Source organism: Gopherus flavomarginatus, chromosome 1 (genome assembly GCF_025201925.1).
Source record: "Gopherus flavomarginatus isolate rGopFla2 chromosome 1, rGopFla2.mat.asm, whole genome shotgun sequence".
In the NCBI taxonomy this organism is placed as follows: Eukaryota; Metazoa; Chordata; order Testudines; family Testudinidae; genus Gopherus; species Gopherus flavomarginatus.
The window spans coordinates 344,764,917-344,884,818 of NC_066617.1; the positions used below are offsets into that span (position 1 = coordinate 344,764,917).

The 119,902-nt window shown below is 42.4% G+C and overlaps 1 protein-coding gene across 5 annotated transcripts; it reads left to right on the forward strand.

Moving 5' to 3' along the window:
* The first annotated feature begins 7,731 nt into the window (after window positions 1-7,731).
* Window positions 7,732-75,554, forward strand: SESN3 (sestrin 3). Of its 5 annotated transcripts, none has more exons than XM_050941438.1 (11): window positions 7,732-7,987; window positions 47,801-47,866; window positions 52,528-52,746; window positions 55,527-55,709; window positions 56,134-56,367; window positions 58,517-58,723; window positions 62,749-62,896; window positions 67,865-67,983; window positions 70,215-70,405; window positions 72,500-72,644; window positions 74,220-75,554. In XM_050941438.1, the coding sequence occupies exons 1-11, from the start codon at window positions 7,898-7,900 to the stop codon at window positions 74,304-74,306; spliced, it is 1,689 nt and encodes a 562-aa protein (XP_050797395.1). In that variant the 5' UTR covers window positions 7,732-7,897; the 3' UTR covers window positions 74,307-75,554. The 5 variants fall into 5 exon arrangements, with proteins under 5 accessions (XP_050797395.1, XP_050797400.1, XP_050797425.1 ...); XM_050941443.1 differs by having other exon boundaries at window positions 7,733-7,987; window positions 52,549-52,746; XM_050941468.1 differs by lacking the exon at window positions 58,517-58,723 and having other exon boundaries at window positions 7,734-7,987; window positions 56,134-56,217.
* Window positions 75,555-119,902: the final 44,348 nt, after the last annotated feature.

The following is a 119,902-nucleotide window of genomic DNA, read 5'->3' on the forward strand; positions in this document are numbered from 1 at the left end:
CTTATTCCAGGGAGCTGGTATGGGTTTAAGACATCCACATTAGTGCCTCTGCTACCCAAAATCCTCACAACTATCAATTCAAATGCTAATAAGTAACAATTTAATTGGGCTCATTTTGGACTTGATTCCACCTCTAAATTTCAATGAGGCAACTGATAGAACATATAACTTAACAGGACTAAGAGTGGCAGAATCAGACTCTTAGCCAATGCAATACACGAATTGCTTCCAGAACTATCCCAGAACCAACTGCAAAATACCATGGACCAAATTCTCCTTTCAGTTATATCAGTGCAATTCTACTGACTTCTGTCTTAGGTATTTCGGTGGCCCCTATTACTATAGTTTCTGAGCATCTCAGTCTTTAGTATATTTATCTTCACAACACCCCTACGAGGCAGAATTTTAGCGCGGTACCATTACTCCATTTTAAAGATGGGAAACTAAGGCACAAAGAAGCTAAGTGACTTGTCCGAGGTAGGCTGTGGTACAGTAGGAAATTTAACCTAGGTGTCAAGTTCCAGACAACTGGACCATACCATCCTGCCTCTTTATGGAGCTGCTCTGGTGGAATTGAGAAGAATTTGTATCCACTGTTCTCTTTGCAGACTGAATTCCTCCTCCCTTGCCTAACACCTATAGAGTCATATCCCTCTGCAGAGGCAGCACTACTCTATGAAGTGAAATTGTTCAGAGAGCTTTCAGAGGGGATTTGTGAAGGTCCTATAGCTAAACGAATACACAAATTAAAAGGAGATGGGAGGGGGGGGAAATATATTTTGCTGACGTTAGTTGTGGGAAGGAAGAGTTGCTGCTCCTTTTCTCCTATATAATCGTGCCAATGGCCCTGCCCCAGTCTGTATTTTTGTGTATCATAAAAGGTACTGGCTGGCTTCACAAAAGAGTGGGGGAAAACAGAAATGTAAGACTAGTCAGCTAGACACATTTGATTTCTGGTTAGATCAGTCTTTTTTTCTGCTGCCTTGGAAGCTGTTTTTTTTTTTAGTGTTTGAGTTTCAGATTTTGGGCCCTCTCACATCCAACAACATTACCCCAATAGCGTTCAATACAAAGACAAAGGCTCCCTGCAAAGAAGTTCTAGCCCTCAACCCCCAAGGGGGGAGAGGTAGCTCAAGGGTTTGAGCACTGGCCTGCTCAACAGACTTGTAAGTTCAATCCTTGAGGGAACCATTTAGGGAACTGAGACAAGTGCCTGGGGATTGGTCCTGCTTTGAGCAGGGGGTTGGACTAGATGATCTCCTGAGGTCCCTTTCAACCCTGACATTCTAAGCCTCCCCAGCTCTGATACATTTGCATTCACTCCCTTCACTTACTCTCCTGCTCTTGTCCCTTTAAATGGTGGCACCTTTTGAGAATATTGACACTTCTGTCTTTCTGTGATATAAAGATCAGGGAAATAATGAAATAGAAAAATCTGTAAGCCAAAATACAGGCCAGGGCACAACAGATGCAAACCTTTCTGCATTGCAATTTTTCTTCACTTGAGACAAAGACTAAAACTGCCCCATAATTCAGCATAATCTTCCAGTGTAGTTTTGTTAAAATCTTGGAATAAAATGTCATTCCCTTCAATGGGAACTAGACCTTAATTATGGGCCAAATCCTGAAAGCTGCTGAGTATTCTATTGGTTGTGAAAATAATACACATCATAACTTCTACAGTGAACACAACAGGCTTACTGCACTTATCAGATCCATCCTGAATGTGGTGGTATGCTACAGAATGTGTTTTATCTGCAAGAAGGGAACAGACAGGTTCCCTTTTGCCTGATTAGCTATAGTAATAGAGTAAAACCTTTGTTTTGAAGAAGCTGTTCTGAGTCACTGCATTTACCTACTAGTCACAGCTCCTGAAGAGACATCTGTTGCAGGTGCCAATCCCAGTCAGATCTGTTGAGTAATCACAGTTGGTAAAGATGGGTGCTGCAGCCCAGTGACCTGTCTGAATAGGAAAACCATGGGGCTCTGCGACAGGAGTAGGCAGAAGCCTGAGATCTGAGAAGGTGCACTCTCGGGAAAGGAAGATGCAGCTTACCCCAGCTGTAACCATGACACATGCATTAATTTTGGAATGTTGTTGGTGGGAATCTGTGCTGTATTTGTGCAATCTCCCTCTCTACCCATTGTCTGGGTGGTTTTGACTTTTTACATGACCACAAAACGAAATCAAATTGTAGGTTTGCTAATATCCTTACATTGGGCCACATCCTACAATGAGCTGATCATTGTGCACTTCAGTGGCAGTTCAGGGTGGTCAGCACAGAATTCAGCCCTCAGCGTGAATGCTTCTGAATGCACATGTAGGCTCATAGATACCAGTGAGGAGCTGGGCCTATGCACCTAACTCCCATTGGGAATGCTATGGAGGCAAGAAGTCATTTGTTTACTTTCATTTAGAGTACATGCAGCACTGGGGAAAGAGGGGTGCTGGGGCTGTTCAAAATCTTTGTGAATCTGGCATCTTAAAGCCATCTGTGATAAGACATGAGAACCTTCCTAGAAGCTGATGACTATTATTGTATGGCACTTCCCCCTTTCCATCTCCCAACTATTACTTTCATCCTAGTCTTTCAAGATGACACTGGTCCAGTTTCCCTCTGTGTCCTCCTTCAGTAGCTTCTGTTACCCCAGCCCCTGAACGTTCTGTCTCCAGCCTTCTTGTAACCCCTTCTTTCAGAACATTGGGCCAAATTCTGCACTCATTCACAGTGCAAATCCAAAGACTCCATAGGAATCAATGCAGTCACTCCATATTTACCCATGTAAACAGAATTTTGGCTCCCCCATCTCCAGCCCGAACTGCCACTGTCTCTAACCAGAAGAGAGAGTGGCCTCAGCAGTGATGCAAATATATTACAAATAATTATTTGTCATTCATGTAGGAGTGAGGGGCAGCTACATGCTAACAGTCCTAACCTTTTAGGCCAATATATTGCCCTCTCACACCCCCACTGTCACTCCTTAAACATCTTAGGCTAAAACATTTCCAAAGATAACTAGCATGACCCTATTTGCTCTCCAAATGTCCCTATTTGTTGTTTTACAGGGTTGGTTGATATGGTCTTAAAGCTGTAGACCAAGGTAAATAAGTTAGAATACTTAGCAAGTTATAATGCAAATCACAGACAATAGAGAGAGGGATAGAGGAAAAATACATTTCATGGCTAGAAAGTGATTTAATATTTTATAGAATTACACCGTCATGAGAAATTAGAGATGGAAGAGACTTATTAGGTCATCTAATCCATCTCATGGGCCAGTGCATAATTGTTTCCTATGACATACATACTTTAGTGCCTTATCTAGTCCTGATTTAAATGCCTCAGATAAAGAAGCTTGCACCTTTCCCTGGAGAGACTATTCCACAATGTAATTATCTCTACCATCATTTTGTAAATTAGAATATGTAATTATAAAAAGTCAGAAAGTTTCATTTTGTAATTTAAAACATTATTCAGAACACAAATATTAACTGCCATCTTTTCTCCCATGATGAATTTAAAATAAAGCAATGCACCAACAAATGTACAAATCACAAAGGCAGCACTATAGGTCCTTCATCATGTAACAGGAACTTACCTCAGGTACCTCTAGCAGCTGGGTGTGGTAGTGCAGTCCTTTTCTCACCCCAGCACCCTCTGCAGGCCAACCTTCTGTGGCCATCAGTCCTGGCTCAGGCCCCTTTAAATACAGTTCTTTGGGTTCCCAATTCAGTCCTGTCCCCCTCATGGATTTTACAGTGCTTTACTTGTAGCCAGTACAGGAAACACATGCACCCACTACTCCAGGTTCCAACCCAGAGACACTAAACAGCCAGCAGCCACATACTGCTTAACTTAATCTTTTGTGCACTTTCCCTAAACCTCTTCTAACCAGTCCCTTTTATCTATATCCCTATCTCAGGTTCTTCTCTCTCTATAATCCCCACTAGGTAAATTCAGTCAGCAATAACACCTAACTATTTATCAAGCTCCTTTAGCTAGAGAAGAGCACCCTTCCTCACTCCCCCAGTCCTAACCTTCAGCTAAGCTGCTAGTCCCTACCCCTTCTTTTATGGGAACCTGCTGGGCTCTGACTGGCTCTTCTGTGAGGCCTCTCTAGGCAGGCTTGGAGGAGCCAACTTTGCTGGTGTGGGGATGTAGTAGGACTGTGAGACCTCCTGCAGGGAGCTGTAAAGGCCAGGTAGACCCTGTCACACAGCACCTATGGTCACAAGGTGCCATGCTGGATTTCTTGGTGTGATCTGGAGAGACAATGTATATGTCTCCTCTTAACTATATTTGCTTGCTTTTGCTATTTGTTCCAACTTTAGCCATGTGGGAGGAGGGATAGCTCAGTGGTTTGAGCATTGGCCTGCTAAACACAGGGTTGTGAGTAGAATCTTTGAGGGGGCCACTTACGGATATGGGGCAAAAATCAGTACTCGGTCTTGCTAGTGAAAGCAGAGGGCTGGACTCAGTGACCTTTCAAGGTCCCTTCCAGTTCTAGGAGATTGGCATAATGTAGCATTAATCTCTGATTCATAGTCTTTTGAGGCAAGAAGGGACCGTTAGATCATCTAGTCTGACCTCCTATATAACAGGCCATATAATTTCATCCAGCCCTGAGAATGGAGGAGTTCTGTGCCCCTGATGATTACTGGGAGGGGGACCATGCCCCAGCTTGTCCCCCCTTGTGCATACGTCTGCTGATTTCCATTACTGTAATTCATAAAATTGTCAAAGAAAAAGAATATGTAGGAATTTCTGTTTGTGAGCAGAAGCAGTTATCTTCAGAAGAGATAACCAAGAGAACCTCTCATGATTCAGTAGAAAATTTTCATTATAATCTAACAATCCATTCACTGTTTGTTGTATCATTTCAGAAATCACTGTGATGCTTCTGCAGTTTTACACTGTTCTACAGCATATGTAATAAGATAGTGTTTTCTGTATTACATAGCCCACAATTGTTTATCTCTGGCATAGGTTTTTGGTTCAAGGTTTGTTTGTTTGGCATTTTTTGCTTTTTGGAGTCCAATAAAGATAATAATCATAAAATAATACTTTACTATAACATTTTCATTTATGGTTAGATTTTGTGTTAGTGCAAAAAAGAATTCTTCGAGTGTTGTGGAAAACCCCAGATATGTTTTCATACGTCAATAATTGCATAATAAGCACACATTTAGGCCCTGATTATGCAAATAGATCCATGGAGGTGAACCCATGCACTTGCACTGAATCCCATTGAAGCCAAAGGGGCTCTGACTGGCTGGCAGGGTCTGCCTGTGTGGAAATGGTTACAGGATTGAGGCCTTTTTTACATCAGGTGTGTTTAGCATAAAATATTCTGTGCTTTTTCAGAAGGGTATAAATGTTTTGTCAAATGGTGACTTTTTCAGTATTTTTTAAAGATAGTAAGACCTTGTATTTATTTAATCTCCTCTGGAGACATAAACTGTTTGACAGTGTCCCTTTATGCAAATCAGTTAGCTAAATGTTGCTTAACTTTGCAAAAGCAAATGATACTATCAAAGATAAAAATATAGAAACCAAATTATAACTCTTTTACAGCCAATTTGCAATTACTTTAACAAGATAAAACTTTAAAACAATGTACATAACAAGATAGTAAAACCTATCTTAGGAATTTCAGAGGGCTATAATATTAGAGTGCTAGGTTTCTGCCACAGATAGATCAAATGACTTTATAGTATTATTTTTCAGAGTAAAGATCATAGATTATCCTATCATTAATTTCCAGAACTGTATTGGAGCCACTAGGATTACCCACATGTTTAATGCACATGCATAAGTGCTTAGAACCTAAAATCTAAAGTTATGATAGCCCATAAATGGGGGAAATTATAGTGACCTGTGGTATAAAAAATTTGCACCACTATTATCAGAAAAAGGGGAGCTACATCCCACCCACCCTGCCCCATAAATGATATTTGTCTTTGTCCCATTTATAGGCCCTGTCTCTCTGTGCATTAGCATGGAGGATAGAAAACCTGACTCATCATTTTTTAACAATCCTCCCAACCTGAGGCAACATACACACTCTCCAAACATTCCCAAGTTCCAGCTTCCCCTAAAGCAAATGTCTAATCTCACCCTGCCTGGCAGCACAGCAGTCTTGTTTCTACGTGTGCAAGCAACTGCCTCAAAGCAGGATTTTTTTCCAGAGAGCAATTTTTTCTCCAAATAAGCAATCTGATCTGTACACCTTTGAGATGAAGGAGGTAATAATGTTGCATCTCTGTCTTGATAAATAATTGATTAATGCTCATTGGGGAGGAAATGGACAATAATCCAAATAAGATGGAGTTGATGCTAATGAACTGGGGAAGAATCTGGTGTTTGTAGCCTCCTCAAAGAAGGGGTTTGTGTCACTCTACCCAAAAGATTTACAGTGGGGGGTGAGGAGGGAGAGGGCTTTTGTACCCTTGTTTGCTTCTGCAAACCAGGAAATTTGGAGGGCAAAAGCAATTTGTCTGGTTGCAGCTATGACCAGGCTTCTGGGATTTGAAGCTTGCCATGGTACTTTATGACTTTTTTAAATTCTAGACTGGATTACTGCAATGTGCTCTGCGTCAGAGGGCCACTCTGAAGCTCCAGCCAGGAAAGAACTACTATATGTCTGCTTGGTGGTAGAGCATATCACACTGCCTCTGCTGCACAATTGTGTTTACTTCCTATTAAGTTTGGGGTACAGTTCAAAGTATTGACTCTCATCTGTTGACCTGCACTGTATAAGATTTGGGTCGTGGCTATGAGGCACAGCTCCTCTTTCCCTTCCCAATGACAGCAGTTGAGATCAGTTGACCTGCTTGAGTTAAAAGACCCTGATTGGCGTAAACAGCCCTGCATGACGCTAGGATTGGCTTCCTCTATGGGTCTGACAGCCTCTGAAGTTGCTAGCTTTTCAGGCATGGTGCAAGGCTCAAATTCCCCCTCCCCCTTTCTGCATGAGGAAATGGTGGTTTGCTATCTGGGGTGTCAAGTATCAGAGGGGTAGCCGTGTTAGTCTGGATCTGTAAAAGCAGCAAAGAATCCTGTGGCACCTTATAGACTAACAGACGTTTTGGAGCATGAGCTTTTGTGGGTGAATACCCACTTCCTCAGATGCATGTGAAGAAGTGGGTATTCACCCACGAACGCTCATGCTCCAAAACGTCTGTTAGTCTATAAGGTGCCACAGGATTCTTTGCTGCTTTTATCTGGGGTGTTTATGAGCACTATATTTTTCCTTTTTTTTTTCTCTTGGCCTTTCTCCTCCTCTCTTCTCCCTTTCCCCTCCTCCTTTCAGCTCCCCCTCTCTCCGTTCCTTCTTCCCTCTCTGTCATATTTCAGGCTCTGCCTTGAGTCAGCCACATCCCACCAGCAGCCGGAGTTAAAAGGGGTGTGTGTGACTGACACCTAGTAAGCATGGGCTCCTTTGCCTTATCTGCATATCCTCGACCGTCGCCCTCTATTGGCTGGAAGAAGCCACGCCCTCGTGCTTTGGCGCTGGTCTCCGGCCCAAAGACCGCCCGGAGATAGGAGAGTGCCCCGCCCCCTTGAGCTTCGGCCCCGCCCTTTCGCCCGCCCCCGGCTTGAGGCTGCCCGGAGACGGGAGCCGGCGAGCGTTCTGGCAATTGGTCAGCGTCGAGCGAGCTTGTCTATTGGTTGCTAGTAGCGAGAGTGGGCGAGTCCGGAGCGCGGTGATTGGCGGAGGGCTGAGGGATGTGCGCGGGGGAAGGGGCTGCCCGGGAGCGGCGTACGGGGAAGCTGCTGGAGATGGGGGCGGCCGGAGGAGCGGGTCAGTGAGCGGAGCGCAACCAGCCCCGCCAGCTCCTCCGACCCGGGCACACCCGGCCCCAGTCCTATGCGGAGCGGAGCGTCGGGGCAGCATGAACCGGGGCAGCGCCGGTTCCATCGGCAGCGCCGCCTCCGCCAGCGAGTACCGGGTCTGCAGCAACTGCCGGAAAGTGCTGAGACAGGTACCCGGGGCGCCGCTGGCGGGGACGGCGGTGGAGCCGGGATGCGGACCCGCTGGGAATGCGAGGGGGGCGGGACGTGGTGTGGAGGAGGCTGGGGGCTCGAGGGGGCGGGACCCGAAGAAGTGTGGGTGCGAGGCGGGATACTGGGACTCGGGGGCCCCTGTGGGGTGCGAGGGGGACGGCGGGGGAGACGGGACCCGGGCGCGGGGAGCGAAGGACCTGGCCCCTCAGCGCACGGGAGGCGGAGAGGAGGGTAACTAGATCCGAGGGGAAAGAGCGAGGTAGCCAGGCACTTTAGCAAGGCGAGGGGGCCCGGGAGGGGTTGGGGGTGGCAGGTGGGTGAGTATGAGGAGAACGGGCCATAGTCCCAGGATGGGAGCGGGATGCCAACCCCAGCGTGGCAGAGAAGAGGGGATGGACAGATCGTCCTTCCCACCCGACCCTGGCCCTTCTGCTTTTATTGATCTCTGCATTTGCATCTGCCTCTCCCCCACGTGAGAGATGTTCCCCGGCCCATTGATGTCCCTGTTACCCGGTGAACGCACATCTCACATTAGTGAGGTTCTTAGTTTCTCGTGGTTCGCACTCCCCCACCCCTTTTAGTGCCTTTCTCCTATTAGCGATTCTGCCTGAGAAATAAAATATACGTGGGGATTTGTATTGGGTGTGTGTATGTATGTTTTCCAGCATGGATCATCAGAAACGCTGGCTCTGGTTTATTCTCGTAGAGGGAGGGTTACAAAGTTTATCTACATATCACTTAGTAAAAATAAATGTATCACTACAATTTATTAAAAAAAAAACAACCTTATTTTCAGACTGATTCTCTGAAATGTAAAGCTTTTGGAAAAAAATCAGCTGTTTATTAACAGGTCCCCTGATCAGAATGTCCTTTGCGAATATTCTAATCCTTTACTACCTCCTCTCAACATCTGATTAATTGGGAACATTAGTTAAGGTGCTTTTTGTTTGTCCAGTGCAAATGAATTAAAATTGCTGAGCTGTGCAAATGCATCAGGACTGGAAGACTGAGAAAAATGCAATATTTTTTTTTCTTGTCGAGCTCTCTAAATACATTTTGCACCAGGGTTGTTCTTGTAAATATTAAGAAAGCATGTAAGTCAGTGAGCTCAAATATTTGCACTCTTTGTCCAAAAACTGTTTTTCTTCCTCTGTGGGTCAGGCCAAGTGCCAATCAAAGTTGTTTTTCAAGCCTCTTTTTGCTGCAGTGGGCTGCTTGTTTTTTTTTTTTTTGTAAAGGGGTTGGTTTTTGGAAAAGAGGTGTGTAGAGGGCGGGGGAGAAGCATATTTAAAATGCATGAGAGAGAGGGGTGTGTCGTAATCATGTTTATAGAATATTTTAAGGAAAACAAACTCTCATTTAATGTGTACAATTGATATGTGCAGTTATTTTCCCCATAAACTCTTATATCATATTACAGCTGATACTTAGTACTCAGCTCATCCTAGTGCAGCTTGTGAGAAATGTAATGGATCAGAGAAGTGCATATCATTGCAGTCTAATGTTAACTATTTCACTGCAGGGCCAAACTTTAACTTGCTAATTAATTGTTTTGAGGAAAACAAACACTTAAAGAAAAACTTTTGAGAAGTTAAAAGCCTGAAGCGCTCTCTGTGAGACTTGACATGTTTAAAGGATTGGCTTAACAAATTAATCGGTGTCAAATTGGTCTATGTAAAGAGTGGGGAGGAGAACATGCTTTCTTCTTGTCAAATAAACACATTGTTTGTTGACTAATAAACTGGTGTTTGGCAATCCTAGTATTTCTAAAATTAAATTGATCTGAAATTTCTTAAAGCCATAGTCTCAAACTGGTGAGTAGGTCCTTTTGTTTTATGCCTTTTAATACTAGCAACTGTGGCTATAATATACTTTCTGCTAGCCTGTAACATGCATTATTTTCCTGTAATGATTATGAATGATTATTTATTTACCAGCATATCCTCTGATGAAATGTTGCTATGCAAGTAAATTATGGAGAATAATGGTGGCATTCTTGGGTATCAGGGTGCTGGGCACTGCATAGGAACCTAGTTGGTTAAGTGGACGTGAGCAGCTCTCTTTACTGGCCTGCCTTATGAATACCCTGCTGGTGGACTGTGCTACTCTTGCTGGAAGGTTCATAATTCCAGTGGCAGTTATTGAAATTAAATTAAGAGCAAGTGACTTGAGAGGGATATTTTGTGATTGAATTGGTTGTGACGTTATGGCCTCTGGCCTTCAGGCTAGCCAACAAACATAGGAGTCCGGTGGCACCTTAAAGACTAATAGGTTTATTTGGGCATAAGCTTTCGTAGGTGGGTTTTTTACCCACAAAAGCTTATGCCCAAATAAATCTGTTAGTCTTTAAGGTGCCACCGGACTCCTTATAGTCTGTACCCACAAAAACAAACACGGCTACTCCTCTGATACTTGATAGCAATATAAAGCTTGTCTCATTTGCACTATAAGCATTTAATATGTTTGGTGTAATAAAATCAGTGTAAACTTTAACCTTTTGCACTACATTAGGTAATTTACAAATAGAAAATAGAGAATTTTTCTCAGCTGGAAATGAAATGCAAACTTTGATCATGGCATTTTAGAATATACATTGAGATCAAGAAGATGATTATTGCTTCACCTTGTCTTATGACAATAATCTTTTAAAGCTAACATGACAATATGTTGGAAAAATTACTTCCTATTCTCATCTATTTGAGTCTGTATTTTAAATTGGTGGATGAGGTGATATGGCAGTGAGGGAAAACAAGCCTTTCAGCTTACAATAAAATTCAGAACAGACAAACTGAATTTAAACTCCTTTGGGTGAATTGGAGTATCTTGTATTAAAAGATATAAATGGAGAAAAACTAGATTTAGAGTGCATAGTCTGTTTATTTTGGATTAATCAAAGTTATGCCTTTTTTAAAGAGGTTTTCAATCTCTGGAGAAAACGAATGCTTATTTCATTATGGGAGAGCCCACTGTAGAAAGGTTAGCATAAATAAATAAAAAAATACAGTCTTGCTATAGGGATCTAGCAAGCTAGTTTTGTTGTTGCAGACTAAAGGTGAGGTAATACATGCCACTTGAGTAGCAGAGGTAGGTGGAAATGCTGATATTTGCTTTGAAGAATTTAAGTGGATTTTCAGGAATGTCATCCAGCTAAGTTAAGGAAATGCCACAGTAGTACAGCCAGTTGGATTTGACTGTCTTTCAGAGTAGGCTGAACCAGGCTGGGAAGTGGGAAGCACCTGCCAGACCACACACTGCCTTGTTTATTGTCAAGGAATTATACAGTGTGATTTTTCTTTAGAGACCTAGTAGTCAAAGTACTAGTATCATGAATGGATCTCTTCATTTTACAATGTTACACTTAATTTTTAAAGACTTCAGATGTTCTTGTATACTTCCTATGTGCGCACCACTCTTCCTAGTGGTCATGATGTCTCATTTCTCTGTTTTGAGCTATATCACAGCTCTTCCATTTTATGGTCTCTTAAAATTAGTCACCTGCTGAAATCTCTGATGTGACTTTTTTTTTTAAGGCGCTCTCAGAATGAATTAGCATACCTTGACCTGAAAATATGAGTAGTGTTGCTAACTCATGGTTTTATCACCAAACTTGTGATATTTAGTGTTTGTCTTAGAAGCCCAGCCCCCGAAGTCTTTTTAGTATGTGAGAATTTTAGCTTTCATTAAAAAAAAAAAAAAAAAGAATCTAGCACATATGATTGCAAAGAAAAGATTGGAAATTTGAACCTTGAAGGCTCAAAAACTAGAAAGCAAATTTAATAGAATGCCAATTTATAACTTCTTTTAAAAATCTCATGGTTTTTGAGGGTCTGAGGCATGATGTTTGAACACTTGGAGTTGGCAATATTTCCACCTGCCATAGTTTCTTATCCTGTGGTATACACCTGGCTTGCTGGCACAATATTCCTGGTTTTAGGCAAAAATCATTTTATTACATCAAAATTCTTAGTGTTTTTTGGAAACGTTTACAAAATTGTACACAGCAAGCAGCGACTCCTTTCTTCTAATAACTGAAGTGAAAAGACAAGAATGGTCTTTGATACTTTTCTGACTACGCGGCTCTGTTTCTTTCCATACTGCAATCCATTTGGATAATTGTACTCTTTTTCCTTGTTTAATTATTGGCTTTGCTCTGTGGTATCAGAGTGCTATTGTTCTCAGCGTGAGATTCTCATGTACACCGATATTGAGCATTCCTGTGTTCTTCCACTTCTTCCAAAAAAGTGGAGTAAAAACATGGGTGTCAGGTGAACTGGCCACTGGGGGAGACTAGCCCCTGCCCCTCATCCTCCCCTTCCATCCCTCCCCACCAGAGACCAGAGCACCTCCACTGTGGCTGCCAGACCCCCAGCCCCGGGCCGCCTGAGCGCCACCAGCCCCAGAGCACTGGGTGGGTGGGGCCATGCCAGGCTGTTTGGGGAGACTCAGCCTCCTCCAGCCTATGATATCCATGAGTAAACGTATTTTTGTTTTTGTTTTTCTAATCTCAATTGTTGGAAGTTAGAAAATGGAACAATTAAATTTTCATTGATGGTCTGAGCAGAAAATATCCTCTACTGACATGTCGTAGTCTTGCAATGAAGAGAAGAACATTTTATCCTCTGGGGCAAAATTCAGCTACAACAGACGATACAGAGGGAGTGAGAGTGCTACAGAGAGTTTGGCTGCAGTGAGAGTTCAGTGGCTTGGGGGAGGCTAAGTAGTATAACCTAACTACAAGAAGGGCTAGAAAATAAATGTATTGGATTCCCCGCACCTAACAAACGTACTCTAAATTTAGGTCAATAACACCCTCTCCCCACAAAAACAAACAAGCTCAAACCAAAAAATAAAAAAAAAACCTGCAAGAGTAAAAATAATGCAGGCAGAAGTCCAGCAGCAAAGTGGGGGTATCCAGTTTATTGCACTGAATGCAGCATGAACAATGACTTGCCTTGCAGACAGGTATTGTATGTGTGCAGTTGATACAAGCAGCTCATAGCCCTCAGATGCAGTATGGGCTCTTGAGGCTAGAGTGGATGAACTGGAGGAGGTAAGGGGGACAAAAAGCTACATTGAGGAGACTTTCAGGGTTTCAGTAGTAGTCCCACTCCAGTCTGACATTCTGTGCTGTTGGGAGAATGAAAGTCTTGGGGATGGAGAACATCAACAGTCCCATAGTTGGGAACCTCCTTCCAGGTGATGTCATGGTATTCTCGCTCTGCTGATACCCCTCCTAGGGAGGGAGCCCCAGTTACTACCAGGAGCAAGTAGCTCAAGGGATTTGATTATTAGAAATATGAATAGTTGGGTTTGTGAAGGCCAGCGGAGCCACATAGTTAATTCCCTGCTGGATGTGAAGGTTGCAGATCTCATGAGATGTCTAGATAGACTTGTATGCAGTGCTGGGGAGGAGCCGGTGGCTATGGTACATGTAGGTACCAATAATACAAGGAAAGGTAGGGGAAAGGACCTGAAGGCCAAATGTAGGCTGCCAGGAAAGAATAGAGAGTAAAATCCAGGACCTCCATGTTAGCAGTCTCTGAAATGTTTCCAGTTCCATGCACAGGGCCAGAAAGACAGGCAGAACTGAAGGGTTTTAATTCACGGATGAGACAGTGGTGTAGAGAAGAGAGTTTTTGGTTTATTAGAAACTGGGGAAGACTTTTGGGAGGAGAGGAGCCTAAACAGGAAGGATGGGCTCCAGCTAAAACCAAAATGGAACTAGACTGCTGGCATGTAAAACTAAAAGGTTATAGAGAATTTTTTAAACTAAGGGCATGGAGATAGCTGTGAGGTGTGGAGGGGCACACAGTTGAGGTGGAGACATCTCTTAGGGATACATTTATTAAAGTGGGTCGGAAAGAAGTTGGCAAAGTACAGATAGGAGCTAGTGAGGAATAGTCAAACATAAGAATCCCATTTAGATCCAACACATGAAGACAAGCAACTGAATATTGACAGAGTGTAAGTTCTAATAACTGTAGAAGTCTAAACACTGTGGTAAGATGGGTGAACTAGAGTGCCTGGCATTAAATGAGGATATTAATATAATAGGCATCACTGAAACTTGGTGGAATGAGAATAATCAATGGGACAGGGTAATGCCAGGGTGCAGGAATGACAGAGTAGTTCATGCTGGTGGGGAAGTGGCACTATTTGTGAAAGAGAGAATAGTCAAATAAAGTAAAAATCTTAAATGAATCAAACTATACCATAAAGTCTCTGAGTAGAAATTACATGCTTGAATAATAAGAGTATAGCAGTAGAAATATACTGTCACCATCCTGATCAGGTGGTTGGCAGTGATAATGAAATGCTTAGGGATATTAGAGAGGCTTCAAAAACAGAAAACCAAATAATAATGAAGGATTCCAGCTATCTGCATATTGAGTGGATATATGTCACCTCAGGAAGGGATGCAGAGATAAAATTTCTAGACACCACAAATAACTCCTACTTGGAGCTGCTAGTCCTGGAGCCTACAAGAGGAGAGGCAGTTCTTAACTTAGTCTTAAATGGACCATAGGCTCTGGTCCAAGAGTTGAATATAGCTGGACTGCTTGGTAATAATGACAATAATGTAAATTTAACATCCTTGTAGGTGGCGGAAAATATCAAAGAAACCCACCTCAGTAGCATTTAACTTCAAAAATGGAAGGTACCCAAAAATGAGGAAGCTAGTTAAACAGAAATTAAAAATAAGTCACAAGGTGAAATACCTGCAAACTTCATGAAGTCTATTTAAAAACACCATGATAGAGGCTCAGATTAAATGTATATCCTAAAAACAGTAAGAGGACCAAAACAATGCGTCATGTCTAAACAGCAGAATAAAAGAGGTGGTTAGAGGCACCTTTAGAACTTGAAATCAAATCCTAGTGAGGGAAATAGAAACAATAGAGCATGAACTCTGGCAAGTCACGTGAAAAGTAAAATAAGCCAAGAGAGTTAGAAGAACTAGCACACAAACTAACAGCAAAAAATATAAATACATCAGAAGCTAGAAGCATGCCTGATGGTCAGTGGGGCCACTGGATGTTTGAGGTGCTGTAAATGATCACTCAAAGAAGGCAAGGCTGTTGCACAGAAGCTAAATGAATTCAGCCTCTGTACCAAATGGCTGAAAGGTATTTACTATAACATCAATTTTAAAAAGGCTTCAGAGATGATCCTGGCAAATATAGACCAATAAGCCTAATTTCAGTACGAGGCATATTGTTTGAAATTGTAGTAAAGAACAGAATTATAAGACACATAGATGAACATGATGTATTGGAAAAGTCAACATGGCTTTTATAAAGGGAAATCATGCCTCACCAATCTATATTAGAATTCTTTGAGGGTGTCAGCAAGCATGTCGATAAGAGTGATCCAGTGGATATAGTGTACTTGGACTTTCAGAAAGCCTTTGACAGGGTCCCTCACGAAGGCTGTTAAGCAAGGTCAGCAGTCCCAGGAGAAGAGGAAAGGTCCTCTGATGGATCAGTAACTGGTCAGTATCAGGAAAAGATAGAAAACACGAGGTAGGAATAAATGGTAGATTTTCATAATGGAAAGAGGTAAATAATGTCCTCCAAGGATCTGCGCTGGGACCTATGCTGTTCAGTGTATTCATAAATGATTTGGAACAATGAGGTGGTAAAATTTGCAGACAGTACAAAATTACTCAAGATAGTTAAGTCCTAAGCCAGTGTTTCTCAAACTGGGGTCGCCACTTGTGTAGGGAAATCCCCTGGTGGGCTGGGCCGGTTTGTTTACCTGCCCCATCCGCAGGTCCGGCCGATCGTGGCTCCCACTGGCCACGGTTCACTGCTCCGGGCCAATGGGAGCTGCCGGAAGCAGCGGCCAGTATGTCCCTTGGCCCACAGGCTACTGAACTAGATGGGTCAGTGTTCTGACACAGTGTGGCTGTTCTTATGTTCTCATCAGTCTCACTGCCTGAATTATAGGGAAGCAAGAAAATACAGGTGGCCAGGAGGGTTTCTTTCATAGGCGGCCTCTAGATTGTTCACTGGGCCATATTAACTGTTTCATGTATTTTGCCTACTGTTTTAACTATTACTCCTGTTAGTAGTAAATGATATGTTCTAGTACTCAGCAGATTATTGGTATGTTCTCCTAACTCACCAGACTGAGGGCTTGTCTACATCAGAAAGTTGCAGCGCTGGTGAGGGAGTTACAGCGCTGCAACTTAGGAGGTGTACACATCTGCAGGGCATCACCAGCGCTGCAACTCCCTGTTTGCAGCGCTGGCCGTACTCCCGTTTTGTCTCGGGTGTAGAGGATCCAGCGCTGGTGATCCAGCGCTGGTAATCAAGTATAGACACTTACCAGCGCTTTTCTTGACCTCCGTGGAATAAGCAGGTATCCCAGCATACCGGAGGAAGCCTCTGGTAATCAAGCTGGTCTCCTTCCCCGGTTTGCTCTCGCGTTCCCCGAACCCCCGAGCAAGCAGGTCTCCTTCCCTGCGGTTTGCAGGGTGGTTCAGGGAACGCGAGAGCAAACCGCGGCGAAGCTGGTCTCCTTTCCCGGTTTGCTCTCTCGTTCCCCGAACCCCCGAACAAGCAGGTCTCCTTCCCTGCGGTTTGCAGGGGGGTTCGGGGAACGCGAGAGCAAACCGCGGCGAAGCTGGTCTCCTTTCCCGGTTTGCTCTCGCGTTCCCCGAACCCCCCTTGAAGCCGCCCAACAGCGCTGCAGTGTGGCCACATCTAACACCACTTGCAGCGCTGGTTGCTGTAAGTGTGGCCACTCTGCAGCGCTGGCCCTATACAGCTGTACTAATACAGCTGTAACAACCAGCGCTGCAAAATTTTAGATGTAGACATGGCCTGAGTTAGGAGACCTGGGTTTTGTTCTCTGCAGTGCTAATTAGTTTTACTATGACCAGGGAATTTGCGAGAGAAATTCAGTGATTAGTTTATCTGTAGAACAGAGCTAATGTTTGTTTACTGTGACAATGTGCTTTGAGAGCTGCAAAAGAAAAGTCCCTTGAAAGTTAAGCATTAAGTTTCTCCTTTCCATTTTGAAGAGAGGTCACAAATACTGCTCTTTATTTGGCTATTCATTTCCACTGGCTTGGGAAGTTGGAGGAAGAGAGAATAGTCACTGAATTCACCATTCTACCCTGATCTTGCTCAGTGAGGTGGTTGGGTTGTGCATTTATTGTCTGTGTCTCATCTCCACTTTGGATAATAGGGCAATTAACATTTGTAACACGCCATAGGTCGCTCTCTGGGGCTGAATATCTGGTTTTCTGTGAGTGGGTAAGTCTGTCCTTACTACAGTCCTGCCCATCAGAAAAAGAAGCTCAAATTGTAAGGGGAAGAAAGTTTAGTGCTATGACTTCTTAACCATCACAGTAGGGACTTAAATGGTGATTTTTATTTTATTCTCGTAGTCTGCACCTGTAATCCCATCCATTCCAAAATCTCTTTATTAGTATTTCCTCCGCAGAGAATCTGGTGGCATATGCCACCTTAGGTAGAGTTTGCAGAAAAGCTATGCAGATATAACTGCAGTATTGTGTGGAACTGTTATAAGAACAGGGGCGTTATCCACAAATGGGTTTTTGTTGTTGGATAGTTAACGGGAAACCAATATTTTAAACATGCTAGAAAAGTAACTGATGTTCCTTCTTAACAAAAATTAGCCTTCCCTATTAAAATTCATCACCAGATAAAGAACTTTTTGGCACTTTACCCTGGACACTTGCACTAGTATTGGTGGTAACATAGGATGCCATGTTCAAAAATGTTGATTTTAAAGATCCATTTTTAAACTAAATCTATCCAAAGTGGGCATGTGTTTGGTTTGAAGACCATATTCCATATGAATGCAGGATTTTCTTTCCCCCACCTCCACCCCCCAGTGCTTCAAGATCATTACGTGGGAACTTCTAAATAGACCAGAATAGGGGTTGTGAATTGGCTGGCTTGCTGCTGCATCAGATCTTAAGTAGAGCATTTAACAGAAATTACATAAGAGTGAAACCCATTTCCATTATGGAGCATCCTTCTCTATGTAGATAGCAACCAAAGTTGAGTTATGTCCAAAAATCAACAGTGGAATTCTGGCTGCTTATCGTTCAGCTGCTTGATGGATGGCTAAAGAAAGTTTCATTTGGAAAATAAACTGTTGTACAAAAGTCACATGCTTGTATCATTACTGACATATCCTCAAGAGATTTGGTAACTGGAGGACTACTTTAATTTAATTTAAAGAAACTGTTCAAGGAATATTTACTTTAAATGTCTGTTTTAACCCACCACTCCACTTAGTTGTTTGAGATAGGCTTCTTAATGGAAATGAAGGGTTGTAAACTTGGGTTAGATCCCACACAGTATTTCACCTCTCCAGGATCATGCTGTCCAAATAGTCAAGGCTTAATAGAAGCAATTATTGATACTGAGTTGCAATATTTCGATATGCTTAATTTGAAATTAAACACTATTATGTACAGTATCACTTAAATTATTTAGAACTTTGTCCCACCAATCAAGTTTCACTGATCATGACTGGTGCAGACTGAAGGCTTTCTAAGAAGAAAACCTATGCTGTAGGCCTTGTTTACATCAGAAATTTACCCTCGTTCTAGCAGTCAATGTCAAGACACCAATGTAACTGCCCTGGTGCAGACCTCAAGTGCAGATGAGGAAGCTGTGATCTTCTCATCTGCTAGTAGTCTGACTAGCATCAGTGGAACTTCCATGCTGATTTTATCTTGTGAACAAGTGTAGCTGTGTTGGTGACCGGCTATTCGGTTGCTAGATTTGGGGCAGATTATCAATGTAGGCAAGGTCTTTAGCCTGTAATGCTGCATAGTTAAGCTACTGCAGAACTATCAGGTTAACAGCTTCCTTTATTTTAGCTCAAACTCAGGAGATTTTTATTTATTCACATTTTCTCTAATTCATAGTTTACTGAAATTGGAGGACCTATTTTGGGGAGATTTGTTTGATTGAAACACTGATGTCTCCTCTTTATCCCACTAGAAAATGAGTTACTGGTATCACATGCTTCTTCACTTGATGCACACGCAAAGCAAATAAGAAACTATTGTCTAATAATTTGCCACTCTCTGGCCTGAAAGAGGACTCCATGTCTTTAAAATCTTTCTTATAAAATTTTTTTTGTCACTTAGTTTATTTTGTGAAATATTCCAGTTCCATAATTGTTTCAATTCTTCAGATACTTAGTTTCTCAATATATAAAACAGGTCTGTTCTGCATGCAAATTTTGTAGTGGTATAATTCACTTAAGAGTGTAACTTTATTTAAAAAAAAACCTGGTAGTTGTACTTGTACAACCTCTAGTCTGGATTCAATTCACACCCCTGAGAGATGTAGTTATACCAACCTAAGTGCCAGTGTAGACGGCACTATGTCAGCGGGTGAGCTGCTTCCTCCAACATAGCTGCCGCCTCTTGTGGATATGGAGTTAAGCTGATAGAGTGTGCTAACCTGTCGGCTTAGAGCATCTTCACCAGAAGCGCAATAGCGGCATAGCTGCACCATTGTAAATTTTGTAATGTAGACCTGCCCTGTATCTTATGGCCTTCAAGCTCCCTGTGTACCATAACAAAGTGCTCTGCAGGTTATCATTTGTCCATGGACCACTGATAGGTTTAGACCAACAATTCTTGTAAAGGTAAAAACAAAAAAAACCTATGCTGTCTTTAAGTACAAAGGCCAGGAGAAATCCAGACTTGTGACTAAAAGTTATGAGGGATAGAATAGCTCTTTAGATTATCTTTTGAGATGCAGAAATTTCCATAGGGAACTGACTTATAATTCTTTTTAAAATTCAGGATTTTCATAATTGATTGAGGTTAAACATTTATAAGCACAATGTATATTTTCATTAGTGCACTTCAAATCAAAATTATTAAATATAACTGTGCCATTCTTAGAATGTTTAAAAAGAACTCGGTTCACCTTTATATTACACACCATAAAAGTCAATTAGTATAAACCCAGAAGTTTAATGCTCACTAAGGAGCAGTGGACGTGAAGATTACTCAACTACCTAATGTTTTCACACACACAGTCACATTATAGTTTTTAATTTCTAAATTATTTAATCTATAGAGTTGTCCACCAGCCAAAAAAAATTAGTGTTCATGATTGAGGAAGAAAATACGAGTTGTATTGACCTAAAACTTTTTTTTTTTAAAGGACTATGGACTTGTGTCTGTGCTGTGACTACATTGCAGTTACTTTAACTGAAGATCAACAAATAGAACTGAAAATCATATGTATTCTCTCTTGTTTGTATGAATTTGGCAGTTGAAAATGATTAAATATGAAATCACCCATACAGAATACTGAACCAGACCCAATTTAACAGTGTATACTTGTAAATATGTTTAAGATTTCATACTCTTAATATATTCCCTCTTTTACTAATTAATATATTTGAAGAGTTTCTTAAACATATGGTTCTAAATCTGTTTTAATATAGTTATTCCTTTTACATGAAAAAGCGTTTAATAAAATCATTCCCTCAGATTTGTTTGAAATACTTTTCAGTTTGTAAATCCCCTCCTTTGTTGATCAGAGAAATAGTAATTTGCTCTTGAATTTAGAAATTTTATGTAGCTCTCTAATGAAACCAGGATCCCACACAGTCAAAATAGTTGGCTCTCATCCAGTTTGAAAGCAACCCTTGACATGATGCTTTACTATAATACATTCATGTCTTGCAATCAACTGTGCATCAAGCATGCAAATGCCTGCTAGCTGGCCAGAGTAAAAACCCTGATCTCTGAAAGACAGCATCTGGATTTTCTTATTCTACTAAACATTTGCTAGACTATTCTGATACCTATTTTAGAGGCTGAAAACTGGGGCAAACCTTTTTTTAATATAAACCAATAGTGTTTAACTCTTAAGTCAAGTTGACTTTAAAATTGTTACATACACAACAGCTGTGTAAAATTAAATCTGATTGGAAAGATTTGCATAGGCCACTTTTCTTTATTTGCGGTGTATTCTGATCATGGTTACAGAGCTACTGCACCTCTGTCCCCTTTCTGGTCTCTGAATGTACCACCTCCAGTGTTAGGCCTTGTGCTTGCGTTGGGGGCACCTAAGGGCTAGTCTACACTGCCAATGCTTGAATGTGGCTTGTATAGTCAGGGCAGAGTTCTGGGAGAGAGGTCTCCCAGCGCTCTAAAAAAACCACCTCCACGAGAGGCATCACTACCAGTGCTGTGAGCATGGGTCCCAGCACTGGTGCACTGTTTACACTGGCTCTTTACAGCACTGAAACTTGCTGCGCTCAGGGATGTGTGTTTTCACACCCATGAGCTGGAAAGTTGCAGCACCGTAAATTGCCAGCATAGACCAGCCCTAAGAGTCATCTTGTCAGGAATCTGTGACTAGAGGTGCATAGTGACCAAAAAGGTCTGAAAACCAAACCATTGTTTGTTTAGCAGTATGAACAAAGCTTTTCGGGGGGAGAGGGGAGGAAAGGATTTTAAAACCGTCTACATGTGCCATGAATCCTAACTTCTTTGAGCACTCCCTGCTTCCCTCCATGCCTCCCTCTCAGTGGGTCCCTGTGTCTGTCTGGTTCTCCAGAACAGATGGCTCTCAGGTGTCCCTTTAAATCCTGCCAGAGTGTTTTTGTTTTCCTGGTTTTGGAATATCATTGGTCATTCCAAGTGAGAACCACTTTTGTAGGTAGGATGGAGACAGAGTAAGAATTATCAAAGCTAACAGTTCTGGTATTGTCCCTTAAAGACTCTCAAGTCTCTCAGTTGATGGGTGGCTATCTGGAGCTATCTCTTTGTTTCTGACTGTATTCCAGAGCAACCCCCAGTAAGTTAATCCAATATAGTCATCCAGAAAATCTCTCAACATAACAGGCCAACACATTGTCAATAAATTATTACAGGATAATCTCCAAATCATCACAGCTTCCAATTCTGGCTGTAGACAAGGTAACTGAGATTTGCTGTTCAGACTTAAGCGTTACTAGTAGAAGTTAGAACCACAGTTATCTGCAGTACTGACTACATTCATCAGTGAGGGGAGCCAAGTTATTGAACTTAATTTACTCCCCCATTCTATTTTTTTTCCTCCTAAACTCCCTTTCTAGTAGTAATACAAGGAATAAGACACCTTGTGGTAGCTGGGTATCTGTCCAGCCACCAGTTTTAAGTGAATTTAATGTAGGTTAATCTACAACCATATGCTTTTTTTTTATCAATTCTTGTACGTGATGTGATGCCTGAGTGGAAATGTTATCTCTTTGTGAAAAGAGATGCATTGAAACAGCAAATTGGGTGTACATCTCCTTTAAAATAAGTTAGATTTAAATTAGTAATCTCCCACCCCATAATAGCAAAGACTTAATCTGCCAAAACACTTGAAACAAACTAGGTTATAGACATATTTGTCTCCAGTTTTATTTTTTTCCTCAAAACTTCTTTAACCATGCTGTTTTGACTGCCATTTTGGATTCTTATGTAATTCTACTACTCACTTTATTTTATTAGCAAATGTTGATTACAAACTTTATTTTAAAGTTAACTGATGGGGGAAGGGCTGAAAAAATTGATGAGATGAGGAGTGACTTGCATTCGAACTGTTTAAAACTGGTTTTCCATCTTTAACACCTATTTAACTTTAATACCTGAGAGGCAATTGGAAGAAATATGCCTTTGTTAAAAATTCAACACCTTTAATTCTTCAGTCCATCCAGTTTATCCAGCAAGACTAGGGAAGAGAGCATTTGACATACTTGAACAGTGGGAGAGAATGGGTTAATTTGTATTAAGTACCAACTATAAAAGACTAATTTTGAACCAAATCATGATCACTACTGTGGCTAGTACAAAAGAAGATAAAGTACACTGCACATGGAGTAAGATCCAGCCAGTAGGCAATTTAACGAAATATCTGACATGCTTGGAACACCAAGCTTAGTAATTCAGAGATGTTTTCCAAAAGGAACAGGTTGTTTATAAGCAGAAAGCTGGCTGTGGAAGGTACTGTAAAATTGAACTGATTTGTATAACATCCCATTTTTAATGACAGAGATTAGGTTCTCTTCTTTTCTTGTATTTTGAGGAGTTCATCTTCATTTATTTTTTTTAAAGGATTCCTACACAGTCTTATGACAATTACGTTGATTAATTTAAAAAGCTTTCTAAAAGACAGTTAGAAAACACATCAGCTCCTACCATGTTTTCCTGTCTCCAAATAGAATTCGGCTTTATGCAGCACCCAGCAAATGAAAGATACATTGAAGCATTTTCCAGTGACAGCCACAAGTTAGATGATGGGAATTGTGATTTATAATGTGACAGTATGTATTCACTCAGCAGTAGTTTTTACAGAGCTGTGGACTTTAGAAGATGACTTATTGAGACAGTATGTTGGCCAGGACATACATTATCAGTTTCCTCTATTCAAATAGTGCCATGGTTTCTCAGTCTTCCACCCGAACATCTGTGGAGAAGTGGCAAAAAAAAGCATCTCTCAAACATGCTACTCAAACAGCAATTTGAATTGTTTACAGTAGCTGGCTGAACATTGCTTGCACATCTTTACCCAATGCTAGATGAACAAGCAAACATCAATAAAAAGAACCTCTGGGGGCTTTACAGTAAAACACCAGTACAGTGATCAGATTTTAAAGCAAAATAAAGCAAGAGCAGACAAATTTCTTAAATTTAGTTTTCAATGCCAAGAGATGCTTGATGCTTTGAGAACTATGATAGGAAGCAAGAGCCATAACAGTGCTGCGTCTACACTAGCAAACTTCATAGCTGCAAACATCATAGCTACAATTAACCAATCACTTCATTGTATGATCTTGGATTATACAGTCTCACTTTCCATTCTTTTACAGCTGCCTTTCAATATGCTCATTTTACAAATAGGGGGTCTAACTTCCAGCCCTTTAAACTTAAGCCCTTGGCGATCAAGCTATGTTCTTTACTTCTGATCATCAACCAGTAAAACACTTTCTGGGGCAGATTAGGCCCTCTAGGACACCTATGCAACCTTCTCATCTTCAGTGGGTTTCATGGACATAATTGGGACTTGGCAGGAGTGCTGGAACTATGGGTGCTGAGGGTGTGGCAACACCCCTGGCCTCTATCATATACAGGGTTTATATTTTTGTTCAGTGGCTTTTAGCACCCCCACAATAAAAATTGTTCCATCACCACTGGAACTTGGTAAACAATTGTAACGATTCAGGAAAAGGACTAGAACCCAGATCCCTTTTCTTGGCTGTTTTGGGCTTTGAGATGCTAACTATAGTAAAATATAGTAAAACTGTCAGTAAATGAAGGGATAGGACCTTGAACCCTTGTAGTGAACAGATATCTTCAGAAAAATGGCACTTTTGTAACTTTAATCATTTTTCAGATTAGAACTGCAGTTTTGTCATTGAAATGTTACTGCCCAAAAAAGTTGAACACACATGAATGTACATAAAAGCAGAAAAACAATCTGGACATAATCATAAATACTTGTTTTTTTGCTTCTGGAGCAAACAAACTATACCTTGCCTGAGCATCGTAGATGTGCATTGAACACAATATCAGACTTAATAAAGGGATCATTTAGAGTGTTGTTTAGTATGTGCCTTTGGTTCTGTTTGCTACTTGATGTTGTGAAATTCAGTTACTTCTGCTTTGTTATAAAGTACCTTGAAACAAATGATTAGATGCACATAGAGACATTAAAAAACCTGAACTTTTTGATTCTGATCCTTCCCACCCTGTCAAATGTCACTTAAGGCATAAACAAGCCTCTGTCATCCTGGTCTATCCTGGGTCTCACTTTAGATGCCATCTGTGCTAAATCTGTAAGTTTTTATCCTCTGGTACTGTTCAGAGGGATTCTTTCAGTTGTCCTCCTTTACATGTTCCTCTAGCTGCCAATGGCAAGTGCTCTGGCTTCATTCTTAATACATGTCCCAGATATTTCCATCTTCTTTTCTGGATAATTTTAGAGATAAAGCAAAGGTGAACTCTGACCAGTCCAAGCATGTGTTATATATTTAATAGAATAGCTTCCCAAGGCATTTGCTTTTGAAGGTGTTTAGACATCTGTCTATACCACCTCTAGACTTCCATATTTTACATGACTGTGTTCTCCTAACTGAGTGGTAGTGTACATGTATATTTCACTGTAGGTGTATGTAGGCACATGAGTCAGAGACTTTTGCCAGCTGTACCAGCAGGTGGCGCATGGAAGCATGTCCATCACCTCCCTCTCAGTTCCTTCTGTGTGTGATAGGCACAAAAGTTAACTCATTTGTTTGGGCAAGGGATATGTGGAGGATAAATGTCCCATTTGTACCTCTCTTCTGACAAGAATGAGAAAGCAAAGGGACTTAGGGTACATTAATTTAAAAACTCTTCAGAACGTGACCTTGTTCATGAAAGGATGGAGACCTCTTCCGTGAGGAATGCCCCTCTGGCTGCTCCAGCCCCAAAACAAAAACTAGGGGAGAAGAATGTTCATCTTGCACTCCAGTTTCCTTTGATGCTGCCTTCATTCTCTGAGATTCTCAGACATCAGTCTCTTTTTTTTTTTTTTTTGTCCTCAAAAGGCAGAGCCTCTTAAGTCCTCCAGGGCCAAAGTCATAAACACAGACGCTTGCCAGCAGTGACTCTCTAGCAGGGCTGCTGAAATTTAGTTCTTTTACTTCCTCTACCACAGAGATCTTCAACCCTGATGCCATTATGTATGCTACCACTGATATTATCGGAAGAATACTTGCCTCTGATATTTATACAGCTGACACAATGGATTTTCTTTTGTCTCGCTCTCCTTGACTCGCTTTCTTCATTTGTTGGTACCAGTTACAACAGCTTCTACCATGTCAGCACTACTTATTTCCATGGCACCATCAGTTCTGCCTGCATTGTTGGTGCTGCCAGCAGTATTGGTGACATTGTCTCATCCTTCTGCTGTCCATCTGCTTCAACTGCCTCCAATGGATACATCTTTGTCATTGGTACCACCTGTGCCCAAGACTTCCACCAACACCTACAGGAACTGCACCTCCATTCTTAGAAGAAAGCTTGTGTGCTGTGCCCTACCGTGGACGGTACAGAGACCAGACTACCCACGTTGGCAAGATAGGACCTCTTGAACTTCTACCAGAGCATCAACCTCTCCGTCAGCCACACGATCCAGGAGAAAGTCAACTTCTCCAGCAACTGTATCTGTTAGAGAAGATCTTCCTGCAGTTTGACAGCATCCTCCAGTTTTGGAACCAATGGAGAAAGAGGCATCTTGGGAAGAACCTACAAATATCTTTTCCCCAGATGGGGCCATAACTCCAGAGTCATATGTCATATCCTTCTGAAGACTTTAAAGTCTTTCAGGGTCTTGTGAAGAGGGTGACCACGTTGCTAGGATTGAAAGCAGAAGGCATGCAGGACAATCCACACACATTTGTGGGTATTCTGCAAAGTCCAACTCCAGGAAGCTTTTCCCTTACCATTAATAAGGTCCTTTTTAGACCCTGCTGAGACCTTTTAGCCAACCCTGGCCTATCTTCCAGATGCTAAACATGTGAAGAGACAGTATCAAGTTACTCCCACAGAAATTTGATTTTATTCACCCATGGTGTCCCAGACTCTGATGGTCCCCCAAAGCTCCCATTGGCCGCGGTTCCCCGTTCCCGGTCAATGGGAGCTGCGGGGGGCAATGCCTGGAGCAACACACGGAGCCCTCTGCTCCCCCGCACCCCCAGGGATGTGGTGCCATGCCAGCCACTTCTGAGAGCGCCGTGGGGCCTGGGGCATCATGGGGGGGAAATCCCGTGGGCCGGATCCCAAGCCCTGAGGCACACCCGACACACCCCGTGCACACACCTATGCTCATAACATTGCTTGTATTGTAGACTTGACAAAGCACTTATCATGAGCAAGCTTATCATAAACTGAGAGATGGATTAGATGATTCCCCCCCGCCCCCTGGTTTTTTGTATCTAACAGCTATACTTTTGTGGCTAGCAGTATGTCTGATGGTTCTTTAGCTTTCTTAATTAATATCCGTATTTTAAAATGGACTCACTTTATTGTACTGGGACTGCTGTCAGACTTCTGTTCAGACGTTAATTCAGGCTTGTTAATTCACAAATAAAGCGGAATCTGGATTGTATCAAATGTTTGTTCTTCCTAGTATCAAGAATTTGCAACATTGATTTGATGGAGTTATGTCAAATGAATCCAGCTCATTAAGTTCCGTGCTTAAATACTGTAGTTCTGGGCACTGTAGAAAGTCAAAAGTTTAATTTAGTTGACCACACTTAAAGTTAAAACAGAATTTGTAGGCAGAACAGGCCATGGTGGTGACGGGCCCTTGGGATACAACCTGGAACTGTAGGACTGCTGTACCCCCTTAACTCTCAAGCCTGGGCTGTCTGTCTCTCACAATGCTGTGTTGGTGGCAAGCAGCAAACTCCTTTGGGTGCTGTGCTCACTCAGCCAACAATATGCAGGAAGACACCCAGCTAAGTTGCATGAATGCTAAGACAGTGGCTCTCAACCTTTTCCAGACTATTGTACCCCTTTCAGGAATCTGATTTTGTCTTATGTACCCTCAAGTTTCACCTCACTAAAACTACTTGCTTACAAAATCAGACATAAAAATACACAAGTGTCACAGCACACTATTCCTGAAAAATTGCTGTTTTTCTAATTTTTTACATATAATTATAAAATCAATCAACTGGAATATGAATATTGTACTTACATTTCAGTGTATACTATATAGAGCCGTATAAACAAGTCAATGTCTATATGAAAGTTTAGTTTGTACTGACTTTGCTAGTACTTTTTATGTAGCATGTTGTAAAGGTGGGCAAATATCTAGATGAGTTGATGTACCCCCTGTAAAATCTCTGCATACACCCCGGTGTATGCAAACCCCTGGCTGAGAACCACTGCTCTAGGACACTCATGAACTGTACGTAGAGAGACACTGGCAAACACCTCTAACCCTCATGCCCTTCACCCAAGAAATATACCATTTTACACTGCTCAAGACCTTCTATTAAACAAAGCAAGCCCATTAATTAGTTCACCCCTTGGTCAAAGGATAGTGGACATGCACCAGCCTTTGTAATCTGAGCAGATTCCTCAAGCACTTTAGACAAACTCACTGGTAAGGATAAAGCATTAAAATAAGTTTATTAACTACAGAAAAATTTTAAGCGATTATAAAATGTTAGGCAGAGAGGTCAGAGTTGGTGACATAAGAAATAAAATCACATTCTGAACTTTCAGACTAAGCAAGATTTGAATAAAGCCGTTTTGCTCACCCTACTACTAGAATTGTAAGCAGTTCACAGGTCTTAATACACAGGCTGAATTTTTTGCTCAGCCTAGGACTAGTCTCCCAAGTTCAAAATATTTTCTTCCAAACATTCTTGTTGTCATTAGAGTACGTAAGGGAGGCTCCAGGCTGATGTCAAACACTCTAATTTATACCCCCCAATCGATGGGCATGGAAAGATGGAGTTGGAAATCACATGTTCTATGTCCCCAGCTGAGTCGCTGGGTTAAGGAATCTCCATTGTCTATGTACTTCGGGAGGGGCCTACTGAGAGAGTAAGTTCTCCTTAATGGGCCATCAACACGTGATCGGTTAGCCCTAATGTAAATCTGGCTTGGGGGTGTTAGTTGCTCCATTGTTGCCACGAAAAAGCCGGCTATGGATGTCTCCCAGACTCAAAACATATTTCGGTAACACATGCGCATGCACAGTAAAACTTCATAACTTCACATACCGTGGTAACACACATCATTCAACAGGATAGCAATGTTCATCATGACTTCTCAAATGATACCTCACAAGGCATACTTTGTACAAAACTTATCCTAATCCTATCATAGTGGTGAATGTGGGCATTCCAGGATGCTATTTGAGGTTCAATGTGTCACAATGGCCTCAATTTGTGAAATCAAATATTCCGTGTAGAAATAGTTGGTGATGGATAAAAGGGATTTTCAGGGGTGGGAAGAGATAAGTATGTTACTACTTGAGGTCTTTAATGTAAAGTACATGTTTTCGGGATACACTCATTTATTTCTTTTTGAACAGTTTCGCTATGGTGGCTCAGGGAAGTCATACAGGAAATACTGTCAAGAAAGAATCTATTTCAAGGCTCTGCAAATGTAGACTCTGAACAACTCTGACCGAGAGCAACAGCATTAAGTTACGATGATAACTTATTCCTTATTCCATCATAGCTGAAAGGATTGTATTTTGGTAGAAGCTATGTACACACATAAGAGAACCAAGAATAATATAGAAAGTGGAGTCAGTTGAAAAATTCTTTACAATTTCTACAGATAATTGCTTTCACAAACCTATTTTTAGCATAATTGCAACATTAATTTCTCTTCTCCTCCTCCCCCCCCCCCCAGAAAAAAAACAAATGCCCATATAGGCAAAAATCTTGTGTAAGTTGGAGACCCAAACCAAGACATTTAGTCACTATTCCATTGATTTTTGTAGATTTTTCTTGGGGAGTCAGGGTATCAGACAAAGATCTTGGTCTCTGATCTATATTGAATCCAAGGTTGGTGAATAATAAATCATCAGTCATCCATGAATGCACACATGCAGGTGCCTCTTTCTTTATCATTGAGACCTAGATGATGCTTCTGTGGTACGAATTTCAGCCTGGTTGTCTCCCATGGAATACTCAGTGTAGCATGGACTGAAGAAAGATTATTGAGGAGTGATCGGACATAGATTTTAAGATCAGAAAGGACCATCATGATCATCTAGTCTGACTTCTTGCACATTGCAGGCCACAGAACCTCGCTCACCCACCCCTATAATAGACCCCTAACCTCTGGCTGAGTTACTGAAGACCTCAAATCATGGTTAAAGACTTCAAGTTGCATAGAGTTCACCATTTACACTAGTTTAAACCTGCAAGTGACTGTGCCCTATGCTGCAGAGGAAGGCAAAAAGGGCAAAAGGGCCAACAGATTTCATTGCCAAAGTGCCTAAAGTTCCATGAGTAAATGATAAAATCTTCAGGGTTACAATATATAAACTAGAGAATCTGGACATTTGTTTTCTTTAATAGTCAGCTCTGACCACTCATACTTGCTAACTTTGTGTTGTAATCTAAAATCTAATAACTACAAGAAGGACCTTACCAAATTCAGGGTCCATTTTGGTCAATTTCATTGTCATAGGATTTTAAAAATTGTAAATTTCATGATTTCAGCTATTTAAATCTGAAATTTCATGGTGTTGTAATTGTAGGGGTCCTGGCCCAAAAAGGAGCTAGGAGGAGAGGGGGTTGCAAGGTTATTGTAGGGAGGGTTGCAGTATTGCTACCCTTACTTCTGTGTTGCTGCTGGTGGCAGTGCTGCCTTCAGAGCTGGGGAGTGGCGGTTGCCGGCCAGGAGCCCAGCTCTGAAGTCAGAGCCACCACCAGAGCAGCAAAGTAAAGATGGCATGGTGTGGTATTGCCACCTTTCTGTGCAGTCACCTGCAGAACTGGGCCCTCAGTTAAGTGCCACCACTCTCCGGCCGCCCAGCTCTGAAGGCAGCAGCGAAGACATAAGGATGGCATGGTATGGTATTGCCACCCTTACATCTGCACTACTGCTGGTGGGGTGCTGCCTTCAGAGCTGGCACCTGGCAAACAGATGCCGTTCTCCCGCCACCCAGCTCTGAAGGAAGCACAGAAGTAAGGATGGCAATACTGCAACCCCCCTAAAGTAGCCTTGCGATCCCCACCCTTCAAATCCTTTTTGGGTCAGGCCCCCCAATTTGAGAAATGCTGCTCTCCCCCATGAAATCTGTATAGTATAGGGTAAAAGCACACAAAAGACTACATTTTATGAGGATAGACCAGATTTCAGAGTCCATGATGGGTTTTTCATGGCTGTGAATTTGATAGGGCACCAACTATAAGAATTTACTATAGGAATCAGACCACTTTAAAAAGGTACTCCATGCAAAATTGATAAGTTTGAAAAACATTCTTCTGCATTCAGAAAACATTCTGCTTTACATTAGCATGTACAATTTCTTTTTATTCTATTAAAGACACTTTCTGTGAAAATAGGACCTCTTAAAGGGTTTGTGCATTTGGTGTATGTTTTGCACTTTTTACTTTTATGCATGTACTGTCACATTATGTTGCTGTGTGAACTTATTGCAAATAGATTATAATTTGAGGTGTGCGTGTGTGAAGGGGAATAAAAAGCTCCAGGACTTGAGTTGCTTAAAAATTTAATATAAAAATGTTCTTAATGTTATAGAGAAATACAAAATGATGCCCAAGTAGAAAAGTCGTCATAAGCAAACTAGGGAAAAGTTGTCTGTATGGAACATTACTATAAATTGGGTGCATAATTGGTTGAAAGACTATCTTCAGCGTAGTTATCAGTAGATTGCTGTCAAACTAGGAGGACATATTTAGTGAGGTCCTGTGAGGGTCTGCCCTGGGTCTGGTACTACAGTGAATGCTGCTTAATAGCACAACACTGATATTGACTTGTGGTTCAGAACAATACTTTGCCGGGAACCAATGCCATTAACTTTAATATTAAGGGGATTCAGATATTGGCAATGGCATGCTGCTTATGGAACTTGTATTTAAGAAAGTCCCCGGACATCGGGTTACCACCTGGCTAGTATTTTTATGGAGTTGCCAGAAAAATAATCTGCTGGGTTTTTCTACCTGGGTCTAAAGATTTGGATTATTATCACAATACACTGGGATATTTTATGTTAAGTTTCTGTGTCCAGCTAAAGATGCTGCAGTGTTCTCACTTCGCAGTTTAAGTGATAACAGATCAAAACTGTTGAAAATACAGTTGCTGTCTGCCTACCAGCATGCAAGCACACTGTGCATGTGTGTGCGAGACGGTTTGAGTCGTGCAAGAGTGAGGAGGCATGTGATGTTATCAATATTATATCTGTGTTATCGCTCTAGATACTATTAGTGGCTGTTGGCGGGGTGGGGGGGAGGTGTTTGCAGCGTTACCTTGTGGTGTGGGAGTTGGGCTTGCCTTGTAGGGAGGAGATTGCCAGGGCTTTTGCATTTCAGAAGTGGTAACCCTACCCAGCTACAAGCAGGTTTGTGGGGCTGCAGCCAGGGAATGAAGTGGTTGGATATGTCTTCCATTGCTGAAGCCTCACACACTGGCCTTTTGCTTATTGGCAACTGCTAAATAAGAGAAACTTTTTGTTGGCAATGCTGAGGTTGCTAGTAAGTGGACTCTGTTGTATTCAGTATTTTTGTTATTGACTTTAATAATGGAGTGAAGAGTATGTTTGTTTATAAAATTTGCAGGTGATGCTACACAGGGAAGAGTTGCAAGCACTTTGTGGGACAGGATTAGAATTTAAAACTGGGATTCTCAGACTTTTTTGTGCTGGTGACCCCTTTCACACAACAAGCCTCTGAGTGCGACTCTCCCTTATACACTAAAAACACTTTTTAAAATATATTTAACACCATTATAAATGCTGGAGGCAAAGCGAGGTTTGGGGTAGAGGGTGACAGCCTATGACCTCCCATGTAATAACCTTGCAACCCCTTGAGGGCTCCCAACCCCTAGTTTGAGAACCCCTGATTTAAAATGACCTTAACAAATTGGAGAAATGGTCCAAAATCAACCAGATGAAATTCAGTCAAGACAAGTGCAAAGTACTACACTTAAGAAGGAAAAATCAAATGCACAATTACAAAATGAGGAATAACTGGCTAGGCAGTAATACTGCTAAAAAGGATCTGGAAGTTATCAGTGAATCACAAATTGAATATGAGTTAACTGTATGGTGCAGTTGCAAAAAAAAAAAAGCTAATATTCTGGGATGTATTAAAAAGAGTGTCATGTAAGACATGAGAGGTAATTATCTTGCTCTAATCAGCACAGGTGAGACCTCAGCTGGAATAATGTCAAGTTCTAGGCCCCTCACTTTAGGAGAAACATGGACAAATATGGACAAATTAGAGAGAGCCCAGAGGGGAGCAACAAAAATTATAAAGGTTTAGGAAACCTGGCCTGTGTGCGTGTAGGGGGGGAGCGGGCATAAGTGCTGACTTACCTTCTTTTCCGTGGGTGTTCGACACCTTCCCATCCCACTCCACGCCCTCTGAGGCCCCCCACTGCCCTTCTCAGCACCCATCCCAACGCCTTTCCCAGAGTCTCTGCCCCCAACTTCATCCCCTCCCTGCCAATATTCCAGCCCCTTTCCCAAATCCCTGCCTCGGTCCTGCCTCTTCCCCGCTTCCTCCCCAAGCATGCCACGTTTCCACTCCTCCCTCCCCACTCAGAGCATGCTAACGCTGCCAAACAGCTGTTTGACAGTGGCCTGGCGGGAAACGCTGGGAGGTAGGCAGAGGAGTGGGGACATGGCATGCTCAGGGCGGGAGGTGGCGGGGGGGAAAGGGGAGCTTGAGCGCAGAGCACCCACTAATTTTTCCCTGGGGTTGCTCCAACCCCATGGAGTCAACACCTATGTATGGAGTGGAATGGGGGGGACGAATGATGATCAGATATGTTAAGGGCTCTTATAAACAGAACAGTGTTCAATTGTTCTCCATGTCATTGAAGGTAGGACAAGAATTCATCTGAAGCAAGGGAGATTTGTTATATGTTAGGAAAATCTTTCAGACTGTAGGGATAGTTCAGCTCTGGAATAGGCTTCCAATGAAGGTTGTGGGATCCCCATCCTTTGGAGGTTTTGAAGAGCAGGTTAGATAAACATCTGTCAGGAATAGTCTAGATCAGTAATACTCAGATTGAAGCTGGGGAGCTGCAAGTGGCTTTTTAATGTCTCATGCTCCATCTGTCCGGGTTTTACCTGGACAGTCTGGTTTTTGGCTTCTGTGTCTGGGTGCTATTTAGGCAGGTTCCTTGACATGATCTGGCGAGCAATGTGGGGGAGGAGGGTAGAGGAGCAAGTGACATTGGCTGGGTACTGGCGGGGGAAGAGGCCTTGGGGAGGTGAGGGGGAAGAGGCAGAGCAGGAGCAGGGCCTGGGGGAGGAGAGGTGGAGAAGGGAACTTGGGAGGTTGGTTACCAGCAATTAGATAAAAGGTGGCAGTCCTGCCTGCAGTTCTTTGCAGCACGTGATAGTAAAACACTGTTTTAATTATTAACCGATCAGCATGCTTTAACTATGTTAACCAATTGTAATTGGTAAAATTAATAATGCTTGGTCAGAATAACCAAACGTATGTGTATATATTAAAATAATGAATGAAACAATGAATTCACACTTCTGTGGCCCTCTTGAGTAATGTTGATCGCTATTTTGGCTCCTGAACCGCTGAGGCCTGAGTGTCACTGGTATAGATATACTTGGCCCTGCCCCAGTGCAAGGGTATGGAGTACATGACCTCTCAAGGTCCCTTCCAGCCGTACATTTCTATGAGTCTGCATTTCTTAAATTAGGAGACTTCAGAACTTCATAACATTATCTTCCTTTTTTGTTGTAAGCATATTATTTTGGGTACTCTGTTTCTGCCGTTTTTTTTTCCCATGGCTCCTCTTTTTTTTTTTTTTCCTCGTCTTGATTCATAGTTTTAGAGCCAGCTATTAAACTAGGGTTACTTGTAATAAAAATGAAACACTTAGTTGAGAGAGAGATTTTTCTTATAGCCAAAAGAAGAGTTTCACTGTAAAAGCAAAAGTATCAAACTGTCATGCAAAAGCAAGAAAGGTTTTCCTTCTAATGAACGACGACTATTTCATTGCTTCAAATAACATAATAATTACTGACCTTTCTAAAAATGTTACAGTTTTGTCTCAATAAATTGGATGCTTCCAGAGCTGCTGCCATGGTCCAAAAGTGCTGATCACATCAGAAATTTAATCCACACATGAAGTTATGGTTTGAGTTAGTTGGGTTTTCCGGTTCTGCAGTTAAACGAATAAGTGATCCTTCCACTGTGTTTCCACACCCTCCCCGCAAATAGAATACTGTCACATACACCCAAGAAAACCTCTGCCAGATTCAGAATTATGCTCTCAAATCAAGCTTTAATATACTCTTGCACATGTTCTGTACATTCAGCTTTTGGGCAACTTTTTTTTATTTCCCCATAGATATAGTCTTTTTATTAGACACAAACTGTTACTATATGACTGCTCATATAACTTCTTTCTTTCCTTCTTTAGCATCTTGTTTAAAAACAATCATACTAGCCTCCTTCGGGGCAGAGGCAGGCATGGTTCTGGCCTTTTCATGGGGAGGTAGGAGCATGGATTGTGGGGAAAAAAATGGTAAAACTGAAGGATGCTGAATTGCTTTGATTTTAAGACCACTTTGATATCAAGTCTAGTCTATTCTTACTGAAAACCAGGAGGTATGATCAAAGTCAGGATAAGTAGGTATCAGTGCTGTCAGGATCCAAGAGCAAAGAACTGGGAAATATTTGGAGTGGTCAACATTTTAAAATGTAGCTACGCCATTCAGGGATGTGAATTTTTTACCCCAGAGTGTCATAGTTAGGCCAACCTAACCCCTGGCACAGATGTGGCTAGGTCAATGGAAGAATTCTTCTGTCAATCTAGCTGCCCCCACTCAGGGAGGAGAATTACCTACATCAACAGAAAGTCATTCATTGATGTAGGAAGAACCTATACTTTAGCACTACAGTGGCATGGCTGCAGCTTTGTCGCTGTAGCACTTGTGGTATAGACATAGCCCTAGCATATGATAGCAAGGATAATAGAAGTGTAGAAGTTAATTCGTACTATTGGGGTTTTAACTGGGGCCAATAATACTAGCTATTCTATTAGCACTAAAGTAGAATTCCCCCCCGCCCCCCAAAATGGCAGAGCTGTAGTGTTTGACTTCTTGAGAGTCCAACTGGGTTAAATTTGAGATCCCTTGGCCAGGATAAAGCTTCAGAATGATGCTGTACCTCCTACCATCCTGTCCCCCTTTACTTTATCAGTCAATACAACAGTTGGAAACAGTTGCCATACTTCACTATGTACTCAACACTTGGCATCTGACAGCAGAAACCCTCCCTGTTGTAGTTACTGAAAATAAATTTTGAAACTACGTGCCGGACTGTCTTTGGATCTAGTTTTTGGCAACCCATGGGATGTGACAATATCATGGTGATAGTAACTTTTTTTTATACCTTCAAATGCTACAGTGTTGAGTACATTATAAAATAACTTTAGCTAGAGCCCTGACTATAAACTATAAGGAAGGTTAAAATGTCAGTGAGGTAAAGGGTTGTGTTGATAGGAGACAGTATGAAAAGATCTGCCCATCAAAAGAAAATATGAAGTGTATCTAGTCACAAACCTCAAGTAATAAATACTAATTGTAGTTGCATACTGCAAATCTCTCAGACAGAATTGGAATATGGGAAGCTGTTAAATCTGATGATGGAATATGAGGAGTTTTAACTACCGCATTATGAGCTTGGCTGAATTTCATCACTTGAGCAAGGCTTGGAGGAGCATTTTATTGATACCATTCAAGAATTGTTTTTATAGCTGCTTGTCTTACTGCTTAGAAGGGATGTGTTTAAAAGGGGCATGGTCAATTTGATATTAAAAACAAAACTTTTTTCATAAATAATGTGTGCAAAAATTAATGTAAAAATAAGTGCTTTAATACTTCCCTGTTGGTGTTTAAAGGTCTCTTCACATGTCAATGTGAAGAGATGTTGACTGTTCAAACTGATATTGCTTTTGTTATGCACCCCGCAAATGGAAGGAAAACGCTTCATATAACTGGTGATTTGTAAAATTGAAATTCTATTATATTGTCTTAAAGTGCCAAGGGACATCCTAGGAATTAGATGGGTAAGCATTACTTAAGTAGTAGGCAAATTATGCATCTTAGAAAGAGGAGTATAACTTGATGTGGTCAGACCAATGCAACTTTTGAGGGACAAGGAGGGGGGAATTTACTAGGTCACCTGTTTGGTTTTTTTCTTTGAAAAACTTGCTAAAATTTTAGGTAGACACATGTTTATGAATCTTTCATAAAGTTCCTCACAAGCAAAAATCATAGTGGAAAGCTGCTCCTCAGAGTAGGGACATATTAATTGTGGGGTGCTTTGTGTGGGGAAGGGATCTGTGTTCAGACCAGTGCTATTTAATATATCGATGATTACATTGTGGTTGGTAATGTGTAGGAAGGGCAGAGGAGTTTGTGGTGGAGATGAGTTGGTGGGCCAGATTTTCCCTGCCATTCTAGCCTCTTTACACCAGTTCATGGGGCTACAGAGCTGGAAGAACTGGCCACTAGGGAATACTTTTGACGTAAGGGGGTGATCGCTTGGGCAGTATAAAGCTTCAGAATGATGCTGTGCCTTCTGCCACCCCGTCCCCCTTTACTTTGTCAGTCTGGTCAATACAATAGTTGGAAAGAGTTGCCATACTTCACTGTCTGCTCAACACTTGGCATCTGACAGCAGACACCCTCCCTGTTGTAGTTCCTAAAAATAAATTTTAAAACTACATACCGGGCAGTCTTTGGATCTAGTTTTGGCAGTGTGCACGCTAGATTATTTAGCAAGCATGAAGGAACCTCTGATCATGTGGTGTAACCTGCAGAATGAAGATATTTTATACCTTAATACATAATGATTAAGTGCTCTATAACTCTTGAGTACTCTTCCTAAAAAAAATCCTGCTAGCGATTTACCTTTGTTTTATAGAAGGTAAATAACATAAGTACTTGCTGAAGCCTCCCATAGGTAATGTCAGAACTAGGATTAGAACCCTGGAATTCCTCTTTCCAGTTCAATCTCCTCTTAAGAAGTCAACATAAATGTAGTTTTAAAAGTCATATATTAATGTTACTGATGCAGCAGTTGGTTCCTTCAAATCTTACATCATGGAAGCCTTCCTTTGAGTACAGTCTGTAGCGTGAATCTTCCCTCCCTGATCAAAACAATGTGGGGAGAGGGATATTAAGTTACACAAGCTCCCCTTTTAAGGCTGGAGGAGCCTCTTGAACATACTCAGAATGCTCACCATTGCATGCCTCTCTGAAGGAGGCAGTGCTAATCTTTGACTCCATGGAGCCTAGTTCCCAAGGAAAGATGCAGTAGCAAATATTTGTATGGTCCAGTGTGTAATTTCACTGTTATGTGCCAGTATTACGTACATTATCAGATCAGCATATATTGGAAGGCCTTGATCATAGTTTTCTATAAGCAGCTATGTTTTTCTGAGGATAATAAGCCTAGGAAAAGGAAGCAGTCCTGAGCTATTGATATCTTAATGAACACTAACTTTGAACAAGCTGGGTTTTTGATTGCTGTATCCTTTACTCAAAAGTCCAATGTGTGAAAGGTCTGACAAGATAAATGTCAGCTGTGCCTTACTTCTGTCTCCATGACACCTGTTTTTCTATCCTTCTCCCTTTTAATAACTGATAATCGACAACAAGCTGGATATTTCTGCCTGTGAAGGAAGTGTGTGAATAATGCCTGGTTCATAGGTAAGCTAGGAACCCCAAATGGCTAAGCAACCTAAAGAAACACTTTAAAGAGCCATCTTACCTGAGGTGGGGGGAGAGAGATGCAGGTCTCCATATAATGAGACCCTGAGGTGGTTGTGGAGTGGAAAATCCAAATCAAAAAATCATCATCGATTTCTAACCATATCATGCTATTTGGTTTTGTTTTTACCCTGCTATATAGTATGGTGCTTATGTATCCAATTGCCAGTGACTGAACAGTTTTCTGTGGTTACTTGTGTTCAGGATGTTAATGACTACCTCAACCACCTTGTTTTTCAAGTCCTGGGACTGACACAGCTACAACTACACTGCTTACAAAGAACCAAACAGCCTATCTTTCATTTGTTTATGAGAGAGACAATTACTGTTCACCAAAGATTTTGTCTTCATGAAGATGAGCTAGGCTGTAAACTATTTTCTAGGATGAAAAATTTATGAGATTAAGAATTTTGAAATCTGCGCTACTGATGTATAGTGCATAACTGTCTGAAATTATATTGGGAAGGCTACAAGATTTTTCCATTCGTCATAATACTGGTGTAAGAGCAACCTAGTGATATCCTTGGTTTCTGATTAGAGGGATTATTGATGAACTGGTTAGCAGAGACAGCTATCTGCTATTAATATCTAGGGAAAATTCTTATGGTCTAAACTTCTGTTATTTCATCAATTTGAGATTGAAATAGAGTTCATTGTTTGTATTTAGAGCTGGTCAGGAACTGGAATTTTACTTCATGGGAAGTTCTGACACTTCTAAATTTTTTCATTCCTATTCCAAATTAAATGCCGAAATTTCCTGTAAAACAAAAATTCCCAGATTTTGTTTTTGGCTTGGGACCATTTAAAATGTTTCATTTTGTCTTTGATACTTATTATGCTAAATGTACACATAATCATTGTATAAATATAAACATATTTAATGTGTAGACATTGAATCAAAATACTGTCAAAACAAAATGTTTTGACTTTTTTCCATAGAAAACTTTTGTCAAAATCAACATATCCCCTCAAGTTTAGATTGAGAACTGTACTTTTTTTTTTTTAAACAGAAAACATCTCAGGCTAAAATTATTTGACTAGTTCTCCTTGTAATTTGTCTCCATATACTTTTGCACAGCCTAATACATATTGCGACATCCCTGATATTGGCAAACTGAGAATTCAGATTTTTCTGTAGCTTTTGCCATGTTATGTGGGAGGAAGACTCCAGAGAAACAGAGGAAATACTTAGTTTAATGTGAAGCCATTTTGAGGTCTTACAAACTAGAATTTTAGTATTTTTATTTCTCAATTTGTCTGTAGTTGAAAATCTTTTGAAGCAGGATGGATGTTAGTTAGGCAACTAAGCACTTAATGGCAACTAAAATACAGCTGTTAATCCTATATTTCAAAAGGTTTTTGGAGGGTGGAGAGCTTTTCAGATTTTTTTTTTTTTTCTATTTGAAACTCATTCTTAATAGGATTGCTAGCTTCCATGTAGTTTCTGGGTCTCTTTGCTGGGACTTGGTAACTCACTTTAGATTGGTAAATTGATCAGCCTGCCAGGATTCTGCTCCAATAGTTTTATTTCTGTCGGGTAAGCTGCTTTCACTAGGTGTGCTTCAATGGAAGATGCAACATTCATGAACACGTTTATATGTACAGTTAATCCAAGGTTTGTATATACATACGTGTGCTGTGTCTGGAGTCACCATGGTTTAGCATTTAGTTTTAATGTACTTTTATGCAACTTAACCAGTGTGACATGTGGTCAGAATTTTTTAAGGGGAGCATGCAGAGCCTGCTATCTGAAAAATGATGGATCCTCAAAGCTAGTTTATAGTAAAGATGCTGCCCTTCCTTTCATAGGGTATTACACCAGCCAGTTGGTTCTCAGGAGTGTATTGCAATTTTCGCTTGTCTCTCCAGGGCTCCATAAAGTATTGACGCTATCCCAGACTCTAAAAACTTACCACCCATCTTGAGAGAGTTCAAACTGGAATTTTCCTTCTCCTGTCATGGCAAAAGGGCCACTGAGGAGCCTGGTTTTAAGGCACCAGGTACTCAGCTTTCACATTCTCAGTCCCTGTTTGGAACACCTCTGCCATGAGAGAGCAAGTGTCAGGATTGTGGTTGTCACCTGGGTGGTATTACTCTGACCATTTGGAGCACTTTTTATAGGGACTCTGCTCATCCTCTGACCCATGGCAATCCTTTAGGAGGCATTAGCCTACTTGCCAATAGAAGCTTGAATTATCACTAATCCTCTCACCCTGGAGAGCTACCCCATTCCAGTTATCCCTTCTGAAATGAAGATTATCCCAAAATTAGGATTTTAAAATAACTTCAAAACAGAACAAATCAAATACAATTCTAACAGTGGAATTAGTAGTTATTTTAGGAAACATGTTTGTTTTCATTATCAAACATTTCCATACTTAGACAACTGAGCACCAAAATACCCTTAAGTTAAATATGTAAGAAAATACAATAAAAACAACTTGCATGTGCCCATATCCCATTAAACAAATAAAGTATTTACCCCTTCTGTTTTCCACAGGATTAACAAATTTTGGTTGATAACTATAGTAAATTATCTTGAAACTTTAACAATTTACACCCAGTAAATTGCAGTAAACTGTTTTCCTGCAACTGGCTTTCACGTGAATAGCTCAGATTATTTCAGAAGGGGTGACAACATTTCCTCAGCTATTGACACTTCTCTACCAAAGTAATGAACATAACTCCCATGTAATCCCTAAATCATCAAGCTCTTGTTTTAACTTTTCCTGAATAATTTGCCCTGACATTATTTCCGATCCTCTGAAAAATCAATGTAGGTGGGATTTTTTTTTCTAGAAATGTAACAATAATATGAACCTTTATTGTTTTTACTTCCCTATGCTGCAGTCTGTTGCAAAGACTAATGTTTAAACTAATCTCAAAATGGTGCAATATTCATTTACAAAATTAGTGTATTTCTCAAACACCTCTTTGATGGTATTGTTGAGTGCACCTGAAACTTGATTGTGACGTGAACAAAATATTTTGAGCACAAATCTGGTACTGGTGCAGATGGTCAGTTTCTTAAAAGCAACCACTAATAATGGGTAATTGCTAATTTCAAAAGATATGTAATCATGTACCTGCGAGGATAAGAACTAATGCTTTTGGAATGAAAATAGTTGAATGGATATGAGCCATTTGATAAACAATAACTTTCAAGGGGTGCACAAGTCTTAGGAGAAGGTATTTATGCTGCTGTTAGAAAGTACCTTTTCTCATTTTACTTGAGGTGGAAGGAATAATGCGGATCTGTAGACCAGACTGACTGACTGACTTATTTTTCTCCCAGCATTCAGACTTTGTTGGCATCTGGCAATGAAACTTGTCTACACATTTTGATGTAGAGCATGTGTTTTATTTCAGAACTTCATGGTGGTATGCAAGGCATACAATAGTTCCTAGTTAAGCAGTCACATGCAAATCTTCATCGCCTTGCATATATGAACTGATTTAACAGGCTAAAATTGTTTTCTCAAAGTTAGTGATTTAGGGGGGCTGTTAGTTGACTGTTATTGAACCAATAAATCAAAACTCATTGATGCGTATGAAGATGAAGCTGCTGGTGAATTTCAGTCAATGGGATGTGCTATTGTAACGTGCATACAGAATCCCAGGCACTTTATTGACATTGATAGTAATAGGAGTGCAGAAAGTTACAGGAGTGGATAATGACCATGTTGTTGACTCATCTTACTGTGTGAGCATTTGGTTGTACCCATCTTGGACTTGATCCAGCTCCTATTTAAAATCAGTGGAAAGACTACCATGTAATTCAGTGGAAGCTGGAGTGGAGGCATAGTTTTTCTAGTACAAGTTCTTAAATCACTCTAGTTGCTGTATGTGTGGGTAGTTGCTTTTTCCCTAAGAATACTTGCCACTTCCAGAGCATTTCTGATCTTCAAAGCCCTTAGCAAACATTATGTATTTAAATTCAATGTTGAGGGAAAGGGAGTTGAGAACAATCTCCCATGTGGAGGCTGCTAGGGGCAGTGTGCTGGGCGAGAAGCTGAGCCCCGTTTAGGGGGCGGGGCTTACCTGCTTAGGGGTCCTATAAAAGTAGCCACCCAGCCAGTCAGGCAGTAGCATAGGCAGCTGCAGCGTCACAGCAGCCAGCAAACAGAGCTGTAAACGGGAGTTTCAGAGGGAGTTTACAGGGGGAGGTTGTGAGGGAGACTAAGACCTAGGTAGAGGAACTGACAGGCTAGTTAAGGGAGTGGGTGGTGGTCTGCCAGTGTTCTGGTGCCTTTTGGGGGTTTGTTTTGTGTTGTGTTTCTTGGACTACCAGGTTTTAGGTGGGAAGGCTATGACTGATACAGAGGCAGCAGTGAAAGACACAATGAGGATGACTGGATGTGGAAGCTGCAGCATGTACATGATCCTGGAGGGGGGACCTGAAAAGAGTTTTGTCTGCACGAAGTGCCGCCTGATAGTGCTGATGGAAGAAAAGATCCGAGGACTGGAGATGCAGGTGGAAACTCTGGTCGAGTTTAGAAGGGGGTTCGAGCAGATGATGGAGCAAAGACATGAGGAAGCTGAAGGGATAAGCTCAGACATGCAGATAGAAGCAGGACCAAAGAATTCAGAGGAGAGACTGCTGGGTGAGGAAAGTGGACGGTGGAAGCATGTGACTAAGAGAACCAGGCAGAGGAAAAGACGGGCCAGTGAAGGAGAAATAGAACTCAGGAACAGGTTTGCAGAGTTGAAAAATGAAGAAGGGGCACAGCAGGTGGTCACTGAAGGAGAGAGGGCGAGGAAAAAGAGAAGAGCTGCTAGTCCTACAGGAATAGGGGAGGAGTCAATGGAGGCAACACCAAATATGAGCCCCAGGAGGATTGCAAGAGGTGAATAGGAATCGAGAGGACTTGCAGCCAGTGGGTGCAGGGGATAGACTGGAGAATCACACTGTCACCAGGAAAAGGCAGGTCTATGTTATTGGAGACTCCTTACTGAGAAGAATAGACAGGCCTATAACCAGAGCTGATCCAGAGAACAGAAGGGTGTGCTGTCTGCCGGGTGCTAAGATACGGGATGTGGACCTGAGGCTGAAAAGGATCCTAACGGGAACGGGAAAGAATCCATTGATTGTCCTTCATGTGGGAACGAATGATACAGCTAGATTCTCGCTGGAACGTATCAAGGGAGACTATGCCAGACTGGGGAAGACGCTTAAGGAAATAGAGGCTCAGGTGATCTTCAGTGGGATTCTGCCGGTTCCTAGAGAAGGGTGACAAAGGTGTGACAAGATTATGGTGATCAACAGATGGCTCAGGCAGTGGTGCTATAAGGAGGGCTTTGGGATGTATGGCCACTGGGAAGCATTTATGGACAGAAGACTGTTCTCTTGGGATGGACTTCACCTGAGTAAGGAGGGAAGTAGACTTCTAGGATAGAGGCTTGCCCAACTGATTAAGAGAGCTGTAAACTAGGAATTTGGGGGAGATGGTTGGGAGATGTCCAGGTGATCTCCACGCCAGAATTTAACCTTGAGAGGGAAGAAAACAAAGTAAGAGGGGATACAGCCGTGGACAGAAGAATTGACATAAGGAGGAAGGGTAGTGTAGATACCAGTCTAACAGGTGATGCTGGTGGTAGAATGTCTGTGCCTAACCGGGTGAAGAATGTCAATGAAGCCAAACGGCAAAAATTAAGATGTCTGTACACTAATGCGAGGAGCCTAGGTAACAAAATGGAGGAACTAGAGCTACTGGTGCAGGAAGTGAAACCGGATATTAAAGGGATAACAGAAACATGGTGGAATAGTGGTCATGACTGGAGTACAGGTATTGAAGGCTATGTGCTGTTTAGGAAAGACAGAAATAAAGGCAAAGGTGGTGGAGTAGCATTGTATATCAATGATGAGGTTAACTGTAAAGAAAGAAGAAGTGATGGAATGGATAAGACAGAGTCTGTCTGGGCAAAAATCACACTGGGAAAGAAAGCTACTAGAGCCTCCCCTGAGATAGTGCTTGGGGTGTGCTACAGACTACCGGGATCTGATTCGGATATGGATAAAGACCTCTTTAATGTTTTTAATGAAGTAAACACTAATGGGAATTGTGTGATCATGGGAGACTTTAACTTCCCAGATATAGACTGGAGGACAAGTGCTAGTAAGAATAATAGGGCTCAGATTTTTCTGGATGTGATAGCTGATGGATTTCTTCACCAAGTAGTTGAAGAACCAACAAGAGGGGATGCCATTTTAGATTTGGTTTTGGTGAGTAGTGAGGACGTCATAGAAGAAATGGTTGTAGGGGACAACCTTGGTTCGAGTGATCATGAGCTAATTCAGTTCAAACTAGATGGAAGGATAAACAAAAATAGATCTGGGACTAGGGTTTTTGACTTCAAAAGGGCTAACTTTAAAGAATTAAGGAAATTAGTTAGGGAAGTGGATTGGACTGAAGAACTTGTGGATCTAAATGCAGAGGTGGCCTGGAATTACTTTAAGTCGAAGCTGCAGAAACTATCAGAATCCTGCATCCCAAGAAAGGGGGAAAAAGCCATAGGCAGGAGTTGTAGACCAAGGTGGATGAGCAAGCATCTCAGAGAGGTGATTAAGAAAAAGCAGAAAGCCTACAAGGAGTGGAAGATGGGGGGGATTAGCAAGGAAAGATACCTTAGTAAAGTCAGAACATGTAGGGATAAAATGAGAGAGGCTAAAAGCCATATAGAGTTGGACCTTGCAAAGGGAATTAAAACCAATAGTAAAAGGTTCTATAGCCATATAAATAAGAAGAAAACAAAGACAGAAGAAGTGGGGCCGCTAAACACTGAGGATGGAATGGAGGTTAAGGATAATCTAGGCGTGGCCCAATATCTAAATAAATACTTTGCCTCAGTCTTTAATAAGGCTAATGAGGAGCTTAGGGATAATGGAAGGATGACAAATGGAAATGAGGCTATGGAGGTAGATATTACCACATCTGAGGTAGAAGCCAAACTTGAACAGATTAATGGGACAAAATCAGAGGGCCTAGATAATCTTCATCCAAGAATATTAAAGGAACTGGCACATGAAATTGCAAGCCCATTAGCAAGAATTTTTAATGAATCGGTAAACTCAGGGGTTGTACCGTATGACTGGAGAATTGCTAACATAGTTCCTATCTTTCAGAAGGGGAAAAAAAGTGATCCGAGTAACTTTAGGCCTGTTAGTTTGACATCTGTAGTATGTAAGGTCTTGGAAAAAATTTTGAAGGAGAAAGTAGTTAAGAACATTGAGGTCAATGGTAATTGGGACAAAATACAACATGGTTTTACAAAAAGTAGATCGTGCCAAACCATCCTGATCTCCTTCTTTGAGAAGGTGACAGATTATTTAGACTAAGGAGATGCAATGGATCTAATTTACCTCGATTTCAGTAAGGCATTTGACACGGTTCCACATGGGGAATTATTAGTTAAATTGGAAAAGATGGGGATCAATATGAAAATTGAAAGGTGGATAAGGAACTGGTTAAAGGGGAGACTACAACGGGTTGTACTGAAAGGTGAACTGTCAGGCTGGAAGGAGGTTACTAGTGGAGTTCCTCAGAGATCAGTTTTGGGACCAATCTTATTTAGCCTTTTTTATTACTGACCTTGGCACAAAAAGCGGGAATGTGCTAATAAAGTTTGCAGATGACACAAAGCTGGGAGGTATTGCTAACACAGAGAAGGACCGGGATATCATACAGGAAGATCTGGATGACCTTGTAAACTGGAGTAATAGTAATAGGATGAAATTTAATAGTGAAAAGTGCGAGGTCATGCATTTAGGGATTAATAATAAGAATTTTAGTTATAAATTGGGGACACATCAGTTGGAAGCAACAGAGGAGGAGAAGGACCTCGGAGTATTGGTTGATTACAGGATGACTATGAGCCACCAATGTGATATGGCCATTAAAAAGGCTAGTGCGGTTTTAGGATGCATCAGGCGAGGTATTTCCAGCAAAGATAAGGAGGTGTTAGTACCGTTATACAAGGCACTGGTGAGACCTCATCTGGAATACTGTGTGCAGTTCTGGTTTCCCATGTTTAAGAAGGATGAATTCAAACTGGAACAGGTACAGAGACGGGCTACTAGGATGATCCGAGGAATGGAAAACCTGTCTTATGAAAGGCGACTCAAAGAGCTTGGCTTGTTTAGCCTAACCAAAAGAAGGTTGAGGGGGGATATGCTTACTCTTTATAAATATATCAGAGGGATTAATATTAGGGAGGGAGAGGAATTATTTAAGCTACCAATTTAGACACAAGAACAAATGGGTATAAACTGGACACTAGGAAGTTTATACTTAAAATTAGACGAAGGTTTCTAACCATTAGAGGAGTGAAATTCTGGGACAGCCTTCCAAGGGGAGTAGTGGGGGCAAAAGACATATCTGGCTTTAAGACTAAGCTTGATGAGTTTATGGAAGGGATGGTATGATGGGATAGCTTAATTTTGGCAATTGATCTTTGATTATCAGCAGGTAAGTATGCTCAGTGGTCTGTGATGGGATGTTAGATGGGATGGGATCTGAGTTACTGCAGAGAATTCTTTCCTGAGTGCTGGCTGGTGAGTCTTGCCCACATGCTCAGGGTTTAGCTGATTGCCATATTTGGGGTTGGGAAGGAATTTTCCTCTTGGGCAGATTAGCAGAGGCCCTGGAGGTTTTTCGCCTTCCTCTGTAGCATGGGGCATGGGTCACTTGCTGGTGGATTCTCTGCAGCTTGAGGTCTTCAAACCACAATTAGAAGACTTCAATAACTCAGTTAGGGGTTTGTTATAGAAGTGGATGGGTAGGATTCTGTGGCCTGCTTTGTGCAGGAGGTCAGACTAGATGATCATATTTGGTCCCTTCTGACCCTAAAGTCTATGAGTCTGTGTGCAGCCGTGTCAATCTTATGTCTAGTATCCTGCAAGAATTTCCGTTGAGTTCAGTATTTCTCTCTATTCTGGCAGTTTGGTTGCTCTGAAGTATTGTGTCAAAAGTTTGAGCACTATTGCCCCATGTTTTTGTATAGATATGTAAAGTAGTCAAGGTTAGAGTTCTGAGTTTGGGTTTTTCTTTTTCTTTTAAATGTCCTGTCATTGGCCAAACTTTGTGCAGTCTATTAGCGAGCAATGTAAAGGACTGTTAAATCAATCCAACTGATATGGCATGTTAGCCTCATCTGTTAACGAGTTGTAAAACATGCAGACAGTCTTTTAAAGATAACTAAGTCAAGGCCTTCAGCATCTAATCTTGTAAGATAAAGTAAGTTAATATGTTATCCTTGCTAATACTAATAAAAGCATGTGACGTTCCTTTGCAGGAAAAAAGAATCCGAGTCTCTCAACCATTAACAAGAGGACCAAGTGCCTTTATACCAGAGAAAGAAGTAAGTTTGCAAACTAAAACTACTCCTGCATAAGTAGTAACTGCGTAACAAAAATATTCAGGGCTAGACTCAGGCATTCTACATCGATTGGGCAGTACCTTAGTCCATGGGGAGTCCCACTGAGAGTCCAGTGCAGTTATTTGTGGACTAAAGGACCATTTAGTTTGAGCATCAGAATCTGGCCTTCAGTGAGTAAAAGTCAAAGTTTTTGCTTCTTATCTTCAGGTAGCATCCATTGAGTTGTAGACTCACTTCTGTCTTCAGATGCAGACACGCAACGCCCATTAAATCTGCGGGACCTGCAAACACATTGTAAGCTTTTTAGGAGAAGGACTCGTTTATTATTTATACAATGCCTAGCACAGTGGGTCCATGCCTTGCTGTAGTCATTAGGCAGTACTGCAGTATAAATGTTGAGCAATCTGAGCAGGATCTGACTTTCAGTTTTCACAAAAGTGAAAGTGTGATTAATTTTGTAGAACACAGCTATATCCGTAATTAAATTTATAGTTGCAAAGGTGCTGAGTAATTTAAATGTTTAAGCCTTGATTGCATATTGCTGCAGTATACATAAAGCTTACTACAGTATCTGTAAAACTTGCATGCATAATTCTCTGTCTGGGAGTCAAATCTTTACAGGAAAGCAAACTGAAAGCAAGTCCTGCTTCTTTTTTCTTAAAAGAGCTAGTAGCTGTTAAAGCCAGGCAAAGGATGTAAAAGTTAAAACAAAATAAAGAAAGGCAGGGCTGTAGTGTTTCTTGGAATAGCTCTCCAGTCCTAGGCAGAAGGAAAAGAAATTACAGGATCCTCATCCATTACTCAGGATGATACAAGTATTGATTATTCACAAAACCCTGTCTGTGGGGATTAGAGAAGAATATTGGAATGAGCCCCGGATTGATTTTTATCAGGGAAAGATGTATGTGTATTAACTATGTTTAGAGCCTTTTAATGGTATTGTGTACATTTTAAATCTGTAAACCCTACATGATTTGATGATATGGTTCCTGAGATAATGCTCTTCCTAAGCAGTATTGCCACAGTTAAAATCAGCAAAGGCACTTCAAAAGGGAGAGTGCTTCTGACTTGTGAGGGGTCTTCGGCTCTGGAACTTGCTCCCCATCCTGTAGTCTGCCAGAACTCAGATTTGTTAATTTCTAGGCACACTGCAACATCCATCTTTTTAGTGGACATTTGGTTTATAGGAGTCTGAGCTGAATGTCCATCAAGTTAGGGTCTTTGGTGGTCCACAGTGGGATATAGTTGGTTAGTTTTGCTGTTGTGGGACAGTCCAATAATCAAATGAACTATACTGCAATTTTAAAATTTTGTACTGAATGTTCCCAGTAACATGAGCCACCTAGGCTTGGGGTAGGCAATGGACAATAAATCACAGAATTCTATTGTTTTACTTATTAGTGTAGCCTGCTGGATTAAGTAAGTGGGAATATGCCTTCCATTTTAGGGGTCATTTCTAGTAGCTATGTTTAGGAATCATGTCTAATAGTGTGTGCCAAAATATGAATTTCCAGGGCTATAATATATTAGACCTATGAGCAATAAGGAGCATTATAAAGACTAAATCTCATGAAATCCTGCTCAAATATTTGAATCTCAAAAAACAAAAAAGAAATCTTAAAACATGTACTGGAAATGGAGAGGTGGGGGAAGAAGCAAACAAAGATACAGGTTAAATTGCAGCTTGCATAGAAAAGATTAAGGCAACCAGACTGAGTTACTGCTAGCCAAAGTTGCAAAGGGGAGTGAAAAGGCTTCCACTAATATCACACAGGGATCTGAGAAACTGATCTTAAAAGCAAGCCTGTAATGACAACAATGAAGTTTGGACAGCTGGAAAACATGGAAAACGCCATAAAGATAGATGAAAAGCAGAGAGTGAATATTTTGAATCTGAATTATCTAGGTTTTAAGAGAATTCTCTGAGCTTACTGTGTCAGTTAAAGTCTGGTGTGATGGGAAGGGTCCTGGAAGACCATATAAAAGAAGTTAGGGTATGTCTAAAATGTACAGTGGCACTGGTGTAACTCTTCAGTGTAGACACTACTAACCTCTCCTGTCAGCTAGGTAATCCACTTCCCTGAGAGGCAGTAGCTAGGTTAATGGAAGAATTCTTCTGTTGACCTACCAGTGTCTACATCAGGGTTAGGTCAATATAGCTATGCGGCTATACCATTGTAAATTCCTAGTGTAGAACAGGTCTTAGCCTTCAGAAAGGAGTATAATTCTGCAATTACTACCCCATAAGCTTGGCTTCTATCGCTAAGGAAATAGTGGAACAAATATTCAAACAAATCACTAAATTTCTGGATGAAATCAGAACGATAAATAATAAGCAGTGTTATAGAGACTAAAATTGCTAGGCTGGCTTGACTTTGTATTTGTGATAGCTATCAATATATTGGATGAATGGATACACTTGATATAATTGTACCAACATGTTTCATTAAATTACATCTCAAAGCTTGAGAAATTAAATAAAACGGACTTTGGTAGGACCGGTGTGGAATAGATTGAAAACAGAAGGAGTGAAGAAAAAGGTAATGACAAGCATGCATCAGAAGGTGTAAAGGTATTATAAAAATCTGAAAGGGCATTTTATTGAATCCACAGATGTTACTAATTTGCAAAGTAGTACAGATAACCTGTTACTTGTTGAACTAGATACAGTCAAAAAATACAAAGTCAGCCTGGAAAATGCAAGTTGATACATCTAGGGGGAAATTACCCCAAACCACTTATTGTGGAGATAATCCAGGGAAGCAGTAATGCTCAAACAGAGTGTAGTTCTGTAGCTGTCTACACAAGGCACAACAATAAAAGACAAGCCCTCTCTCTCTCTACAGAAAAATGTAACTGCACCTGAAATCAGTTTTCTGATCGGAGTACTTCCTTACGAGAAAGATGCTGACAAGCTGTAGGAAGTGTAGAGAAAACTGGCAAAGATGATCAGAACCGGAGAAAGAAACATACAAGGAAAGATTGAGACCAATATGGATAGTTTTCCTAAGAGAGTACTAACTGGGATGTACTTCTATAAATAGTTGAAGGGTGTAATCACCAAGGAGTGAGAGGAATTATTAGAATGGAATATAGGAATATAACAAGAACTAACAGGGTGAAATTAAGAACAGATTTAGTCCTGATCCCTGACTTAAAACTTAGGTCAACCTACTAACATTGCTCAGGGGTGTGAAAAATTCACATGCATAATTAAGCTCATCTAAGCCTCAGCGTAGACAGCACTGCATTGAGAGAAGCATTCTTCTGCTATCTATCTGCCTATCTGCTGCTGCCTCTGGGAGAGGTGGAATTTCCTACAGCTTTGGAAGAACTTTTTTTCCATCGCTTCTGGCTAAGAGAGGTGAAAACATTACCTAGTGTCTACCCTACAGCATTGCAGCTCTGCCACTGTAGCGTTTCTATGTAGACAGTCTGAAAAGCAATGGAAAGTTTCTGATAGTCAGAACAGCCTCCCAGGAAGAATGGTGGAAGGCCCCGTTGCTTGGTATGAAGCACAAAAAGGTGTTGCAGGGAACAGTTCTTCATGGAAAGGTGCTGGGACTAGTTAACTAGATGACTGAAAAGACACTCTTCCACCTCTGCCTTCTGATTCTACAAGCTAAAACAAGGAAATCTTGAGGTAAAAAGAGAAGGTGCAGTAACTTGCTCATATTAGGATGTGTGTATATTTTATTCCTTAAGAATAAAACTTGATTTGTCAAGAAACATTTTTCTCTTTGCCAGTTCAAGATTCTTGTTTTAGTTTCTGAGATAGTCACGGAATCAAAAATTCAACAACAACTGAGCTATGTTCGATAGTTGCAGGGATTTTCTTTTAATTCCTAGTAAACCAGTTGGAGTGGAAAAGGTCATGGTATTTTGTAATGATAAACTAGCTACCTAATGTTCTGTTATAGGGAGTTAAAGAATAACTCCTGGTATTCTAGTCCCTTTCTTGCAACTTATTTTTTTCCACAGATGAACATGTTTAGAATGGTTGTTCTTTGGTGATAAAACATTGGCTAATAGCTGCTAATGTTCTTTGTTAAGGCTTGCATTTCAAGAGCTACCGTTCTACCACATAATTTCATCTTGTAGCCCAAGGTCAGGGTTGGCTAGAAAGGTTAGTAAAGAACGGTTTAAAAAAAGCATTACATTCCTGTATTTAAATGTTATGAGCTTTTTAAAAAACTTGCATTTGATCTCTTTAATTATAGAGACATAAAACTGGTAAGCGACAGACAGACCACTTCTCTGGTTTAGTTACATAACCCAACTTTTCCCCATATTAACTTTGAAGCAACATTTTGGGGCTGGATTCTCAGCTGGTGTGTCAGCATAGATATGTTAACTTCAGTGAAGCTATGTTGACTTTCACCAGCTGAGAATATGACCTTTTTAGAAGGATTTGTGGGAAAACTGCCTTCCATTTTTATGGAAACATGTCAAAGTAACACATTGAATGTACCACTTCTTTAGATTTCTTATTCTTTAATTTTGTTAAGCATTTTCTGTATGTATATATGCACAAACATCCCAAAAGTCCTCAGAAGTTGGGATTTGCATGCACAATTTAATTACGTAGGTGTCTGGGGTTACTTGAGGTGGGGGGAAGGTCTATCTTAATTTATCTGTTTTAGATTGTCTACTTTGCTCCTAAGGTTATGCAAGCAAGTGGTTTGAATGAACGTACTAACCTTCTTGTGGAAGAATACTCAACATCTGGTCGCCTGGACAACATCACACAGGTCATGAGTTTACATACTCAGTACTTGGAGTCTTTCCTCCGCAGCCAGTTCTATATGTTACGTATGGATGGACCCCTTCCTTTGCCTTATAGGCACTACATTGCTATAATGGTATGTACCAAGAATCCTTATATTAACACACATTTTCCTCCCTGTCTCTTTAATACCCCTCCAAAGAACAACAGCACCCCAAACCTTGTTTATAAATAGACCTGCTTTAACAACTTGTCTTCCTTTCTTCCTATGGTGCAAGCTCTGCAAGCCTGAGTCAGTTCACTTAGGCCAGGTCTACACTACAAACATACATTGGTATAACTAAGTCGCTCAGGGGGTTGAAAAATCCACACCCCTGAGCAATGTAGTTATACCAACCCAATCCCCAAAGTAGACAGTGCTATGTAGAAGCTCTCCTGTCAATATAGCTACCGCCTCTTGTGAAGGTGCATTAACTATACCAACAAGAGAAACTCTCCTGTCGACATAGTAGTGTCTTCACTAAAGTGCTACAGTGGCATAGCTGCAGAACTGTACCGGTAGACAGGCCCCTAGATGCTGAGACTTTCTACTGTGTGGTGTTTTTGCAGTGTAGATGTAACCCACGCTCCTGAGTGTGGTGTTCTGTCCCATCTAGTGGCACTGAGACCACTTAGGGTGAGTCTACACTACGGGATTATTCCGATTTTACATAAACCAGTTTTGTAAAACAGATTGTATAAATTCGAGTGCACGCGGCCACACTAAGCACATTAATTCGGTGGTGTGCGTCCATGTACTGAGGCTAGCGTCAATTTCCAGAGTGTTGCACTGTGGGTAGCTATCCTGTAGCTATCCCATAGTTCCTGCAGTCTCCCTCGCCCTCTGGGTTGAGATCCCAATGCAAAAACAGTGTCGCGGGTGATTCTGGGTAAATGTTGTCACTCAATCCTTCCTCGGTGAAAGCAATGACAGACAATCATTTTGCGCCCTTTTTCCCTGGATTGCCCTGGCAGATGCCATAACATGGCAACCATGGAGCCCGTTTTGCCTTTTGTCACTGTCACTGTATGTGTACTGGATGCTGCTGACAGAGGTGGTACTGCAGTGCTACACAGCAGCATTCATTTGCCTTTGCAAGGTAGCAGAGACGGTTACCATCTCTATTGCACCGTTTCCCATGCCATTGTAAATTGGCGATGAGATGACAGTTATCAGTCGTTCTATACCATCTGTTGCTGTCATGGGTGCTCCTGGCTGGCCTCACTGAGGTCAGCTGGGGTCGCATGGACAAAAATGGAAATGACTCCCCAGGTCATTCCCTTCTTTATGTTTTGTCTAAAAATAATCAGTCCTGCCTAGAATATGGGGCAAGTGTACTAGAGAACCAGAGTGCACAGCCGCTCCGTGTCAGAGCCCCAGAGATCCTGCAGAAATGATGAGCTACCTGCCATTCTAGGGGGTGCCGCTGCAACAACCTCACCCGTTGCTTCCCTCCTCCCCCAACCCTCTTGGGCTACCGTGGCAGTGTCCCCCCATTTGTGTGATGAAGTAATAAAGAATGCAGGAATAAGAAACACTGACTTTTTAGTGAGATAAAATGAGGGGGAGGAAGCCTCCAGCTGCTATGATAGTCCAGGCAGTACAGAATCTTTCCTTTAGACATGAAACGGGGGGAGGCTGATAGAGCTCAGCCTCCAGTTGCTATGATGAAGACGGTTACCAGCCGTTCTGTACCATCTGCCAGGGATGACCGGGAGTCATTCCCATTTTTACCCAGGCGCCGCCGGCTGACCTCACCAAGGCCAGCCAGGAGCACTCATGGGCTGATGATGAAGACGGATATCAGTCATATTGTACCGTCTGCCATCGGGAAGGGGATGCTGGTGTTCAGCGCTGCAACACCCCGTTTACCAGCAGCATGCAGTAGACATAGAGTGACATTGAAAAAAGGCGAGAAACGTTTTTTTCCCTTTTGGGCAGGGAGAAGGGTGTAAATTGACCACATATACCCTGAAACACCCGGGAAAATGTTTTTGACCCTTCAGGCATTGGGAGCTCAGCCAAGAATGCAAATACTTTTTGGAGACTGCGGGGACTGTGGGATAGCTGGAGTCCTCAGTACCCCCTCCCTCCATGAGCGTCCATTTGATTCTTTGGCTTTCCGTTACGCTTGTCACACAGCACTGTGCTGTGGACTCTGTATCATAGCCTGGAGATTTTTTTCAAATGCTTTGTCATTTTATCTTCTGTAACGGAGCTCTGATAGAACAGATTTGTCTCCCCATACAGCGATCAGATCCAGTATCTCCCGTACGGTCCATGCTGGAGCTCTTTTTGGATTTGAGACTGCATCACCACCCGTGCTGATCAGAGCTCCACACTAGGCAAACAGGAAATGAAATTCAAAAGTTCGCGGGGCTTTTCCTGTCTACCTGGCCAGTGCATCCGAGTTCAGATTGCTTTTCAGAGTGGTCACAATGGTGCACTGTGGGATACCGCCCGGAGGCCAATACTGTCGATATGTGGCCACACTAACCCTAATCCGACATGGCAATACCGATTTCAGCGCTACTCCTCTTGTCGGGGAGGAGTACAGAAACCGGTTTAAAGAGCCCTTTATATCAATATAAAGGGCCTCGTTGTGTGGACGGGTGCAGGGTTAAATTGGTTTGACGCTGCTAAATTCAGTTTAAACGCGTAGTGTAGACCAGGCCTGAGAGACAGATTAATGAGTCTGCCCTACAGCTTTAGCTAACAGCCATGTGGCTTTCAGCTCTTTCAGTAGAGGCTCATGCATTTAGCTCCAGAGGTTCCAGGTTCGATCCTGCCTGCTGCCGGGTCTGTTGTTGTTACGTAGACATATCTAAATCTGTTGCCCTTGTAATACCTTTTCCTGACTGTTTTAACTACTTTAGGCTGCTGCCAGACATCAGTGTTCCTACCTAGTAAATATGCATGTCGATGAGTTTCTGAAGACTGGAGGGATTGCAGAATGGTTGAATGGTTTGGAATATATCCCACAAAGACTGAAAAATTTGAATGAAATAAACAAACTTCTTGCACACCAACCCTGGCTGATCACGAAAGAACATATTCAGGTACCCATCAAAATGTATCTCGATTAGCAGTATAATTTTATTAATGAAAAGTGCTAAATAATGTGCAAATATCTACTTAGGCTTTATATTTTTGTTTTATAATTTCATTATTAAATGAGATCTACATATTTAGTAGAAATTCTGAAGATATTAGAATATTAAATAATTGTATGACTATTCCTATCAGAAAAAATGTTGGTTTCCCCCTCCCCTCCCCAAAGATTGGAATTAACATGAATAATTCTAAGTAGAAAATAGGACAGCATGTGCGCCTTTATTAGGTTGGGGGTGGTTTGGGATGAAAGAAAAATGATTTTTGGAGGCTGGAAGTCAGAGCCATCTCATCCATATACATTCTCATACACTTTCTGTGTTGGTCTCTAGAGCTCATATATTTACCCTCTCTATTTTGTTCTCATTTCAGAAACTTGTCAAGACTGGAGAAAATAATTGGTCTCTTCCTGAATTGGTACATGCTGTGGTCCTATTGGCACATTATCATGCCTTGGCAAGTTTTGTATTTGGTAGTGGCATTAATCCAGAACGAGATCCAGATACCTCTAATGGGTTCAGACTTATAGCAGTCAACAAATTCTGTGTCTGTGATCTTGCCAACGACAACATTGAAAATGCATCCCTCACAAGTAGCAACTTTGGGGTTAGTGTTGCAAGAGTATTCTTTTGCTTGCTTCTGTTTTGTATTAGGGTTTTTTCCACTCTTTCCTATTTAAGCATGATTTTTTTGTTTCTTTTGCATACACTGTTGGAATACTAGGGTTCTGGTGGCATATAAGATTTTAGCTCTGACAGTTTGCAGTATATCAGATTCAAAATCACATAATTCTAATTACAAACTTCAGTTGCAAAGTGATTTTTAATAGCTGATCTTCTGAATTGCTGGGTAGATTAAGGCTTCTTTTTCTTAGAAAGCTGGAAGCCCTAAGTTTTAAATAGTATAAATCGCTGTTTGAGCTCCGGAGGCTCATGAAATAGAGGGTGCTGCGATCAAAATGGGAAAAATTTCAACATGGTAATCAGAATTGTGATCTATTTAAAGTCAATGATCTCAAAAGAGGCTAATGTTTGAAATGCATCTGCAGACGAGACCAAGTACTTACTTCCAGGATCAATAAACTTTTTTTTTCAAACAACTTTTTTTTTTCCTAAACCAACCAGTAGAACGAATTTTGATTTCTAATTAATTATATCCTGTAAATCTTGGTATTTTGTTACAAATCTAATTTTGAAATGCTTTGAAAATTGTACTACAGGTTGATGTGCTAGGCTATTTTACGGGGTCGGGGGTCCCGTGGTCCTTTTTAATTAGTAGTTCTTAAGTTCACTGCTAACAAAATAAAATAACTTTTTCACAAGTAAGAGATTGAAAGGACAGAGAATAACAGATTTATGTTATCTGAATGATAAATACAGTAGATTGCAACTGGCCTTTTTTGTCTCTACAAGATGTAGTTCTAATATGCAGTCTCTTCTTTGTAATATTTTTATCTTTATAGGTAAAAGCAACTAGTTTGGATTAATAAAACTTTAGAATAGAATAATGATTTACTCTCCTAGATTGAGCTCCTATATTGCTGGTGTCATAGACAATGTGACTCATTAGTAAGATGGCTGTCAGCAGCAGCAGAACCAGAAACGTCAATTTTAATATTAAAAACTGTCTTCCAGAATACATGTCAATGTTTATTCAGGGATAAGTGAATTTTTCTGAACCTTCAGAATGTTGCAACATGCATTATGGATACAGTTTTTCCTCTTTCAAACAATGTCTGCATTTCTCAATTATTCTCCTGCAGTAAAACAGTTTGATAGGCTTGAATAGTGCTCCCAGGTGTCGTCAGTAACTACCGGTGTGTAGCTCTGCTCCTGTTCAATGATAACAGTGGGCTGCATGCGTGTTCCCTCTGTGTGCTATCCCAGCTGTGTGCAGATAGCTGACACAGCAAACCCTGAGAGAACCCCCGGAGACCACAGACTCTAGTAAGGTACAAAGGAACCCGAGCCAGGTTTATTGTCAAACAAAGCACAATAATAGTTTCCTGTAGGCTCTACAGGACATAATACGAATATGTACCCCTGGCAATGGACACAGCTCAGTCAGTGGCGGGACACTCCATTGCCCCCTAGGCTGGACAAAGATGCGCACTCTGGGATCTACTTTTATACAGTTACAGGACAGATTACTCATCCTTACTGATGTGTTGAGGTACAGCCCCTTTGCTCATTAGGGTGCTGTCTCCCATTTGATCATGTTGTTCCAGACAGATCTATCCATCATGCTGTCCTGTCTTTAAGATGCACCAGCCTGTTATGTCTGTGGAGTGTCCTGATGTCATCTTGGTGCAAGTTCCTCTTCTCGCCACTTCTGTGAGTGAGGCCTGCCTCTGGCTCGCAGCCCAGCTTTTGCTTAGCAGTGCCTGGAAGTACTTTGGTTCAGGCTTCAGGCCTCAGACTGGGCCTCTGACACAAGAGGTTATGTTTCAGGGCCTCATCTTACTGCACCAGGTCCGTCCCTTTTCACTGCCTTTCCTTGTAACTTTTTAGGTATGTTTACACTGCAGTGTAAGCCCAGGCTCAAGCCTAACTCCACCCCTTCATCTACACACATCATGCTAACTCAGGGCTAAGACCTAAGGCTGCCGGGAACAAGCCTAAATCACACCGGGACTCAGGGTTTGAGCACTGTTGCTTTGCAGCCTCACTTAACTCTTGTTCTGGGTGTCTGCCAGAAGTATCCCACAATCCCATGGGCTAATTTCCTCAATCCTCTCTCTGTCAACAATCTTTAGTTGACTCAATTGACAATGGAAGCCACCCTCCCCAGCGTACAGCAGCAGCTCAGTGAGTCAGCATTAACCCTTCCATTGTCTTCTAATCATGGAGCGGCAAACACACAATCAGAGAGCCTTCTATGGTTGCAATGGAGGCCCAACAGAACAAGCCTTTTGCCAAGCGTGCAGCAAACCTGGAGGAGACAGAAGCCACACCTGAGCCCGGTAAGTTTGAGTCCCATTTAAAGTTTATTATTACAGTAGTGGGAGGGATTTCTACTTTAAGAACCAATGCAAAAGTTATGAGAAGCTCTGGCTACTAGCATGTATCTGTGAATGGCGAATTATATCCCAGTGCCTATGGAGTTCAAAATGGCAACTGGGAATTGCAAACAATAAAACCCTGCTTTTAAAAGGCTTTTTTTTTTTTTTTTTACAGTTGTTTGCTAGGGTCATTCATGTTTTCCTATAAGTAATAATGACTTTACGTTTGTGTGGGGGGCGGGAGAGAGAGAGAGAGAGATTTCAAAATCTAGTCCATGTCAGTTAAAGGTGGTCCAGGCACTCTGTGGGTGACAAAATGATTTCTTCCAGGTATGACTGAGGTATGAATTTTTGTCCAGAAATGTACTGTGGATGGCAAGTAGGAAGGCTGTGGAGTTTAGCATGTGGCATAACAGGCTAAGCCATGTGTATGTAAGCTAATGCAGCATTATGTTAATTTCCTCATGGATTCTGACCCAATCCTGGTTGTGGATGGTTGCAGACTTTTTTCCTGAGGTAGGAACTCTACATTGATTGTCACATGGTGGGGAAAGGTGTATTTTCCAGGGTCCCCCAGTAGCTGACTAGTCCGTTCCACTCATAGATATGCTGTTCAGTCACTATACGTTTTGAATACTTTTCCTGTATAAACTGCAGGTTTCACACCAGCAGCTTGGAATAACATGAGCCTTTGCCAATAGAACACCACAAGAACAGTTATGTCCTCCAAAATGTCACAGGCATGAAAGAGAGAGAATTTTGTTGCGAGGCTACTTTCTGTCTCTCTCCCTCTTCCCCCACCCATCCATCCCAAGTAGTTATTCAGTTTTCATAAAAAAATAAAAAGCGTATAATTTTAAACTTACAAAAGTGCAGTGACAGGGGTAACTGACGTTACCCAGGATATGTCCAGAGAGATTCTGTGGACCGAAGCATCCCTTTCACAATATATTTTGGTTCAGTTTTGAAATGTAACATTCTATTGCCTTGAGATTCCATAAGAATCAATTGTGCTCCTCCACTGAGCTATTTTTAGACAATAACCCTTTGTTTCTTATACTATTTCAGCCCTCTTGACCTCTACTGGCTGTTATATATCCAGAGCTTGGACCCCTGCTCCAACATACCTGCACAGACCATTCCAAGCAGAAGCATTTCCATGATGAAATTATGGTTCAGGTTCTTTAGAGGGTAGACAAACAGGTCCAGTACCAACAAAGGGATGTAAGACTGGAGCAACAGCACGCTGAGAGGCAGGAGGAAAGGCTTAGGCTTGCCACACCGCTGGAAGAAAGAGTTTCAGCAAGGGAACAGGCACTTTGGTGTAGTTCCTGGAGCAAGAGCAGCAGCTAAGGAAAGATGCCAGAGCTCAATAGTGAACTGTTGCAGAGCCCATCTCCAGCATGCCTGGAAGAGCATCGGCAGCTGCTGCCTCTCACACACCCCTGCAATGTACCCTCAGACCAGAAGTAGCTTGGGCAACTCAGTGTTGGGGTGGTCCATACGTTTAAGTTCCCTGAGTGACTGGGCAGAGCAACCAAACCCCACACAGCCTTCATTCGCGAACCCCTCTCCCATGGCTACCTTCATCCCTGTTCTCTCAGTGCCAAGTGCATGGAAATCAAAGAAAGAAGGAAAAGGAGAATGTAGGACCAGGGGACACGCAGCAGTAGGGCATTTGTGCCATGTTTCCTGCCCTTATTTTTCTTTGGAAATGTTGTTCTGTTACTTTGTTTTGGGGTGTTCTACTGACGGCTGCCCTGCCTAGCATGGATGACTGTTGTACTGTTTTAACACACTTATAAATAAAGCCTTTAATATCATCAAGAACGTTTACTATCATTGCATCACATGATTCAGTCATGATTTGAGATGATAATAATAAAGCTAAAAACAGTATCAGAAGCAATTACACATTACTAAGGAAACACTGTTTCTCATGCAGTTAGGTACAGTGATTCACAGTGCAGTACCTTTCTTATATGAGCCTATATTGTGATTCACCCCACCCCTCACAATTCATTATTATTTCATGTCATTCATAAGTTTAATTGCATGGCAATCAAGCCCAGACCCCTTCCCCCCACAAGCACATTTTTACAGGTACTGTTCCCCCTCTTCCACTGGGCCATGCGAGTTCATAATATGGGAGCACAAAGCATCCCCGTCTTCTGTTACCTGGGTGCAGCCAGCTCCAGCTGTGGTAGGTGCACTTTCCTGCTGAGTGTACTGATTCAGCAACCCATCACTATCATAGGCCTGTTAAGGGGGGAATGGCTCACTTCTGGCTTCACCAAGATTGTAAACAGCATAGCAAGCCATAGAAATGCAGACAGCACTGATGACATTGGCATCCAGGCAGGTCTGTAGAGATCTCCAATGGGATTTTAACCTGCCAAAAGCAAGTTCTACCCATATTATACAGCCATTCTGCACCTGCTGAGTGTAATTAAATCTCCTTTTGCCAGGGGCTCTGAAATCGGGATGGTTTCATAAACCAAGGCAAAAGGTGTGGGTGTGTTTGGCGGGGGGGGGAGGGTTGAGATGCTGGGTGTCCCAGAATAACAGTGTGGACAGTGACTGTTTAATACAATGTCATTTGGGGAATAGTGTGCCATCCTGTCCATGAATGTAGACTCTCGAGCAGCAAAAAACTTTTCTTCATTAAGTCTTCCAATGCAGCCCTTGATGACTTTCATTAATCGGCTTCTGTGGTCTATGAGGGCCTGCATAACAGTGGAGTAGTACCCTTTGCAATGTAGGTGCTCATGTGCTCCTTGAGGAGGGCAAACTATTGGCACGTGAGTCCATCAGTGGCCCCAGCACAGTTAGGAAACCTCATTCTCTCAAAGCCAACAATTACCTCAGGAATATCTTTAATGCCTGCCACTTTGTGGTAAACCACGTGCCCGACTGCCTCGGAAAACCCACAGTTGACTTTCCGACACCAAATTGATTGACAACAAACCTATAGCAGTCTTGGGTAGCCAGCTTCCAGACAGTTATGGCAACCTGCTTCTGGATAGGCAAGAATGGTCTCATATGTGTCTTTACGCTGGTGACTCAGAGCAAGCTGCTCACAAAGCCCAAAATATTGCTTTCTTCATTCAAAACTTCTGGACCCACTGTTTGTCATCCCAGGTCTGCATGAGTATATGATCCCACCGATCTCTGTTTGTGGGCATGCGCCAGTTTATGTAGGAAGCATCAGTGACTATGCTGATTGTACTGAGCAGCATCTGCCAGTGTGAGTCTGCCAGGTCTGGATACTTCTCTGCTGCCACCTCCTTGCACCATCATGAAATCTGTCAGGTATTTTTGGTAGATCAGAAAAAGCTGCTAAAATGTCCACCAGTGCCTCAAAGAAGCTCTGTCTCTTTCTTGACACAGGAGTGAAAACACAAGCAAGAAGTTCTTCAAAAGGCACATCCATCATGTTGCTGCTCCTGGTAGCTGGGAGCCCACATGTCAAAATGTCTCCGTCAGGCTATGTTAGCAGGCTGTTCAAGCTTCCTTTAATGTGCAGCATGGCAATAAAATTTTCTGACAGTGCGTCACAGCCAAAGGGCTAGAGCAGCCATGTTTTGGGAGGGTGCTAGGGATTCTGAGAGATAGTTGGTTTGATTTGGATCAGTGTGCTGCAGTGTGGACATCAGAACCACAGTTTTGAGCCCGGGTTAAAAAAGTCTTAACATACAATTAAAATCAATGTAGATGCTCAAGCCCAGGGTTCTCTAACACGAGTCAGCTGACTCGAGTCCCACTAACACTGGGCTTACAATTGCAGCATAGACAGACCCTTTGTGAAAGACTTTCAAAGATGCATGTCATATAATGCATTCAAAGTATATGTACTATATGCTGGATTTTCAAGGATGCAGATACCTTTTGAGAATATTAAATTTGAGCTTTTACTTCTAGACAACTATGATGCCATTTATTTTCTAATTTTCCAAAATACCTTGTTTTTTGTTTTTCCCCTCCAGATTGCAGATTCTTTGAGTGAGCTCGAGGCCTTAATGGAAAGAATGAAGAGGCTGCAAGAAGAAAAGGAGGAAGAGGAGGCCTCGCAGGAGGAAATGGCAACTCGCTTTGAAAAGGAAAAGAAAGAGAGTCTTCTAGTAGTTACTGGAGGTACTTCACCCTCTCTGCCTCCCCTTCTTTCTCTGCTCCATTATAACTAGAATTCTCCAGTCCAATGCAGTTAGTGGACTTTAGCAGTTACTGTAATCTGGATTTTCACAGGTTAGTAAGGCTGGCTCGTGTCTGATTCAGATTTCTTGATTCTCAAATATATTAACCTTCATTGTTATTAGAAATTCAGTCTTCTTTTGTCAGTAAGAAACTTGCACACAGCTTGAGGAAAAACTGCTTTTTCATAGTGCTTTGTATCTTTAAATCCCAGTTCATTCCGTAATAGGGTTTTTGAATAGCAGACTTCTACATTTTCAGATAGTGTTTCTGGAAAGTCCCTTGCTAATAGTCTTGAAAGCTGAAATTTTCTGTTCAAGAAATAAGTGTAACACAGACTGTGGCAGCAGAGACTTCCCTACATTACTCCATCATTGAGCTTCAACTGTCTGCTGAAGGGACAATCTCTGGGAGAGGGGGGAAGGGAGATGGATTGAAATTATCTATTTTTGAGATGTTGTTTTGTTATCCTATAGCCCTTTCCTGTATTGTGATGGAGGTTTGTATAAAACATTTTTAATTTTATTTCTAAGTTATCCTTCAAAATTCAGAGTTGGAGTCTGCCTTGCTATGTTTCTCTTTTAAACTCCTGAGAATAAAAGTTTCATCCATTGACAAGGTATAGCTGAAGTCTGTTTAACATTACTCCTGGGGGAATTCTGCGCCTAAAAATTCTGCTCCAAAAAATAAATTCTGCACGCAATATTTTAAAATTCTGCATATTTTATTTGTCAAAATAACACAATATAATCACATCAGTTTCAATTATTTTTGTAATTTATTTCATACAGCAAGTATGTCTGTAACAATACAGACAACAAAAAAATTCAGGAAATGTTTTTTGACAAATAGATTCCTTACTAGGCATATTAATACAGAACTCTAAGTAATAATTCATTTAAACTAGAGAACAGACTCATATTTCCTGGACCCCTCAGAAGCAGTGCAGAGACTTGGGGGAGTCAGAGGTAACGGAGGAGCAGAAGGACAGGGAAGTAATTTCTGGGAATGAGCCTGGGTGTGAACTTGAAGAGTTGTTGTGTATGGGTGGGAAAAAATATGGAACAGGTGTGTTTTGGTTTTTTTGGGCGGAGGGGAGGAAAGGGGGGTAGGGAAGGACTGTTCGGCAGTGTCCCCATCCAGACCCTGGCTGACCCCTAGTCTCTCCCATTCAGTCAGGCACATCTGCCTCTGTGCCCTCATGTCTCCTTGCACCCCTTGTCCACATGTGTCCCTCCACCCCCATTCAGACACCCCTTCCCCATATATCTGTGTACCCTCTGTGTGCCCATGTGTCTCTGTGCCCCCACTCAGCCATCCCCCTTCCCACTGTAGCCCTGTACCTCTCCCGTTCTGCCCATGTGGCCCTGCACCTCCCTCCCCACTGTGGCACTGCACCTCCATTCCCATGCAGCCCCTCCCCAGTCTGTCCCCACCCCAGCAGCCCCACGCTGTATATCTCCCTATGTCTCCTGACCTGGCCCGACAGGCACTGTGAAAAAGGCAGGATATTTCTCTTCCCTAGGTGACTGGGGCTTGCCAGGAGCGACTGCTGTGTTCTAGCACCACAGTGCCCTCTGGTGGGCAAAAGATGGAATTGCATCAGTTTTTTTCAGCAGAAGCTATTTTCTGCGAAAAAATTAAAAATGCGTGTGCCCAGTGGCTCAGAATTCCCCCAGGAGTATAACAGGTGTGTGACATTATCTAAGGTACAATCTGGACTGTTGAACAGCTGTCTCCTCAATTCTCCAACCTGGGGTGCCTTTTACGCTGCTTTGCTGTGAGCAACCACTCACAACACAACCTCCAGCATGTAGATTACTCCCAGCTGTATTGTGAATGCTATAGCCAGCCATTCATGAATTATATTGTAGAGCAACACCAGGAAATTCACAATTCTAGACTTGTCCTCAGAAATGTGCATCTCGTATTGCCTAGCCCTCTCTTGGACAATACAAGCTCATGTAATGTCTGTCATTTTATTAATAGAAAATGATATCCACAAATCCTGTTACCTCAAATGGAGTTTCACAAACACTTCAGTCCAAACACAACGGTCTAGATAAAACAATAAAATAAGTTTTATTAAGTACAGAAAAATAGATGTTAAATGGTTACAATAAAACAAAAGGTAAAATGGAACTAATATGTAACTTAACAAGCTAAATGAATTCAAAGCAAAGGTTTCTCTTACCACATGCTTTTACAGTCTTACTGGGTGGATGCCTTTCAGCTAGGACCCCTCCCGTCAGTCCAGTGCTTCTTTCCCTGTCCTGCAGGTGTTCTGGATGCCGTTGGCAGAGAGAAAGGGAGGAATCACTTGGTGTCTGTTCCACACTTTCATATTTTTTCCTCCTATTTGAGAATGATCTCCAGCTGAGGTTCAAGAGACGGAATGTCTGTGGGTAGGAACCTCCAGCTGTTCCTTTGCCAACATGTACATTTCTTGCTCACACCCTTTTTTCCTGCCAGAGAATGGCTGCTTTAACCAGGTGGTAGTTCATTTGATTTTGTTGACACCTGGCAGAGGCATCAGTTTGCCTTTGTCTCTAAGGAACTGGTTTGTGCCTGCTTTTCTAAACTTGGAACATGCCTCAATTATGTCATACAGTAGAATTTTGTAACTTTATTACAATGTTGCCATATATTTTACTAGGACAATAATGATCAGCAAATTATGAATTTTCAAATGATACCTCACAAAGCATACTTTGCACAAAATTTATCAGTCTTGTAAAAGGGGTGAACATAACGGCACAGACTGTCACAATGTGGTACGGTCGATGCTCGCTATAACACCCTTCACACTTACGAACCTTGGGCTAAAGCGAACCTGGTCTCTGGATCCCTCCTCCAGCCTCAGAGCCAGAGGAGCTCTCTGCCCTCCACCGCAGCCCCAGCAGGGCTCTTTCACTATAACAGACCGCTGGCTATAACGAACAAATGGCTTGGATCCCTAGGGGTTCATTATGACAAGGGTGTACTGTATTAGTATTTCTTGGGAACTGCAGTAAGAGAAGATGGCTAGAAATGCTATGCTTCTTAGCTTACCTTTTTTGGGGGAGGGGTGGGAAGCTATTTCATAGGTACTGATCTGTGAGACTTCCATAGTTTTCCCAAAACACTCTAATGCTAGAGTTTAAGTCTTATAGTTGCAGGAACAGCAAATAGGAAAATACAAACTGTAAACCAATGAGAATGAAATCTAACTTGAAATAATCTTCCGGGGTGATTACCTAGGGCAGGTGCCATGCAAGTTTCTTCCCACACAGTTATGTCTTGATTGGTTAATGAGCCAGAGAGAAGATAAAGCATCCCTGTGATTCTTAGATTAACTGATTTTTTTTAAGTGTGAACAGTGGACATCTGGCAATTTTTCTGTCAGTGCATGTGGAAGTAAGCCAAGATTTAATATCAGGGTCAAATGCAGTCAGCTATGTGTTAATCAACTCCTGTAAAGGTAGTTACACAATCAAACCACCTGTTTGTTCGGAGGAGATAAATTGATTCCTGCTAGAGAACCTGTCCTCATTTAGTAACACATTGTTGGAGCTCTTTAGAGATGCATAGTTACTGTAACTCTTGGCAAAAGCTCAACCTGAAGCTTGATGAACTGTAGAGTTCACTGCTTTCATATTGTTCTGAATTGGTATGTACAAGCCAAATCTTCTATCATTTAGTTCTTCTTCAAATGATGGTCCCTATATGTATTCCAAACACGGGTGTGCATGTGCGCCATGTGCTGGAGCTGGAAAGTTTTGCAGCAATGTCCATTGGCCCTCACGTGCAATTGTGCACAGCCTCGTGGTGCAGGAAAAATTATGAGAGGCTGTGCAGGATGACACCTCCTCAGTTCCCTCTTACTACTGCATGGTCAGAATCTGAATCCTTGTTCCTCTGTTCATAGCTTGCCTGCGAGAACACTTGTCCATGTACATATTTAGTGTTTCTTTTTTCTTTACTATATTTAGTTAGCGTTTTAGTTAATTGATCCTCACTCTCCATTAAGTCTATATGAATGCTTACCACAGCTCATAAGTGTTTTGTGTTATGGCATTTGCTTTCTTAACACTTTGCTAGTTTGTGTATAGTAAGAAAAACATGAACTATGGTTGTGTGTTGTAACTTAAGGTTTTTTGTTATAAACAATACTGTAAAAGACATACCCCTTCTTTCAGTCGTATACAGCATTCTATAATCTCAAATTCAGTAGAGCCAAAACTGAACTTAACTTTTCTCCAGAGCCCTGTGCTATCTCCATTCACCGTTAATTGAGTCACATCTTAATTCTTCCTAACACTCTAGGCAGCATTAGGGTCATCTTTGATATCTACCCCTTCAACCAAGCTATGACTAAGTCCTAACCTTCCTTTCTTCGTCTCCAGAATTGAACTTTTCCTCCCTATTCTAACAGGTAAATTACTGATGCACTTCCAGGTCATCTCAGACCTTCACTATTGCAATCTTCCCCTTCTCTGGATTTCTTGTTACTAACCTCACTCCCTCATCCTACCCTGCAGTCTGTTTAAAAACATCTTGCTCATTGGTTCAATGAAGGATTTTAGAAAATCTCTGAAAAAAGAAGTGTAAAAATAAATTTTAAATATTTACTTGCAAAATTAAGAATAAAAAATTGAAACTCTGGTCCAAAGTAAATCAAGCAAATTACTGTGAATTAGACATTGACAAATGTACACAAGCGTAATATCGTAAACTGAATGGAAATTGATTGAAATTCTCCCAATACTCTTCCTGCACAACATCTTATCCTCTTCTTTGTACACAGAATTAGTTGCAAACTTTAAATAATGTGTTCAGCATGCTTTGTAGTCTTTGAGGGAGAGGATCAGAAGGCTACAACAGCCTCCATACTTATCTGTCTTAAACACAGCATTTTGCTGTCCTTCTCAGCATTTGATGATGAAATGGTTTCCACGTCGGATGTCTCCCGCTATATCGAAGATCCTGGTTTTGGGTACAAAGACTTTGCCAGGCGGGGAGAAGAGCATCTGCCAACATTCCGAGCTCAGGTACTTAAATGCACTTATTTTTTAAAATAAATTAACCCCACCATTTTAAGGGCATGTCTGCATGAACACGTGCTGTGGAGAAAGCTGAGGCACAAATCGATAGCACACCAGCATGCCTTGCACTAACTGCCTGTGTGGACTGTGCTGCTGCATGCTAAAAGTTCCCTAATGTCCTTTGATGTACTGTAGATTTATGGCCCAGTTTGCTGTGCAGCATGTGTTCATGCAGACATGCTCTAAGTCTTTCTTTACTGGAAAAATAAGATGTCGTAGTAGCAGGACATCCTTATTAAATGTCCATGTCCAAGCAGAGGATCAAGAGCTGGTCTACAATGAAAAGTTAGATCACCACTGCTAAATCCCTGAGGGGTGTGAAACAGCCACACCACTTAAACACACAATTAAGCCAACCTAACCCCTGGTATAGACAGCCCTAGATCAGTGGAAGAATTATTTCAACCTAGCTACCACCTTATGGGAGTGGATTACCTATAGCAATGGGAGAACCCATCCGGTCACTGTAGTGTGTGTTTCTACTAAAGTGCGGTGCTACAGCTGTGCCACTGTCATGTTTTAAGAGTAGACATAGTCCTTATGGTATATTTTCATATTTGTAGCATTTTGTTCAGTCAGCTGTTAAATATCTCAAATGAAGAGGCTTCCATTACTTCATTTGATGACTAGTCCACCCTCTGTTAATTATCAGAGGGGTAGCCGTGTTAGTCTGGATCTGTAAAAGCAGCAGAGAGTCCTGTGGCACATCTGTTAGTCTATAAGGTTCCACAGGACTCTTTGTTCCTCTATTAATTGTAAACTTCAGGCCAGGGAGTACTAGGTCTTCTGTTGTGTTAGCAGAACAAATGTATGTAACGAACATCTTTTTGTTATGTCCATGCAGTGCCTTGTACTATGAGGTCCTAATCCATGACTAGGATTCCTATGCACTATTGCAATACAAATTTAAAAAAATAGGGACAGCTCTAGGTGTTTAGAACAGATCACTAACTAATGTCAGTTTGATCTTATGGGAATCTAATATTAATAAACTGCAAGTTGTGGGAAAATCTTGAAACATGTCAGAGCGCTTGTAGACAAATCAAAATAGGTGCAAAAAAATTTCTTGGTAAAGCAAAGGAGTCATAATTCCTGTCAGCAGACATACTTAGGGCTAGTCTACACTTGAAAGTTAATTAGGATTAAAGTAGGGTGTGAATTTAAAGCACAGTAGCTATTCCTGAATAACTCAATGTGTTGACAAGTCCTTAGATTTACAACAGTCTTTGCTGATCAGGATGAATTCATACTGCAATTTTTCATGTAAAGTAAATCATGTTTTGGGAGGTGACGCAAACACCACCTCAGGTGTGTATTGTGGACAAGGATAAGGCAGTTTGTGTCTGAGATCAAAGATACTGCTGACTTCTCTATGAACTTTAGAAGGCTCCTTTGGGAGAAGGCTGACAATTGACATTGACTTGAGACAATATTAGGCATGTACAGCACTGCTTCAGAAGAGCTTTATGAAAGGTTGCACTGAAATGTCTCTTCCTACAGGCAAGGATTTTAAGTTACTGACTTCCAACTTCAAAAGTTTCACCTTCTCCAAAATAGCCAGCTTGTTTAATTGTTGAATAGCTGAATGATGGTAGAATGTGAGACCTTTTTACCAAATCAGATCTTCTATTGTAACAATTGCATTACAGAAGCATCCAGAGTCCCCAGTGATGGAGCAGGGCCTCGTTGTGCTAGGCACTTCATGAAATATAGGATAAGATAATACCTGCCCCCAAAGAGTTTTTTGAAGTAATATCCTGTGAAAGTGTTGCTGCTCAGGCACAGGTGGCAGCATTTTTCAAACTGCTAACTCTTTTCCTTAGTCATTGCTGCAAGAGCGAAGTCATGTCTCTAAGGAACAACACATCCCCATGCTTCTGCTCTGGCTCCTAGCTTTCCAGAGCAGCGGTCTCTGAATAATATCTCTGAATATTTTCCAGTCTGAACCAAATCTACAGGACCTAAGGACTAAAGCAGAACTGACCAGGGAAAACTTACTGATTAAAATCCTCCTTTTGTGTGTGTGCGTGCAGGGGAATTGGTACGTTAATAAAGCAGAAAGAGAGATAAAACAGAGAAGATTTTTGACTGGGGGAGAAACCAGAGGGAGGATCAGGTGGGGAAGGCACTATTTGCATATTTATGCATCGCTGGTCTATTTCTTTGTGCTCTTACAGGACTATACCTGGGAAAATCATGGCTTCTCCCTTGTGAACAGGCTTTATTCTGATATTGGGCATCTCCTGGATGAGAAGTTTCGGATGGTCTACAATCTCACATACAACACTATGGCTACACACGAAGATGTTGACACAACCATGTTGAGAAGAGCTTTATTTAACTATGTTCACTGTATGTTTGGAATCAGGTATGTAACAAATTGGCCTCTCTAATAAGTGTATTTGGAAGCATGTAAGCAAAATACATTTACTTTGGGACAGGAACACATTAGGTTTTGATCACACTAAAGCAGTGTTTTAAGCTTGGTGTCTATGGCTTTTAAATATTTCTGCCGTGAAATTGGTACAAATACTGGGGGTAGTATAATTTAATCTCTTAATTTTAAAAAAATTAGTTAGTATTACAGAATCAGAATATCAATCCTAATTTTACAGAAATTTGTCTTCTCTGAACTCATGGACAACTTTGTCAGTTCAGAAAAAAGGAAATACCACACCATTTAAAAGGCTCTTAGGAACTGAGTAACTTTTGTTGTTCTTTAAGTAGTGTCCTTATGGGTTCTCCACGTCAGGAGCTGCAAACACACATTTGCTGTTGATCAGTGATTTGTCAGTAGTGTCTGTGAGTCCATGCCTGCACCCCAGATACTTTCATGCCCTGGTATGGGGGTGTATATATAGGTAGGAGGCAGAATCACTGCCACTCCAGTTCCTTCTCAACCACCAATGGCTTGAGGTGGAACATTGTTGTCTGTTTGCTAGCTGTGTAGCTTGCTACCTCTCACACAATCCTCTCTTTTCTCAGTATATTCTTTATTTTTGTTTTTTTTAGCACTGTTTGTTTGTACTTTTTTGTGGGGGGAGGGATTGTAACCCGTTTCTCTTATTTTACCTCCTCCACCATCTTATGCTGATGATTTCAAGGCCATTCAAGACCTTTCTGCGGCAGGAACCCTGCAAATTCCATTATAGGAGACACAAGAATACCAACATTCTCTGTTGGACATTCTTCATACATCTGCAGGCAAAATCACCTTACCCATCAATGATGGTCTGCTGATCTCTGTGTGGGAAACTCCAATTGCTATACCAACTATGGGTAAATGGGCTGACAGAAAATACTGCCTCCCAGCCAAAGACTCAGAATATTTTTTGTCCCTCACATCCTGAACCCAACTCCCTGGTTCATAGAGGCAGTTGTTGAATGGAACAGATAACATTGGTTCCGCTCAGTACCATCCAACAAAGAGCTCAGAAGACGGGACCTTCTGGGATGCAAAAGCTACTCTGCTTCACTGCTGTTCAGAGTAGCTAATTACCAAACCTTGATAACTTGCAATAGTTTGTAAAATTGCATTTTGCTTTCATCTTCTCTTGAACTCCTGCCACATGATCACAGGGAACAATTTCAGGCCCTCATAACAGAAGGCCAGACAATCAGCAAGGCATCTTTCCAAGCCTGACTCAATGCCACTGATATAGCTGCAACATTCCATGGCTACAGATGTAGCTATGCACCAAGTTTCTTGGCTGTAATCCTCTGGTCTGCCTCAGCAGGTAGAGAAATCAGTTGAGGATCTTCTTTTGAAAGACCCAAGATGTTTAGTGAAGCCATGGATGGGTCTCTTTGTTCTCTTAAAGACTCTTGGGTGACACTATGATCTCTGGGCATCTATACACTCGTGGCAAAGAGAAAGTACAGTAAATTGCAGATGGCTCGACAGTCTTACCCAGAATGGCCAAGCCTCCAAGAAAGATGTCAGGATAACGAAGAAAAAGGGCTGTCCTTACAATAGACTTCCAGTCAGCAACATCTATGAATGTTCTGATATGCAATACCCATAGGGACACTACTTGAAACAGGAGAAGTTACTGGAGCCTAACTGGAGTTCTTCAAGATGTTTCCCTGTGGGTGTTCTACGTCCCATCCTTTTCCCCTCTGCCTCAAAGTCTTTCACTGGACTTCCATGGTTGAGAAGGAACTGGCCTGGCGGCGGGTCTGCTGTCCCCTCCTCATATTCCCTCATATCAGAGCATGAGGGTGTCTGGGTGCAGGCATGGACTCACGGACATAGCTTGCAAAATCTCGTATCAAAAGTGCATAGGCATGCATGTGTCTTGACATGGCGCACCCACAGGGTAACACATCTCTAACCACTCCACTTACTATACAAGATAAGTAAGCACTCCTAATATTCAAGTTCATAAATACATGTCGTTTCAGAATTTAAAAAGCCATGTGGGTCTAGAAAAAAATATTCAGTCTGACTTGTTTTGCTTAGGTATGATGATTATGATTATGGAGAAGTTAATCAGTTACTTGAACGCAGCCTGAAGGTTTACATTAAGACAGTGACCTGCTACCCAGAGAGAACTACCAAGCGCATGTACGATAGTTACTGGCGTCAGTTCAAGCACTCAGAGAAGGTAAGTGTTTCATAGCTAAACATTACACAAGAGGCCCTGTGCTCTATAAACAATGCAAATAGTAAGGTGGCCTGCAAAAGGGTGTGCTTGTGTGTATACTAGAGTTAACCATCTTAACAATAAAGAAAAAGCTTAAAGAATTAACTTAAATATTGTACAGCATAGCCATGCAAGTTAGTTCAATGAATGTTAAATTTCACTGTTGCAAAAACATTTTCTTAATGAGCACACTATGGACAATCTCTAGTGACTCCTACATGAAGCTAGATCCATAGATCTGTATGTAGAAAAATGGGCAGATTTGGAAATGGTGAAATTGGTGAACTGTTCCGGTACTTCTTGATTCTTATAGAGAACATAAATTAACTTGTACCTATGCTGCTTTTCATTGGTAAAATACTTCGGTTTTATATATTGTGTGAGTGTGTGTGTGTGTGTACATACACACTATTTTAAAGTTTACTACCAAGCATTGATACTTGTATGCCTTTTTAGTATGAGCGGTATACAAATTATGCTCTATATTATGCAAAATATCTTATTGGGCCTGTGGCCATGTGACTTGTGCACACTACAATAAACAGGAATGACATAAAAATCGCACTCCTGAGATGACCCACAATAGTGCCCATTATTTGACCTTTCTCTAATCTATACAATTTTCTCTAAACTACTACTGTAGATGCCTCCAATCATGATGATTAGATCTTCAACACAAGCTTGCTTTCTTAAAAACCTGTAATAGATAAGTTAGGATAAAGCTATTGTTGATCTTCCTTTATTTATAACTGTTATGGTCTCATAATATCACCAGCTAAGCTGGAACAGACCTGGTCAATACTTGGGTGGGATACATAAAAAGGATACAGACTAGAAGTTGCAGAGAATGGTGTGGGGGATTCAGTAGATGGTATTCTTCACTCCTAAATTGATATCTGAGCCAGTGCCTCAGCATTGTACCTGGAGACATTGTGCTGCTAGAAGTTCCTGAGACAGTTGTGTGGCAAGGGCAGATGCCAATGCAGCAGGCAGCGATATGTTCATTTCTGTTCCTTGTTGTTAAGTAAATGTCATTCTGAAACCAGCCTCAGTCTTCAGTGGAATAATTTGCTATCCCTGAGATTGCATTTATTTGACAGTTGACTTCATGTAGTACGTATGGAGTGTGGCAAGTGGATTGATTATATAACACTGATAACAGAAATCTAGTCCTCGGAGTATAATGCTCATAGTCAGGGTGAAAGGAAAGTCTTCCATTATGATTTCCATTACTGTACAGCATTGTTTTGTTGTGACCTTTGTTAAAGCAGGTGGAGCACTGCTTAAAGCAGTAAATAAGGCTTACCACCTGAGAGTCCAGAATGTCAGATAAAATTGGCATATTAAATAGCCATCTGGAGAAGAAATGGCAACACTTCAGTCTAGTACATAGCACTAGAATGTAGAGAGAAGTGATTCAGCTATTTTCATTTGGCACAAAAATCTAAATATGTGCCAATTGGGTGATTAAACTCTTCGGCCTGTTGATATGTAATGGTGAACTAAGTGACTAATTTTTTTTTTAATTTTAAATAGGTCCACGTAAATCTACTTTTAATGGAAGCCCGTATGCAAGCAGAACTTCTATATGCCCTTCGTGCCATAACTCGTCACTTGACCTGAAGTATCAATTCGGAGGGAGCGAAGGAAGTTCAATTGATATGTAAAGGCCTTTCTGAAATAGATACACACCAGAAGCTGTATGTGATGTAGCATCAAGATACTCAGTTCTCTAGTGTCAAAGTTTAGCCGTATTTTTAGCGGCTGTAATGTGCAATGACGTGTTTTATTTTCTTGATGCTTAACATTACTAATGATAGCAAAAATAACACTGAGGAGCACTACTTTTTCTGGTTGGATTTCAGGATACTGGTCAAAATCCTAAAACTAGTTTTGTTATACTCAACTCTAGCGCTTTGTTCTGAAACACAGGAAAAAAGTGTTTGTCTTTTCAAGCAATCATTTTCCAGATTAGTGGAATTCAGCAAAGGTTTTTTGGATGTTCTAAGAGATCTTAATACAATGTCCTAACGCTAGTAGAGAGAAGCATGTGATGTATTAAGCTGAACTGGCTACTGGATTATTTATCTCCTGGAGACTACTTGTCAGGCACTGTTTTACTACAGCAATTGAAGGTTATGTGAAATACAATGCCAACATTGTCCACGTTTTTAATGTGATATTAATCATGATAAATTCTACAGCATGCTACTTAAATGCAAAATTCAGTTATTTTTTTTCCTTTCCTCTTTCCAAAAGAAGTTTCACAATTATCCATTTCAGTTGTACATATTATGGTTCAATCATGGATAATCTTGTTTTACTGACAGTCACTCTCAATCTTCTTTACAGCATACATGCTCATCATAGTGTTGCTTGCAAGTTCACCTAGTTGGCGCCTGTAAATGTAATACAGAGATTTACCCAAAAAAAATTTTTTTGCACTCTCCTTTCTCCAGTGCATTTTTTTTAATTAAGTAAAGCAAAGGAAGGCTATCATACCTGTTCTTTTCCTAGTAGCTTATAGACATTTATTTCCTAGAATTTTTTCATTCATAGTGTCTGAACACTTTAATATTCAAAGCTAAAATTGTGTTTCTATGCATTAATGTGTGTGAACAAAAGAAAAGTGCAATATTTAAAAAGAAAGCAAGCTTTTCCCTATTATGTCATTACTGAAGTGCCCTTTTTATACAACCATAAAGAAATTTTAAAACAATTTCTTTATTGTCCAAGGCTTAGCATTTTTGTTTTAGCTTGTATGGCTTGAGCAATCTGATATTTAAGTGCCAAAGCAGCCACAAAATAAAATGTACTTGGACAACTGGTAATATTGGGAAAGGGAAGAAGTAAGCTGCCAAAAAGTCATACTTTTTTGCATTATTTTGTGTTGCTTGATTAGACTGATTTTAAGAGCACAACATTTCAGTGTTTATAGCTTTACTTTGGATTGTGTTAATGAATCAGTGAAGTGCCTAAATTGATGCTTAAACTTTCCCAGTAGAACACAGCTGTCACTGCTAAAAAATCTTTTGTTCTGGTTTTTGTTTTTACTGTAAGAAGGGTGACTTTTTATTTTGCTTTTACATGTATTAGAAACCAACCAGTTAGGGTTTTTTAAAGTTCCTCTGAATTGTAATAGATGTAAAAAAGCGTTTCCATTGAAGACTGCAGAATAGCTTTCTTTTAACATAGTAGTCATATTTTTACATCTTTCGTTGAGGGAAAACAAACAAACATGGACCAGTATGCTACTACAGTTTTCGTCCTCCTTCCTTCTCTTAACTTGCTGTGACACGACATGTTGGGAGTTTTCGCTTTAGCTGTCTGTTCCAGATTGGAAAACTAAATGATTGTACATTTAAATACACTTTTTCTGCACTTTTGGACAGCAGTCTATTTGCATAAAAAGCCTTGTGAGAAAGAAATTACTAATTTTTTTAAGATAAGATAAGAAACTATCCATCAAACTGTGCATCAGAATCTCAAACATTGCATAAATAAGATTTATTAATCTTGTATAGCCAACTACAAAGATTATTCAGACAGAGTGGTGAGAGGTTGGTATGCATAACCTTAGATTTGACTTTAACTTGTTATAATCTTTTTCAACTTAACTATAGTGGCTGCACCTAGTGAGTTTATGCTTGTAACAATTATATCTGATAAGGATGTTCTTCAGTTAGTAACTTTTGCCTTTAAGTGATGGGAACTGTACAGTGAAATTCCTTTGATATGAGAAGCCAGGTATTTCTCAAGAACAGTTAAGTTCTGAAAGGAAGGTGAGACTAGTTTTAGGTAACTATCATAACCACTTAATTCTTCTTCAGAAATATAAGAATTTTAATGTAGCTTGAGTGTTAGTTGTGGAAACTTTAGTGCCTTTATTTTAATCTTTCGCTACAGAATTTCCTTTTCCAGCTGAATTGCCTTCTCACAAAGTATGTGATTAGATTTTGAAATACATAAACTGTAAATGAATTGATCTCTTCATAGTGAATCAGTTTAAAAAAACAACTGCAACAAAACTTGATTTCAGAAGGTGCCATATTTAATCTAATATGGCCTGCATGGCATTTCATGTTGGGAAATGTCATTTGACAACCAGTTTGCTGTAACTTTTCTATATAAAATGCAAACTTAAGTTACAATGCTGTTTTTCCACTTTTTCAGAGTATTGAATTTACTGTATAATCATTTATAGCCTAGATTTTATACTCAAAATGTGATATTTTTAAAATATAGATGTTTGTTCAGGACAGGTGTTAAAAGTATATGACTATACCATATATTTTACCTACACCTTAGGCTCACTTTGTGCCAAACTTAAATGTGCAGCTGTTTTTAAAAAAAAAATGCACGTGTGAATGTGAATCCTCAAACTTCATTGCTTAACTTCCTTTGTCAGAAATGTACCTTAATAATCCATGGGAGTACCTGCACAGATACTGACTTTTTGCTTTCCCTTGCTGGGGTTTATATTTACCAGCATTAACATTTAGTTGTCAAAATCCCACTCTTCACCAAGGTAAAAAGACAAATGCATCACCTCCTATGTGCTGAAGAGAAGACCTGAGCTATTGGCTCACTAGGGTAATGACTTACCAGATACTGTAGGAAATGCAGTAAATAGCGCATCACTTTTTTTCTGCAATTGGAGTGCTTATTAACCTTCAGAGCATTTTAAAAATAGTTGTATTCTGGTCAGGTGCAGAACAATACTCTCCGAAATTGTTTGTCTATAATGAAAGTATGTGGGGAGAAGTACAAGTTAGAAGAGCCATTTGCATTAGCTCAGTAGTCTATGGAATATAAAACTGGCAAATGAACATCATGAGATTGTAGTCATATAATAGCTTAAATTGTATTTTACTTAGTTTAAAATGAATTCTGCTAACAGCAGGTGATTCAAACTGTAGTTGAGTCTCATGAGAACTAATTTTTGAAATGCTTCTGTAGTTCACTTATCCATCAAAATCCATGGTGCTGCAGTTCTAGTGCATAAGATGCCTCCATGAATATTGCAATGATTTACGCAGAATTGGACCAGAGTTTTTTTTCCCCATCAGCTTTAAAAAAAAACAACAAAAACAAGCTAATTTGTTGAATGTTTTAGCAAGAGGGAACTACAAAATCATCCACAAATCTAAAAATTATATATTTAGGGTTACCATAAATTTAAGGCAGATTAGAACAAATCAGAAAAAACAAGGTTTTTTAATAATAAAAAAAGCTTAAGTTGAAATGGACAAAGGGCCAGATTTTTAAAGGTGTTTAGGCACTTAAACATGCAGATTAGGTGCCTACTAGGATTTCCAAAATGCCTCCCCTTTACATTCAATGGATGTTAGGTACCTAGGCACTTTTGAAAATCCTGGTAGGCACCTATCTCCATCTCTGAACCAGATTTTTGAAGGTGTTCAGTTGCCAAAAGTTAATAGGATGGAAATCAGTTTCCCTGGATGTTAAAGTAATAGTGTGATTTGCATTGGCTTATTGACATAGTTTTATTAACGTTTTCAAAGGATGTTAATTTGTAGGCTGCTAGATTTTGTAGAGTAAAATCTTGACATCCTTTCTCTTGCATATGCATTTGTTCACCGTAAGTACATGAATCTAACAGATGTGCTCAGACTGACCAGTTTAGAGTCTTGTCTTCTAGGGGGTAAATTCTGCAGCCTCCACTCGAACCAAGCACCCGTTGGATTCAGTGGGCATACAGCCTGTCAGGTCTTCATATCCATAGGGCTTGATCCAAAACCCATTGACTTTGTGTTGACTTCAGTGGGCTTTAGAGCAGGCCCATAGTGCATAAATAAGAGGGAAATGGATTAACCATCAGTATATGAAACTTACCCCTGGCTGATCTAGGCAGGTGCTCTGCTTGTGGCACACAAATGCTGCCAACCACAAGACCAGGCCAAAAGTATCAAATTTTTCAGAATCAGCTTTTAAATTAAACGGAAAGGCCCCATCCTAAGTGGTGAAGCCACTTGTTTCTTCACTTCTGGAAGATTTTAAATCAAGAAATCTTTCCCAAGTGAAAGAGTTTGGCAAAGCTGTACACATCACAAAATCACACACCCCTTAGGCATGGGAGACATGTAGGACAAGAATAGCAGAGATGTCCCAGATTAGGACTGATGCATTGACAGAGCAGTGGGCGGATGCTTGAATAGTATCTGCATACTCTATGCTATTTTAACCTTTACAGCAGCTATACTTGGCCGTGCAGTCGGTCCCCACAGGCACCCCATTCCCATCTCCTGTCCAGCTGAATAATCCTCCTGCTCTTCACCAAGGGCTCTGAGCCCCTCTTTTCAATGGCTAAACCTGCCTACAGAAAGGTCTCTCTCTCACCAAATGTTGAGATAAGTTCCCAGTTCTGATCTCCGACCTGTCAAAGCCTAAAAGTTCAGTATTGAGTACCTGTTTTAAATAGTGAACTCACACTAACTGTCAAGGAGGGAGAGTAGCTTAACAGAGCTTTATTTCAAAGGGTCACATTCTGCCATCCTTTTGATATGAAGCAACTGTACCCCTCGTGGAGGGGTGCTACTCACTGTGGGCAATTGGGATCAGATTCTGGCTCTGGTTACAATAAAAACACCTGAAGAAGAACTCTGTGCAAGCTTGAAAGCTTGTCTCTTTCACCAACAGAAGTTGGCCCAATAAAAGAGATTACCTCACCCACCTTGTGTCTACAGTAAAAGAAGTCCACTAGTACTTACACTTGACCCACTCGTGAAGGCTCTTCTCAGGCAAAACTGCCCTTGACTTTGGGAGTTTTGCCCATGTAAGGGCTTTAAAACTAGACCACTCGGTTCTCTTACAAATACCTTTATACAACTGAGTAAGCGACTAAAACAAATTTCAGCAGGGAATCACTTGAGACTATGTGAAAACTCCTTAAAAATGGGGTAGATTTCATAATGGCCTTTAGAACAAATCTTTTTTTTACTTCTTGTGGGACAACTCCTAAGCATAAATACATCTGCTCATGATTACTTGAGACAGCAAAGGTTTTTTACCCCGTTTAAGGGGGCCTGGTTCTGCTTTAATTGAAATCAGTGGGAAGTTTTGCTCCTTATTCTGATACTGTTATTATGTCCTTATGGTACTGAGGAATATACAAAATAATGGGCCTAACCATGCAAATACTGTTACCTGAGTCAATTTACTTGTATGAATAAAGTTACTCACATGCTTAAGCATTGGCTGGTTAACAGGAAGGAAGTAATAAAATTAGGAGGGGAATCAATAAAATAAAATATCATTAAATGGATGAAAATACACAGATTGTACCCCTGTATGCAGGGGAAATGTTGGCAACACTTTATTTTTCCCCCAAAATCACCAATGAGATTTCCTTACAAAAGATAGGGCTTTGAGTTGCTTGGTTGCAATGGAGTAATTGTGGTATCTTGCCCATTTTATCATTCTGCAGTAGAAAGGAGTAGGGGGAGCCAGCCTTTAATTTTTGAAAGCACAAACAAACTGCTATTTGAATCCTCATTTCTGGCATTTGTTATAAACTTCTTTAAGGCAAAGTTTTAAGAATTAATCGAGCATCAGACCTGTCCAGCTTTAAAGATGTAGATAAAATGGCACCAAATTCATCCAAACAAACTATCATCTACACTTTGCCACATCCAGTTTTACGTTGTGCCTCTTCATGCTTAATTCATTGTCACCATGATTCAAACAGTGCCCCGCACCAGTACACATGATAAATGAAAAGGTATTGTGTGATTATAGGGAACAATATACTAATGCTGACAGGACGGGTACAGCCACTCAACAAACCTCCAAAAGTAGGATAAATGTTGAGATCTTGTAAACTTGGGCTCCAGTCTTGAGACTCTGAGAAAATACACACAGCCACAAAATACTTTGTTGATTATGACAGAACTGGATATAAACTGTAGCTTACAAGATAGGATTTTAACTTGAAATCTATACCCCAGTTTTTGCTGGACAGCCACATCATGAATGTATATGCTATATCTTTGTATCTGAAACACAATTCAAAAATCACACTGCCCGTTACTTTTTTGGTTTTGTTCAACATTGTATTCACCGTATTTTAAGTTGAGCAGTATATGTAGCATGCTGTGAACATGTTTGATCTTTATAGTTATTCTTTAATTCAACAGTATTAACACCTTCTTTGTGTTCTTTGGTACTTTTTATCCGACATAATCAGAAGCTGTGATATGCCTTTGCGGGCCTGTGCTTTATTACTGTAACATTTCTATTTTTGTGAAGCACATGACTGGGCTAATGTGAGGCAGGCAGTGTGATCATACAGGACTGCCACTTATCAATCTCTTGTATTATGTAAGGTTTTAAGTAGAATAAGCTTTTAACAGTTAATTGATGCAGTTTAGGATTCACACAAGTTACAATGTTCAGTATGTGAGAGTCTTTGTATTTATAGGTTTTAATTTGTAAACTAGCAAATTTGATAAACATAGCCACTTTAAACTGCTCTTGCGAAACAGACCCTGCTGTAGATAAAATATCGCTGTAAATGTAGGTAGTACAGGAGTGAACTAATGGCAATGTCATGAGGACTCTCTATAGATTGTGGATGGGTCAAAGTTCCTTTCTATGAATGAAAGTTCAGGCAGAGACTACTATCCATTTGGTCATAAATCTTTCCAATTAGCATGAAGAGCTGTGGTTTATAGCACATTGTAACCCCTCCATATCAGTGAAAATACTATTCATAAAGGTGAAATTTGTCCCTATGCAGAAGATCAATGGAAGCATCATTTATTAGGGCTGTCAAGCGACTTAAAAAAATGAATCGCAATTTATCACGTAATTAAAAAAATTAATCGCGCTGTTAATAGAATACCATTAATTTAAATATTTTTGGATGTTTTCTACATTTTCAAATATATTGATTTCAGTTACAACACAGAATACAAACTGTACTTTAGATTTTTTTTATTACAAATATTTGCACAGTAAAAAAAAAAAGATAATATTTTTCAATTCCCCCATTACGAGGACTGTAGTACAATCTCTATCATGAAAGTTGAACTTACAAATACAGAATTATGCACAAAAAACTGTTACATTGCTTTCAAAAATAAAAAACTTTAGAGCCTACAAGTCCACTCAATTCTGCTTCATGTTCAGCCAATTGCTCAAACAAACAAGTTTGTTTGTTTACATTTGCAGGAGATAATGCTAACGAACTTGTTTGTCTGAGCAATTGGTTGAACATGAAGTAGGACTGAGTGGACTTGTAGTCTCAAGTTTTACATTTATTTCTGAATGCAGGTTTTTGTGCATAATTCTACATTTGTAAGTTCAGCTTTCGTGATAGAGATTGCACTACAGTACTTGTAATGGGGGAATTGAAAAATATTTCTTAATTTTTACAGTGCAAATATTTGTAATAAATATAAAGTGAGCACTGTATACTTTGTATTCTGTGTTGTAATTGAAGTCAATATATTAAATGCAGAAAAACATCTAAATATTAATAAATTTCAATTGAGATTCTATTGTTTTAACTGCAATTAATCACCATTAATATTGAGTCAATCACGTGAGTTAACAGTGATTAATCGACAGCCTTCTCATTTATATATTCCACATGTAACCCATGCACCTCCTGGGTGTGGTGTTCTGTCCCCACTAGTAGCACTAAGTGGTCTTAGTGATTAATGAATCTGCTCTACAGCCTCAGCTAAGGGTCGTATGGGTTTTAATTCATGCAGTAGAGGCTCTTGCATTTAGCTCCAGAGGTCCCAGGTTCAATCCCACCTGCTGACCAGGGTCTGTCGGTGTTACGCGCACACAACCACTCAAAACAGCGTTATGGGGGGATTTAAGTGTTGCCTAGGCCTTGTGCTGACCTGCAAGTCAAGATTATCTTCTATAGTTAGTCCATTGAGATTCCTTTTTATGTTTTATTAAACTGAAAATAGTAATGTTACTTTTAATTTGATGTGCAAGAAGCCCAGCTCAACAGGAGAAAATAATATTTCTTTCCAGTTGACATTAGGTCTCCAAAGGTTGTTATGGGTCTAATTTAATTGGGACTAGACTGTGACTTAATCATCTGCCTGGAGTAAGGAGCAATAAGTAGTTGTGCTGCCCAGGAGGGTGATTGTGAGTTGGAGAGAAACAAATCCGCTTCCTGGGGCCTCATACTCCAAGGAGGAAGTAAACTCTGCAGGTTTATGCCACCTACTCTCCCCAGTGTACCAGTGCAGCTAGGCAGGCAAGCTGAAGGGATGGAGTCAAGGACCCAGCTGTGCCCATCCATCTGTAGGGTATGAGGGAAACAGCAGTCCTGCAGGGCCTTCTTGCTGTCCTGTGCTGCAACTTATACTATGGGTAGCCAGCAGGCTAGGGCTGCACTTGAAACTTCAAAGTGCTGCCGCAGCAGCGCTTTGAAGTGTGAGTGTGGTCACAGCCCCAGCGCTGGGAGAGAGCTCTCCCAGCGCTGTGTGTACTCCACATCCTCTACGGGTGTAGCTTGCAGCGCTGGGAGCCGCACTCCCAGCACTGCTGCACTGATTACACTGAGGCTTTACAGCGCTGTATCTTGCAGTGCTCGGGGCGGGGGGTGTTTTTCACACCCCTGAGCGCGAAAGTTGCAGTGCTGTAAAGCCCCAGTGTAGCCATGGCCTAAGTGTGCATCTTACCAGGGGCAGCGGGATGGTAATCACGCAAGCTGGACCTCACTTTGATCCTGAATGCTCATGCACTTGTGCAAATGGCATGCCTGTTAGATGAGTGAGTACTTAGGAGTTCATTGCAGGATTCAACAAGAGCTTTTAGCAAACTTTTTTCCTTCTGTGTTGCCAATTTTTGGATAAACTGACCTAGCTGGATCCATCTTTGTGTGACTTTTTTTTTTCTTTAGCTTTTAGTTATCTGACTTGAATTCATCTGAATAGATGCAGAAGGAACTTTTTAGTGAATTAAGAGACAAAACCTTTTTAAATAAAGGAATCATGTGTGTTAACGTGTTAACAGCAATTCATAAATCTGCACTTTTTATGAGGTTTTGAAAATTCTATTTATAGGTACGGAACAATGGGGTTTGTTAAACTATTGCATTTATACTTGCTGAAATTTCTTTCATTGTTATCAGTAGGAATTTTATTGGTTCAATAAAACTGGCAAAACTGTACTGTGCTCTGTTCTGTCTTTTATTTAATGTCTGTTGGGAAAACACTTTGTTGCATAGGTATGTTTCTGCCTGCCTTCAAAAATCTGCCTTCTGACAGGCTGTATCAGTTGTGTAGGTTTTCTTCCACTGCCGTGCTGTTGGCATGGTTTATCACATTGATACGTGCACTAGTCCTTTGAACATAGGTCATAGAAAACGTGGTCGTTCCTTAAGTCACTATCATTAAATACTCATAATGAAAGCACCATGATTGCCACTTCTGAGATGGCTGTCACTGTTCAGAGCAACCACACCTGTATTCCGCTCCGATCCAGCAAAGGCACCCACTGTAGGCATCCCACTCCCCCACCATTGCATCTCTTGGATGGAGAGGTGCCTGGGTCCCTTCTGACCAGGATATTTCCAGGCTGCACAGTCCCCTGCCTATACTGGGAACTCTCTAGGAAAAGACAGGCTGCCTAAGCAGGCTGCTTTTGCATTCCCTTCAGATAGTACACAGTGTAACTGCCACAGGTATAACTTACACGCAGCTCTTTCTAAGCAAACACATTTTATTCTTAAGGTAAAAGCATTAGAGAAAACAGATGAAAAACAATCAAAGAGCGTACACGCATGCTATCGAGCTTACTAGAGGGGGGCTCACAAAAGGATTACAAATTTGTCTAATCACTTCCTGCTGTTCTTAATTCCTGGAGGGCTGGGTCCTCATCCCCCATGGAATTACACAAATCCCTGGCCCACAAGGATAGATACACAATTCATTTAGTATCAAAGATACTCCACTTAATTCAATAAGATTTAACTTAATTCAATAAGGTTTGCAGGAAATTGCCATAATTGTCACAATGGCATTATCGTGTTCATGCCTGGTAAGCTATATAGACTTTATTTTAAAGGAATATAGTGGTTCCTAACTTAGGCAAACTTTTTTTTTTTTTATCTGTGTTGCTGTTAACAAGCAACCTAGTATTCTTATATTGTGCATCAAAGATTCAAAGGTGCAAACAGTTAAAGATCAATGACTGTACAAAAGTAATGCTCTCTGAAGCAGGATTCCCCATCCCTAAGGATTAGGTTCCATAATTGCACTAACTGTTTGATTAAAAGCTGAAGTGTTACAGGCCCCTTAACAAAAATTTCCCCAGCTCAAATTCTGACAAATGACTTGGGTCAACAGTCTTCCACCGTGAGATAGATTGATTTGATTTTTGTCAGTTGGCCTGCAGTCACCTCCCTGTGTGATTTAGCCTCTCTCAACCTATTGGCACCATGTTAATTCTGCTGATGATCATGCCTAGCTAGTGAGCACACACCCCTGCAGCAGAATTCAGTGGAACTTTGTCTAGAGCTCGATTCTGCTACCCTTACACTGACCAGTTTATGTGCTGCTGCTGTCAGTGGGCCTGACTTGAGTAAGAGACTACTCACTGTTAGGAAGGGTGACAGAGTAACCCTTTGAAAAGGACCTATTCCACCCTACTTTGGGGCCTGATGCAATGCCACTTGATGTCTGAGATTTAGATTGAGCCCTCAAGCAGCATGGAGGCATTACTTGTGCAGGGATGCTGACGCTGCTGTCCTGCCCCACCGCCTACAGGCAGTCATGCTCCTCCTTATTCTATCGGGTGCTTGTTGCAATAATGGACCACAATGAACCCAGCATTATTAATTATCGCTACTAGTAACTTCAAGGAAAGAGCAGATATTACATTTCAGTGTCCACTGGTAGTGTAACCCACACACCTGGGTGTGTTGTTCTGTCCCATCTAGAGAGCGGGAGAGAGATTAATGAGTTTGCTCTACTGCCTGAGCTAACAGCCAGCTGACAACCTGGGTCTATTGGCATTACAAGTGGGGGCTCATCTGGGATTTCAACTGGGAAGTCTCTGAAGCTCAGGACATGCTTCCTCCGCTAGGGGAAGTCTGTAACCCACACACCTCCTGGGTGTAGTGTTCTGTCCCCTCTAGTGGCACAGAGAAGGCTGGGGGAGGGATGCTTAAGGGATGGTCACCTGGCAATGGAGAAGCAATGCTTCTAGGATGCAATCTTTGGCCCTGGTTGGGCCCCAGGTAAGTTTCACAGTCCATTTCCCTTCCACCTCGTTCCTGATAAAGCGATTGGGGGGTTACATATACATTTACACTGAGCCATGTTAAAATTCAGAATGTTTGCTTGGGCTTATCTTACCAAGTGGTCTAGCTGACAGTATCAATGATCTGCCCTCTTCATCATTTACCACACCCTCAACTTTTGTCATCTGCAAACTTCATCAGGGATGTCATGTTTTCTTTCAGGTCATTGATAAAAATTTAAATAGCATCAGGCCAAGAACCAGTCCCTCCAGGATTCCACCCACGCTGATGGTTCACTATTTACAATTACATTTTAAGACCTATCAGCCAGTTTTTAATCCATTTAATGTGTACCGTTCTAGTTTTGTAATAATAAAAATTTCATGCAGTATCAAGTCAAGCACCTTAAAGATGTCTAAGTATATTGTATGAACACTACTTTTATCAACCAGTAATTGTAACGTCATCAAAAACAAATCATGATAGACTAACTTGAAATTATTTGCCATAAATCCATGTTGATTGATATTAACTATATAACCCTTTAATCCTTTATTAATCAGTCCTGTATCAGTCACTCTATTATCTTGCTCAAAATCATGTCAGACTGACAGGCCTATAATTAACCAGGTCCTCCTATTTACTCCTCTTAAATATTAGCACAACATTATCTTACTTCCAGTCTTCTTGAACTTCTCCAGTGTTCCAAGACTTACTGAAAATCAAGAAGAATGGTGAAGTGAGCTCCTCAGCCAGCTCTTTTAAAACTCTTAGAATCAAGTTATCTGGACCTGCTGATTTAAAAATGTCTAATTTTACTAACTGCTGTTTAACATCCTCCTGAGATACTAGTGGAATGGAAAGTGTGTTATATGTGCCTACATCATCACATTCTTTTCCTCAAATACAAAACAGAAATATTTATTGAGGAATGTATGAGGACATTGAGTACTATCGGAAATCTATTGAAATCTAGGTTCAAATCTACTGTGACAAATTAATTTTTCTGGTTAAATGATGAATAAGAGACTCACTACTATGCTTGCAAATACACATGCTGGCTAGACAGCTAGAACCATACAGATTATTGTGACTATGCAGACGGCTCAGTCTCCATAACAATGTGAAATATAGTGCCCATCACCATAATATTAAAATGCTTAGAACATTTTACTGATTTCAGCACAAATATTACATCTCCAAATTTCATCCTACAACGGCTGTTGTTTGCCTGTCTCGTTAGTCTTTTGTTCAAAAAATTTGTCATCCAACTGGGGAACAAACTCAATACCATGTGACTTAAGTGACCAATCACATACCCAAATAGCTTGCAATAGGCTACAGCGTGTTTGAGATGGATCAAGAACAGGAGGACTGAGTTTGCCACACATATCAGCGATGAAAATTTTGATCTACTTCTTAGGTTGCCAGCATCACCAACCACCTCACAAATTTCAGTATCTTTCAGCATGGTTTGTAGACCTTGGCCATCTTCTCCTGTGTTTGTACAGTGCCTAGCACAGACGAGACCTGACCCATGACTGGGACTGCTAGCTGTTATGGTAATATAAATAACTTCAAGGACTGGCATTAAATGGGGCACTGGTGCACAATATTGAGATGCCTTAGCTAAATTATTTAGTGCCTTCCTGTTGTCTGATTACTGATGGTGGTGCTAGTCCCTTGTGTTTGTAGGCACCAAATTCAAAGATGGGAAAACAAAAATCTGCTTTACATTGAGCATTGACTTTAAACTTACATAAACCTAACATTCAGAGTGAGAGCATTTCCCCTTACCTACGTGCCACTGTGCCAAATTTGCAGGGGTCTGGAGGACATTATTGTATCACATTTGGTACAACTATTGAGAAACAGATTAAGGGAATAGCTGTAGCCCTTGAGTTTCTTTAGCAGAGGAACTAGTTTTCTCCCTAGTTTGTCATTTTTCAGAGTTTCATTATCTTAACAAAACAGCTTCATTTTACTTAATGCTCTTTCACCATGTGGAGATTGTTTTAGAATTCGCAGCCAGATGAGTTTCAAAGGAGGTCTAATGTGGTGTTTAAATGTCAGTAGAAAGTTCCTGGTAATGAACCTGCTGGCTCCGTACTGGCTATATCTCTTGGACAAAAAAACCTCAAAGGGTTGGGCCACCAGACATCCTGGAAGGGGAAAGGTCCATATATCATCATCTAGTCAGGAGAGGGCACTCTGTGATCCTGAACAATCAGGAAAAGGAAACGCCGACTTATCAGTGCTGAGCTGAAGAGCTAGAAATGTCAGGCAGAAGCCTGGTCTGAGCTGCCTATGTTGTGCCTTCCAAAAGTCTGAGGTCCAGTTTGCATAAATCTTAATGCTAATTTGCATACATGTGCAAAGCTTACAGCTTGCCTAAGAACAGCTGGTTTTATTTTCATGTCTTTAAGGGTATAGGCAGCCAACCCCCATGCAGAGCAGGGCTGTGTGTGTTGGATTACACCTATCCCCTCTCACAGCTGCTAGCACGGTGCTCTGTGCAGCATGAGGCTTCACAGGTGCTAGCCCTGGGTGGATCCCCATTACCTCTCATGCATTTGAGTAATAGGATTGCTGGAGTAGGGTGGCCAGAAATAAAAGGCACAGTTGCTTTAAATTACAACCCAACAAGCCAGCAGTTCCTACCCTAGCCTCTAGGGACAGTTCAGCTGGATGGTATAAAGGTAAAAGTCTCTGTGTAACCTGTTCATGCTGTCTTTCTGCCTGCTGGCTGCTGTTCTGTAGTTCTCTGCTGCAAGCGACTACTGGCCTCTGCTGGTGAATCTCTTCCCAGCTCTCAGAATTCAAGTGCCAGCTCCCATGTTGCTTGCTCCTCAGCCTTCCCTCCCAGCCGCTCCTGCCCTCATGCAGCCTCTGGCTCCTTCCTGAGCCACCTCGTCTCTGACCTCAGGCTATTACTTCCTGTTCTGTAGTGGAGGGACTATAGAGCCTTCTACTGGGTTACACAGCGATGAGCCAATAGGTGTATTTAGTATTCACCTCCCTGGGCATTTTAAGGAGCTGCTTCCCCTGGGCAGGGCAAGCTGGGCCACTCTCTTCCTCAAGTTCCCCATCTCTGTCCTCCTAAATTCCCCCATATTTGTCTCTCCCCTTGTTTATCTCTTTCTCTGACCATGAGGCCTCATTTCTATATCCCCTCATGACAGCCCTCTGCTCCTCCAGTAGCTCTCGGTCCCCTCTGGGCCTCTCACCCCTTCAGGGACAGCTTACAGGTCTCCGACTATCCTTTTCTAGCTTGCTTCCTCCTCCCTGGGACCCACCTCCGGCTCACTGGCCCTCCTCCAGGTTTCTGCCTCCTTCTTAAAACCCAACCAGGCCCCCGTCTAGCTCACCACTCATCTTGTTGCTGGCACCTCCAGGCTTGGCATAGTTTGACTTCTGTATGTGAGAGGGCAGCTCCAGTCAGGCCAATGGGGCTGGACATGGTGGGGAGAGAGCAAATTCCACAGCTGCCTGAGGCTTGCCATTTGGGAGCAGGGGGAAGGGGGGTGAAACCATCCCCATCTACTCCCCCAAATTACACCCCGGGAGAGGTAGAATGGTCTAGTGCTATCTTGGAACTTGGGAGATCTGAGTTTGGTTCCCTGCTCTCCACAAACTTTCTTTTGCCTTATACAAGTCCCACAAGCCAAGTTTTTTAAAGGTGTTTAGGTGCCTAGTGGTATTTTCAAAGCACCTAGTTGCCTAGCTCCCCCTGATTTCAACTAGCTCTGCTAGGAATAAGGGAGGAGACCAAGCAACTTATTTTCATTCATCTCAGTGGCTTTGAAGCCAGATTTCCAAGGACCTCCCTGACTCTAATTTCAATAGGAGCTAGGCATTTCTGAAAATCCTATGATGGATCTGCTAAGCCAGGGACTACAGTGCCCTTGGTTTTCCCCCGACCAGATAAGGGGAAGGGTCCACACCAGGAAGTGTGTGGGCTCTGTTGGGAAGCAGCAGCTGCTTGGCTAGCCAGGAGCTGCAGATAATCTGGATGCGGCAGAGAACAACCCCCAGGAACTGTATACAGAGCCAGGTGTCTGTGATTACCAGATAGTACAACTGAGTGGTGGGTTGCCAATCCTCCAGGACATTCCTGGAGTCTTCAAGAATTAAAGATTGTCATATGATGAAACCTCCATGCATATGTCCAACCAAAACTGGCAACCATTCTGGGTGGGATTTACTGAGCAGCAACCACTGCTTGGCAGGGAGCCAGTGCAGAGGGGCCCAAATGAGATGCTGAGTCTGGCCTGGAAAAACAAAAATGTCCTGTTTGTTTGATTAGAGACTGGACTGGAGACGGCACCACAGGGTGACAGAGGCCTACAGAGCCCTGACTTTTGACTGGACAGCCCCCTATGAGGGGATAGGGTTGACCTAGGAGGGAAGGCCCTAAAAGACAGAGGCTAAGTGACCAAGGGGAGCTAGTGAACAGGGGTTTGCAAACGGGAGTTTGAGAGGGAGTTTGAGGGAGAGAGATGTAATATAATTGCTATGGTTAGGAAGCACGTCATTGCCAGTGCCAAAGCTGCTCCTGGCTTCTCCACCTGCACCTGTATCCAGACAGACAACCTAACCCTGGATGCCTCTACCAAGATCCTGGTATGGACTTGCAGAGACAGTGGCCTGCATTTCCCACTCTCAGAAAGCCAGGCTGGGGGGTACCATCCAGTGCGAAAGGTGCCTGCTGGTGCAATCTCTCAGGAAGCAGGTAGGAGAGCCACAGGAGAAGATGGCTAGGCTGATGAGTATCCGTGCCCATGAGGAATTCCTCGAGAGTATTCACATGGAAATGTCCAAGGCTGAGGAAGCTATCCAACTACAAAGGACTGTTGTCACACCACCAGGGGAGGAGGATACAGCTCTGTCACAGGGAGGATACTGGCTGCTGGTTACTTCTGGCAGCAGGCAGTGTTCCACCCCTACTCCCAGCCCACCCTCCATGGTGATGGAAAACAGTTATGTTGCCCTGGCAAAGAGCAATGAGGAATCACCCACAAAGGTGGAGAAGGAGAAGCCACGTACCCTCAAGGCTGGGATGATTGCAGCCACCACTCCCAGGAGGAAATGTAGTGTAGTAGTGGTTGGTGACTCTCTTCTGAGGGGGACAGAGGCACCCATCTATACTCTGACATGGCATCCCAGGAGCTATACTGCCTGCCAGGGGCCTGTATCTGAGACGTTACAGAGGGATTGGCAAGGATCATTTGGCCCTCTGACTATTACCCCATGCTACTCATCCATTTGGGCACTAATGATACTGCAAGGTATGACCCTCAGCAGATCAGAAGTGACTATAGGGCTCTGGGAGTAAGGATGAAGGAGTTTGGAGCACACGTGGTGTTCTCGTCAATCTTTCTGGTCAAGGGTAGTGGCCCAGGCAGAGACAGATGCATCCTGGAGATGAATGCCTGGCTGTGAGGATCGTGTCGCCAGGAGAGCTTCGGCTTCCTTGACCACAGAATGCTGTTCAAGGAAGAAGGACTGCTAAGCAGAAATAGGATCCACCTATCAAGGAAAGGGAAGAACATATTTGGATACAGACTGGCTAACCTGGTGAGAAGGGCTTTAAACTAGGTTTGAGGAGGGCAGGTGACCAAAGCCCATTAGTAAGTCAAAACCATGGAGACCTGGAAGAAGGGTCAGAATTTGGGGGAGCATGGGCTGTGATAGCAGGGAAAAGGGAGAGACAAGACAGAATGGGGCGGGGGAGAGGAAAATCAAACCAGTATCTTAAATATCTGTATACTAATGTGAGAAGTATGGGAAACAAGCAGGAAGAACTCGAAATGCTAGTAAATAAACTCAGTTATGATATAGATGGCATCACAGAGACTTGGTGGGATAATACGCATGACTGGAACATTGGTATAGAAGTGTACAGCTTACTGAGGATGGACAGGCAGGGGAAAAAAGGAGAAGGTGTTGCCTTATATATTAAAAATGTATACATTTGGACTGAGGTTGAGATGGAAGTAGGAGACAAACTTGTTAAAAGTCTCTGGGTAAGGAGAAAAGAGGTAAAAAACAAAGGTGATATCATGGTAGAGGTCTACTACAGACCACTTAACCAGGAGGAAGAGGTGAATGAGGCTTTTTTTAACACAGCAGGGCACAGATTATCCACAAGTTATTGGAATGTATTGGAGACAATATTTTATTTCAGAAGGTGAAGAAAGCTACTAGGGGAGAGGCTGTTTTGACAAATAGGGAGGAACTGGTTGAGAATTTGAAAGTGGAAGGCAGCTTGAGTGAAAGTGATCATGATTCTAAGGAACAGTAGGAGGAAGAACAGCAAAATGAATATAATGGATTTCAAGGAGGCAGACTTTAGCAAACTAAGGGAGCTGGTAGGTAAGATCCCATGGGAAGCAAGTCTAAGGGGAAAAGCAATTGAAGACATTTGGCAGTTTTTTCAAAGAGCAGAGGTGAAAGTAAGCCGTACAAGCCGGTGCAGTGTGCTGGACTGCACCGGCTTTCGCTGCGGGGATTTAAAGGGCTCTGGGCTCCCCACCACAGCTGGCAGCCCAGAGCTCTTTAAACCCCCCACCCGCGGCTCCAGTGGCTGGGCTGGGGCTGGATTTAAAGGGCTCTGGGCTGCCACTGCTGCAATCAGCCCAGAGCCTTTTAAACCCCCTGCCTGTGGCTCTGGCAGCTGGGCTGGGGCCAGATTTAAAGGGTTCTGGGCTGCCACGGCGGCAGTCAGCCCAGAGCCCTTTATACCACCCGCCCGCGGCTCCGGCAGCCGGGTGGGGGCTGGATTGAAAGGGCTGTGGGCTGCCGCTGCGGCGGTCAGCCCAGAGCCCTTTAAACCCCCCCATCCGTGGCTGAGATTTAAAGGGCTCAGATCTCCCCACCGCTACAGGCAGCCCAGAGCCCTTTGAATCCTGGCCACGCCTCAGGTGGCCGGGCTGGGGCCAGGATTTAAAGGGCTTGGAGCTCCCCTCAGCGGCAGGAGCTCTTGGCCCTTTAAATATCTGCCCCAGCCCATCAAAGCTCAGGGTTCCCTGCGGCAGCCAGAGCCCCAGGCCCTTTAATTTGCCACTGAGTTCTGGGGACCTCCCAGCTACCTCTGCAGCTGAGAGGCCCTGGTTGATTTAAAGGCCCTGGGTCTCCCAGCCACAGTGGTGCCCCAGGGCCTTTAAATCTTGAGAGGCCACGCCCCTTCTGGATGAGGCCACACCCCTTCCAGATGAGGCCATGCCCTCCTCAGGACTCCGGCAGTATCGTTAAATCCTGTAAGTTACTTTCACTCCTGTCAAAGAGACATACTTAAAGGCACAAGAGCAAACTATCCCATGCTTAGGAAAGATAGGAAGCATGGCAAGAGACCATGCTAGCTTAACCAGGAGATCTTCAATGGTCTAAAAATCAAAAAACAGTCCTACAAAAAGTGGAAACTAGGTCAAATTATAAAGAATGACTATAACCAAATAACCCAAATATGTAGGGACAAAATTAGAAAGGCCAAAGCACAAAATGAGATTAAACTAGTTAGAGACTAGTTGGATGGACCTTCAGTCTGACCCAGTGGCTGTTCTTCTGAGACATAAAAGGTAACAAGAAAACATCCTGTAAATACATTAGAAGTAAGAGGAAGACCAAGGACAGCGTAGGCCTGTTATTCAATGAGGGAGGAAAAACAATAACAGAAAATGTGGAAATGGCAGAGGTGCTTAATGACTTTATTTCAGTTTTCACCAAGAAGGTTGGTGGTGAATGAACATCTAACATAGTGAATGCCAGTGAAAATGAGGTAAGATCAGAGGCTAAAATAGGGAAAGAACACATTAAAAATTACTTATACAAGTTAGACGTTTTCAAGACACACAGGGCCTGATGAAATGCATCCTAGAATACTCAAAGAGGGGGCTGAGGAGATATCTGTGCCATTAGTGATTATCTTTAAAAAGTCATGGAAAATGGGAGCGATTCCAGAAGACTGGAAAAGGGCAAATGTAATGCCAATCTATAAAAAGGGAAATAAGGACAACCTGGGGAATTACAGACAGGTCATCTTAACTTCTGCACCTGGAAAGATAATGGAGAAAATAATTAAGCAATCAATTTGCAAACATATAGACAATAATAAGGTGATAAGTAACAGTCACCATGGATTTGTCAAGAAAAATGGTGTCAAACCAACTTGTTAGCTTTCTTTGATAGGGTAACAAACCTTGTGCATAGGAGACAAGTGGTAGAGGTGATATATCTGGACTTTAGTAAGGCTTTCGATACTGTCTCACATGACCTTCTCATAAACAAGCTAGGGAAATACCTTTTAGTAGCTCCATCTAGGTGTAAGTGCATAACTGGTTGGAAAACCATTCCCAGAGAGTATTTATCAGTGGTTCCTAGTCATGCTGGAAAGGCATAATGAGTGGGGTCCTGAAAGGATCGATTCTGGGTCCAGTTCCGTTCAATATCTTCATCAATGATTTAGATAAGGCATAGAAAGTACACTTATAAAGTTTGCGGACAATAGCAATCCGGGAGAGGTTTCCAGTGCCTTGGAGGATAGGATTAAAATTCAAAATGATCTGGACAAACTGGAGAAATTGTCTGAAGTAAATAGGATGAAATTTAATAAGGACAAATGCAAAGTACTCCACTTAGGAAGGAACAATCAGTTGCACACATACAAAATGGGAAATGACTGCCTAGGAAGGAGTACTGCAGAAAGGGATCTGGGAGTCAACCACAAGTTAAATATGAGTCATCAGTGTAACACTATTGCAAAAAAAAGTGAACATCATTCTGAGATGTATTAGCAGGAGTGTTGTAAGCAAGACACGAGAAGTAATTCTTCTGCTCTACTCTGCGCTGATTAGGCCTCAGCTGGAGTATTGTGTCCACTTCTGGGTGCCACATTTCAGGAAATATGTGGACAAATTGGAGAAAGTCCAGGGAAGAACAACAGAAATGATTAAAGGTCTAGAAAACATGACCTATGAGAGAAGATTGAAAAAAATTGGATTGGTTTAGTCTGAAGAAGAGAAGACTGAGAGGGGAAATGATAATAGTTTTCAAGTACATAAAAGATTGTAACAAGGAGGAGGGAGAAAAATTGTTCTTCTTAACCTCTGAGGCTAGGATAGGAAGCAATGGGCTTAAATTGCAGCAAGCGAGTGTGATGGGTTCCCCCGGGGTACCACCTGGAACTGGGATACCACTGAGCCCACCTGAGTCACTAGCCTCGGCTCCCTCTTACACTGTATTGCTGTGATAGGCCCTCAAGCCCCCACCAGCACACATACAGGTAGGGACACACCCAGCTTCAGCTACACATGGATGCTGAGACCGGCTCTGTGGGAGAAGGCTCAGCTAAGGTAACTCACATTTCCTAAGGCATGCACACCCCTCTGAAGCGTAAACCTCAAATTATACTGTCTTGCATTGCACAGGGAACTGTACAGCGTAAGCACATGAAATTCACCCCCTCCCTCAATGTGGAGAGAGAGAGACGCAACAGCTCTGAGAGGGACTGAGGGACCTGTCGCTGAATTGCTGCCGAAGACCCGGATGTGCTGTCCCCTTCCAGGGACCACCCCAAGCATCAGCTTGCTGCACTGGTGCCTGGAGCCGGCCCTGGCGGGAACCCTTTGTCTCCAACTTTAGTTCCCATGCTTTTCAGTGGAAAAACACTGGTATTCAATGTATACCAGTATACATGTATAACACTGGAGTCCAGTACAATACCTGTACAGAGCCACAGCAGCCATGAGTCAGAGGCTGTTTGTAGCATCCTCAGGAAGGCTCCTGGTGGGAGATAAGCATCTTCTAAGACCTTTTGTTCTCCCTAATGGCCTTTCCTAGCCAGCCATTTAGACTGAGTGCATTCTGCCTAGTGGGCGTTCCCCAGATGTAAATGTATTTGTAATACAGATATATAGTCAATATTCCTAACTTCAGATACAAAAATGATACATGCATACAAACAGGATAATCATATTCAATAAATCATAATGTTTTTAATAATATCTTGATGGCCTATCTTGCATAAAGTACATCATAGTTATGCTGTAATCATATCACAATAATATCTCTATGAAGAATATGGGATGTAGTGTCACAGGGAGGTTTAGGTTGGGCATTAGGAAAAACTTTCTAACTGTCAGGGTGGTTAAGCACTGGAATAAATTGCCTAGGGAGATTGTGGAATCTCCATCATTTGAGGTTTTTAAGAGCAGGTTGGACAAACACCTGTCAGGAGTGGTCTCAATAATACTTAGTCCTGCCTTGCATGCAGGGGACTGGAATAAATGACTATCGAGGTTCTGTCCAGTCCTATGATTCTATGACTGATTCTATGTTGAACTGTAACTGTTTAAGCCTCTATACCCAAGGTATTTGCAACCTGTCCCTTCCCTGCCAGCCCTAGTAAAACACCCTTTCACTTAGCCATTGGTCTGAGTGTTTATTGGGACCCTCCAGGGCTCGCAACTACAAGGCCTAGCTACTAAAGTGCCTATGCTAGTTTGCTTGCCTCTGAGTCACGGTACACCTGGCACCCTAGGGGTTTGGTGTATTCCAGCACCGAGCAGTCCCAATAATTATAATCCCACTAGGTGCCCAGCTGCACCTTTAGATGCCTAAATACTTTTAAAAATCTGGCATTCAGTCTCTGTCAGTTCCTCATCTGTAAAATGGGGATAATAGCACTGCCCTGCCTCACAGAGGTGGTGTGCAGGTAAATACATTAAAGAGTGTGAGGTGCTCCGATACTAATGTAATGGGGTCCTGAATGAGGCAGAAATTATAGTATGTGATCAGGTAACTAAAGACTGTATCATAATGCATACCCACAACGGGGGGCAAATTAAGGTGATAGAGGCTGCCTAGTTGTTGGCATTTCTTGGCTTGAGCTTTACTCTTTTCAGGCTTAACATTTGTTTTTTGGCATTGCTTCAATTCTACATCTCTCTGTATCACACAGTATCTTACACACACATTTCTGCTTTTTTCACTGCAAACAGCATCTACTCTGACTCAGGACAGCAGCCTAACGTTCAACCTCTATCAGTTGGGGATAGACATTTACAGTATGAGGTGGAGCTGAATGACAACTGTGTCAAAAACACCACTGTGGCAAAGCAGCTCTGCGTTATTCCTTGACGCTGAAGGTTCATGCCAGGTTCACGCTTCGCTCCCTGCTGCTCCCGGGGGGTTGTTTGAAATTACGTATAGTATAGTGGGGCCTGCAGGTTGCAGTGAGGGATTAGAGGCCCATGGAGCTATGTGCTGTACAAAAGGTCCTGAAATGTGAATGTAAAATGGAATCACGAATGGTCATGTACAGGTGAAGGAATTGATAGGAACTTTCCACTCTGTGAGGAAATGAATAATGAAAGGGGTGAGTTGGAAACGTGATAAACTTTCATCCTTCTGGGCATAAGAGAGCCTCTAATACAGGGGACTGGACAAAAACCTCCTCCACATAATTTATATCAGGCTATCTATTTTAGGGTTTTGTACTGTGACTCATTGCTACAGTGTCTGGGGCCTTCCATGTAAAATTTATAGCAGTAGCAAAGTCTCCAGTGGACTTCAGGGCATGTGTGGTTCTTCTCCCTTTTCAGGGTGACATGTAGGAAGATAATTGTCCACTTCTGGATTTTTTGCACCTTTCTCTGAAGCATCTGGTACTAGCCACTGTCAGAGCCAGCAGAGTAGGCTGGACAGCCCGCTGGGCTGATCTGGTACAGTGGGTTCCAATGTTCCCTGATCATTCATATGTCTTTGGCTGAGTTTGTGTATTCACATGTCCAGTATTCAGCCAAGAGCAGAGTACACCATAAAACTTGGCATAGTAATGTACACACTGGAAATGGGGCCAGGCTTCAGGGTCATCTTACCCTCCCCTACAATTTGTGAGTATTTGGATAGCGAGGTCCAAATTCGTTCATAGAGCGAGTCCTATTCATGAACCTTGCATCTAAAATCAGAGCAGGACATTCTGCATGTCGTCTCCTCCTTTCTCCTGTTTCCTTTCTTCTGGGTGTTGTAGGAAAGCCATTTGAAGGAAGCTGGGCTCAATGTTTGGCTTTTGAGAATGCTGAGATCTGTGGCCATTCCAGCTGCCTTCACAAGTCAGGTCCTTTGTCTTGGTCTAGCTGCTGGGGGAGAACTGAATCCAGTGTCTCCTTGCATGCTTGTTTGCATTTATTTTAGATTGCCTGGACCCTGGCCATACTGGCTGCTGTGACTGTGCTAGCGACAAGATGTGGCTTGGAAAATGACCTTCTGTACAGTTCTGTGAGATGTGTGCTTGACAGCTATTTCATTGCACAGCTGTAGTTAAGGCGGTTCTGCTCTGGGGTGGCCCCAGAAATTCTTCACACAGAACGCACAGCTGAACCACCCTCACTTAGTTTAGCAAGGCGGCTCCAGAGACACTCTTTTCTCTTACACTAGGCAGAACGCCCTTGTGTCCACCCCACCCCCACCTCTGGGCTCCCTGTTGCCCCTCTCCCAGTTGCGGGCCCTCACCCCAGCTTCCCATCCTTGTAGCAGGTCTTGGGGCTGTTGCTGAGTGAGTCCTGCAGGCAGAGCAGAGGGGGCTGCTGGAAGTGGTGCAAGGCAGAACACACCCCAGGGGAATCCCTGGTGCAGGAGGCTGCCCTACAATAGCGGGGAGGAGGAGCAGCGCTATCCGTCCCACTGCCCACTCAGGTTTGGCCTTGCAGCCTCTCTATCCTGATGGGGCATAGGGGGGCTGCAGGCTCACAAGTGACAGAGTGGCGTTGTGATATAGTGCATGGGGGTTGCAGTGTCAGGCGGGTTTGGCCCCTCCTCTTCCCCATGGCAGTGGCCCATGGAGCCAAACCTCAGTGTCGCTGTGAACCCCATGCACCAGGGTGCAGTGCCTCTCACTAATTTTGGCCATGCTGCCCCACCCCATCATGACAGAGAGGACATTGGACCAAAATTGAGTGGGCAGTGGGCCAGCCAGCGCTGCTCCCCTCACTGCTGCCACTGGGCCAGCTCCTGCAGCGATACCTAAACCAGATCAGCTGGAGCTCAGGTTAAGCAACTGCTTAGGTCGTCCCTGCCTTTATCCAACCCTGCCAATGGCACATAACATGCGTATAGCTGCAGGTGCCACTGGTTCTCTTCCTAATGCCGAGAGGAAGTTAAGCAGCAAGCATCTCCCTCTGCCACTGCTTTATTTTTCAATAATATTTCATCTTTCTCCTGCAACTGAAGCAGCTGACTAGCTTGTCTCTGCTGCCACCTAGCAGCATTACAGAACAAATGGTCTCTCTTTAAAACAAAGTATATTAAAAGGCCCTGTACCTTCAGCAAAATTAGAGCAGTGCTTGAAGCAGGCCTTTGGCAAGCAGTGAGAGAAGAGTTGCTGCTGGGTTAATGGAAGACTGCCAGATCTGTTAGTTTCCTCTTACAGTGAACAGATGTACCCAAGGTATTTGGTGTCTGCATTGCTGCTCCTTAACCCAGCGTCATGCCACAGATAGCGATAGCTGGCACGACTCTTAAAGAGACCTTTGTCAGGACCTTCGTCGGCAGGACAAAACACTGACAAATGTTCTGCACTGAATGATCGCCTTTCAATTACCATAATGTATGTGAACCGCTGCCCTCTGCTGGGTAGAATCAGAGCTGTTCTGCCATGTCATAAATTGTACCGGGCTAAAAGAGATTCTCCTTTAGCTTAAGTGCAAAGGTCTCTGATTTTCAAGCAAGCGGTTCTGAAGTCCCCAGGTTTGCATGAAGTTTAGAGTGACCATTGTAGGCAGTAGAGAATGAACACTGAAGTCCTAGATGGGCATAGATTTCTTAATGTTCCCCCCTCCCTAACTAATTGTTCCTACTGTGGTGAAATTAAGTGAAAAAAACTTGAGTATGATACTCACAAAAGGGTTAACCAGCTCTCAGAAGTTGTCAGGTAAGTGCCCTGCCCTCGGAATGTGTCCAGCCAATGAATTTGCTCTGATGCTAGAAGCGTTGCATGAGGTAATTCTTCTACTCTGCTCCTCACGAATAAGGCCTCGACTGGAGTATTGTGTCCAGTTCCAGGCACTGCATTTCAGGACAGATGTGGACAAGTTGGAGAAAATCCAGAGAACAGCAACAAAAATGATTAAAGGTCTGGAAAACACGACCTCTGGGGGGAGATTGAAAAAAATGAGTTTGTTTAATCTGGAGAAGAGAAGACAGGGGTGGGAGGAGGGGCCATGATAATAGTTTCAAGTACATAAAAAGTACAAGGAGGAGGGTGAAGAATTGTTCTCTTTAACCTCTGAGAATAGGACAAGGAGCAATGGTCTTAAATTGCAGCCAGGGAGGTTTGTGTTTGGACATTAGGAAAAATTTCTAAGGGTCAAGGTAGTTAAGCACTGGAACAAATTGCTTAGCGAAGTTGTGGATGCTCGGTCATTGGAGGTTTTTAGGAACAGGTTAGACCCTGTTGAGTTCTGGATGAGGCCAGCATAGTCAGCTCTCCTGCTTGAGCAGTTTGAATAGGTCACTCTCAATAAAGCCATTTTTTTCTGAATCACTTCTGTGTTCTTAGCACTTGATGCAAAAGAGGAACTTCAACTTCAGTGTCAGCAAACTCCCTACCTCAGCTTCCCCAAAGTTCTGGAAGATCAGTGATTTGGTTTGGGCCCCTCTCTGTCTCTGTCTCTCTCTGGCCAATCAACAGAATCCACAGACACAGGATTTCCTGTTAGACTGACAGTAAACAGTCATCTGGGGGGAGGTATAGCTCAGCGGTTTGAGTATTGGCCTGCTAAACCCAGAGTTGTAAATTCAATCCTTAAGGGAGCTACTTAGGGATCTGGGGCAAAAGATCAGTACTTGGTCCTGCTAGTGAAGGCAGGGGGCTAGACTCAATGGTCTTTCAGGGTCACTTCCAGTTCTATGAAATAGGTATATCTCCATTAAAAAAAAATCGGGGGGGGGGCCTGTTTTATTATTCTAGGTGTGACAGATTGCCCCAGGGTGCCACCTGATGTACTGGGGTACCACTGAGCCCACCTGTTCCACCAGCCTGGGCTCCCTTACACTGTTCTGCTGAGCCAGGCCCTCAAGCCTCCTCCACCACACACACACACAGGTGGGGACAGACGCAGCTGTGGAAAGACACAGACACTGAGATCAGCTCTGCATGGGAAGACTCAGCTAGGGAATTGCCCAGCACTCAAGTGCACACCCCCTCTGGAGTGTAAATCCAAAATTGTATGGTCTTGCACTACACAGAGCACTGTACAGCACAAGCTCATTGAAACTGGCCCCCTCCCTCAGCGGGGAGGAAGATCTGCATGGCTTTTTGCCTCCCCAGTTACGAATTCCACAAACTGGTTTTAGAGAAAACAAAAGCAAGTTTATTAACTACAAAAGAACAGATTTTAAGTGATTATAAGGGTTAGCAAATGGATCAAAGCAGATTGCCCAACAAATAAAAACACAATGTAAGCTTAAGATACTACAGAAACTGGTTACAAGTGATAATTTCTCACCCTAAGTGTTGTTTTAGGCAAATTACTCTTGCTTAAAATTCTAGGTTTTTCTTTCACAGGCCAGACACCTTTTCCAGCCTGGGCTCAGACCTTCTCCCCAACTTTGTCTTTGTTTCTTAGATGTTCACAGCAGTCATCCTGTGCGGGGATTCAGTGAAGAACGAACATTGATTATGTCTCTCCCCTGCCTTAAATAGGTTTTACATATGACAGGAATCCTTTGTTTTCCACTGTGGTTCCCTTCCCCCACCAGTGGAAAAATACTGGTATTCTATCATGGAGTCCGGTACCAGGTTACTTAATCACATGACCACAGTGTCAAAGCCGCCGTGAGTCAGAGGTTGGTTGTAGCATCCCAGGAAAGCTTCTCAGGAAGGTGGGGGATTAGCATCTTCAAAGACCTATTGTTCTCCCTAATGGTCCATTGACTGGTCCCCTACTAGCCAGGCAGACTTGATTGCATTCTGTCTGGTGGGCATTCCCCAGGTGCAAACACTTTTGCAATACAGATGTACAGTCAATATTCCTAACTTTAGATACAAAAATGAAACATTCATACAAATAGGATAATCATATTCAGCAAAGCATGATGATGATACCTCACATGCCTTATCTTGCACAAAACATATCATAGTTATTCTATAATCATATTCTAACAATATTTCTGTGAAGAATATGGGCTGCAGTATCACACTAGGAACATAGTCATATTAGATCAGACCAACAATCCATATATTTTCCTGTCTCTGACACCTGTCAGGACTAACTGTTTCAGAGGACAATGCAAAAAACCCTTCAGAAAGAGCAACCTACCAACAGGGAACATTTCTTCCTAGTGCCCAGTAGGAACTTGGTTTATGCCCTGGACTTTACAGGTTTATGCCCCTTCTAAATCTCTAGGGACCTGGTTATCATTTGCACTATGCCCTTGTGTATTGAATTGTTACTCTTATAATTCTGGATGGTCTTGCCAGCTAGGTAAATGCCCGATCCTTTTTTGAATCCTAGAAACACTGAAGGCCTAGAGGAAGATGCAAATCTGCCTGCTTTAAGGTGAGTCCTTCAGGTAAGTTAATTTCAGGCCGACCTAACCTTGATAGTATTCTTCTAAAACAAAAAAAAAGTCACATACAGAATCCATTTCAAAGCCGTAGCGTGCTATCATGGCAACCCAACTCTGCACTGAGCTGGCCGAGGATGACCTCTGAAAATAAACAGCCAGAACAGACATAGCAACAGTACATAGGCTAGCTGAACATTTGTCTGGGAGATAATGGATACTGTTTAATATGAATTGCCTCTATACTTGGATTAGTGCTCTAATCACTGTGTAAATCAAAGGATTATGGTCCTGTCAGATGTCTGCTCTTGTTTATACACCCATTCAAATACAAGACTGCGTGACCTCAAAATGTGTGTCATCCCCTCACCACTATTAGTTTTTCATTGTAGAGAAAGAATGGAATGTGTTGATTGCTCACTGAGTTAAGGATCTGAATTTAGAAGGTTCCCAAGCGAAGATGACCTGTGCCTGCTGACAGTGGGGTGAGGGGAAGCCAGCTTCAGCAGAGTTACTGAGCATGCTCAATAGAATAATAGGACTGGAAGGAACCTCGAGAGGTCATCTAGTCCAGTCCCCTGCACTCACAGCAGGACTAAGTATTATATAGACCAGTATTTCTCAAACTGGGGTCCATGGACCCCACTCCCTCCCTCAACTCCCCCCCCCAGCACCTTCTGCATGCTGGGGAACAGCTGATACCTGGCGTGTAGGAGGCGCTGGGAGGGAGGGAAAGTAGCGGGGAGAGGGCACACTCGGGGGAGGGGTCAGAAAGAGGCGGAGAGGAGAAGGGGCAGAAAGAGGTAGGGTGGGGGAGGGGCTTGGGGGAAAGAGGTGGAGGGGAGGGCAGGGCCTATGGCTAAGAGGGGGCCTTGGGGGGCCACAGAAAAAAATAAATCAAAATGGGAGTCCTTGGGTTCCTAAAGTTTGAGAGCCACTGATCTAAACTATCTAGTACAGGGGTCTCAAACTCAATTTACCTTAGGGCCAATGCCAGTCCTCAAATCCTCCCAGTAGGCCAATAATGTCACTCATGCCGCTCAGAATCTGCCCTCCAAAACTCTGCCCCCCCCCCGCCTAGGGCTCTGGGAGGGAGTTTGGGTGGGGGAGAGGGTCTAGGGTGCAGGCTCTGGGATGGAGTTTCGGTGCTGGGTGCAGGCTCTGGGCTGGGGCAGGGGATGGGGGTACAGGAGGAGGGGGTGGGGTTGTAGGCTCTGGGAGAGAGTTTGGGGGCGGGAGGGAGTGTGTGGAAGAGAGGGTGGGGAGGGGTGCTGGCTCTGGGAGGGAGTTTGGGGGAGGAAGGGGGTATATGGGGAGGGGGTGGGGGTGCAAGCTCTGGGAGAGGGTCAGGGGTGCAGTGCTTACCTGAGGCTCCAAGGTGGGCTGGTCTGGGGGGCCTCCATGCGCTGCTTCCCCCAGGCACCACCCCCGCAGCTTCCCATTGGCCGCAGGGGCACTCAGGGTGGGGGCAGTGGGTGGACGCACAACCCCATCCTGCCTTGGGGCTGCAGGGAGGGGCCGGCAGACATGTGGAGCAAGCGCGCAGGAAGCAACTCAGCTCCGCTGCACTGCTGGTGGTGGGCGGGGCCCTGCGCCATTTTAAATCACCTGGGGGATGTGGGGGCGTATGTGGGGAGGGAGTGCCCAGGGGCGGCAGGCAGGGCCAAGGGAGATACACAGCCTCAAAATTGCTGGAGTCCTCAGTCCGCATTGGGGAGGTTCTCAGGCTGCAGATGGCCCGCGGGCCGGGACTTTGAGACTCCTGTTCTAGATAGATACAATGTTCTGAGCTTCTATGTCCACCCAGGGCCGTAGCAACAAAGAACGTGGCCCCCTCCGAACATATGTCCGGGGCCCCTTACACTGCAGAAACTGGAATGCGGTATTTATTTTATACAATATACAGGGTTCATATTATGTATACATAGGCCTACAGCGTACATGTATTCCGTATTTATGCAAGCGCTTCTTTCAAGCCTTGTTCTCTGCAAATTGGTTAATCAATGCGTCATATCCAGAGATCTGGCAATCTTGTTTTCGATTGAGATAACTGCAAGAGCAGAAAGCCTGTCATCTGTCATGGTTGAGCGCAGGATATTCTTGATCAGTTTCGTTCTGCTGAAGCTCCTTTCAGCACCAGCAACAGTAACTGGTGTGCTCAGAAGAATTCTGATGCAAATGCAAAGATTCGGATATATTTCCTGAGGGCTGTTCTTGTATATGTACGTTAAAAAATTGTTTGCCATGACAAGTCCTTTCTCTTTCTCGATGACATAAATAAAACGATTCAATTCCATTATGAGTTCGTTGGCATCAATGTCTCCCATTTTTCTTTCAAAATTTTTGCTGTGATTCTCCAGTTCATTTTCTCTGTGACACTGCTTCAGGCTGTTAGTGTTGTACAGAAATCCAAACAACTTATACCACTCCACGAGTTGGTCAAATCGCGATGAAACAGAAGATATGGCCTGATCAGTGAGAACAAGAAAGTTCTGCGATTTGAATTTTTCTTTGGCAGAAAGACGACTCGAATCATCAGCACATTCGTAATCAAACATTCTCTTCTTACGTCGCACCCTGGTTTCTGGAAACACCTGCTCAATACCCATATGCTCTGCTATTTCATGTGCATTTGTGACCACAGAGTTATATCCTGTATTTCGATAGTCTTCCAAAAACTTCATTGTAGCACCGACTTCTGTCTGCAGTACGTCAATTGACACATCTGGTGACTGAATTAATTTGCTGGTTTTATTGACGTGAAATAGTATATCGTACCACGTGTACACAGTCAGAACAAAAGGCCACGTAGTAACATGGTCTAAAAGCGCATCGGCTTCTGTTGCTGTATTGCCATCTTTCTTTTCGAGCGCATATTCTCGCAAAGATGACAAAGCATTGCACAATTCTTCAAGGTGATAACGCAATGGCTTCACAGCATCAATTCTCGACTCCCAACGAGTGTTCGATAACCCTTTAACAGATATTGGCATATGTTCTTGAAGTATATCTCAACGTGAAGGTGAAGAAGAAAAGATAACGTATATTCTGTTAATCAGACCGAAAAAGTCAACGGCATATTTCGATGACTTTGCCGCGTCTGAGATCACAAGATTCCAAGTGTGAGCTCCACATGGTACATAAAAGGCACCGTCATTTATTTCTAGCATGCAGGCTTGAACTCCTTTATTCTTTCCTCTCATATTTGCGCAGTTATCATAAGCTTGGCCTCTCATGTCAGCAATGTCTATTCCTAAGTTGTTTGCCTTTTCAAGAAAGGCTTCCAATAAGCCCTCGCCAGTTGTATCATGAACATTGAGAAAACCAACAAACGCTTCACGAATATTGACACCATCTTCACCGTTGCATTCAACAAAGCGTAACACCACAGACATCTGTTCTTCATGTGACACGTCGGGAGTACAGTCCAAAATAACTGAATAATATTTTGCTTTTTTAAGCTGCACTATGTTGGCCTCTTGAATGTTACTGGCAACAAGTTGAATCAGCTCGTTTTGGATCTGTGGACTGAGGTACTGAACATGTGTCTCTGCCTTCTTAATCCTCTGTAAAAGTTCGCTGAGGACAGTATCATACTTTGCAAGCAATTCAAACAGTCCCAAAAAGTTGCCATTCGAAGGATTGCCGAGCTTTTCATTACTTCCTCGAAATGCCAAGTTTCTTTCGGACAAGAAAATAACAACATCAACCAAGCATTTGACAACATTTCTCCAGAAATCTCTTTCTTTCAGAAAAGCCTGCAATTCGAGTTGGTCAATAGATGTACGGTTTACTATGCCTGACCGAAAGTCAAACCATTTCACCATACAGTCTTGATGACCGTTGCCTGTTTCATGCTGCTGAAGTCTTTTTGACAGTGCTTTCCAAGCAGATGTTCCACGACGTAGCGGCATGTCGCCAGTGCCAAATAATTTACAACAAAAACAAAAAATGGCATCTTTCTGAACTGAGTACATTAACCATGAACGTCTTATTTTCTCGCCATTTGCCATGGTTCGATAGAAATGAGTACTTGTGAACCTCCGTCTTTCCTCGTTAAATGGAAATTCATAACTTTCATTCTGCTGCGGTTGGCCACGTGCAACAATGTCACACACTTGCCTGTCCGATATTATAGATGGCCAATCTCCTAGATCATCAGTCAGTGGTTCAGATTCAGATACTTCTTTCCCGTCAGCAGCTGGAATATCTGTCACAGTTTGTTTGGTAGAACAACTGGCTTCACCTTTGACCTCACTTGAAGCACTTCTGGATACTTCTGGATATGATTCGTCGATGCTAGCGCTGTCCGTTTCATGTGCCTGTGCCTGTACGTTGGATTGCAGCACAAAATACATTGACAACTTTGGAATTTTCTCAAGTTCCTTCTCGGCATCTTTTGCTGCCTTTCGTTTACTAGCTCCACTCGTATACATTCTCTTAGACATCACAAAGCACGCTTCTGCGTTGGAAATGATAAAAAACTAAACAACTAAATTAATAGCATTTATCCGCCGACCGCCATTATGAACACAAATACACATTCTTTGAATGGGTCCAACTAAAATTCGAAACTGACCGACAGACAACTGATGTAGCCAATAGCATTATGATGTATCATAATGACTTCACGGTTTTGTCAGTAAAACCGACATGGATTGTGCAATAGCGTCAATAAATGTCACTTACCTAGTTATACCTCACATTTTTTTTGCCACTTTTAGGGGCCCCCTTCCTTGTGGGGCCTCCTCCGGTCGGAGGGTACGGACGGCACTCACTACGCCTCTGTGTCCACCACCTGCCTGAAGTTATCTTTTCCAGTCCTTTTGTCCATCTCTGTTGAGTTAACTCTCTGAGCTGTCCCCCATTTCTCCATCAGGCAACACAGGAGCCAAGCAGGAGGAGAAATTAAAGCCTGTTGAAAGGTGAGTAGTTTAGAAGCTGCTGCGTGGTTTCACCCATGCTGATCCAGCCAGTGAAACTGAGTGGAAACACCTCTGACTCTGTCTGATATGGCTGGTGATCACTCTTGTCTTTGCTGCTGTCCTCAGTTGAAATGGATCACCCTCTTACTGCCTCCCATTCTAATCTTTTAAGGCTGGAAGGTGGGAATGGGCCCAAGATATCTAGTGGAGGAACAAAGAAATAGAGGAGGAGGAAGAGGGTTGGAAGGCAAAAAAAAACATTCAGGCGGCATTTTCATGCAGCATAAAGACAGGCTTAGCAGCAGCTATGTGATCACTGTACTGCAGAATTAATCACATCGTACATGGGCCAAATCCTGTGGCTCTCACTGAAGTCAAGGAGAGCTGTACCATTGATGTCAATGGGGGTAGGATATGAGCCCTAGCTATTCTTGGAACTGCTCTCCAGCTCTCTTCGTCTGCTGGACAGTAGATCTCTAGAGTATTAGCAGCTGATAAGAAACCGGTAACATTCTGCTTGCTTCATACTGCTGGAATGTGGGGGCCCAAGTTGGCTCTGTAGTGTGGGAAAACCTGGAGGTTGTGTGAGTTCACTGAAGAGCTTGCATAGTTCCTTATTGTTTGGAAAAGAAGGAGCCATTTTAGCTAGGTACTGTATGGAGCTCTAGTTCTATGCACACTGCCTTTGAAACCATGCAGAAAGATTAGTGGCACCTGGGAACACAAATGGTGCAGAGCATGACATGCTGGTAGCAACACTTAGATCCTAGCTAGACTAGTGCTAACACTGTTTCTGGAGACAAATATTTCAAGTATACAGGCACCCCATGAAGCATGAGATATGATTGCCCCAATTTTGGCATTTAGTAAGGACTGCTTGGTATCTAAACCATAGAACTGAGAGTGAGACGATCTGAGCTCTATGTCCACCTCTTCCTCATATTTCCCACGTGAGCGTGGGAAAATCACTTACCGGATGACATTAAGATGGCTGAGACGTTTAATGCCTATTTCATTTCAGTCCTAACTGAAAAGATTAATGGTGGTCAAATACTCAACACAATAAATATTATTAACAACAAGGGGAAAGTAACGCAAACCAAAATGAGGAAGAAAAGTTTAAAGAACATTTAGATAAATTGGGTGTATTCAAATCAGCAGGGCCTGATGAAATTCATCCTGTGGTACTTAAAGAACTAGCTGAAGTAATCTCGAAAGCAATTATCTTTGAGAACTTGTGGAGGACAGGTGAGGTCCCAGAGGACTGGAGAAGGGCAAATATATTACCTATCTTTAAAAAGGGGAACAAATGGACCTGAGAAATTATAGACCAGTCAGCCTAACTTTGACACCTAAAGAGAGATTGGAACAAATTATGAAATCAATTTGTAAGAATCTAGATGATGGTATGGTTATAAGGAATAGCCGGTATGGGTTTGTCAAGAAAAAATCATGCCAAACCAGCCTAATTTCCTTCTTTGACAAGGTTACTGGTCTAGTGGATGGGGGGAAGCAGTAGATATGATATATCTTAATTTTAGTAAGTCTTTTGACACAGATCCACTTGACATTCTCATAAGCAAACTAGGGAAATGTGGTCTAGATGAAATCACTACAAGGTGGGTGCACAACTGGTTGAAAGACTGCGCTCAAAGAGTAGCTATCAATCGTTCATTGTTAAGCTGGGAGAATGTATCTAATGTGGTCCTGCAGGAGTCAGTCCTGGGCCCAGTACTATTTAATATTTTCATTATTGACTTGGATAATGGAGTGGAGAGTATGCTTATAAAATTTGCAGATGACACCAAGCTGGGAGGGGTTGTGAGCACTTTGGAGGACAGGAGTAGAATTCCAAATGACCTTGACAAATTGGAGAATTGCTCTGAAATTAACAAGATGAAATTAATTAAAGACAAGTGCAAAGTACTTCACTTAAGAAAAATCAAATGGACAATTACAAAATGAGGAACAACTGGTTAGGTGATAGTACTTCAAGGGGGTTACACGGATCACAAATTGAATAGGTGTAAAGAGTGTGATGTAGTTGTGAAAAAAAGGCAATATTCTGGGGTGTATGAACAGGAGTGGTATATGTAAAACACAGGAAATAATTGTTCCACTCTACTCAGTGCTAGTGAGGACTCAACTGGAGTACTGTATCCACTTCTGAGTGTCACACTTTCAGAAATATGTGAATAAACTGGAGATAGTCCAGAGGAAAGCAACAAAAAAGATAAAAGGTTTAGAAAACCAAACCTGTGATAAAAGGTTAAAAAAAACTGGGCATGAGAAAAGAAGACTGAGGGAGGACTTGATAAGTCTTCAGATATATTAAGGGAAGTTGTAAAGAGGACTGTGATCCATAGTTCTCCATGTCCACTGAAGGTATGATAAGAAGTAATGGGCTTAATCTCCAACAAGGGACATTCAGGTTAGATATTAGGAAAAACTGTCCAACTGTAAATGTAATCAGCTCTGGAATGAGCTTCCAAGAAAGGTTGTAGAATGTCCATCATTGGAGGTTTTTAAGAACAGGTAGGACAAACACCTGCCAGGGATGATCTAGGTTTACTTGGTCCTGCCTCAGTGTAGAGGGCAGGACTTGAGGACTTCTTGAGGACCTTTCCAGCCCTATATTTCAATGATTCTCCATGCCTCAGTTTAATAGGGTTAGAAGACATGAACTCTGAGGAAAGAATTGGGCATGCTTACTCGAGAGAGGAGAAGACAGAAAGGGAACATAACTGTTCACATATGTTAAAGGTTATTATAAAGAGGTTGGTGATCAATAGCTCACAACATTCACCAAGGATAGGACAAGAAATTATAAATTATTGGCTGTATTTGCAGCATGGGGGATTGAGGTGAGATATTAGGAGAAGCCTGATGACTATTAGAATAGATGAGTACTAGAACAGGTTACCTAGGAAAATTGTGGAATTCCCATCCTTTGAAGTTTTTAAAAACAAGTTAGACAAACACCTACCAGGGATGATCTAGATGTACTTGGTCAGGGGCGGCTCCAGGCCCCAGCATGCCAAGCGCGTGCTTGGGGTGGCAAGCCGTGAGGGGTACTCTGCCAGCGCTGCGAGGGCGGCAGGCAGGCTGCCCTCGGCGGCTTGCCTGCGGAGGGTCTGCTGGTCCTGCAGCTTCAGTGGATCTCCCGCAGGCGTGCCTGCGGGGGGTCCGCTCATCCTGCGGCTTCGGAGGACCTCCTGCAGGCACGCCTGCGGGAGGTCTGCTGAAGCCATGGGACAAGCGAACCCTCCACAAGCAAGCCACCAATGTCTGCCGTGCTTGGGGCAGCACAATGCCTAGAGCTGCCCCTGTACTTGGTCCTTCCTCAGCACAGGGGGATGAATTAGATGACTTCTTGAGGTTTCTTCCATCACTACATTTCTATGATTCTGTAATAATACCCTCTGCCACACAGGAGGATATATTAATTAATATTGGTAAATACAGTGAGATCCTTGGTATTAAAATGCAAGATGATGTTATAACAACAAATGAGGTAGGTTATAAAATTAACCAGCCCTTTTTAATGCTGTGGTCTTTTCTTTAGTTTTTGATATCCTACAGCTGGATATAAAATAGAAAGGGTTCAGAGTAAGTCACTGTAGTTGGATCAGATTATATTGCAGAAAAAGGTCCTATTCCACCTTGAAGGGGGAAAAAAACCCAAGAACCAAATATTAGTCTCCATGTTCTTTTTTTATTTGGCCTTTCATGAGACTTTTTCTGTTCTATGTGTTTGTGAATGTGAGTCTGGAATTACTGCCAGCATTCTTCCCTCCAGGCCAAAGCCTACATCTGAGTCCACAGCTTGCGTTAGTCTGCAGATACTATGGGAAATGTTCATAAAATGCTTCCCACCTCAGAGGAGAAAACAACTCATTGTAATTGCAAAGTTATGCCAACGCATAATTGCAACTGCAAAGTTACAGCTCTAGGGGCACGGAATGCAGGTCAGACCTACCGAAGGGGGACAGTACCCTAGAAAAGTTTCGGGGCAGTTCAATAATCTGAAATATTTTGAGTCAGGTCAAATCAACCTGAAATGAAATAATTTATTTCAATTTGCATGAGACAAAAATCAATTTTTTTTAACAAAATCAAAATTTTCCCAGTTTAGTCAATCAGCAAGTCATTTTGATGGAAAATTGCCAAGCAGCGTTAATTACAATACCCAAAACACACCTTTCCCAATCCCAGCAGAGTTCCCGAAACTATAATCTCCCTGGAAGGCTCAGACTGTACTGGAAAATCAATTCCAATGCACTTTACTTGGGCCCAGCTCCTCCGAGCTATTTAGGTGCCTAATTTCCATTGATATCCATGTGTAAGCAGTGTCAGGATAAGCTCTACACTGACATCTGGTGGAAAGAATTTCAGAGAGTGTATTTACATAGGCACGCCTACCCTATCCCAGACTGCCGAGCTGTGGGACTGCTTGGTGACAAATGACTCACCCTCAGTTGGGTGGTACTTGCTAGACAAGGGACATGGGTTCCAAAACCCAGAGAATTGAGAGAGGCTGGGGACAGGTGTTTGTGCCTGGTGGTGCAGTCTCCTTGTGGAGCCAGAAGCACCAGTTCCACCCCGTCCTCTCTCCACTGTGGAATGTTAGAGTTGATTTTTTTTATTCCCTTAAGAATCTAGCTACAGGTTACTGAGCTCAACTCACTTTGGGCTAATGGTGCACTAGCACTGGGGCTCCCCTACTATGAGCTGGAATCACTAAGAGCTGAAAATCACTAAAGAGCTGAAATTACTGAGCTGAGAGCACTGAGTACTGTGCTAACTAGTGGGGAGCCCAAAGCTATACTGTGGAACAGAGCCACTGGCGGAGTGGAGCAGTTTGTGGGGACGGCTGAAGCGGATCACGGGACAGCTGGTGGAGCAGAGCGGCTGGCAGAGCGGAGTAGCTGTGAGATGGGTAGAGCGGCCCACAGAGCGAGCAGAGCCGAGCAGTTTGCAGGGACAACTGGAGCAGCCCACGGTACAGCTGGGGGAGCAGAGCAGCTGGTGGAGCGAAGCAGTTTGTAAGGACGGCTGGAGGAGCAGAGTGGAGTGGCTGGTAAAGCGGAGCAGTTTGTGGAGAAGGCAGAAGCAGAACCCACTGAGAGGCAGGACAGTTGGTCCTGGACCACGTAAGGTGCCCCTTTCTACCCAGGCTGGGGGGAGGGACCTCTGCAGATAGACTCTCGAACTTTGGGGCTGCACTGACCCAGGACAGAGACTTTTGGGATTGTGGGACTTTTGGGACTGTGGGTGATTTGGGGGTTGCTGGACTCAAGAGCCCAGGAAAGAGGACACAGCCCAATTTCCTGGGGTGGGTCTTTGCTCACGGTTTGGTCTATGAACTCTAGTTGAGGTGTTTTTCCCAATTTAGTGTTTGTTGTTTATCTCATGTATTAAACCTTTTCTGCTACACCGAGACTCTGTGCTTGCGAGAGGGGAAGCATTGCCTCTTTGAGGCGCCTAGGGGTGTGTGTAAGATTTTCCCAGGTCACTGGGTGGGGGCTCGAGCTGGTTTGGCATTGGGTTATTGAAACGGAACCCCTGGATGCTGAACCCGGCCCTTGTTGCTGCCAACTCAGAGGGGCAGAAGGGTTACACATGGAAACCAGCCAGGTGCCTAAATATGTTTAAGGACCTGGCCTTAGCAGTCAGTGAGACTAGAGGTGGGCACATGCGGCAAAATTCAGATCTACTCAGTGTTTGGGGTGATTGGATCTGAGGGTTTGGTTCAGCTAGTTATAGAAATAGAAGCCAGCTACAAAATTCAGATTCCCAAATACACTTTCCCTCCCCAAAGTTTTGGAGTGTTGGATCTGGGGGGTTGGTTTCCTGCATTATGGAGGTGGTTGACCAACTGAATTAAGATCCTGATCAGAATTCCAAGTCTCTTCTCAGCACTGAGCTTTGGAGGTGTTCGGCTCAATCTCAGTATAAGACCTGTTTTGTTTTTAACCTCATTCCCGCTGTTACTAAAATAGACACCTGTACCACTACCCTTCCTGCCCTCTCCCAATCCACTTCTGGAGATGCTGATGAGAAGAGACCATTAATATCTCACTGATGCCCTGCCACAATTTACCAGCAGATTTACTTCCTCTCCTACAAATAGCGAGAAACTATGACACCGTCTGTCAAATTCAAGGTGGGGCAGATAGCCCTGCACTATGCATGGAGCATAGCTGGAGAGTAGAACATCATTAGGCATATTTGTTATATAAGAAATGTTTCATTGATCTTACTTAATGTCATTTTTTCTTTGAAGTGAAAGCCATTACTTAGCAATAATGCAAGGCGAGGCAACTAGTTATACCAGAGTCCCACACGCTTCTGATGCCTTGGGAGGGAAGAGTGCCCTTAGCCACATGAGAAGTGTGGGGGCGGGGGTTGTCTATCAATGTGTAAAATGGTTGTAATGAAACCAAACCAGTTCGCTCAAAATATGGGCCAGGCTCTCTAAGGTTTATGCACACTTTGAGCAAGCCTGAGCTGGTTCATCATTAGGGAGCACTTGGTGGTTTCGGCATAAGACCAAAGTCAGCTCTATCTGCCAAGCTGGATTCCTTCAAAGCAAAATTCTGGAGGCAAAAGTTCCTGTGAATCAAACCTATTGATTGGCATTTCTATATAACGTGGCACCAGGTGGAAGCAAGAGCTTTCCAAGAGGCATAGGGAAAGACAGTGTAGTTTGTATAAAATCTGTGGTGATTTCCCTGAAAACTCTTGCTGGAGAGGGGAAGGCATCCAGGGCCCAATGGTGGGAATAAGTGTCAGAAGAAAACCTGAGCAACATGAACTAGGTGTACCCTGATATAGTGATGTTTTCTGAGTCTATACACAGCCTGAAACAATAGCTCTGTGACCTGCTCCATTCATCTCCATGGCTTGATAACTCTGAAACCAAAAAGTGACCCTGAAATGTCAGTATTGTTAACTATTTCACTACAGATCATTTTATCAGGAATATCCAGCTCATGTGTTCATCCCACTAGCTGCATCTACTCTTTGCTAGGCACCACACATCCCATTTGCCTGCTGTGACACTGACAGACCAGTGGGTCAGAGCCATAGATTAATTCACTGCTGTGCTAAATAGCATTGTCTTCACTTATCTGTAATATGTTGACTGCTATCATATTGCATTATGTATATCCCTGTAATTAAATAACCTTAGATTAAAGTGTGTGCTAGTGTTAAAATGAGAAGAGGTTTGACATGTAAACTTCGTGAAAATTAATGAAAAACTGTTGTTTGCTGGTACATTACATTTATTCCTCAAAGAAACATTGTGAAGTGTTAGTGGAGGACTTAATGGCTGTAACCGCAAAAGCTAACCTCAAAGCAAGGGCCATTGTGTTCAACAATGGAAATTCACAGATTCAACCTGCATTTCCTATGCATCAAAAACCCATGTGGGTGAAGACACTGTTCACATTGGTTTCTGGAGAAGCTATCAAATGGATTTCAAGGAATGATCCTATATCTCTGGACAGTTTGGATGCCAACAAGGTGGAAATACTGAGTGAGTGGACAGAGATCCCTAGAGTTATTCTAGGTGCCCTAACAGATTTTTGGAACTGGCAGATTACTACATCTCGGCTATAGTTTTGGATTTACAAACTTTGACTCACCTGTTCATTATTTTACCTGCTTTAACCTCTCAATAATTCTCATTTCTTTTTCTTAGCTAATCTTCAGTTTGTTTACTAGAGAATTAGCTACTAGCATTGCTTTTGGTGTAAGATCCAGAGTACCAGTTGACCTAGGGGTAAGTGACTGACCCTTTGGGGTTGGGAGTAACCTGAAGTGGTGTGTGATTTTTGGTTTATGTGACCATTATCACTAAGTCCAGTTTGTCGGGTGGCAAGATAGGCTGGACAGACCAATGGGACTGCTTGTAACTCCATGGTCAGACTAATATTGTGATCCAGGAGTTCACATTTGTTACTAGCTTGGTGAAATCTTTTTATAGAACATACCACAAGTTTGACGTCTGCCCTGTTTTCTGACAGTCTGACCTGAGACTGACACTCAGTTGTTAGCCATTCCAGACTGTGTGACACCTCCCTTGCCATCTGTCAAAACTTCCAGGTTTGCCCTTTGACACCACCTATGATGCAGTTACGTGCAGTCAATATCAAACCCCTTGGCAAATAGGAAAATGAAAATGTGGGGACCACATAACACCTGTAGAATTGACTATCAAAGTAAACAACACTGAGGCCACTGATGGTTCTTCTATCATTTCCATATTTAATTAGTTTAAACACGTACAGGTATTAATTAGAAGGTAGCTACTGCAGAATCCAGGAACCTTGCTGAAGAATTTAGAGCCAGCTTACCACGCTGTATAGAGGCCCTTGACTGCAGTATCAGCACAAATGTGGAAACTCCATAGGTCTGTCTGCTTAGAGATATTTGCTTAGCTGAAAATGACTGTTTCATTGAAATGAATGACAGATGGTATCCAGTGCTGGATAAAACCAAGACTATGCAGCTACAATATATCCTGTCATGTTGAACATACAGTACCAGTAACTGACATACCAGGCATACTACAGACACACCTTGGATGTTGTGCTGTCTGCTAACACTTTCTGGCCAAACTAGTTACACTTGTATTTATTTTTCAGTAAGTGATTTTTTTTTTTTGGCTAGGCCCAGGTGATAACTTGTGAATAAAACTAGCCTGAATCTGAGCAGCTGGTCCTCCACAGAGGGCTTAGGTAATAGTTTGTAGCCTCATGGAGAGGTGTTTATATGTAAAAGGGGCTCTGTTAGGGGTAGCTTCAAGAGAGGTGTGACCTGGGGAGCTGAACACAGGACTAGGGGTTCATGGGGTCCAAAACAGACTCTGCTACTGACTGCCTCTGTGATTTAGGGCAGATGAATTATCTCTATAGGCCAAAATCAAAGGGAATGTAAATGTATCTGACAGTGGTTAAAGCTGGTCCTCCCCTACAGAAGCCCGGGAAGAACAAGCAGCTTCACTGCCCAGGCTGGCATAAGAGGGTATAATTCACCTTCCCCTGCACCAGAGCAAGTGAATCTGGGCCAATATTCATATCGCCCCGGGAAGACATAAACCAGCACGTAAACACTGATGATTCATTCTTTTCTGGAGCTTTGTCCAGTCTTGGTGTAGGGCTGACAAACCAGCACCTTGCACAGGCACTAAAACTAAAAAGAACTGGATACTTTTATGGACCTGTAATGGGGCACACTCACCCCGCACTGGATGGGGAAGGGTTAACTCCTCATTGTGGGCTGAAGAAATCACGCCCCCACTTCCCTACTGGGCATGCTCCAAATGCAGTACTAGTATAAAAGGGAATGGCCTAGCTCAGTCTGGGCTGACCACCGAGGAGGAAGGCCGCACCTTGCAGGATGCAGCCCGGGAGCAGCGGGAACCCCTGACTGCGGAAGCCAGAGGCGCCGAGACTCAGTCAGACACCCAGATATACCTGTGGATGCCCAAGAGAGATCAGAGTCACTGGGAACCACAATCACTAAGAAGCCTGGAGACCACAATAACACCTCGACTACTGCTTCAAGAGACCTTGTTAGTTAGGAACTAGCTATAGTCCTGAAGGAAGTCGGCATGTTTTGGCTGGAGTTTCACTGACTCAGTGGTGGAAAACCTCACCACTGTTAGGGCCCTGGGCCAGGACCCAGTGGAGCAGGGTGGGGCCAGGTCCCCCATCTCTGGTCACCACCTACCCATTGGCTCTGGCCACGAGGCCCATTGGTTCTGGCTGCTAGGCCTTACCGCCCTGCAGATAAGGGCAACCCCATTGGCTCTGGTCGCTAGGTCACTGAGAGGCAGGGCCGTCCTATTGACTCTGGCCATTGGGCCATTCAGCCTTAAGATGGGGCATCCGTATTACCCTTGCCATTAGGTCTTCTAGCCCGGAGGACAGGGACAGCCAAATTGGCTTTGACCACTAGGCCATACCCTCCCAGTGGCAAATTATATTGACTCTAGCCATTATACCTCACCATCCTGAGGTAGAGGGCAGCTTAGAGCAGGGGGTGCACTCACCCTGCACTGGACTGGGTTCTGCCACCCCATCACAGGGCCATTAACTCCATCCAGATCAGGCATAATGGCACAGGTGGCAGGTAAGTGCCCAGCTCCCATGGAAGTGTGGGTGCTGGGTGCCCAACTGTCATTTGTGCCTGGGAAAAATCTCCCTCCCATCTCATGCTGTGAATGCTCTCAGATCTCACGAGCTAAGCAAGGTGGGTCAGGGTTTGGATAGCGCACTTTCCAAGAAAACATCAGTGCCACAGGAAGTGCAACAGACTCTGCAGGAAGCGGCACTCTTCCTTCTGTGTCAGAACTGGAGTCAGTGCCCCCGCATGTTTTTTTTTCCTTTAGTTGAGACACAAAACTAAAGTCCTGATCTCCATGGTCACTAAAGATAACATGGTTTGTTTGTTTGGTTTGGTTTGGTTGGTGGAACGGAGGTACTAACTACATTGTTCTGGCCACTGTCCAGTTTAGGTATTTGACTCCTGCCTCCCTACATTCTCCACTGCAGTTTCAGCTGTTTACTGTATTTTTCATCCTGTCCTAAATTACTGTGCAATGTTATGGTGCTAAAAAAATAGTTGCCATGATTCACCCCAGAGATAGCTGCATTTCATGATGAATAAAATGATCTCTCTCTCTCGATCTCCCTCTCTAGATAATATATGGGGAAAGGGGAGCATATATACATCTATATAATCTTCATCCTTCACCTATTTCACAAGTGTGTGGCAAGGCTTAATTAAATTAACTAAACCGTATAAAGTGCTTTGAGATTTTCAGATGAAAGGTGCTACAGAAGCACAAAATATTGTTAACACCACCACCAGATCCTGGGTAGTGCAGCAACAAATTGAAACAACAACACTGTTCTTTCCCCCAGTTAGGTATGGCCCTTTGAGTTGTCTCAGCAGTCTTAATCGTAACGATTCCCAGCAATGTAATATGAAGTCTTTCTTTTTTCAAAGTCACTTTAATTTTGTTAATACCACATAGCTCGGAGGATAAGGTCAAGCTCCCACACCATGTCATGCCCAGATAAGGCTAATCTCAAACGACAGCTAGTTCACAGCTGTGCATAGCTGTTCTGCAATATGTGTTCTGTGTTTTAGGCAGTTTGTGTATAGACTGCTTGGACGTGTAGCATAGTAAGAAATGATCAACGGGATTTGGGACCAATATTGTGCATGTTGGATTGACAACCCTAGAGTCCTCTGTTTCTCAAGGGATCAGGTGCAGCATGGGGAGTAAAGTGTAAACTTCCCCATATGACTCTACCCATAAGCCTCTACCCTGACCTGGAGTGATCACCTCTAGGAATGACAGGTGGCATTGATCTCCAAGTCCGTTCATTCCATGGCCTCTCTGCTGCTAAGATATGTTGGGCTGTTTGCTGGGAACTGGTCTGGGACACATACATTTGTTCCACACAGATCCCAAAGCCAGGGTAATAACTTTTAGTCACAGTTAAGCTGGGCTGGATTTGAACCAGCCGGAGTTTCTTTATTCCACTGCTAGAATCTGAGCCATCCACTCCCCCCAAGTCAGCCTGTCATTAAACAGAAGCGGTGGGAATGCTGGCACATATTGTAATAAAGTTTTCTCAAACCCAGAACTGCTCCCAAGTAGCATGTAATAGAGCAGCCAGATTCCCCCAGCAGAGACTTTGCATAGTGTTATGCCCACCAATGTAAAAGCATAGATGAGCTACATGAAAATACAGCAGAATAGTCATGCATAAAAAATGCACAGTGCAGGGCGTGATGGAACTATGAGGAGGGTCAGTGCGTGTCTCTTCTACAACTTCTTACCGCATTTATGTGCTTGCAGACTGAATCAACAGCTGATGCAGTCAGCAAGGATCACTGTTAAGGGACAAAGCTTATAGAGTAAAAAGAAACCAAAACTCCTTTCCCTGATTCCCTTTCCAAGGGGAGGTATAAGCTGAGCTGAGGTTAGGCCCTTGTTTACTGGGGAGCAGACAGATCATGCCGCTGCACCATGTCCCCTTAGTATGCAAGACCAATGAGTTTGGAGGGGGGCTCGGTTGAGCTAAACTGTGACCTCCTTTGTAAAGCCCTTTGCTTAGGATCTCATCTGCCTGCTGCTGTATTCCAGATTCAGTGAGTCACCACTCCCCCAGACTCCAATGGCGTGCCTGCTTGGGGCTGGGGGAACTCCACGGGGACAGAGGACAATAGAGGAGGTGTCCAGCACTGGGATGTACACTTGTAGAGGGTCTGGGAGCTAGGGGCGAACGTGGATGGGTATGTCCTGTCAGCAGGAGGAGGGGGAACAAGTGCTGTTATGATAAAGTGACAGGAGACCAGGTTCCCCTCAAGCTCTATTAGCATCAAGCAGCTTGTGCTTCACACCGTATGTCACTGGGGCAATTACCATCATGCCAGCCCTTCAACCCATCACTGATGGGCCGGGGCCTCCT

What these genes read in the sequence shown, in the direction of transcription:
- SESN3 (XM_050941438.1), top strand. Translation starts at nt 7,898, where the DNA reads ATGAACCGGGGCAGCGCCGGTTCCATCGGCAGCGCCGCCTCCGCCAGC. An exon ending in TCTTCTAGTAGTTACTGGAG is followed by an intron (nt 62,897 to 67,864) that starts GTACTTCACCCT and finishes TGTCCTTCTCAG; the next exon opens with CATTTGATGATGAAATGGTT. An exon ending in TGCCAACATTCCGAGCTCAG is followed by an intron (nt 67,984 to 70,214) that starts GTACTTAAATGC and finishes GTGCTCTTACAG; the next exon opens with GACTATACCTGGGAAAATCA.